The following is a 144,179-nucleotide window of genomic DNA, read 5'->3' on the forward strand; positions in this document are numbered from 1 at the left end:
TTTTTTTGAAAAAAACAATAATAAAAATGTAACTGTTCAAGTTATGACAGGAACTCATAAGTAAATACATAGCAGAGTTCCATAAGGTCATGGTGTCCATACAAAAGGGCAATGCTTTATTAGTCCTGCATTATAAAAATATGATGTAATTATTCATAGACCCAGATATGATTCCCAGTCTGATGGTCATGACCCAGACATAGGAGGGGGAGTCAGGCAAAGAGTCCATGTCCTACCCTGGCCATATTCCTAATATAGGAGGGCAGAAATTGGGCAGCCATGCATAAATAAGTATGAGTCATATCAGGTGATTGCAAAAAGACTAGCACCCCTAAAGAAGACACCGGACACCTCCAGAATTTAAAAGTTTTAAAAAGAGTACTGTCCTGATTTTTGTTAAGAAAAAGGTCCTTAGACATTGTCTTAGACATTGATTATCCTGAGGCCTATGAAAACAACTGTCTGTGTTGTGCCTGCAGGATGTCATTTTAAGAGTCAGCCCACATAAAAAACCTCACTGCTGCTAAAGCTGTTATCTACAATTTAAAGTGTACACAGCACCAAAGCCCACTGAAATTTTTTTTTCTGCTGTACTCAAAAGTGCTTAACACCCTTCAATGAAGGTCTGAGTACAACCATCTGGAATTTAAATCCCTGTGCTTTGATGCATTGCCCATGTACTGTACATAATAATAAGTTTGGCAAAGGAGCAAGATATGCCACCTAGGCCCCAAGGGGACACCGGATACCTCCAGGAGGACACCGGACATCCCATCAACAGGGGGGGGGGGACACCCGCAAATAAATAGGGATTTGCCCCATCCTAGGGTTCCCCAAAATCCTCGGGAAAATTAAGAGCCATTAAGGCCCAGACCTCACGCCAGAACCGCGTAACTGGTTCTGATGGGGATCTGTCCCATAGGTCTGAACCCGAGAGATATAGGCACTGCAGGAGGCGGAGCCAATGATTTACTTATGCAAATGTTTTCAGTTGAGTAGATGCCAAATTGGATCAGCTGATCACTTGGTTCACTCAGGGCACTGCAGCCCAGAATTAAAATAATTCCTCTTTAGGAACCAATCCTATGGCCAGTCAAAGGCCACAAAATCCTTAAATACCCAAGTGGCAGGAATCAAAGGGATACACTGAATAGAGGCATAGGAAACAGAGGTTCTAACACCATTTTATTCCAGGTCACAGCATTGAGGATCCTGAAATCCCTATCAGGGAATCTTGGTTGTTATATACTAACTACCCTCCTATTTTTCAGTGGTCACTTCATCCCTCTGACTCAAACAGGTCACTCAAAGCGGGCACATTTTTGAAAAATCGCCAATGACGGTGATACCAAGGAGGATCAAACCCTAATGACGTAATGCAGTCAAGAGGTTAAAGGTTGTATACGGTAACCAAGAAGGAATCCTCAATGCCAGGTAGTTTGTTGCCTACAATAAATTGCATTGATGCCCCATAGGGGGAGATATTATATATTTTTTTTTTCCCTAAGTAGTAGGTAAATTATAAACAAAATATTGTATCATTGTACAATTGCCCAATGTGTAGTATCCATGGCGATAAATACATCTCCATGTTAATAAGCCCCAGAAGTCAGTCGCCCTAGGAAAGGTCGCATATATAGTCTCACCTTCCCTGGTGGTCATATAAAAGACTGATCACACGGTGGACTAAAGGAGAACTCTGAGTAAGCTTAGGGTACCAACATCGCATTGAAATGTCAATTGATAAGAATGTATATTCATACTATATGTTTCATCCAATAGGAAGAGATTAACCTTCCATGCCAGGTCGTTGATTGGTACAGACGGTGATGTTTGCCAAAGACACAGCGATCGAATGGGTCATCTCTCCTTAGAGCACAGCTCAGGACGGAACCCCTCATTGCATCAGGTCCCTCTTCAGGAATCAAGCTGTGAGACGCCACAGATTCTTTTCGACGGAGAGGAAGATTTCTTTCAACAGATCTTTGTGCATTTGATCCGAGGAAATCCATTGAGAGAAATCGCACTACCTCCTGTATTCGGTTGAAGGAGATGTGAGAATGGTGCATTGCACATGTGAGCAAAACCTCAGTCTAGGTGTATGACACTCTAGGCCTTGCTGAAACCATTCATTATCCAACCAATATCCAAGGATGAATGTCCAAACAGATTTCTCAGATTCCTGATTGCCAACATCGTTTTACTGCGCTTTGAATGGTAGTTGCTAATGCCATTGCGGCAGTTAATTTCTGTCTCCATCAAGACTCTACAAGCTGGAGATGCAGATTTCAAGGAACATTTGTGTTTCTTTACCAGGAGATCAGAATTCAAAGAGACTAAATAGGAACAGTTTGTGACATAGCTAACACCAGCAAAGTCGCTACAACTGACATTTTGAACTGATTTTTCTTTTCTCATTTTTTTTTTTACCGCTTTACTTAAAAGTTATGAACAATTCCCAATATGAACTATTCTCTTACAAAAAGAGAACAAGACATTTTTTTTTTTTTCACTACTCCTTAAAAAAAGCTTTCTTTCCAGATAGGCCTAAGTTGCTCACTTGTCTACTGGGAAGAAAGGGGGGGGATATGTCGGGCCTGTTGGGGGTTATTAAAATAATAATAGGTAAAAAGAAAAATGATTTTAAAAGCCATGTATATTTCATATTATGCATATAAGAGATTCTGAACAGGATGGCGTCCATCTTGTTTTCAGGGTGAAACAAAGTTCATATATACTTGTTAAACAAAATGTCTCTCACAGGCTTACAAAGGGTCTATGGTTTCAACAGAGATCTTTGTATTTTTCTATGTAATCGTAAATAAGATTTCTTTTGACATCTCGATCAGATAAAACTTAGTCAGTCTGACGCTATGTTAAAGGGGGTGATATCTCAGTCTGTCTATAGGTATTCAACAATGGACAATACCCCAGTATATTCTAGCAGACATTTAAAGATGAACCATATAAGTTTTTATAGAAAACATCATCATATGTAAGATGTATATTAACGATAATACATTGTATTCTTATTAATATAGAAGTGTGAACTTGATACTTATATAATATTAGATATATAATATATATATATATAAGTATACTTTTCTATGATGTGTAAGGACTTGTGCGTCTTAAAAACAAATTACTTCATGTTAAGGCATGTGGTAGGAGTGTTTATATAAGGATTGCTTTGGACTGGTTTAGTGCTCAAGGTGTCGTAAATATTCCCAAACCTAGACTATATCTGACAGCCCTTTGGCATGGTCAAATAAGTAATTGCTTTTCACTAGCCGACAGGTCAGAGGTCATGAGATAAGAAGGATGGGTAATTGTTTCAAATTATGTTAAATACAAAATCTAATGAACGGTACGATACTGCCATCTGGAGGCGAAATACCAGGTGCAGTCTTGAGATAATTTCAGATATTCCCATATAAAAATATTATATTGTGTTAAATAATATAATTATTGGAATGGCATTACTTGCCCAGGTGAATTATGGAGACACAGGTGGACATTTATGTATGTACTGGAAGTCTGGACAAAGTTTTATGTTGTGTTATATGATTAATCTCACATATAGAGAAATCATCCTTATTTTATTATCCAAGTATGGGGTTAATTATCAAAAGGGGTGTGTCTCTGACCTCACTAGTTTAGGTATAGAATATCCCGACCAATTGGGATAATGTTTCATCTCTCTGGGTTTTACTTATGGTAATTTTTATAGCTCTTTGTTCTTACCATATAAAAGACCAACCCCGATGAGAGAGAGGAGGCATCACATTACACTACTGACAACACACCTCACACTTACACCACACACGCTATTACATTTTTCAATAGACTCATCCAGACATACTCCCTGATCCACATCATTCATCTGAAACTTGGAGGAAACTCCTCCCTCACTGGCATCCATCTTAGGACTCTGGTAACACCATCTTAAGTGTGGTAATTATGCCTTGCTATGTTATTTGATTTTATTCAACAATTGTTTATGCTTTCCTTATATGTTTTATATTGCATATTTAAAGGGTAATGAGATTACAATCCCAGCCGTATAAGCCATAGTATATTTTTCTCTAAAAAGCTGATTTTTGTTTTTATACATTTTTATTAATATCAGATTAAGTGCATTATTTGCAATTTTAAGTCTTCCGTTTTGCATGGCTTATTCTCATTCCTTCTGCAGTGGAATGACTTTGGGCCCTGTGATTCGCAGACCATTGTAGTCTGTTTATATAGAACATTAATTTATGGCTTATACTATACCTGGGCAGAAATGGTAATCTTGCTTTCGTTTTGCTTTCACTTTAATTTTGTTTCAGTTTCACTTTCATTATTGAGCTAAACATCACATTGCATTGATTGTTTGAAGTTAGTATTTTTTCTGTAGAGTTATCTTTTTGTGTCACTTCTTGTTTGATCATATATTGTGTTTGCATGTCTTGAGAATAAATATTTTTATATATATTCCACACTGTAGACTGTACTCACTAAGATTGGTATATGCTTTTAAAAAGAAATTAATCAATTAAAAAGAATTCACGACATTGATTTATGGCAATAGGTGAAGACTCTCCTTTTTCACAGATCTTTGCTTATTAACCATAAATAAATACACTGCTATATTCAGAGCAGTATAAATATTCTGACATAAGTACGAGCGCAAGATATTTATTATTAAATATTCTTACATTATGGAACCCCTGGCAGAGTCTATCAGAAACAACACCTAAATCTCGGGTGTACTCATAGGAGAAATGACACATAAAATCAGCCTGTTCACGGATGATGTGATTCTTATGATCACAAATCCGTCTACCTCTCTCCCAGCAGTGCAAAAGGAAATTAAGAAATTCAGAGAAGTATTGTTTTTCAAAGTAAATGAAACTAAATCACACATCCTTGATTTAGGGTTAGATGCCATTATAAAACACGTCCTGGAACACCACTACCCCCATCCATGGAGCGAAGTAGGCATAGACTACTTCGGTATTATTATTAGGGTTGAGCGAACAAGGACTGTATTGTTCGTGTTCGTACCGAATAATTGGATTTTTGTTACCCGAACACGGACCCGAAAACTTTACTGTATATTCAGGTAAAAATCCGTGTTCGGTCATTTTATTTCCGGGTTTTGTATGCATTGGCACGCTTTTCATGGCGGGCTTTCAACAGCCAATCAACAAGCGTTTAACTGGTGTGCCTTAAGCCATCCCAGCCATGCCTACAAATGTATTAGTAGCTGTGATTGGCCATCTGAAGCATGTGACCAAGTCTTTATAAGTTCGAGACGGAGCGCCGCTGCGTCATTCTGCTGTGTTAGTTCAGGGACAGAGCACACATCATACGTGCTGGCTGCTGATTAGGGACAGACAGGCAAAAACCATTTGTGTCCAGATAGAATTGAGGGACAGGTCGGAGTGTGTTAGGCAGGGCGAGTTGTAGGGCATTTTAGGGCGAGGCTGCTGATTTTTAGGGTCAGTGTTCTACAACCGATATTGCTGTGTGGGGGGGGGGGGGGTTTGCAGTGACCGATTTTATCAATCCTTTTAGGGAGAGGCTGGAGATAGGCAGGTGTCAGTGGTCCACATCGATTTTGCTGTGTGTGGGGTGCAGTGAACACAATCTTTTTTGCCCACTGAGGAGGAGGGAGAAAAGTCTTTTTCTATCAGTCACTGTGTGCAGCGTTTTTCCTTCAGTGCTGTGCTGACTGTGATCATACACTGCTATGTTCAGTGTTCACATGTGCTATTATTGAGTGATTTCAAAAGTTATACACTTTTTTCTATTCCACTATTCAATATACACCCTTGGGTTAAAAAAATTAAATTGTGGCATAGTCTGTACTAATCTAGTTAAAAATTAAAAACTTAAAAAGGGGAATTTCTTTTTTTTTTCCCTCCATAGCCTGCAGCAGAGCTGAATGATATAAGACACTGCTGTTCACATGTGCTATTGATAAATCACCAATTTTATATCATATTTTCTATTCCGCTATTCAATAAAAACCTTTGGCTATAAACAATAAATTGCGGAATAGTCTGTGTTGGTACCTGTGAGATACACCTTTCCAATTTTTGGGGTGCATCTCATACTTCTGAAGATTTGAGAGTGCTGCCTGTTCCGAACTCCTCCTACTCCTCATCCTGCCTTTGGGGGTACAAAAAATTGTAATTGGGGCCTAGTCTGGTTCTGTACGTGTGAGATACATACACTTTTTTGGATAATATTTTCTATTCCGCTATTCAATCAAAACCTTTGGGTATAAACAATTAAATTGCGGGATAGTCTGTGTTGGTACGTGTGAGATACACCTTTCCAATTTTTGGGGTGCATCTCATACTTCTGAAGATTTGAGGGTGCTGCCTGTTCCGAACTCCTCCTACTCCTCATCCTGCCTTTGGGGGTACAAAAAATAGTAATTGGGGCCTAGTCTGGTTCTGTACGTGTGAGATACATACACTTTTTTTGATAATATTTTCTATTCCGCTATTCAATAAAAACCTTTGGGTATAAAGAATTAAATTGCGGGATAGTCTGTGTTGGTACCTGTGAGATACACCTTTCCAATTTTTGGGGTGCATCTCATACTTCTGAGGATTTGAGGGTGCTGCCTGTTCCGAACTCCTCATCCTGCCTTTGGGGGTACAAAAAATAGTAATTGGGGCCTAGTCAGGTTCTGTACGTGTGAGATACATACACCTTTTTTTGATAATATTTTCTATTCCGCTATTTAATCTACACCTTTGGGTAAAAACAATTAAATTGCGGGATAGTCTGTGTCGGTATGTGTGATATACACCTTTCCAATTTTTGGGGCGCATTTCATACTTCTGAAGATTTGAGGGTGCTGCCTGTTCCGAACTCCTCCTACTCCTCATCCTGCCTTTGGGGGTACAAAAAATAGTAATTGGGGCCTAGTCAGGTTCTGTACGTGTGAGATACATACACCTTTTTTTGATAATATTTTCTATTCCGCTATTTAATCTACACCTTTGGGTAAAAACAATTAAATTGCGTGATAGTCTGTGTCGGTACGTGTGAGATACACCTTTCCAATTTTTGGGGCGCATCTCATACTTCTGAAGATTTGAGGGTGCTGCCTGTTCCGAACTCCTCCTACTCTTCATCCTGCCTTTGGGGGTACAAAAAATAGTAATTGGGGCCTAGTCAGGTTCTGTACGTGTGAGATACATACACCTTTTTTTGATAATATTTTCTATTCCGCTATTTAATCTACACCTTTGGGTAAAAACAATTAAATTGCGGGATAGTCTGTGTCGGTACGTGTGAGATACACCTTTCCAATTTTTGGGGAGCATCTCATACTTCTGAAGATTTGAGGGTGCTGCCTGTTCCGAACTCCTCCTACTCTTCATCCTGCCTTTGGGGGTACAAAAAATAGTAATTGGGGCCTAGTCAGGTTCTGTACGTGTGAGATACATACACCTTTTTTTGATAATATTTTCTATTCCGCTATTTAATCTACACCTTTGGGTAAAAACAATTAAATTGCGGGATAGTCTGTGTCGGTACGTGTGAGATACACCTTTCCAATTTTTGGGGAGCATCTCATACTTCTGAAGATTTGAGGGTGCTGCCTGTTCCGAACTCCTCCTACTCTTCATCCTGCCTTTGGGGGTACAAAAAATAGTAATTGGGGCCTAGTCAGGTTCTGTACGTGTGAGATACATACACCTTTTTTTGATAATATTTTCTATTCCGCTATTTAATCTACACCTTTGGGTAAAAACAATGATATTGCGGGATAGTCTGTGTCGGTACATGTGAGATACATACACCTTTTGATATCATATTTTCTATTCCGCTATTTAATCAAAACCTTTGGGTATAAACAATTAAATTGCGGGATAGTCTGTGTCGGTACGTGTGAGATAAACCTTTCCAATTTTTGAGGCGCATCTCATACTGCCGAGGATTTGAGGGTGCTTCAGTCTGCCTCCTGCCTGTTCTGTACTCCTCCTACTCCTCATCCTGCCTTTAGGGTACAAAAAATTGTAATCGGGGCCTAGATTGTGTTTGTACGTGTGAGATACACCGTTTTGTAAAATTTGTCCTATTCCGCTATTCAATATACACCCTGTTTGAGTGTAAAAAATTAAATTGCAGGATAGTCTGTATCAGTACATGTGAGATAAACCTTTTTAAATTTGTTTGGCGCATCTCCTTCTACCGCCGAGGATTGCAGGGTGCTTCAGTTTGCCTCCTGTTCCCAACTCCTCCTACTCCTCTTCCTCATCCTGCCTTTAGGGTACAAAAAATTGTAATCAGGGCCTAGTTTGTGTTTGTACGTGTGAGATACACCATTTTGTAAAATTTGTCCTATTCCGCTATTCAATATACACCCTGTTTGAGTGTAAAAAATTTAATTGCGGGATAGTCTGTATCGGTACATGTGAGATACACCTTTTTAAATTTGTTTGGCGCATCTCCTTCCACCGCCAAGGATTGCAGGGCGCTTCAGTTTGCCTCCTGTTCCTAACTCCTCCTACTCCGCTTCCTCATCCTCTACCGCCTCCTCATCCGGACAGCATAACACCTTCACCACCAACTTCAGCACGGCCAGGGGTAAACGACAGCAGGCAGTTTTAAAACTTGCCTGTTTGGGGGAAAAACCACACACCGCGCAGGAGTTGTGGAGGAGCATGGAACAGCAGACAAATGAGTGGTTGCTGCCAGCGAGCCTCAAGCCCGGCCTGGTGGTGTGCGATAACGGGCTAAATCTCATAGCAGCTCTGGGCCTAGCCGGTTTGACACACATCCCTTGCCTGGCGCATGTGCTGAATTTGGTGGTGCAGAGGTTCCTTAAAAACTACCCCGATATGTCAGAGCTGCTGCAGAAAGTGCGGGTCGTCTGTGCGCACTTTCGGCGTTCTCACCCTGCTGCTGCTCACCTGTCAGCGCTGCAGCGTATCTTCGGCCTTCCCGCTCACTGCCTCATATGTGACCTGCCCACAAGGTGGAACTCCACCTTGCACATGCTGCAAAGACTGTGCAAGCAGCAGCAGGCCATAGTGGAGTTTCAGCTGCAGCACGCACGCGTGAGTCGCTCTGCGGAACAGCACCACTTCACCACCAATAACTGGGCCTCCATGCGAGACCTGTGTGCCTTGTTGCGCTGTTTTGAGTACTCCACCAACATGGCCAGTGCCGATTGTAGTATGGTAAGCAACGGGTTAAGTTGCTGTCTGCAAAATGTTACAATTATGTATATGTCTGGGAGCTGGGTGTGGCTGAAGTTAGTTGCATGCTGATGTGCAGTGAATAAAGAAGCAACCTGTACAGCCTGTCTGTGTTAATACACTACATTTTGGCGACGAGGATGGCTAGCTTTCTGGATTTACCGGCTATCGGACCGTTTGATGTGTCTGGAGACCACACTAGTCTCTCACAGCGCTGGGACAAGTGGAAGAAGGGATTTCAGCTCTATGTTATAGCCACAGGAGTGACTGCACCTGCTCAGAAGAGAGCCATGCTGCTGCATCTAGCTGGACCTCAAGTTCAGGACATTTTTGAAACCCTGGGAGCAACAGGGGAAGATTCAGACTATGAGACAGCCATGAATAAACTGAGTGAGTACTTTGAGCCAAAGAAAAATATTCCCTATGAAAGATATAAGTTTAGACAGGCTGTGCAAGAACTGGGAGAAACCACAGACAGTTATGTGACTAGGCTGAAATATCTGGCAAAGTCTTGTGATTTTGGGACTGTAACTGAGGAGATAATCAGAGATCAGGTCATAGAGAAATGCACATCTGTGCACCTCAGGAGGAGATTATTGAGAGAACCTAGTCTCACACTTACTAGTCTGCAGGAGATTGCAAGAGCCATTGAACTGTCTGAGCTCCAGGCTCTGCATATTGAAACCAAGAACACTGCATCTGTCAATACAGTCTCCAAACCTACCTATAATAATAGGAATATCTGGAGTAGGAAAGAGAGTTTTCCAAAGAGGATTTCACACATCACCTGCAATAAATGTGGCAGGGCGGGACACACAAGTCAGGATTGCACTGTGGTACAGAATAAAATGTGCTTTGCTTGTGGAAAGACAGGTCATTTTGCAGCTGTGTGTAGAAGTACAACCAGAGATAACAAAACCAAAGGACAATCTGCACAAGTAAATGTTATAGCTGAGGATAAAGAGAGTGCTTCTGACTGTGAATTTATATTCTCCCTGTGTTCTCTGCAAGCCGGGACATTAACCATTAAGATTGGAAATACAGATGTGTCAGTGTTGATTGACTCTGGAGCTACATGCAATGTTATGGACTTGGCTTCTTGGCACAGTCTTAATGGCAGAGAAAATCACCTTAAATTGTGTAACACCACTAAACAGATTTATACTTATGGCTCCAGTACACCACTGCAACTTAAAGGCAAATTTTATACCTCTGTTCAAACACATGAGACTGGTCCTCCATTGCAGACCGAATTCTATGTTGTAGATGGCACAGGGTCGCCTCTGCTTGGTCGTCAAACCGCAATGGCACTAGGGGTGTTACAGATTGGCCGTGATGTAGGCAGCGCAAGAGTGAATATGGTGTCTCCTGCTATTTCTGCATTGAAAGAGGAATTTAAAGATTGCTTCTCTGGGTTTGGAAAATTAAAGGATTTTCAGTTGGAGCTTCACATTGATCCACATGTAAAGCCTATTGCACAGCCAGTACGCAGACTTCCTTATAGCCTGAGATCACCTGTTGAGCACAAACTGGCAGAGCTGCTAGACCTTGACATTATTGAACCTGTGGAAGGACCCTCCGTGGGTATCGCCGTTAGTTGTTGTACCAAAGGGCACAGATATTCGGATTTGTGTGGACATGAGATGTGCTAACCAAGCTGTGCAGAGAGAGAGACATCCAATTCCCACTATAGAAGATGTTCTACATGCAATGAATGGGGCAAGTGTCTTCAGTAAACTGGATTTGAAATGGGGTTATCATCAGATTGAATTGACCCCAGCATCTAGAGGCTTCACTACATTTGCAAGCCATAAAGGTCTTTTTAGATACAAGAGGTTGATGTTTGGCGTATCGTCCGCACCGGAGGCCTATCAACATGTGATTCAGCAAGTGCTACATGGTTGTGAAGGCACGCATAACATTTCTGATGATATAATTGTGTGGGGAACAAACACACAGGAGCACGATGAACGTCTCCGTGCAGTGCTAAATCGCTTGAAGGAGAAAGGGTTAACATTAAATGAGAAGAAGTGCACATTTCAAATGAATAAAATGACTTTTATGGGCCATGTGCTGTCTGACAGGGGCATTGGTCCGGAGGACTGTAAAATTAAAGCTGTGTCTGATGCCAGAAATCCTGAAAACCCTGCAGAAGTACGCAGTTTTCTTGGACTAGTGAATTACTGTGCCAAGTTTATTCCAGATATGGCGACTGTCAGTGAACCTTTGAGAGTGTTGACTCGCAAAGCAGTCCCGTGGAAGTGGGGCTTTTTGGAACAAGGTGCATTTGATGAACTTAAGAGACGGCTGACTTGCGCCACAACTTATTTCAATCCTACTGCACACACCCAAGTTATTGTCGATGCTAGCCCTGTGGGGTTAGGCGCCATCTTGGTTCAGAGACAATGCACAGGCGATTACAGGCCTATTCAGTATGCAAGCAGATCCCTCACTGATGTAGAGAGACGTTATTCTCAGACCGAGAAAGAAGCTTTGGCTGTTGTTTGGGGATGTGAAAGGTTTCACACCTATCTCTACGGCCTTGATTTTGAAATCATCACAGACCACAAGCCTCTGGAAGTGATATATTCGCCACGCTCAAAACCATCCGCCAGAATTGAGAGATGGGTTCTCAGATTGTTACCATATCGCTTTACAGTGCGGTACAGACCTGGACCGACTAATGCGGCAGATGCACTTTCCAGATTGCCTCAGTCTTCTGCACCTGTTCATAACCTGGCAGAAGAGTATATTCGTTTTGTGGCTACTAACGCCATGCCTCAGGCATTGACACCGCGGGAGGTTGAAGAATTGTCATCTGTGGATCCGGAAATTGCTCGGTTGAGAAAATGTGTAAGACAAGGGGTTTGGGTGGATTGTGACCCAAGCTATCACAGAATCAAACAAGAGCTGAGTATTGCAGGACAACTAGTTCTACGTGGCCATCGTATTGTGATGCCTAAAGACTTACGGAAACGTACATTACATTTAGCCCATGAGGGCCATCAAGGCATTGTACGCACCAAACAAAGATTACGTGAGAAAGTCTGGTGGCCAGGAATTGACAAGGATGTGGAACGTTTGGTTTCTTCATGTCGAGCATGTCAGTTGGTGGGCAGCAAACCTAAACCAGAACCAGTAACTCACACTGTTCTACCTGAGGGACCATGGGAAGATTTAGCCATTGATCTGTGCGACATTCCATCTGGACACCATCTTTTAGTTGTTGTGGACTATTATTCAAGGTGGCAAGAGGTGGTAGTTCTCACTAAAGCTACATCATCAACTGTAATTGAGGGGTTGGAGAGCATTTTTGCATCTCATGGGTTGCCTAAACGGATTGTGAGTGATAATGGTGCCCAATTTACTTCTCAGGAATTTCAGGATTATCTGAAATCAAATGCTATTGAACATCATCGTACAACTCCATACTGGCCACAGGCTAACGGGGAAGTGGAACGCCAGAATCGAACCTTGCTGAAAGCTTTGCGGATTGCTCATTTAGAGAGAAGAGACTGGAAAAAGGAACTGTGGCGTTTTCTTTTGGCTTATCGCACAACTCCGCATACTGTCACTGGCGTTAGTCCTGCGGAACTTCTTTGTGGTCGCAAATTCAGGACAAAATTGCCAGACATTGGGGGTCCTCCTACAAGTCAGAAACCTTTTCGGCATCTTGATGAGGAAAGGAAGATCCGGGCTGAACAGTATGCAAACCATACAGCCTGTCTGTGTTAATACACTACACCGATGACGCCGTTGTCAGCTTAACTATCCCACTTCTATGCCTCCTTGAAAAAACAATTTGGGCGATGATGGAAGAGGATGTGGCACAGGATGAGGAGGAGGAGGAGGAGGATGAAGAGGTAACATTTCCAAGGCTTTCAGGGCAGTCATTCGCAAGGGGCTCCAAGGGTGGGTTCCTGCACACACAAACGCCAGGGACACAATTGTCCAGCAGGGGCACAGTTCTGGAGGATGAGGAGATGGAAGCATGTTCACAGCAGGGTGGCACCCAGGCCAGCTCATGGCCATCACTGGTGCGTGGCTGGGGGGATACCGAGGACACGGACAATACACCTCCTACAGAGGACAGCCTTTCGTTGCCTCTGGGCAGCCTGGCACACATGAGCGATTACATGCTGCAGTGTCTCTACAACGACCGCCGAGTTGCCCACATTCTAACTTGTGCTGATTACTGGGTGGCCACGCTGGATCCCTGTTACAAGGACAACGTACCGTCCTTAATTCACTCACTGGAGCGTGATCGCAAGATGCGCGAGTACAAGCGCACGCTGGTAGACGTGATGCTGCTGGCATTCCCACCTGACAGCGGGGCCACAGTGGAAGCACAAGGCCAAGGGAGAGGAGGAGGAGGAGGAGGAAGAGGGCACCGCCAGCACCTCAGAAGGCAGGGTTAGCATGGCCGAAATGTGGAAAAGCTTTGTCAGCACACCACAACAAACAGCAGCACCAGCAGCTCATATGGAACGTCTTAGCAGGAGGCAGCATTTCACCAACATGGTGGAGCAGTATGTGTGCACACGCCTACATGTAGTGAATGACGGGTCTGCCCCCTTCAACTTCTGGGTCTCCAAATTGGGCACATGGCCTGAGCTTGCCCTTTACGCCTTGGAGGTGCTGGCGTGCCCTGCAGCCAGTGTATTATCTGAACGTGTATTTAGCACGGCTGGGGGCATTATCACAGACAAGCGCAGCCGCCTGTCCAGAGACAATGTGGACAAGCTCACATTCATTAAAATGAACCAGGCATGGATCCCACAGGACTTTTCCGTACCTTGTGCAGAATAGAGATGGATACCGGCCTTACCCAGCCATTGTTCTATTTTTGATCTTTCTCACTCTTTTGGGGTGTACCCTCATTTAAAATGACTAAAAAAAAGCAGTGTTGGCTACCTGTCCCCCTCCACCGCCGCTTCCACCTATACCGCCACATCCACCACCACCTCAACCTCCCTCCTACTCCATATGGGCCTCGTCCTTCACAGATGAAGAAAATTGTTTTATTTTTCTGTTTTTTTTTTGTTGTTTTAAGTTATTTCCCTATCCACATTTGTTTGCAGAGCACTTGCCATGCTCTTAACTACATGTTGGTGCCATTTGCAGCCCTCTAGCCCTTTCCATTGTTTATTTAGAGCCCTTTTAGTGCCTGAAAGTTCGGGTCCCCATTGACTTCAATGGGGTTCGGTGTCTGGGTCAAGTTCGGAAAAAGTCCGGGTCACGGACCCGGACTTCTTTTTCAAGTTCGGCCAGACCCACCGAACACGGACATCCAGGTGTCCGCTCAACTCTACTCCTGACCACTGTACTCTTTATGCTATACTGTCCAATTGCTGGTTGCCAAATAGTCTGTGATCATGTTTTTGGTGTTCTTTAAGGTTGGCCGTGTGCAGAAAAACATATATTATACTTGCCAACTGTCCCTTTGTTCCTGGGACAGTCCCTGCAAATAGGAGCCTGTCCCAGGTAATTTATATTGTCCCTGGAAGCGCCTGTTATTCGGGCTGCCCATAAATGTTACCCAGGCGTAGTGCAGCTGAATGGGAGAATTATTCCAACTCTGCTACTGTGGCCTTAAGTTTGAAATTCCCTTTTTAATTTCCTGTAATTCTCTCTATATTGAGTAGACCCTATAATCTGATAACTAGGCGAGATTAATTGTGCAGAGTGGGCGGAGCTTCAGGGAAGTGGGTGTGGTAATTGATAGATGTGCTGCAAAGTGTCCCTGGAATTTTTTTTTAAATGTTGACAACGATGATATATAATGAAAGAATTACATTTTTTACAAATTTTTATGCTAAGCTTCATACATGTCTGTTAGACTTCTGCATGGGACATAGTAAATAAAGAATATTCTTTGGGTATAAAGACTGTTGCAATATGTATCATGTACACTTTGGGGTAGATTTACTAAAAGCAAAAAGATTGTGCACTTTTCAAATGCAATTGCACTTTAATTTCCCCCCAGAGCTTAGCAAATGTGGTAAAGCTCTGCTGACTTCCAACATCTAATCATGCACAAGCAAAAATAATGTTTTTTATTTTCCTTGCATGTGACTGGGTATTCTTTAGAAAGTGAAGCTTCCCCTCATTTACTAAGGAAAATGAATGTTACTGCACTTGCAGAGTGCACAGTCTATTTGCCTTTAGTAAATTCATCCCATTGAGCAGGCTCAGGTTTTAAACCCCTTCCACACAATTTTGCCACACCCTTAATTTACTGCGGTGCAATCTTTATGCCACCTATTTTCCTATGGCTGTCCAGGACTGATCTACAGCTCTGGATGAGCACAGAATTGGTACATACAGTATCTCACAAAAGAGTACACCCCTCACATTTTTGTAAATATTTTATTCTATCTTTTCATGTGACAACACTGAAGAAATGACGCTTTGCTACAATGTAAAGTAGTGAGTGTACAGCTTGTATAACAGTGTAAATTTACTGTCCCCTCAAAATAACTCAACACACAGCCATTAATGTCTAAACCACTGACAACAAAAGTGAGTACACCCCTAAGTGAAAATGTCCAAATTGGGCCCAAAGTGTCAATATTTTGTGTGGCCACCATTATTTTCCAGCACTGCCTTAACCCTCTTGGGCATGGAGTACACCAGAGTTTCGCAGGTTGCCACTGGAGTCCTCTTCCACTCCTCCATGATAATATCACAAAGCTGGTGGATGTTAGAGACCTTGCGCTTCTCTACCTTCTGTTTGAGGATCCCCCCACAGATGCTCAATAGGGTTTAGGTCTGGAGACATGTTTGGGCAGTTCATCACCTTTACCCTCAGGCCCTCAGCTTCTTTAGCAAGGCAGTGGTCATCTTGGAGGTGTGTTTGGGGTCGTTATCATGTTGGGAAAATGCCCTGTGGCCCAGTCTCGGAGGGGAGGGGGTAATGCTGTGTTTCAGTATGTCACAGTACATGTTGGCATTCATGGTTCCCTCAATGAACTGTAGCTCCCCAGTGCTGGCAGCACTCATGCAGCCTCAGACCATGACACTCCCACCACCATGCTTGACTGTAGGCAAGACACACTTGTCTTTGTACTCCTCACCTGGTTGCTGCCACACACGCTTGACACCATCTGAACCAAATACGTTTATCTCTGTCTGATCAGACCACAGGACATGGTTCCAGTAATCCATTTCTTTAGTCTGCTTGTCTTCAGAAAACTGTTTGCAGACTTTCTTGTGCATCATCTTTAGAAGAGGCTTCCTTCTGGAACGACAGCCATGCAGACCAATTTGATGTAGTGTGCGAAGTATGGTCTGAGCACTGGCTGACCCCCCACCCCTTCAACCTCTGCATCAATGCTGGCAGCACTCATACATCTATTTCCCAATGACAGCCTTTGGATATGACGCTGAGCATGTGCACTCAACTTCTTTGGTCGACAATGGCGAGGCCTGTTCTGAGTGGAACCTGTCCTGGTAAACGGTTGTATGGTGTTGGCCACCATGCTGCAGCTCAGTTTCAGGGTCATGGCAATCTTCTTAAAGCCTAGGCCATCTTTATGTAGAGCAACAATTCTTTTTTCCAGATCGTCAGAGAGTTCTTTGCCATGAGGTGCCATGTTGACCTTCCAGTGACCAGTATGAGAGAGTAAGAGCGATAACACCAAATTTAACACACCTCCTCCCCATTCACACCTTAGACCTTGTAACACTAACAAGTCACATGACACCTGGGAGGGAAAATGGCTAATTGGGCCAATTTTCACTTAGGGGTGTACTCACTTTTGTTGCCAGCGGTTTAGACATTAATGGCTGTGTGTTGAGTTATTTTGAGGGGACAGAAAATTTACACAGTTATACAAGCTGTACACTCACTACTTTACATTGTAGCAAAGTGTCATTTCTTCAGTGTTGTCACATGAAAAGATATAAAAAGATATTTACAAAAATGTGAGGGGTGTACTCAGATACTGTAAGTCTTACCATTGGGTGTCAGTTGTCCAGTTTGGCCTTTCTTTCTTACATCAGAAATGGTGGTCAAGTAATATAACAGTCTGACCACCAAAGGACGGAAACAAATGTCTGGGCTGAATACTGGGTTTTGTCAAAATACAAATTGCAAAGACCAGAATCTTCTCTTCATGCAATAAGAAGGTTTTATTTTCACAGATATGGCAAACAATACAGACAAAATGGCTGTTATGATTTCTTTCAGCCATTGCACAGACGTTTTATGGTTTGGACATTTCCATTTGCTGCTCATTTTGGTGATAACAAACTATGAAAACATAATATTCTATCACGGTCACCTAGAAGGTACATTTCAAATGTTAACCAAAAAATCCAACAATTTTGTAGGTTGTTATAACCTTCAACCATAACTGAGTGCTATATGTTAGATATGACCATGTACTGTACCATCATTCTAGGTGTCTATACCACAAAACTCTTCTCTCTTATTATTTGTAATAGGCAAGAAGCTGAATTTGCTCCCAGCAGGATATATAAGTAGCGTAGAAGTATAAAAGCAAATTGCAAATATAAAGTTTGTCTTTCTGATACAAAGCAGCAAAAGTCCCTTTATAAAATGACTGACTTAAAACTAAATGGTTGCTTATATAATATACTGTATTGCCTCTCAAGTTTTACATGTGCTTGAGGGTAAAAGCTTTGCAAGTTACAAATTCTAGCTTAGTATGCTTCCCTTATGCTGTCAGTCAGTGTGCCCCCACACCATGGTGGTCAGTTTGCCCCCACACCCTGGTGGTCAGTGTGCCCCCACACCCTGGTGGTTAGTGTGCCCCCATACCCTGGTGGTCAGTGTGCCCCCATACCCTGGTGGTCAGTGTGCCCCCATTTCCTGGTGGTCAGTGTGCCCCCATACCCTGGTGGCCAGTGTGCCCCCACACCCTGGTGGTCAGTGTGCCCCCATACCCTGGTGGTCAGTGTTCCCCCATACCCTGGTGATCAGTGTTCCCTTACCTTGGTGGCTAGTGTGCACTTTTATGCTGGTGGTCAATGTGAACCCTTAGCCTGGCGGTCATTGTGCCCCTTACACTGGTGGTCATTGTGCCCCTTACCCTGGTGGTCAGCGTGTTCCCTTACCCTGTGTGACAGGAGGCACTTTGGGCATGGGGGTTGTGGACTCCAAATTCCTTTAGAGAGGTTGGGGGGCACCATGCCCAGCCTTATGGGGCTCTCTTATGTTTAAGTCACCCTGCGTCTGTTATGGATGCAGGGTGACCAAGACGGTGGTGAACACTGAGAATATGGTTGGACTACTTCAAATGGGACAATAATATGCATTAACCATATCTCTCAGGAAATATGGAGATCTATCTTATTTCTTTAGACTGTCAGGCACAGGAAGTGCAGCTCCTAATATGGTAATTTCAGGAAGTTCAATGTGAAGACTGACTGTCTAACAATGTTGCTTTTGTCTGAGGTGGCTTTCCATTCACCTATTATCAAGTGTGCTAATGAGCTCACCTGTGTCTGCTAGGGGATTTAATTACACAGAGTAATGTGTATTGGAGATCGTTTAGAAACCATTGTGTGATGTGGTGGGTGGATCTGTGTAATTAAATCATGTTGTATTCTCAAAGTGTATATAAAAGTCTGAAAGTTGGTCAATAAACAGTTCATTCTGGTTTGACCCCAAAACTTGTACTGTCGAGTTCTTGGGGTAACTATAGCCAGAATCACGGATCCCGTGTTCCAGAGCTTAGGAAGCAGGTTACTGGCGGAGATACACCATCCGTGATGTCCAGATTCCGTCACACCCTGGTGGTCAGTGTGCCCCCTTACCCTGGTGGTCAGTGTGCCCCATACCCTGGTGGTCAGTGATCCCCCATACCCTGGTGATCAGTGTTCCCTTTCCTTGGTGGCTAGTGTGCCCTCTTATGCTGGTGGTCAGTGTGAACCCTTACACTGGTGGTCATTGTGCCCCTTACACTGGTGGTCATGGTGTCCCTTACCCTGTTGGTCAGTGTGCCCCCTTACTTTGGTGGTCAGTGTGCCCCCTTACTTTGGTGGTCAGTGTGCCCCTTACCCTGGTGATCAGTTTCCCCCCCTACGTTGGTGGTCATTGTGCCCTTTACCTTGGTGGTCAGTGTACCCCCACACCCTAGTGGTCAGTGTGCCCCCATACCCTGTTGGTCAGTGTGCCCCCATTTCCTGGTGATCAGTGTGCTCCCATACCCTGGAGGCCAGTGTGCCCCCACACCCTGGTGGTCAGTGTGCCCCCATACCCTGATGGTCAGTGTGCCCCCATACCCTGGTGATCAGTGTTCCCTTACCTTGGTGGCTAGTGTGCACTTTTATGCTGGTGGTCAATGTGAACCCTTAGCCTGGTGGTCATTGTGCCCCTTACACTGGTGGTCATTATGCCCCTTACACTGGTGGTCATTATGCCCCTTACCCTGGTGGTCAGTGTGCCCCCTTACTGTGGTGGTCAGTGTGCCCCCATACCCTTGTGGTCAGTGTGCCCCCATACCCTGGTGGTCAGTGTTCCCCCATACCCTGATGATCAGTGTTCCCTTACCTTGGTGGCTAGTGTGAACTTTTATGCTGGTGGTCAATGTGAACCCTTAGCCTGGTGGTCATTGTGCCCCTTACCCTGGTGATCATTGTGCCCCTTACCCTGGTGGTCAGTGTGCCCCCATTACCCTGGTGGTCAGTGTGCCCCCTTACCCTGGTGGTCAGTGTGCCCGCATACCCTTGTGGTCAGTGTGCCCCAAAACCCTGGTGGTCAGTGATCCCCCATACCATGGTGATCAGTGTTCCCTTACCTTGGTGGCTAGTGTGCCCTCTTATGCTGGTGGTCAGTGTGAACCCTTACTTTGGTATTCAGTGTGCCCCCTTACTTTAGTGGTCAGTGTGCCCCTTACCCTGGTGATCAGTTTCCCCCCCCTACGTTGGTGGTCATTGTGCCTTTTACCTTGGTGGGCAGTGTACTCCCTTACTTTGGTGGTCAGTGTACCCATTTATGCAGTTGGTTGGTATGCTTTCCTTACCCTGTTGGTCAGTGCACCCCCTTACACTTGTGGCATGAAGGTTGCAGTACCCAGTGTTTCTCCCCACCTCCATACCTATAGCTTGTCTCTCCTGCCCCCCACAACCCCACACGGATTGCTTTCCCGCACTTATCTGCGGTGTGACAGTAGCTGGTGGTGATTACTTTCCCCCTGCTGTCACAGTGTATGTGGTGCTGCACTCTTTATCTACAGACTCCGTCCCCATCTATTGGGGTGAGCGCTGTACAGTAGCAGGACTCTGCAGAGACTGTGCCCGCTGTTACTGTCAACCAGTGGCCCTGCAGAGGAAAGTGATCCCCATCAGCTCTTTACACTGTGAACGCTGTCAGGAGGAAGGCCATGGCCTAGCCAATGAAAAACATCTCACCTGTGCTGCTAAAATACTAGAAGAAGAAACTGATTGCTAAACAAATTAAAAGTGGAAGAAGGTATACAGACAACATGCAGCAGAATGTTGCAGTGGTTGGTGGTATATGATTGGAGCAATGTATGATCATGTGACATTGATTGCTTCTGCATGGTACTTGTGTAACCTACTCCATAGGAAGCCATATGTTCCATCCATTGCTATTCCTAGTGAATCAATATTGATCAGTAAAAATCTCCTCAGTAGCTCTAGCCCTAAATTTTCACTAAATGCAAACACAGAGCAAAGTGTATACATTGTATATTTCCAGAACAGTTTAATAAAATTATATATGCGTTTCCAACTATTATTATACAGGATTTATATAGCGCCAACAGTTTGCAAGCTCTTTACAACATTAGGGCAGACAGTACAATTCAATACCGGAGGAATCAGAGGGCCCTGCTCGTTAGAGCTTACAATTTTAAAAGGAGAGTCAAATGATACAAGGGGAAATAACTGTGGAGGATGAGATGATGAAGATAGTGAAAATCCAATTATTAGGTGGGGGCAGGATCGGCTTCCCTGAACAGATGAGTTTTCAGGGAAAAGTGGGCAGAGAAGGAAATAGTCAGACAGATTGGGGTAGTGAGTTCCAGAGGATAGTAGAGGCTCTGGAGAAGTCCTGGAGGCGAGCATGGGAGGAGGTAAAGAGGAAGCTAGAGAGCAGGAGTTATCTTATGGACACAACAATGCTTTCCTTTCTAACTTAGATTAAACAATTTTTTAGTGGCTGAAAAACATCAGATATAATTTGGCACCAACACAGCTATAGCAGAAAGTGTGCTAGGAGATTTAAATATAAGTACTGAAATTTCAAATGGACCTGTCAATGTATTCACTAATTATCACATTATCTATGGTATGCTTGGGTAAAAAAGGAAAACCCAGAGTAGCACACATGGGTATTGTTCTCTATCATATATAAAAATGGGTGGGATGGGAGGCATTGAGAACTGCTTAATCATACAAAACAATAATTGGGACCCTCAAGATTTACAATAGCACCTTCTTTTTCAGTTTTGGCATTTTGTCAGACTGAATTTCACCGATAAGTTCACGTTTTTCAATGTTTTTTCCCATTATGTTGATTCTTTCCTCAAATCCAGCCTCTCCTTCCTGCTTCTCCTTTTCAATGAGCAACTTCATGTAATCTACAACAGACATCGGGTTTGGTTTTAAGGCAATCTCCTGGAGAAGTTTAAGGATCTCGCCAATCTCCCCAGTAAGTTTCATTACCTCATCCTCTGCCTTCTCCATGTCTTCCTTTGTCTTTGAGAGAACATCTTTTAGAGATATCACCTTCTTCTCCGCTTTTTCATATTTTTCTTTAATATTAGAATATGTTTTCTTCTTGGTTTCAACAGAGGTTTCCCAATAAAGCTTTTCTAAAGAGTGACTTTTGACACCATGGTTACACAAACGACAATCTCCATTCCAATAAAAAACTTCACACATATAAACCAGGAAGCCAAAATACTTGCTGCAGCCTTGGTGACATGTAGAGCTGCATTCATGGCAGTTGGTTGAGTATAAAGTATCAGAGACCTTATTTTTCACAGTTTCATTCACTTCAAACTCAAAATCCCCATGCTTTTCAACTTCTGCCTTGTTTTCATTCAGAGCCTTCTTGATTTGCTCCAGTTCATACTGTTTCCCTGTCACCTCCTTCATTTTTTGGACAAGACCATCCAAAGTTACATCCAAAGCAGATCTTTTTTTCAGAACTTCCTTTGTTAATGTTAAATCTTTACTGGCTAATCCAGGCAAATATTGTAAAAAAAAATCCCCAATGGTTTCCATTCCGAACTCCCATTGCATTTTCTCAACCTTGTAGGCACGTTTGCCAGCTTTATCAGGGAAGTTACTTGCGAACAGCATGCTGTTATTGACCATAAAATACACAGGTTTTCCATCTTCAGATTTTGCACATGGAACATCAGCCTCAATAATTGCTGAGAGAACCTTTGGTTCCTGGGCATCAGCGAAGGTTGTGAAGAAGACTATATTATCCTTGATGTCATTCCCAAAAATGGATAGAATGTTGTCATAGACGTACTTCTGTGTTGCAGTTAACCGAGCGGAAGATGATTGAACCACAAAACAAATAGCATCAATTTCCTTGAATTCACATTTAGAAAAAAATTCTCGCATCTTCTGCATGATTTTCTCATCATAGTATATCCCTCTGGTGTCTCCAAACCCCGGAGTGTCAATGATGGTTAGGTGGTATGGGATTTCAAAGCTATCTTCGTGGTTGATCTGGTAGATGGTGACACTCGATGTTTGGCTGTGAGCTTGACTCTTCTTACTAATCTCTTCAATTAGCTGGAATCGGTGATCATCCTGCCATTGCACACCAAAGATGAAGTTGAACATAGCATTAATCAGGGTTGTTTTACCAGACCCAGTTTCACCAACCATCATGATCACTTTGTTTTTCATTATGGGCTTCACTGATTTCCATGTAAACGTCTTCTCCTGCTTTACATACTCCATTTTCATCTTGTAAATGGTCAAAGGTCCATTCTTCTCTGTAGAGCTCACGTATTTGTTTGATTTCAGCAGTAGAGACATTTTATGATCTTCTACCATAGTAGTGCTGCTTTTAGTACCTACAAAATCCACATACACACAGTTATTGATATTTTTATGTGATCATCACTGTAACAACTCACCAAACATTGCATATCTTACAATCTTACAAGGGCACAAGCAGACAGGTTATGGTGAGGTGGGCTAAGCCCTATCATGTTCTATATACTATTTTACCGAACAAGCAACAACAAGCCCCTAAACCGATTTCCTTGTTACAAACATCTATAGGTCAGCAGAACAGCAGACACAAAAAGTTGCAACATTGTATATTTTTAATGTTCTAAAAAAAAACAAAAAAAAAAACAATAAATACCTTACTGTATCCCCTCTCTGGGCTGCTGTTAACTGTATCCTTGCAATGATGTACCCAGGGCACTCCATGAATTAAAGAAGAAGTGAACTCTTCCTTTTTTTTTTTTCTTCCCTGCAAAGTAAATGCATAATGTGCTAATATGCATTTCATACTAGAACATTATGTGACAATTACCTCCAAACAAAGCCCTTGTTGTCCCCGCTTGAGGCTGCATCCATCTTCAGCCATCTTCCTTCCGGATCTGTGGACTCCGGCTATGCTACTGGCTGGGAGCCACATGATGTCACTCCCACGCATGCGCACAGGAGCCACCGGTCATGGCACAGGCCCCCCATGCGCCAATGATGTCATCTATCTCCTAAATGGTGCAAGTTTAGGAGATATTTACAGTACCTATAGGTAAGTCTTAACCACTTGCCGACCGGTCACGTTGACCGTACTGCGGTAAAGTGGCTCGATATCGTCCAGCGACATTTTTGGGGAATTTCATATAAAAAAATTTGAAAAATATTGTTATTTTTTCAAAATTGTCGCTCTTTTTTTGTATATAGCGCAAAAAGTAAAAATCACACAGGTGATCAAATACCACCAAAAGAAAGCTCTATTTGTGGGAAAAAGGGCATACATTTTATTTGGGTACAGTGTCGCACGACTGCGCAATTGTCTGTTAAAGTAACGCAGTGCCCAATCGCAAAATATGGCCTGGTCAGGAATGGGGTAAAATCTTCCGGTCATAAAGCGGTTAAAAATACGCTCATTGAGAATTTTTTTGTCAAAGACATGTAGCTAAATACATAATAAACAGGCAAAAAATTTGGGGGAGCATACCCATGTATTTCCAAAGCTGCTGCAGCTATGAACCAAAAGACATGTATATTAAAAAAGAATAGCGCGCAAATGCAAAGGAAATTACTACCAAATCTGAAGAGAGTCCATAAATAAAAATGGGGGTTTGGTCCCACCATATGGCCATATCGTGCTCAAGCCCACTACTGCGTCAAAGTACCCCATTATCAGTGGGTCCTACACTATCCATGAAAAAGAGATGAATCCAGCCTTTCTAACCCTTGTAGCTAAATACATTTTGGCCTAAATATATGACAAAAATTGAATATATTGGATATTTTTTAACTGTCAAAGTAGAAAAATATTGTTATTTTTTTAAATTGTCGCTTTTTTTATTAATATCGCAAAAAATGAAAATCGCACAGGTGATCAAATACCACCAAAAGAAAGCTCTGTTTGTGGGAAAAAAGGACGTAAATTTCGTTTGGGTACGGCGTTGCACGACCGCGCAATTGTCAGTTAAAGTCGCACAGTGCCGAATCGCAAAAAGTGGCCTGGACGTAGGACAGCAAAATCCTCCGGTGGTAAAGTGGTTAATAAAGGCTCACCTATAAATAGCCTTTGCAGCAAGGAGCACATGGAAGGGCAACGCATGCAAAACAAAACCAAAGAAATCCCCAGCTCAACTTACCGATCAGTCTGCTAACCAACTGAATTCTCCTATCTAACAGTATGCATTTAAAAACAGGGGTTTAGTCTGCACACATTTGCAATTACATGCATAAGCTACAGAGCCCTGTGAAGGCACCTCTGTATTTTCTGTAGTTCTTTGGTTTTGTACTGTTAAAATATTGGTGGCACTGGACACCTTTGCTGCCATTGTGCTATGCAATGGGTGTTCAGTGGCCCTTGTGCCTTTGAGAAGGGGTGGGCTGCCCCTGGCTCACCTGCCCTCTGCCTATCTATTATAATAGACTGGAAAGGAGGGGTGAAACCTGGGGAAGGGGTGTCCAAAACACTTCGCAAACTCCAATAGTAAACATACAGACATATGCTACTATAATGGAAACAGCAACATAATGGTGGCTATATTAAAAAGTCCATATGTAAAGTCCATATACATGTATCTCCAAACACCACACTCCGTAGGCTGCTCTGGTGACAAGTAGAAGGGGCTTGTGGTGAGCTGGAAGGAGAACACAGGCGCCACACTAAGTGCAGTATATCGAGATTTATTGTTAATTAACCAACGAAAAGGTACTCACAAACATGTGTGTAAAACCAGCATGACAGTATCATAAAAGGTGATGATGATCCCGGTGTCCAAATTCAGGATGGCACAAGCGGTCTCAGAGCGCTGGGTTGTATCGAATGGACGATCGGTACTTCCCATCTGCAGGGGACACAACACTAGCCATCCTGACATCACTTCTGGGATACGTACTGGTGCCGGTGACGCATTGTACTTTTGACCACTGCATCGGGCTTTTGGGACCTGTGAAGTGTCCCAAAAGGCTGTGGGGGGGGGGGGGGGAGAGAACAGGTACCTGTCAAAACCAAGCACCCGCTCTCCTCCATTAGGGGCCAAAAAGCTAATTTGCCTAGAGGAGAAAATAGGCTTTTATTACACTCCTTTTCTGTGATGGGGTGTTATTAACAAGAGGAACGCCTGCCCATGCCACACCCTTGGATATTCCTGACAGAAAATTTAGGATGAACCTGTTAGGACAGAATCGCAGATAGCACACTTGCAAAGGACTTGAAGCACAGGTTTTAGTTGACACTTTTCATAATTCAGCCACAGCGCCTCTTGTGGTGGGATGACTATTGCACAACATAACTGAACCAGAACTTGCAGCAGACATGCAGAATGTTTGCAAAGAAAGTTGATCATGAGTCATGCAATGTGAACTTGCTATGATTGTGCAACAAATGTGTGAAGCCTGGCAAGTCCAGCAACAGCTTAGCAAGTCATTTTCAAACTTGCAGCTCAATTGCTTGCTATCTGGGATGACGGGAACTGCTAAAATAATCAAAGGGTCACTTTCACATAAAATCGAATTGCCCCAGAAGCCTGTCCTTGCATACTGGGGTTCATTTACTAAAACCGGAGAGCACAAAATCTGGTGCAGTTATGCATGATAGCCAATCTGCTTCTAACTTCAGCTTCTTCAATTAAAGTGGTTGTAAAGGCAGAAGGTGCGTTCTATGCATTAAGATAAAAAAAAAAAGCTATGTGCAGCAGCCCCCCTCAGCCCACCTAATACTTACCTGTGCCCCATCTCTGTCCAGCAATGTCCACGAGTGCCTCGGCTGTCCTGAACTATTGCTCTTGATTGGCTGAGGCACAGCAGCAGGCACCATTGACTCCCGTTGCTTTCAATTAAAGTCAGTGAGCCAATGAGGAGAGATGTGTGGGGCTGATGTGTGGGGCTGAGCTCCATGTCTGAATGGACACAGGGAGCTGCAGCTCGGCTTAGGTATCCCCCATAGCAAGCTGCTTGCAGTGGGGGCATTTAGCAGGAGGGAGGGGCCAGGAGCACCTGAGAGGGACCCGAAAAGAGGAGGATCTGGGCTGCTCTGTGCAAACAAAGCATATAATTTTAAGCTTTAATAATAATACATGGAAGCTGATTGGTTTCTATGCAGAGCTGCACCAGATTTTGCACTCTCCAGTTTTAGTAAATCAACCCCAATATGCCTTAGCTCCTAAGTTTGTAATGTATAAGGTCAGGCAGCAACAGTTAAGCCATACCTGTGTAGCACCCTCCTAGATAGGTGCTAGGTAAAGCATGTGTTTGCTCCATCTGCTTATCAGGGGAGCCTGATCTATTAGTTATGCCTGTTACATGTGTCCAGGTGAGAGTCACTTGGTCTGAGGCAGTGTCCCCCACTGTATCCAATAGGGGAGCCTGTTGGACAGTGGAGGAAATTTATCCAGTGACACACATGCTTTTGTGGCAGTCCCAGTGGGAGGGCACCACTGCAGTGCATCCTGGGATTGACCCTAAAAACTGAGGGCACACCCTATGTTGATGTATGACAATATCTCTTACACTTTGTATTGATGACTTCTATTCTCTGTTCATGCAAGCAGAAAACAATAAAAAATATTATTAAAAAAACAAACAAACAAAAAAAACAGAGGGCACATGTGACAGGGCGTCTTTTGCGGGAAGCAGAGTCCCAGGAGGAGGTTGACGGCTGTCTCTTCTTCTGTATGCTGGGGAAAGTGGTTTAAGGCAGTCGGCCTAGTGAGTCACGTGTAGAGCTGAGCCATGGAGGTCCTGGAGAAGCTGACAGTGGAGCTGCAGGGGGAGCTACCTAGGAAAAGCAGTGTCTGTGAGTACCATGGGGGCTTGCCAGGGGTCTGCCCAGGAAGGGAGACCACTTCAGTGAGGTCAGTGGACAGAAGGTCAGCGCACACAGTTAGTAGTAAACGGGGTGCCAATTAGAACCCTAAAGAGTAATCTACCAAGTAGTTCGCCTTTCAAATACTTCACTTCAGTGGCAAGGTGAAGCAGCGGCCTTGCCACTTTCAACATAGCTAGAAGTCCTCAAGTTTGTGCATAATTTACCAAGTTAGAGTATCCCACTCATCCCTTCCCCCATCTCAACAAAAAATAAAAACAACGAAAACCAAATCCCCTGGACTGTTTACTGACTGAGCCAAGAATCTAAAGAATTCACAAGTTGTTGCTATGGGTAACCCAGGGGAATCCGCTTTAAGCAGCTCACAAGGAAGTAGTGCCAGGGCCGGACTGGGAATAAAAACCAGCCCTGGAAATAATTTCATACCAGCCCCATAACATTATTATACCAGCCCCAGTGGTGTAGCATGGGTTGTCAACACCCAAGGCAAGGCAAGTAATTTGCGCCCCTAACCAACGGACATTTAGCGCTCTCTGGCTCCCTACCACTCATACAGAATTAAGGACAGCCCAGCTAGGCGGCAACAGGCTCTAGGAACAGCCCAGCTGCCCCCCCTTCCCCACTATGTAATACACTGCTGATGGCCCCCTACCCACTATCTAATATACTGCTGACCCCCCTCCCCACTATCAAATATACTGCTGAACCCCCTCCCCACTATCTAATATACTGATGACCCCCCCTCCCCACTATCTAATACACTGCTGATCCCCCCGGCCCCCTCCCCCTAATACAATTCTGATCTACCTCCTAATACAATGCTGCCCCCCCCCGGCCCTCTACCCCTAATACAATGCTGTTCTCCCCGGGCCCCTCCCCCTAATACAATGCTGTTCTCCCCGGGCCCCTTCCCCTAATACACTGCTGATCCCCCTCCAACCCCCCTAATATACTGCTGACTCCCCTGGCCCCCTCCCACTAATACTATGCTGATCCTCTCCCTAATACAATGCGGATCCCCCCTAATGCAATGCTGATCCCCCCTCCCCCTAATATAATGCTGATCCCCCCAGCCCCCTCCTCCTAATATAATGCTGTTCTCCCCCAGCCCCCTCCTCCTAATACAATGCTGTTCCCCCACCAGTCCCCTCCTCCTAATACAATGCTGTTCCCCCCAGCCCTCTCCTAATACAATGCTGTTCCCCCACCAGCCCCCTCCTCCCATAGGTGTGCGCAGCCTATTGCATTAGGGTGTTCACCCCAAATCTCAAACATACATGCAAGTGTGTGTCTAAATATAAATGGCCCCAGTGCATTCACCTCCCTGCTGGCACAATGAAAGAGAAGTGCTTAAGCACTTCTCTTATGGCTGAGCTGGTAAGAGTGAGATATTTCTCATCTCCACACCCGCACACAGAGCGATAATGCTAATGTGCACTAGGTGATTAGGGTGTGCCCAGGCACACCTGGCACACCCTGTGCGCACGCCTATGCCTCCTCCAAATACAATGCTGTTCTCCCCCAGCCCCCTCCTCCTAATACAATGCTGTTCCCCCTCATCCTAATACAATGCTGTTCCCCCCCAGCCCCCTCCTCCTAATACAATGCTGACCCCCCCCTGCCCCCTCCCCCTAATACGAAGCTGATTCCCCCCTCCCCCTAATACAATGTTGTTCCCCCCAGCTCCTCCTCCTAATACAATGCTGATACCCCTCCCCCTAATACAATGCTGTTCTCCCCCCAGCCCCCTTCTCCTAATACAATGCTAACCCCCCTCCCCCTAATAAAATGATGACCCCCCTGGCCCCCTCCCCCAATAAAATGCTGTTCCCCTCCTCCTAATACAATGCTAACCCCCCTCCCCCTAATAAAATGATGACCCCCCCTCCCCCTAATACAATGCTGTTTCCCCCCTCCCCCTAAATTTGGGGGGGGGGATCAGCATTGTATTAGGGGGAGGGGGCCCCACGGGGGGATGGCAGATAAGCATTGTATGAGGGGGAGGGGGGGCAAGTCAGGTCAGCATTGTATTAGGGGGAGGGGGGAGGTTAGCAGTAGGGGCCCTAATATATGATCCCCCCCCAAATGCAAGAGGACGAGGTCCCCCCCAGCCCATTTACTCTTTCTGGCTGTCTCATCTGCTCCGCAGCTGCTCATTCAGTCTCTCTCAGTCAGTCTTCTTCACTCTTCAGTCTGTCTGTCTCACTCTCAGTGTGACCTCAGGCTCACCTGCGATCATGCTGCTGCTGGCGCGTGACGTCTCGTCTGTGTGGGAGGCCGGAGGGATCAGCGTCGGCGCCTTGACAGTCTGCAGCCACAGCCAGTCAGTGATGCACCGCCGCGCAGCCGCCCCGTGATGTCATGCCGCTCACAGCGGCTGACGTAGAAGAGACGGACCGTCACTCTGGAGCGCAGCGGGGGCCGGGGCGGGGCTGCAGCCTGCAGCGGCCATCATCACAGCAGCCCCAATCAATGCAGCGGCCGGCCCCAGGGCCGGCGGTCCACCAGGAAATTTCCCGGTATCCCGGTAGGCCAGTCCGGCCCTGGACACAAGTGGGGTACAGTAATGAAGAAGAAGGTGACACAAGTGAGGAACAGTAATCAAGCTGACAAGTGAGGGGATATGAAGGTGGCACAGGGGAACAACTGAGGGATTAGTAATAAAGAAGAAGGTGACACAAGTCTTCATTATTATCATATTTTTTGGGTGGACGATAAAATGTAATGTGGAAGGGTAAATATCTAACATTTAATAACCTAATCTAAAATGATAAATGTGCCACTGTTTTAAACAAGGTTAGGACTGTATGATATGTTAAATAGAGTTCTGTAAGCAACACCTTATTTTCTGGCAGTGCCCCTCCCGAGACCAGACTCTGGATCCACCCCTTCTGTGACCTGCTGGGTGAGATAAAACCTCTGTAAAGGACTGTAGCTCTGGTTACAGCTATGAAGTATTGCCTATAAGCCTGTTTGCTGCAGAGACTGTGCTTTACTCCTGTGTGGATCTATGTTTCAACACAAGCTTGTCATTTTTTTCTGTTTGTTTGCCTTAAAGCTGGATAAAAAGCAAATTTTACTTTTGCTGGACTGTCTCTGAGCCGGCTGTTCACCCCTCTGATCCCTTACAATATATAAATATATATATGTGTACAAATTGTCTGGTGCGCTAAAAAGTAAATTTAAATCTTCGTGTACATAAACAGAACAAATTATGTGCATCAATAAACAAATATCGTGATCCAAAATTCGAAATAAGGTGAACTTAAACACAAATAGTGTCCATAAAGTCCATATATGTCCAAAGTGCATCAACACAAATTGAATTGTGCATCCAATATGAAGCAGTGATACTCCAGTGTTTTACAAAGAAATCCCACCACCTCTAGGGTTTTCTCCTTACCAGACAGATAAAGATAAGGTGCAATAAACTCCCCAATATTTTGATGCTTTATGTGGCGGAGGTGATCCTATACTCTGATTCACCACATGATAGAGACAAAAATGACCAAGCCTCTTACCAGATAATAATTCTGATACGCGTGGATATATCCCTCCCTTCCACCGACGTCAGCAGGACAACTTGGGTTATCTCAGATTCAAATGCTTATGACTCCTGCATTCCTCCGTGACATTTCACAGATCAGTGGCGGCTGGTGCTCAAAATTTTTTGGGGGGGGGGGGGGGGGCGCAAACAGAAAAATGTAATAGGCATTGCTTTGCAGCAAAAAATGCTGTAAAAAATTGCGTGCCTTTGAGGTCACAAAAGTGTGAAAGGGGCCTTCAGTAATCAAGGTATAGTGTACCCCCTTCAATGCAGAGAGACCAGCATGCCCCCTTTCAATGCAGAGAGACCAGCGTGCCCCCTTTCAATGAAGAATGACCAGCGTCCCCCCTTTTAATGCACAGTGACCAGCGTGCCCCCTTTCAATGCACAGTGACCAGCGTGCCCCCTTCAATGCAGAGACCAGCGTGCCCCCTTTTAATGCAGTGACCAGCGTGCCCCCTTAAATGCAGAGATCATTGTGCCCCCTTCAATGCAGAGACCAGCGTGCCCCCTTTCAATGCAGAGACCAGCGTGCCCCCTTAAATGGAAAGACCAGCGTGCCCCCTTCAATGCAGAGATCATCGTGCCCCCTTTCAGTGCAGAGACCAGCGTGCCCCCTTAAATGCAGAGACCAGCGTGCCCCCTTCAATGCAGAGACCAGCGTGCCCCCTTCAATGCAGAGACCAGTGTGCCCCCTTTCAATGCAGAGTGAACAGTGTGCCCCCTTTCAATGCAGAGACCAGCGTGACCCCTTTCAATGCAGAGTGAACAGTGTGCCCCCTTTCAATGCAGAGACCAGCGTGCCCCCTTTCAATGCAGAGTGAACAGTGTGCCCCCTTTCAATGCAGAGACCAGCGTGCCCCCTTTCAATGCAGAGTGAACAGTGTGCCCCCTTCAATGCCAAGACCAGCATGCCCCCTTCAATGCAGAGATCATCGTGCCCCCTTCAATGCAGAGACCAGCGTACCCCCTTCAATGCAGAGAGCAGCGTGCCCCCTTTCAATGCAGAGACCAGCGTACCCCCTTTCAATGCAGAGTGAACAGTGTGCCCCCTTTCAATGCAGAGACCAGCATGCCCCCTTCAATGCAGAGACCAGCATGCCCCCTTCAATGCAGGGACCAGCGTGCCCCCTTCAATGCAGAGATCATCGTGCCCCCTTTCAATGCAGAGACCAGCGTGCCCCCTTTCAATGCAGAGTGAACAGCGTGCCAAGCCCCCCCCCCCCCAGACCAGTGCACTTACCTGTAGTGGCGGCTTCTCTTCAGTCCCCGCGTCTCCTTGAGTCCTCAGTCCTCCCGCCTCCTCCTCGGCCAATGGCATGGGGTTTGCCTTTCGGGCAATCAGGAAGCAGGTCTCGGACCCGCTTCCTGATTGGCCAGGAGGAGGATCCGTGTGGCAATAGTGAATTTTCATTCACTTTCCATTCGCTATTGTCACACAATGGTGCAACCCGGGTCCACCCTTTGCTGAAGCCTATTAGAGCCTCTGGCTCTAATCAGGTGATGTAAAAAAAAAAAAAAAGCCCCATTGAACTCCATGCATCCGGTGCTCCGCATGTAGATTAGGGAGCCGGATGCATGGATAGGGAGGGCAGCGCCCCTGCGCCCCCAACGCACCGGTCGCCACTGCCACAGATGTTCCCCATGAATTAAGGGGCCACTGGGCAATTAGCTGAGGAGAAATAGTGGAAGCAGCACCAGTGCAATTATTCCCAAGAGTACTCTGCGATCTGAGGCTGTGTGAAGACACAGGTGTCACAGAGACGATCAGGACACACAGGAGTCACCGGATTCTGTGAGGCGACACTGTATGCTGTGGAGTCACTGTAAGTCACAGGGTGCTGTGACGGTCACTGGGTGATGCAGGATGCTCTGGGGTCCCTGCTGTATTCCCTTTTTCCCCTGTCTTCTGGTATACTTCCTGGAACTTTGTTTTTCTATTTTTCCTTCCATGTATTGTTCTTTTTTTCTTCCTTTTTGATGCTGTTTGCTGCCCTTTGTGTTCTTTGAAGATTTAACAGGGGAATCCTGTCTTGTATTTTTCTTTGGAAAACACTGGAGTATCACTGCTTCATATTGGATGCACAATTCAATTTGCGTTTATGCACTTTGGACATATATGGACTTTATGGACACTATTTGTGTTCAAGTTCACCTTATTTAGAATTTTGGATCATGATATTTGTTTATTGATGCACATAATTTGTTGTGTTTATGTACACGAAGATTTACATTTACTTTTTAGCGCACCAGACAATTTGTTTAAATTTTAATTCCACATTAGGTAAAAGGATATAAATATATATACAGGGAGTGCAGAATTATTAGGCAAATGAGTATTTTGACCACATCATCCTCTTTATGAATGTTGTCTTACTCCAAGCTGTATAGGCTCGAAAGCCTACTACCAATTAAGCATATTAGGTAATGTGCATCTCTGTAATGAGAAGGGGTGTGGTCTAATGACATCAACACCCTATATCAGGTGTGCATAATTATTAGGCAACTTCCTTTCCTTGGGCAAAATGGGTCAAAAGAAAGTCTTGACAGGCTCAGAAAAGTCAAAAATAGTGAGATATCTTGCAGAGGGATGCAGCACTCTTAAAATTGCAAAGCTTCTGAAGCGTGATCATCGAACAATCAAGCATTTCATTCAAAATAGTCAACAGGGTCACAAGAAGCGTGTGGAAAACCCAAGGCGCAAAATAAAAGCCCATGAACTGCGAAAAGTCATGCGTGCAGCTGCCAAGATGCCACTTGCCACCAGTTTGGCCATATTTCAGAGCTGCAACATCACTGGAGTGCCCAAAAGCACAAGGTGTGCAATACTCAGAGACATGGCCAAGGTAAGAAAGGCTGAAAGACGACCACCACTGAACAAGACACACAAGCTGAAACGTCAAGACTGGGCCAAGAAATATCTCAAGACTGATATTTCAAAGGTTTTATGGACTGATGAAATGAGAGTGAGCCTTGATGGGCCAGATGGATGGGCCCGTGGCTGGATTGGTAAAGGGCAGAGAGCTCCAGTCCGCCTCAGACGCCAGCAAGGTGGAGGTGGAGTACTGGTTTGGGCTGGTATCATCAAAGATGAGCTTGTGGGGCCTTTTCGGGTTGAGGATGGAGTCAAGCTCAACTCCCAGTCCTACTGCCAGTTTCTGGAAGACACCTTCTTCAAGCAGTGGTACAGGAAGAAGTCTGCATCCTTCAAGAAAAACATGATTTTCATGCAGGACAATGCTCCATCACACGCGTCCAAGTACTCCACAGCGTGGCTGGCAAGAAAGGGTATAAAAGAAGAAAAGCTAATGACATGGCCTCCTTGTTCACCTGATCTGAACCCCATTGAGAACCTGTGGTCCATCATCAAATGTGAGATTTACAAGGAGGGAAAACAGTACACCTCTCTGAACAGTGTCTGGGAGGCTGTGGTTGCTGCTGCACGCAATGTTGATGGTGAACAGATCAAAACACTGACAGAATCCATGGATGGCAGGCTTTTGAGTGTCCTTGCAAAGAAAGGTGGCTATATTGGTCACTGATTTGTTTTTGTTTTGTTTTTGAATGTCAGAAATGTATATTTGTGAATGTTGAGATGCTATATTGGTTTCACTGGTAAAAATAAATAATTGAAATGGGTATACTGTATATTTGATTTTTGTTAAAGCGGAGTTCCACCCATTTTTAATAGGTTGGAATACATAGCTGTATGTAATTCCCCTTTAAAACGGCTTTTATCAATGGAAACTTTTTTTTTTTTTTTTTGCTAGTAAGTACCTTAATTTCGGCATTATTGCTCCTCTCCTCACTTCCTGGTCCGATCGGCGATGACGTCATTCGGCGATCCGCAGTGTCTGCTGGGATGTATTCTATTCCAGAAATCTCGGAGTAGCTGTATCTGTACTGAGCCGTGCCTGCCCCGCCTCCGCCCCGCCTCCGCCCCGCCTCCGCCCCGCCTCCGCCCCGCCTCCGCCCCGCCTCCTCTCATTGAGTTGCATTGTATGAATGTATTAAGGCCGTTCTCTGCCCCGCCTCCGCCCCGCCTCCTCTTACAAATCAATGAGAGGAGGCGGGGCAGAGAACAGCCTTAATACATTCATACAATGCAACTCAATGAGAGGAGGCGGGGCGGAGGCGGGGCAGAGAACAGCCTTAATACATTCATACAATGCAACTCAATTAGAGGAGGCGAGGTGGAGGCGGGGCGGAGGCGGGGCAGGCACGGCTCAGTACAGATACAGCTACTGCGAGATTTCTGGAATAGAATACATCCCAGCAGACACTGCGGATCGCCGAATGACGTCATCGCTGATCGGACCAGGAAGTGAGGTGAGGAGGAATAAAGCCGAAATTAAGGTATTTACTAGCAAAAAAAAAAAAAAAAAGTTTCCATTGGTAAAAGCCATTTTAAAGGGGATTACATAGATCTAAAGTTCCAAAAATGGGTGGAACTCCACTTTAAGTTGCCTAATAATTATGCACAGTAATAGTCACCTGCACACACAGATATCCCCCTAAAATAGCTAAAACTAAAAACAAACTAAAAACTGCTTCCAAAAATAGTCAGCTTTGATATTAATGAGTTTTTTGGGTTCATTGAGAACATGGTTGTTGTTCAATAATAAAATGAATCCTCAAAAATACTAATTTGCCTAATAATTCTGCACTCCCTGTATATATATATACACACACACACACACACACAATCCTATACCCACAGTTGATCCAGAGGAAGGCCAAAAAAAAAAAAACAGCAAAGCATGATCCAATTTGCTACAGCAGGGGAAGAAAAATCCTTCCTGATCCCCTGAGAGTAAGTGTGTGTATGTATATGTGTGTATATATATATATATATATATATATATATATATATATATATATATATATATATATATATATATACACAGTTCCTTGCGAAAGTATTCGCCCCCCCTTGAACTTTTCTACCTTTTGCCACATTTCAGGCTTCAAACATAAAGATATAAAACTGTAATTTTTTGTGAAGAATCAACAACAAGTTGGACACAATCATGAAGTGGAATGAAATTTATTGGATATTTCAAACTTTGTTAACAAATAAAAAACTGAAAAATTGGGCGTGCAAAATTATTCAGCCCCCTTAAGTTAATACTTTGTAGCGCCACCTTTTGCTGCGATTACAGCTGTAAGTCGCTTGGGGTATGTCTCTATCAGTTTTGCACATCGAGAGACTGAAATTTTTGCCCATTCCTCCTTGCAAAACAGCTCAAGCTCAGTGAGGTTGGATGGAGAGTGTTTGTGAACAGCAGTTTTCAGTTCTTTCCACAGATTCTCGATTGGATTCAGGTCTGGACTTTGACTTGGCCATTCTAACACCTGGATATGTTTATTTGTGAACCATTCCATTGTAGATTTTGCTTTATGTTTTGGATCATTGTCTTGTTGGAAGACAAATCTCCGTCCCAGTCTCAGGTCTTTTGCAGACTCCATCAGGTTTTCTTCCAGAATGGTCCTATATTTAGCTCCATCCATCTTCCCATCAATTTTAACCATCTTCCCTGTCCCTGCTGAAGAAAAGCAGACCCAAACCATGATGCTGCCACCACCATGTTTGACAGTGGGGATGGTGTGTTCAGGGTGATGAGCTGTGTTGCTTTTACGCCAAACATAACATTTTGCATTGTTGCCAAAAAGTTAAATTTTGGTTTCATTTGACCAGATCACCTTCTTCCACATGTTTGGTGTGTCTCCCAGGCGGCTTGTGGCAAACTTTAAACGACACTTTTTATGGATATCTTAAAGAAATGGCTTTCTTCTTGCCACTCTTCCATAAAGGCCAGATTTGTGCAGTATACGACTGATTGTTGTCCTATGGACAGAGTCTCCCACCTCAGCTGTAGATCTCTGCAGTTCATCCAGAGGGATCATGGGCCTCTTGGCTGCATCTCTGATCAGTCTTCTCCTTGTATGAGCTGAAAGTTTAGAGGAACGGCCAGGTCTTCGTAGATTTGCAGTGGTCTGATACTCCTTCCATTTCAATATTATCGCTTGCACAGTGCTCCTTGGAATGTTTAAAGCCTAGGAAATCTTTTTGTATCCAAATCCGGCTTTAAACTTCTCCACAACAGTATCTCGTACTTGCCTGGTGTGTTCCGTGTTCTTCATGATGCTCTCTGCGCTTTAAACGGACCTCTGAGACTATCACAGTGCAGGTGCATTTATACGGAGACTTGATTACACACAGGTGGATTCTATTTATCATCATTAGTCATTTAGGTCAACATTGGATCATTCAGAGATCCTCACTGAACTTCTGGAGAGAGTTTGCTGCACTGAAAGTAAAGGGGCTGAATAATTTTGCACGCCCAATTTTTCAGTTTTTAATTTGTTAACAAAGTTTGAAATATACAATAAATTTCATTCTACTTCATGATTTTGTCCCACTTGTTGTTGATTCTTCACAAAAAATTACAGTTTTATATCTTTATGTTTGAAGCCTGAAATGTGGCAAAAGGTCGAAAAGTTCAAGGGGGCCAAATACTTTTGCAAGGCACTGTATATATATATATATAGGTAGATAGATGGATAGATAGATGGATAGATAGATAGATAGATAGATAGATAGATAGATAGATAGATAGATAGATAGATAGATAGATAGATAGATAGATAGATAGATAGATAGATAGATAGATAGATAGATAGATAGATAGATAGATAGATAGATAGATAGATAGATAGATAGATAGATAGATAGATAGATAGATAGATAGATAGATATATTCAGGGGGCAGTGAGAGAGAGGAGGGCTGAGAGAGAGAAAGGGGGTGAAAGAATAGGAGGCTGAGAGAGATGAGGCTGAGAGATATGGGGCTGCAGGAGAGAGGGGGTGAGAAAGTAAGGGGGCGGAGAGAGGGGGATGAGAAAGAGGGGGTGAGAGAGAGCGAAGGGGACTAAGAGAGAGGAGCAGTGAGAGAGAGAGTGAGGGGGCTGAGAGAAGGGAGCAGTGAGAGAGAGGGGGAGGGGGGCTGAGAGAGGAGAGCAGTGAGAGAGAGGGGGAGGGGGGCTAAGAGAGAAGAGCAGTGAGAGAGAGGGGGAGGGGGGCTGAGAGAGAGGAGCAGTGAGAGGGAGGGGGGGCTGAGAGAGGGGGACTGACAGAGAGAGAGGGGGTGAAAGTGCGGCTGGCTGAGAGAGAGGGGGTGATAGAAACAGTGGGGTGAGAGGGAGATGGGTGAGAAATAGAGGGGGCGTGGCTTGGCGCGCAGCGGAGATGGCTGCCCAAGAGAGTAGCTCCGGACTCCAGACAGCTCTCTTTACACTCTACGGCCAAAATCCTTACAAATATACAGAGCAATGGGCAAGATAATCAAGGTGAACTTCCAGGGCAAACATCAGAAAGCCGGCAAGTCCGCCAAAGGCAAGATTATTGCGGATATTTTCAAGGGCCAGGCGCCATCCCGGAGACACACAGTAGGCTCCAAGATGGTGCGGGTGCCGGCGCATGAGGAGGAAGACGAGTATGATGCTGATTCTATCACTGCATCAGAGGACACGGTAGGAGACTTACCACATAATGATCGTCAGCTGACTTTCAACGACATGACCGCTATTGCAGTGAACATCGGGGGGGGGGTCATTTGCGGCGGCTATCACAGATCTGAAAACCGACATCATCAGGCTCACAGACCAAATGGCGGGGGTGGAGAGAGCAGGCAAACACAGAGATAAGGCCATAAAAAGACTGGAGGAAGTAACAAACACACATTCAGGCCATTTAATTGCCATGAACCGCCCGTTAGAGGACTTGGACAACCGTGGGAGGCGAAACAATATAAGGCTGAGGGGGATACCAGAAACAGTTGAAAGTGATAGTATCAGACCAGTATTAACCTCCATTTTCAACAATCTGCTGGAAAGACCTTCTGAATTCCCGATTGAGCTAGACAGAGTTCATAAAGCCCTCAGGCCTAAAGCTCCTGATTAGTGTTGAGCGAACACGGACTGTATTATTCGTGTTCATACCGAATAATTGGATTTTTTTTACCCGAACACGGACACGGACACTTTACTGTATGTTCGGGTAAAAATCCGTGTTCGGTCGTTTTATTTCCGGGTTTTGCATGCTTTGGCGCTCTTTTCATGGCGGGCTTTCAACAGCCAATCAACAATCGTTTAACTGGTGTGCCTTAAGCCATCCCAGCCATGCCTGCAAATGTCTTAGTAGCTGTGATTGGCCGTCTGAAGCATGTGACCAAGTCTTTATAAGTTCGAGGCAGCCCCCGCAGCAGCGTCATTCTGCTGCTTAGCTAAGGGACAGAGCACACATCAATGTGCTGGCTGCTGATTAGGGAAAGATAGGCAGGAAAAAACCATTTGTGTCCGGATAGAATTGAGGGACAGGTCGGAGTGTTTAGGCAGGGCGAGTTGTAGGCATTTTAGGGATAGAGTCTGCTGAATTATAGGGTCAGTGTCTTCTACAAACTACAATCGATATTGCTGTGTGGGGGGTGGGGTGAATCTGCACTCAATCCTGATCTACGATCTCTTCTCAATCCTGTTAGGGACAGAGTCTGCTGAATTTTAGGGAAACTGTGTTCTACAAACTACAATCGATATTGCTGTGTGGTGTGGGATTGGAGATAGGCAGGTGTCAGTGATCCACATCCATTTTTCTGTGTGTGAGCTGCAGTGAACACAATCTTTTTGGGCTGCAGTGAACACAATCTTTTTGGGCTGCAGTGAACACAATCTTTTTGGGCTGCAGTGAACACAATCTTTTTGGGCTGCAGTGAACACAATCTTTTTGGGGTGCAGTGAACAAAATCTTTTTGGGGTGCAGTGAACACAATCCTTTTTGGTGTGCAGTGAACACAATCTTTGTGGGGTGCAGTGAACAAAATCCTTTGTGGGGTGCAGTGAACACAATCTTTTTGGGGTGCAGTGAACAAAATCCTTTTTGGGGTGCAGTGAACAACATCCTTTTTGGGGTGCAGTGAACACAATCTTTTTGGGGTGCAGTGAACAAAATCCTTTGTGGGGTGCAGTGAACACAATCTTTTTGGGGTGCAGTGAACACAATCTTTTTGGGGTGGAGTGAACAACATCCTTTTTGGGGTGCAGTGAACAAAATCCTTTTTGGGGTGCAGTGAACACAATCTTTTTGGGGTGCAGTGAACACAATCTTTGTGGGGTGCAGTGAACACAATCTTTTTGGGGTGGAGTGAACAACATCCTTTTTGGGGTGCAGTGAACAACATCCTTTTTGGGGTGCAGTGAACACAATCTTTTTGGGGTGCAGTGAACACAATCTTTGTGGGGTACAGTGAACAGAATCTTTGTGGGGTGCAGTGAACACAATCTTTGGGGGGTACAGTGAACACAATCTTTTTGGGGTGCAGTGAACACAATCTTTGTGGGGTGCAGTGAACACAATCTTTTTGGGGTGGAGTGAACAAAATCATTTTTGGGGTGCAGTGAACAACATCCTTTTTGGGGTGCAGTGATCAAAATCCTTTTTGGGGTGCAGTGAACACAATCTTTTTGGGGTGCAGTGAACAAAATCCTTTGTGGGGTGCAGTGAACAGAATCTTTGTGGGGTGCAGTGAACACAATCTTTGGGGGGGTACAGTGAACACAATCTTTTTGGGGTGCAGTGAACACAATCTTTGTGGGGCACAGTGAACAGAATCTTTGTGGGGTGCAGTGAACACAATCTTTGGGGGGTACAGTGAACACAATCTTTTTGGGGTGCAGTGAACACAATCTTTGGGGGGTACAGTGAACACAATCTTTTTGGGGTGCAGTGAACACAATCTTTGTGGGGTGCAGTGAACACAATCTTTGGGGGGGTACAGTGAACACAATCTTTTTGGGGTGCAGTGAACAACATCCTTTTAGGGTGCAGTGAACACAATCTTTGTGGGGTGCAGTGAACAACATCCTTTTAGGGTGCAGTGAACACAATCTTTGTGGGGTACAGTGAACAGAATCTTTGTGGGGTGCAGTGAACACAATCTTTGGGGGGTACAGTGAACACAATCTTTGTGAGGTGCAGTGAACACAATCTTTGTGGGGTGCAGTGAACACAATCATTGTGGGGTGCAGTGAACTCAATCTTTGTGGGGTACAGTGAACACAATCTCATACTTCTGAAGATTTGAGGGTGCTGCCTGTTCCATACTCCCCCTACTCCTCATCTAGCCTTTTAGGGGTACAAACAATAGTAATTGGGGCCTAGTGTGGTTGTGTACGTGTGATATACATACACTTTTTTTGGATCATATTTTCTATTCCGCTATTTAATCAAAAACCTTTGGGGATCAGTTAAATTGGGGGATAGTCTGTGTTGGTACGTGTGAGAGAGATCCACCTTTCCAAGTTGTTGGGGTTCATCTCATACTTCTGAAGGTTTGAGGGTGCTGCCTGTTCCATACTCCCCCTACTCCTAGCCTTTTAGGGGTACAAACAATAGTAATTGGGGCCTAGTGTGGTTGTGTACGTGTGATATACATACACTTTTTTTGGATCATATTTTCTATTCCGCTATTTAATCAAAAACCTTTGGGGATCAGTTAAATTGGGGGATAGTCTGTGTTGGTACGTGTGAGAGAGATCCACCTTTCCAAGTTGTTGGGGTTCATCTCATACTTCTGAAGGTTTGAGGGTGCTGCCTGTTCCATACCCCCCCTACTCCTCATCTAGCCTTTTAGGGGTACAAACAATAGTAATTGGGGCCTAGTGTGGTTGTGTACGTGTGATATACATACACTTTTTTTGGATCATATTTTCTATTCCGCTATTTAATCAAAAACCTTTGGGGATCAGTTAAATTGGGGGATAGTCTGTGTTGGTACGTGTGAGAGAGATCCACCTTTCCAAGTTGTTGGGGTTCATCTCATACTTCTGAAGGTTTGAGGGTGCTGCCTGTTCCATACTCCCCCTACTCCTAGCCTTTTAGGGGTACAAACAATAGTAATTGGGGCCTAGTGTGGTTGTGTACGTGTGATATACATACACTTTTTTTGGATCATATTTTCTATTCCGCTATTTAATCAAAAACCTTTGGGGATCAGTTAAATTGGGGGATAGTCTGTGTTGGTACGTGTGAGAGAGATCCACCTTTCCAAGTTGTTGGGGTTCATCTCATACTTCTGAAGGTTTGAGGGTGCTGCCTGTTCCATACTCCCCCTACTCCTCATCTAGCCTTTTAGGGGTACAAACAATAGTAATTGGGGCCCAGTGTGGTTGTGTACGTGTGATATACATACACTTTTTTTGGATCATATTTTCTATTCCGCTATTTAATCAAAAACCTTTGGGGATCAGTTAAATTGGGGGATAGTCTGTGTTGGTACGTGTGAGAGAGATCCACCTTTCCAAGTTGTTGGGGTTCATCTCATACTTCTGAAGGTTTGAGGGTGCTGCCTGTTCCATACTCCCCCTACTCCTAGCCTTTTAGGGGTACAAACAATAGTAATTGGGGCCTAGTGTGGTTGTGTACGTGTGATATACATACACTTTTTTTGGATCATATTTTCTATTCCGCTATTTAATCAAAAACCTTTGGGGATCAGTTAAATTGGGGGATAGTCTGTGTTGGTACGTGTGAGAGAGATCCACCTTTCCAAGTTGTTGGGGTTCATCTCATACTTCTGAAGGTCTGAGGGTGCTGCCTGTTCCATACTCCCCCTACTCCTAGCCTTTTAGGGGTACAAACAATAGTAATTGGGGCCTAGTGTGGTTGTGTACGTGTGATATACATACACTTTTTTTGGATCATATTTTCTATTCCGCTATTTAATCAAAAACCTTTGGGGATCAGTTAAATTGGGGGATAGTCTGTGTTGGTACGTGTGAGAGAGATCCACCTTTCCAAGTTGTTGGGGTTCATCTCATACTTCTGAAGGTTTGAGGGTGCTGCCTGTTCCATACTCCCCCTACTCCTAGCCTTTTAGGGGTACAAACAATAGTAATTGGGGCCTAGTGTGGTTGTGTACGTGTGATATACATACACTTTTTTTGGATCATATTTTCTATTCCGCTATTTAATCAAAAACCTTTGGGGATCAGTTAAATTGGGGGATAGTCTGTGTTGGTACGTGTGAGAGAGATCCACCTTTCCAAGTTGTTGGGGTTCATCTCATACTTCTGAAGGTTTGAGGGTGCTGCCTGTTCCATACTCCCCCTACTCCTCATCTAGCCTTTTAGGGGTACAAACAATAGTAATTGGGGCCCAGTGTGGTTGTGTACGTGTGATATACATACACTTTTTTTGGATCATATTTTCTATTCCGCTATTTAATCAAAAACCTTTGGGGATCAGTTAAATTGGGGGATAGTCTGTGTTGGTACGTGTGAGAGAGATCCACCTTTCCAAGTTGTTGGGGTTCATCTCATACTTCTGAAGGTTTGAGGGTGCTGCCTGTTCCATACCCCCCCTACTCCTCATCTAGCCTTTTAGGGGTACAAACAATAGTAATTGGGGCCTAGTGTGGTTGTGTACGTGTGATATACATACACTTTTTTTGGATCATATTTTCTATTCCGCTATTTAATCAAAAACCTTTGGGGATCAGTTAAATTGGGGGATAGTCTGTGTTGGTACGTGTGAGAGAGATCCACCTTTCCAAGTTGTTGGGGTTCATCTCATACTTCTGAAGGTTTGAGGGTGCTGCCTGTTCCATACTCCCCCTACTCCTAGCCTTTTAGGGGTACAAACAATAGTAATTGGGGCCTAGTGTGGTTGTGTACGTGTGATATACATACACTTTTTTTGGATCATATTTTCTATTCCGCTATTTAATCAAAAACCTTTGGGGATCAGTTAAATTGGGGGATAGTCTGTGTTGGTACGTGTGAGAGAGATCCACCTTTCCAAGTTGTTGGGGTTCATCTCATACTTCTGAAGGTTTGAGGGTGCTGCCTGTTCCATACTCCCCCTACTCCTCATCTAGCCTTTTAGGGGTACAAACAATAGTAATTGGGGCCCAGTGTGGTTGTGTACGTGTGATATACATACACTTTTTTTGGATCATATTTTCTATTCCGCTATTTAATCAAAAACCTTTGGGGATCAGTTAAATTGGGGGATAGTCTGTGTTGGTACGTGTGAGAGAGATCCACCTTTCCAAGTTGTTGGGGTTCATCTCATACTTCTGAAGGTTTGAGGGTGCTGCCTGTTCCATACTCCCCCTACTCCTCATCTAGCCTTTTAGGGGTACAAACAATAGTAATTGGGGCCCAGTGTGGTTGTGTACGTGTGATATACATACACTTTTTTTGGATCATATTTTCTATTCCGCTATTTAATTTAACTGGGCCTCCATGCGAGACCTGTGTGCCTTGTTGCGCTGTTTTGAGTACTCCACCAACATGGCCAGTGGCAATGACGCCGTTCTCAGCTTAACTATCCCACTTCTATGCCTCCTTGAAAAAACAATTCGGGCGATGATGGAAGAGGATGTGGCACAGGATGAGGAGGAGGAGGAGGATGAAGAGGTAACATTTCCAAGGCTTTCAGGGCAGTCATTCGCAAGGGGCTCCGAGGGTGGGTTCCTGCACACGCAAACGCCAGGGATGCAATTGTCCAGCAGGGGCACAGTTCTGGAGGATGAGGAGGATGAGGAGGAGGAGGAGCTGGAGGAGGAGATGGAACCATGTTCACAGCAGGGTGGCACCCAGGCCAGCTCATGGCCATCACTGGTGCGTGGCTGGGGGGATACAGAGGACACGGACGATACACCTCCCACAGAGGACAGCCTTTCGTTGCCTCTGGGCAGCCTGGCACACATGAGCGATTACATGCTGCAGTGTCTCCACAACGACCGCCGAGTTGCCCACATTCTAACTTGTGCTGATTACTGGGTGGCCACGCTGCTGGATCCCCGTTACAAGGACAACGTACCGTCCTTAATTCACTCACTGAAGCGCGATCGCAAGATGCGCGAGTACAAGCGCACGCTGGTAGACGCCATGCTGCTGGCATTCCCATCTGACAGCGGGGCCACAGTGGAAGCACAAGGCAGAGGAGGAGGAGGAGGAGGTCGCCAACGCAACCAGGGCACCGCCAGCACCTCAGAAGGCAGGGTTAGCATGGCCGAAATGTGGAAAAGCTTTGTCAGCACGCCACAACAAACAGCAGCACCAGCAGCTCAGATGGAACGTCTTAGCAGGAGGCAGCATTTTACCAACATGGTGGAGCAGTATGTGTGCACACGCCTACATGTAGTGAATGACGGGTCTGCCCCCTTCAACTTCTGGGTCTCCAAATTGGGCACATGGCCTGAGCTTGCCCTTTACGCCTTGGAGGTGCTGGCGTGCCCTGCAGCCAGTGTATTATCTGAACGGGTATTTAGCACGGCTGGGGGCGTTATAACAGACAAGCGCAGCCGCCTGTCCAGAGACAATGTGGACAAGCTCACGTTCATTAAAATGAACCAGGCATGGATCCCACGGGACTTTTCCGTACCTTATGCAGAATAGCAATGGATACCGACCTTACCCACCCATTGTTCCATTTTTGCTCTTTCTCACTCTTTTGGGGTGTACCCTCATTTAAAATTTTTGAAAAGAAGCAGTGTTGGCTACCTCGTCCTCCTCCTCAGGGCCAGATTAATGTAGGGGCTATTGGAGCTGCAGCTCCAGGCCCCTACCTTTTATATAGGCCCCGGGTTGGCCATATTCACTGTTACCGCTCTTCTGTCACTTGTAAACACAGAAGTCTGGCTTCTATGCTCGCTTCCCCAGGCAGCACCCTCAGAACCTCCCCACACAGCGTGAAGGCCGGACAAGGAGGGACAGTTGGCGATGCATGGATGTGTTTATGGGCTTCAGAGACAGCATCCCATGTTGAATTAGGCATGCATGGCTGCACCCTTCCTCCTCTGGGTGCATGGCAAGGCACGGCCCTTAAGGCCCTTCAAAATCCTCAGCACCAAGCCCATGATGCTGTTAATCCGGCCCTGGTCCTCCTCCACCGCCGCTTCCACCTACACCGCCCATAGGTGTGCGCAGCCTATTGCATTAAGGTGTGCACCCCAAAGTTGAAATACACATGCATGTGTTTGCCAGCAGGGAGAGTAATGTATCGGGGCCATGTACCTGTAGGCAAGGAGAAATAGAGCAGAGCAGGTCCCAGGGAGATCTTTCCCATCTCCTCACTGGCAATGCTATGTGCCCTAGGTGATTAGGGTGTGCCCAGGCACACCCAGCACACCCTGTGCGCACGCCTATGTCACCGCCACATCCACCACCACCTCAACCTCCCTCCTACTCCATATGGGCCTCGTCCTTCAGAGATGAAGAAGAACATTGTTTTATTTTTCTGTTTTTTTTTGTTGTTTTAAGTTATTTCCCTATCCACATTTGTTTGCAGAGCACTTGCCATGCTCTTAATTACGTTTTGCTGCCATTTGCAGCACTCTAGCCCTTTCCTTTGGTGTTTTAGAGCCATTTTAGTGCCTTAAAGTTCGGGTCCCCATTGACTTCAATGGGGTTCGGTGTCCGGGAAAAGTTCGGTAAAAGTCCGGGACACGGACCCGGACTTTTTTTTAAAGTTCGGCCGAACCCGTCGAACACGGACATCTAGGTGTCCGCTCAACCCTACTCCTGATTTCTTTTTTTATTTATTATTCTTTATTTCATTTTCAAGGAGACTTACAACACAAGGTATAATATATACCCCCAATGCATAAACAAACAGAGAACGAGAAACACAAATACCAAGCCCACGTCCTCTTCCCAGTACATAATGTGTGCATATTCAAAAAATAAAATATTCATAATTTTCCAGGGTACCAATAGTGCCCACAGTAAGAAAGAAGAAAAAACCTCAACGGGGAAACAGTTTGTCCAGACAGCAAGGCTCTTACCCAATCTTCCTTTTCACTCTTCCCTCTTCCTTCCTCTCCAAACATCACTGCCTCCCCTTTTAATCTACCTCTGCATTGTGTCTTCCGAGAAGACGGCTATAGAATTCATCTTTCCGTCTCCTACACTATTCTTTTCTCCTATCCACTCTTTTCCCCTCCCTCCCCTTCCCCCCCTTCCCCCACTCATCCACTCATACTATCAGACAACCATCGAGAAAAAAAAATATATATATATAAATTTTCCTCCTCCCCTCCCCCCCCACCCCCTCTCCCCCCTCAACCAAGACCTCCAAAACACTGGACCTTTATTATCTATCCCCCAAACTCATATTTTAAGGTGCTAGGTGGAGGAGTTGTTTCCCCTCATCCGAGGTCGTAAATAAGTTCCATATAACCCATATCACCTTATATTGTTCGTATTTATTTTGTGAGGAAAGTACTAAATCCTCCATTTTATTTATATGCTCTAATTTTCGTGCCCATTCAGATACTGAGGGGGGATTTGTACTCCTCCAGTATTGCGGTATGCATGCTCTTGCAGCGTTCATCATATGAGGTAATATAGATCTTTCATATTTCTTCCTTGATAGCCCCGATATCTGCAAAAGGCTGCATCTCCCTCAATTCTGTTATCCGTTATTTTTTGAATTATACCCCCTACTTCCGACCAAAATTTCTTTATATCTGGACAATTCCAGAAAATATGGTACAAAGTACCCTCTCTCTCCCCACATCTCCAGCACCTATCAGATTCCTGGGGATACCACTTATGTAATTTATCTGGTGTGTTTTACCATCTGGTTAAGATCTTATAATTTGTTTCCTGAATTTTAGTACATTTTGTTGGTCCAAATGTTAACCTACATATTCTCTGTACCTGTGCTATTGTTATATCCCTATTTAAATCTGATTTCCACTTTTCCACCCAATTTAGTTTTGGTTGTTCTATTGGGGTATTCAACATTTTATATAGCATAGAGAGGATACGTCCATTACTCTCCCCCTTCTCACATAATCTCTCAAAGTTTGTCAGCGGTTTTACAGCGGGGTTTTTCTCCGGCCTTGGGAGCGACTCTAAGAAATGTCGTATCTGGAGCGCCTCCCAAAGGGGGAGGCTATATGGACCGTTCCTATCTGTCAGATCTGGGATCGAGGGCCAGCTCCTCTGATTCGCAAAAGTTTTTACACTTTCTTGTCCGGATTCTCGTAGTTTTTTTAAATACTGTCTATCCAGTCCTGGGGTAAAGTTTGGGTTCCCCAATATGGGATATAGAGGGGAGTCTGTTGTTGTTAACTTTTGCCTCAGGGATTGCTGGTTACCTATCTTTATAGTATTTCCTATCACCGGATGTGTTTTTAATGTCTTAGGGAGACTCTGATAGCACCATAACGCTCTCTTTAAGAACAATGCAGTCTGTGCCTGTTCTATTTGCACCCACATTTTCGTTTCCGAATGGTGCCACCAATCTATTATTCTATTTAGCTGTATAGCATGATAGTATCTACGTAGGTCTGGGATCGCAAGTCCTCCCATATGCTTAGGCAAAGTTAAACTATTACGAGCTATACGTGGCTTCTTCTTGGCCCAGATATATCTAGTAAACATTCCATGTATAGTTTTAAAGAAGCTATTTGATATTTTAATGGGCAGAGCTTGCATCAAATATAAATATTTTGGTAAAATATTCATTTTTATTAGGTTCCCCCTCCCAAACCAAGACTGGAGTCCCCCCTCCCATTGGTCAAGAAGTCTCCTTGTCTCCTTGAACAAAGGGAGCAAATTCAGGTCGACCAACCTTGAAAGGTCTGCTGATATATATGTCCCTAAATATTTCACTGTCTCTTTCACCCAGATAAAGCCAAAGTTACTTTTTAGTCTCTTCATTTTTAGTTCTGGGACCCATATTCCCAGCGCTTGCGATTTCCCATAATTTATTTTGAGATTCGAGATATCCCCATACTGTTTAAATTCCTTTAGGAGCACCGGTAATGAGATGTCTGGCTCTGTCAAGGTAAATAAAAGGTCATCCGCATAGGCTGCGATTTTATATTGCTCTTTGCCCTGGGAGACTCCCCTTATATCCGGATTCATGCGGATTTTACATAAGAAAGGTTCCAATACCAGAGCAAAAAGCAAAGGGGAAAGTGGACATCCTTGCCTTGTGCCATTCTTTATATAAAAAGGTTTTGAGAGTACCCCGTTAGCCTTCACCCTCGCTGTCGGATTTGAATAGACTTTGGTGATTCTTTCCCTCATTACTTCTCCTACTCCTATATATCTGAGCACCGACTGCATAAAGGACCATTCAACTCTATCGAAAGCCTTTTCTGCGTCGGTGCTCAGTATAACACAGGGGGTCCTTGCTTTATTAACTATATGGATTAAATTAAGGACTCTCGTAGTATTGTCTTTCGCTTCTCTTCCCATCATAAATCCTACTTGATCTAAATGAATTATCCTCGGCAGGATCCTCGACATTCTAGTAGCTAATATTTTCATGAAGATTTTTAAATCTGTATTCAACAGAGAGATAGGCCTATAACTTCCGCAATTCGCAGGGGCCTTACCTTCCTTCAGAATCAGCGTCAAGTAGGCTGCCAAAGTATCTCTGGCAAACATCCCCTCTGGGCCTCTCTCATTGAATAGTCTTTCCATGTATGGTCCCAAAATTGGGGACAATACAAGGAAGTACTGTGGTGTTAAACCATCCGGTCCTGGTGCTTTGCCTATCTTCATATTTTTTCTAGTCTGTTGTATTTCCTCTAACGAGATTTGTTTTTCCAAATCCTCTCGTTCTTCTTCCAATAATTTAGGAAGGCCTGTTTGTATCAAATACTCGTCCATCTCTTTCTGTGTTTTCCCTGTCTCCGGTAAGTTATACAACAGAGAATACAAATTCCTAAACTCTTCAGAAATTAGTTTCGGTGTCACCTTCTTACTACCCTCTGACGTCACAATCTGTGGGATTTAAGATCTTAGTTTTTGGTTCTGAATAGATCTTGCTAAAGTCTTTCCACATTTGTTTCCTGATTCATAGGATACCTTTCTCGATATTTGTATTGCAGCCTTAGCTCTATATTGGAGTAGATCTTATATCTGTTTTCTTAAGATAACTAGTTCTTCTAGTGTCTTATTTACCTTTTTTTGTTTATGCTCTATTTCTAATATTTTAAGTTTCTCTAATAATGATGTTAATTGTTTATTTCTTTCTTTCTTTATTCTTGCTCCATGCTTGATCAGAACTCCTCTTATCACTGATTTATGGGCTCCCCATAGCATTCCTATAGTGCATCTTGGCTGATCGTTAACATCGAAATAATCCCTCAGTTCCTTCTGTACCTCCACCCTCACCTCTTCTATCTGCAGAAGACTCTCGTTTAATTTCCAAAATCTCTGTTTTATTGAATTAATTGTTGTAACACTATAAATCATTGAGATCATTGCATGGTCTGACCATGTTATATTGTCTATATCAGTGCATTTTACCACTTGGAGATGAGTGTGGGGGACCAGAAAGAAATCTATTCTCGAATAGCTCCCATGAGGATTTGAATAAAATGTAAATTCCCTTTCCGTCGGGTGTTGAATACGCCAGACATATATCATTTGTTCCTTGTATAGCGTCCTCAACATCCGTCTGCAAGCCATTGCCGAAATGGTCGACTTAGACCTGGACGTATCGACCGTTGGAGACAAGGGCATATTAAAATCGCCTCCTAGCAATAATTGCCCTTGTGTAAATTTTCTAAGAGTATTTAGTGTTTTAGCTACAAACCTATCCTGATGTTTATTAGGAGCGTATAAAGTGGCCAAGGTTAACTGGGTTTCCCCTATCTTTCCCTTTAAGAACAGGAATCTACCATTATCATCGCTTAGCTTCTCCTCAAGCAGCCATGGAGTTTTCCTATCTATTAGTATTGATACCCCTCGAGATTTTGTTTGCATATTAGTTGCATGGTATATATATGGGAATGCACTATTTTTCAAGTACGGGAGTTTGTCTGACTTAAAATAAGTCTCCTGGATAAATGCTATATTTGCCTTTACCCATTTAAGCTCTGACATAAGTATCCGCCTTTTTTCCGGTACATTCAAGCCCTTCACATTGAGGGAGACAATCTTGATATCTTCCATTAACTAATCTCAGGGACCTTAGAGGTAGGGGGCGGACAGAGGAGGAAGAGGACGAAAGGGAGAGGAAAAAAAAAAAAAACAACCTCACTCTTTATTGCACACTCACACTCACTCTTACCAAACCCCTCTTTCACTCACCTGTGTCACAATCCCAATTGGGACGAGTAAAACTCTGTCCCAATAAGGTTCACAGGTCGGATTTAAATCCTTCCAACACACGGCATCTTACTGCCACTGGTGTGTTCTTAATTATATGGGGGTAAAATACCCAGAACGGTCTCCCAAGCTCCTACTCCTCCCTCCCCTCTCCCTTTCCACCTGCATACGTCCTACCACAATTTTTCCCTTCTCCCCTCTCCCTCCTCTCCTCTCCCCTCCCCTCAATGCCCCATACCCTCCCCCCCCCACTGGGGACCCCTCCTTACATTCTCCTGTTCCGAAACTTCTCCCTCCCCCCCCTCCCCTCTCCTCCCTCCAATCGTCTAATTTCAATAGATTTTTAAACCCCCACTATTCCAGAGCCTTGCTATCTCAGCTTAGTCTCTAATTATAAGTTTACTACTCATCTTAAAACTCTTGTTTTAGTCCCAACATGAGGGTTTAATCAAGTTTCCCCAACCTTGACATAAGTCCGGGGAGAAGCGAAGAAAGAGGGGGAAAAAGAGAGAAAAGAAGAGAAAGAAAAGAGAAGAAGAAAGGAAAAAAAAAAAAAAAAACAAAGTCAGTTATTTCTAAATCAACCCCCCCCCCCTCTTATTTGTGCTGTGAGAAAAATATCACCCATTTTTTCCAAAAAAAAAAAAAAAAAAATCCTTCCCCTCCCCCCTCCCTCCCTCCCTCCCTAAGATAAGCGGTTGTTGGTGCGGGTTTTTCCTACCTAGGGATGCTCCGGCCTTCTCAGCTCAGTGTGAATCCCATAAATTCTGTTCCTTCCCATAATTAAACCAGTTCACCAAAGGGGAAGGAGGTGGAGAAGAACACAGAGAGAGGACGGAAAGAAGAAGAGAAAAACAAGAAAGGGGAGAAGACCTTTTTTCTTTTTTTTTTTTTAAAGGCAGATCATCTTATAGACATCATACATTTATTTTCCCTTCCCTTCCCCCCCCCCTCCTTCCCACTATTTAACCAAAGTCCTCCAGTCTCATACCCGATACAAGCACCTACATTTTAGATCCTTGTTTTCAATAATCCACTAATGAAACCCCTCCTCCAAAAAAAAAAAAAAAGACATCTATAAAAAACACCAAAGTGCAGAACTCAACTTCTTCTCCAATTCCAGTATTGCAAAAAAAAATAAAAAAAATAAATAAATAAATAAAAGAAAGAACAAGGACACCTATAAAAAACACCAAAGTGCAGAACTCAATTTCTTCTCCAACTCCAATAGTACCAAAAAAAATAAAAATAAGTCACTGTAAATGGGAAACCCCATCTATACGTACACCATTTTTTCTTCGCCAACTCCAGAATAGGTTTCAGGATGGCCCTTCTCTGCAGTGTCCCTCTTGAAATATCCGAAAAAATCAAAATGTCCATATCCTCCAACTTCCAGTCCCTTGAAACCCGGGCTTTTTGCAAGATCAATTCCTTCTGAGTATAATAATGCAATTTACAGATAACGTCCCTTGGTTTCTCCTGGGGTTTTTTCTGCGGGCTCTGGATCCTATGTATCCTATCCATTTCTATTTTGCCTGGATAATTTTCCCCCAGAATATTTTGGAATAGGATATTTACAGAGTCCTCCAGTTGTGGGCCTTTCAGGGACTCCAATAGTCCCCGGATCCTTAAGTTATTGCGCCTACTCCGGTTTTCCATATCCTCAAGTTGTAGTTGCATTCTAAATTCTCTTTCCTCCTGAAGTTCTTTCCTTTTCTCCAACTTTACTAATCGTTCTTTTATCATGGATATTTCTACCTCTTCATCTCGTACCTTAGTGGCTAGTGTTTGAACTTCTTTTTTAATCAGCTGAATTTCCTTTCTGTGGGTCTCTTCTACCCGTCCCACTAACTGTTCCATGTCCCGTTTTGTTGGGAGGGAGCTTATCATGGCTCTAAACTCAGCCATTTGTATAGCCCACTGGGGCCCTAGTGAGACTGCTGAGACATTTTTCTGTCCTGTTGGTGTATTTGGAATAACTTCCGCGTCTCCCATCTGCAGGGGGGATGTTGTTCTAGAGTCTGTGACATCACTAGTGTCCCATTCTGTAGGGGTATCACCCATTTCTGTTGTTCTATTGATTTCTGTTGTTTTCTGGCTAGCAGATAGGAACTTTCTTATCTCCCCCTCTGATTTTCCTGGATTTTTCACTGTACACTTTTTGCTCTTGCGTTTTTTTGTGAGGGTCATACTAGCTCTTACTATGTTTTTTGGGGGTGTTGCACGGTCTTCTAAGAGAAACAAGCTGAGTATTGTTCATTGTCTAACAAGAACTTTTCCAACACCTTCCAATCAAAATACAGTCCCCAATATCACAAAGTAAGGAATCTCACCTCCACAAGTTATCTTCCAGCTTTGTGTGACGTCAGATCTATGCTTTTTGTTTGCAGATCTTTCTGTCTCTACAGCCGAATCTCTCTTCCTCACTTGCAATATGCCTCTGTCCTCCACAGCTTGCTTGCAGATCCCTGCCAGCCTCCACTCTGTAACCAGGAGGGGGGGGGGGATTACCGGACTCTATTGCTCTGATCTTATATTTTCGTCTATAAAGCTTTGTATCTCCACGGCGGGTTCTCTCTGCCTCGATTCAACCACCTTTGCCTGTAGGGCACCGATGCTCTCCACTCTATCACTGCGGCACAGTCTCCACTCCTCCTCAACTCCCACTCAACTGTAGTATGTCAGTTTGTCTGAAGAGTTCCGCTGTCTTCCCCACCGTGGCAGAAAGAAGGGTCAGCAGAGTCTCTACTGCTCATATGCCACAATGCAGTATTGGGAGATCCGCCGCGGTGAGGAGGGGGGTCAGAGGTCTCCATTTTCAACAATCTGCTGGAAAGACCTTCTGAATTCCTGATTGAGCTAGACAGAGTTCATAGAGCCCTCAGGCCTAAAGCTCCTGATTTCATGCCACTCAGAGATATCATTTGCTGTTTATCCAACCATACTCTAAAGGAAGAAATTTTACACAAGGCAAGGCAAAATGAGCAAGTCTCAATTCAGCTCTTCCAGGACTTATCACCTATTACATGAAAAAATAGGGGAGCTGTAAGACCTGTAATGGATGCACTCAGGGAGAAAAATATCCCATACAGGTGGAAATTCCCCTTTGCGGTCCAAGCCTCTTTTCATGGGAAGCAGTATCTGTTACACACACCAGATGACCTCCCAACATTTTGTGCTAACCTCCAGTTAGACTTAATCGCATTACCTGAATGGTACGCAGAATTTCTCCTGTCTCCATCCATGATGAATACCCCTCCTGAATTGAGCTCTCCATCCGGTTACAGATTACCTTCATTGAAGGGGAAAAAATTCAAAAACAGGGATGCACATAACGTATTCTCCTCTCCTCCTAAGACACCCAGAACAAGGGATCACAAATAAGTGAATCGCTGAATAACAAGCCATCTGCGATAATGCTCGTTTTGCATTTTGTTTGCATTTTTATGGTTGAATGGCACTGTATGTCTCTATGGCTCATCTTTCACATTTCACATTTTCAAAGCTGGGAATATTCAATATGCAATTTCCTTAGTATCCAATAGATGGCGCACTCGCTCCATTGGCTAAGAAAAGATCTTACCAACACATCTCTGTATGATGAGATGTAATGGGGGAAAGTCGCCACTAGGTGTCACCATCTCATAAAACAATCATTCTACAGGCCTACCTCTGAAAGGAAGTGTGATTTCAGCTTACATACTCCTTTTACTGGAACGGAAGATCCATCAGTTTAGATGTCAGTTTTGCTGTATGACGAATATATCTTCTTGCTTTTGTTCATAAACTTGCTTCCATCTATGACCGTTTTTCTTGTGTTTTGTTTTTTTTTATGATATATCACAAGTGCCTACAGATGGAAACGGATGCTTCCCCAATCACCGGAAGGCTGTTAACTTCCCATAACCCTGCTCTGCTACTTATGGGAATATTCAAGGTACTGTAATTAACTACATATCTGCAGCTCAATCTTTTGAGAGTGACATAATATTCCACGCACTGTCTGCTGCAGCTACTATTTACAAAGTTGAACACATGTTGCACTGGCTGACCCCTGCCTCTTAGATGTGTGGAAGATACAGAGAGGAAATGTTCCTTTATTTTCCTTGGAAGGAAATTCCAAACTTAGATCGAGCTTATTTTTATTTTTTACAGGTTGGACAGTATGCCGATCTCTATATACTTTGTGCAGAAAGATGCAGCCCCAGGATACCATGCCATAAAGTTTTGCAATATGGTGGCTCTTCTCTTTTTCACTTACATTTTTCCCTTTTATTCTTTATGTTTGTTTTCCTTTTTCCTTAGTTGGCCCGTTGCTCTTTGCAGATTTCGGCCAAAGAGTCAGACTTATGTTTACATGATTTTAGAAGGTTTTTTTTAGAGCTGTCCTCCATCAGTCCGGACGTGATGTCCTTATTTTTCAGGAATCACCTCGAATTGTGGGACGACATCTTCCTGCGTCTCATTCATTGCTCCCCATTAGGCAACTCTGCGTACATTTTGTGAACTATATATGTATTCCAGAGATAAAACTATAATCCTTCCAATTTATAAAACTCTGGACCAACCACATCTGGAGTATTCTGTCCAGTTCTGGTCACCAGTCCTCAGAAGGGATGTGTTGGAGCTGGAGAAAGTCCAGAGAATGGCAACTAAACTGATTAGGGGATTGGAGGACCTTAATTATAAAGAACGTCTGCAATCGCTCGATTTATTCTCCCTGGAGAAGAGACGCCTGAGGGGGGACATGATAGCAATTTTTAAATATCTCAATGGGGATCTCAGCTTAGAAAAAAAACTGTTCAGTCGAAGGGATTGCATGAGGACTCGGGGGCATACAATGCGATTAGAGGAGAAGCATTTTAACCTCAGGCAACGTGGGGGGTTCTTTACTGTTAGGGCTACAAGATTGTGGAATTCTCTACCACAAGAGGTGGTTTCTGCGGGAAGTATGGTGGCTTTCAAAAGATTATTAGACTAACATCTCAAGGATCAGAACATTCAGGGGTATGAGAGATGATTACGGCCACACACACCTACACAGGTTGAACTGGATGGACTGTTGTCTTTATTCAACCTCACCTACTATGTAACTATGTATTCCTGCTGTTCGGCCTAAAGATTTAAGCGGACACAGGGGACATTGACCTCTGTGCCAGCTTGATTACTTCTTTTCTTCCTTCCCTCCTTTAGTTTTCTTCCTCTACCCTCTCACTCTTGCCCCTTCCCTCCCTTCCCTCACCTCTCTTCCCCCCAAAGCTAAGTGACTTCATCATGGCTTATTCTCAGTTGGGCAAGAACCCAAAAATTATTTCTCACAATGTTAATGGTCTCAATGTTCCTGAAAAGAGAAGGAAATGGTTGTATTAACTTAAGAAAGGGAAAGCACAAATAGTGTTTTTGCAAGCAACACATTTCAAGGGAACTGATTTACCTAAACTGACAGATAGATATTTTACCAAAATTTACGCTGCATCGAATACACTTGCCAAAACTAAAGGGGTTGCTATTTTACTGAGCAAAAATACTCCATTTGTGGTAGAAAAACAACTCTCAGACCCTGAGGGCAGGTATGTGTTTCTCGCAGGTACCCTGAATGGTCGTCCAACTACACTTGCCAATGTCTATTTCCCGAACAGGGCGCATGTGTCCTTCTGTACCAGACTACTGGATGAATTCAAAAGTTTTTCCAAAGGATGTATTATCCTGGGCGGGGATTTCAATGTTCCATTGAACCCCCTCCATGACACTTCCTCTGGGAAATCCTGCATCACCTATAAAAAACTGAAAAGAATAAAGGTCTTATTGAGATCCTTAAATCTGGTGGACATCTGGAGGACACTGCACCCATTGGGAAGAGACTTCACGTTCTTTTCAGCCCCCCACAACAGGTATACAAGAATAGATCATCTTTTTATATCCCAAAGAGACCTCCCGCATCTGATAGATGCCAATATTGGGGTCATATCTTTTTCCAATCAGGCGCCAACTTCGGTCACCCTTTCTGCAAACACAAATTGTAAACCAATTTTTAATTGGAGGCTAAACCCCTCCCTCCTAGTTGACCAAAAGATCCAAACAAATATTCATACTACAATCACTTCAATGAAAACAAATCCCCTGACATCTCCCCTATCACACTCTGGGAGGCACATAAAAGCGTGGTAAGAGGGGAATTTATTAAATTTGGAGCTAGGAAAACGAAGGAAAAAGAAAAACAAATAACTGATTTGATCTTGAAAATTGCTTCCCTAGAAACCCAACATAAATTCTCACTGGCACAAAACTTACTGCAAGAATTGATAGATCTCAGGAAAGACCTTGCTGATATCCTGAATAATAAAACCAAAAGCAATCTGTTATGAATATGGAGATAAAGGTAGTAAATACCTAGCTGAAGCCCTGAAAGAAGCACAATCTTCCTCCCACATACCTTGTATAAAAGACACGACGAATAACATCCTGTATGACTCTAGGAAAATTGCAGAAGCCTTTCAAATTTTTTATGAGAAATTATATAATTTGCCCCCCACAAAATCCTCCCAATGAACTAAAGGGACCTAGACACATGACAATACAACAATATATTGAAGATAGCGGTCTACCTCTTTTATCAGGTGAAGACATAACTCATTTAGAACGTGACATTTCGCTAGAAGAAACCCAATTAGACATTCGTGACCTCAAAAGTGGGAAAAGTCCAGGACCGGACGGTCTGACATCCCAATATTATAAAACATAGGAAACCCTCCTTTCGGCCCCTTTGACAGAAGCACTCAATGTACTTGCCATGCAAGATAAACCCTCACAAGAATTCCTGACTGCCCACATTACAGTAATTCCAAAAGCAGATAAAGACACAACCTCATGCGCAAATTATAGACCTATATCTCTTCTGAATATAGATGTGAAATTGTTAGCAAAAATATTAGCCAATAGATTAAGACCACTGTTAAAAAACATTATCGTTCCCGAGCAAGTGGGCTTCATGCCTGGCCGCGAGGCCAGGGATAATATTATCAAGTCTTTGAACCTGATTCATGACGCCCAAAGGTTTGGTATTGAAGGATTAATTCTATCCACAGATGTGGAAAAAGCCTTTTACAGGGTGGCCTGGGATTATCTACAGGAACACATAGGCTTAGGCAGAAAGATGATGTTTTGGATCAAGGCGTTATATGCAGACCTCATTGCCAAATTTAAAAGAAACAATATTCTATCAGCACCAATTCACTTACGAAATGGTACCAGACAGGGATGCCTATTATCCCCCATCCTCTTTATTTTGGCATTACAACCCTTAAATAGACACGTGAATGCAGAACCGGCGGTCCATGGCTTTCGAGCTGGAGAAAGAGAGTTTAGGGTTTCCGCAAACGCGGACGATCTGCTTTTTTACATTACGCAACCTCACATATCTATTCCTAATTTGAATCTTAAATTCCACACATTTCGATACATTTCTAACTTTAAGATTTATCACTCCAAGTCGAAGGCCATGGACATCTCCCTACCTGACGAATTAAAACAATTAACCAAAACCAACTGCCCTTACAAATGGGAATTGAAATCGTTAAAATATCTTGGAATACAACTCACCCCTAAAATTTAATCCCTTTACGGAGCCAACTTTGTTCCTCTATTGGGATCCATTAACAGGGACCTTCGTAATTGGGACATCAAAAATTACTCCTGGTTTGGTAGGGCCGCCATACTGAAGATGGTCATACTACCGAGGTTACTCTATCTCTTCCCCATTAAGATCCCGAGTACCTTTTTTCGGAAACTCGTTAGCACCCAGAGGAATTTCATTTGCGCTAGGAAGAGACCTAGAATACAGCTAAGAAACATGCAATTACCTAAGATGGGAGGAGGAATGGGAGTACCTGACTTCTTAACAAAATAATACCAAGCTACACACTTGACGAGAGTCTTAGACTGGCATTGTCATGTCAATCAGAAAGATTGGGTGGCTCTGGAAAGACAATGCTCCCAGTTCCCGACCCAGTATCTGATTTGGACAGAGCCTCGTAATTACCCCTCCGATGTTAGGCAACATCCACTTATTAGCACTACATTAAACATTTTAATAAGCTTGCTGACACCCACCAACTATCCACTAACCCCGGCCCCATGACACCAATCACAAACAACCCAGATTTTATGCCAGGTATAAATTTCAAGCACTCAGACTCCAATGTTCTGCCAGATGATTCAACTCTCCTAATCAAAGATTGTTTTTCGAAAAACAGACTCATGTCCTTTCAAGAACTTAAAACCTCAAAACCCAAAAATGTCATGATTACTTACTGGAACTACATCCAGATGCATAGCTTCATTCAAAACAATAAACAAAAACCTTTACTGACTAGACCTCTAACGGCTTTTGAAAAGATTTGTAGGGACCAAATGCCTATCACTAAAACTATGTCTCAAGCATATAAGTGGATATTCCACTCAACCACGAACCCCCCAGACAGATACAAAAAGATCTGGAAACGTGATTTAGCTTGCAAAATTTCTAACAAACAATGGGAAAAGGCCTGCGTTTTTACCCATAAATGCTCTCTGAGTACGAAAATTCAAGAAACTGCGTATAAAATCCACACTCAATGGTATATTACGCCGGTGAAATTGAAGGCTTGGTCAGAGAACTGTTGGAGATGTTTAGCACACAAAGGTACCTTTCTCCACATATGGTGGACATGTGATCTGATACACATTTACTGGAAAAAGATTACAAATCTGATTAACCACTTGCCGACCGCCGCAAGTACATATACTGCGGCGATCTGCCCCGGCCAGGCAAAGTGACGTACCGGTACAACACTAGCCCGCGCCGCTCTGGCGCGCGCGCGCTCCCGCGGTCCCGCCGATGACTCGATTGGGTTCAGAACCGATCAGTCATCAGGTCCAGGCCAATCATTTTTGGCCTGGACCTGTTGATCGGTCCTGCCCAATCAAATTACACTCTAAGCCTGTGAAATGTAAACACAGGCTTAGAGAAGATGTGCTCTCCCCTCCCATCGTCCTTTTTGGATCCAGCGTGAGAGGAGAGCACATCTAACTGTGAGTAACTGCACAAGCACACCCACACACAGGTAGATAGGCACATTTAACCCCCGATCACCCCCCCCAATTAACCCCTACAGCCCCTGACACAACACACACTGTATACAGCATATAGCATTTTCCTATACACCTGTATAAGTGTGATTTGTGGTTAGGTGTAGCGCTTGCGACCCCCCCTTTTCCACTTGAATTACCCGCCAACCCCCCCAATAAAGATTTAACCCCCTGATCCCCCCCTGATCACCTCCAGTTAACCCCTACCCCGCTGTCACATTCAACACTAATACAAACGTAATATACTGTGTTTTTGTATTTTTGTATTAGTGTGATTGTGATCAGAATTAGCGCAGGCGACTAAGTTTCTGTCCCAAGAAGGTTTGGGGTTCCCGCCACCCCCCCAATAAAGATTTAACCGACTGACTCCCCCCCCCGATCACCCCTACACCCCCTGCCACAACACACACCATATACAGTATATAGCATTTTCCTATATACCCGTATAAGTGTGATTTGTGGTCAGGTGTAGCGCTTGCGGCCCCCCCTTTTCCACTTAAATTACCCACCACCCCCCCAATAAAGATTAAACCCCCTGATCCCCCCTGATCATCCCCCAATTAACCTCTACCCCGTCACATTACACCCTAATACAAACGTAATATACTGTGTTTTTGTATTTTTGTATTAGTGTGATTGTGATCAGAATTAGCGCAGGCAACTACGTTTCTGTCCCAAGGAGGTTTAGGGTCCCCGCCACCCCCCCAATAAAGATTTAACCCCCTGATCCCCCCCCCTGATCACCCCTACACCCCCTACCACAACACACTGTATACAGTATATAGCATTTTCTATATACCCGTATAAGTGTGACTTGTGACCAGGTTTAGCGCTTGCCACCGTTTCTTTTATCCGTAGGATACCCGCCACCCCCTTCCAATAAAGATTTAACCTGATCCCCCCGATCACATCCAGTTAACCCCTTCCCGCCTGTTACATTGCACACTAATACACACATAATATACTGTTTTTACTGTATTTTGTATTAGTGTGCTTGTGACTTGAGTTTGCGCTAGCGAGTTAGTTTCTATCCCAAAGGAGGTTTAGGGTCCCCGCAGATCCCCGGCACATAGTTAGAAATAACCCCTTGATTACCACACGCACACACACATACGCACACATACACTTCCATTACTAGTATAGTGTTTGAACAGATCAATATCTGATCTGATCAGAACTATACTAGCGCCCCCATAGTTTAGGGTTCCCAAAACGCGGTGTTTGCACGGTCAGCACTGATTCCTGCCAGCGCCTGCATTTAACCCTTTCACCCAGGCAAGTGTAGTAATCAATAGATTACTGTCACTTACAAAAAAACACAACACACAAAACTGCTGTGTTAGCAGAGTCAGGCCTGATCCCTGCTAGCATTAGCAGTTTTTTTGGTAGCGCTTGATATATTCCTTGACAACCAGGTGCTTTTATTACCTGTGAGTCGCACCACTGTACCGGTAAATTTAGTTACCAAAATGGCCAAACGTTGGTACAGTGGTGAAGAGGTATATAATATACTGGCCGTGTCAGAGGATAGCGATGGGGAAGCTACACCAGATGAACCAGATGACGGCAGCGGCTCCCTGACAGATAGCTCCGATGACAGATGGGTCCCTGTTAGACCCAGGCGTACCCGACCCCATTATGGAGTTGTTGAGATGCAGGGATCGCAGGGTGCTCGTATGGAGCAGAGTGTGGTTACTAGTACCGCTCATCCTTCTGGCGAACTGGCAAGCGCCAGCGGCCTAGTACACCCTGGACCTAGTACAACCAGCACTGCAGTATCACCTGGTGACGTGGCGAGTCCCCTAAGTGCAGTTGAAGCTGGTGCAGTGGCTAGCACAAGTAGTGGCCCGCAGCCACCGCATATTCGAAGACAGGCCCGTAGAGCCCATAGTGCCCTCCCTGATGCACTGGCATATCCCAATTGGCAACCCACTTATTCTACAGCGCCAGTACTTCCCCCATTTACTGCCCAACCTGGAATCCACGTGGAGACAGCTGGTTTTACGCCCCTGAACTTTTTTGAGCTGTTCTTCACGGAAGATCTTTACAGATCTATTGTGGATCAATCAAATTTATACACACAACAATTCATCGTCGCCAACCCAAATTCGCCCCTTGCCAGACGATTCGGCTGGAATCCTATAACGGTTTCCAATTTTAAAATCTTTCTGGGCCTTTCCCTCCACATGGGCATAACTAAACAGAGTGAATTGCGACTATATTGGTCCACTAGCCCAATTCACCATATGCCCATGTACTCTGCCTCCATGTCGAGGGCGAGATATGAGCAAATTCTGTGATGTATGCATTTCAGCGACAATGAACTCCGTCGTCCTCGGGGAGACCCTGAATATGATCGGCTCCACAAAATTCGGCCCCTCATAGACCACTTCAATCAGCAGTTTGCAATCTTGTTCCCCTCTGAACAAGTTGTCTGCATTGACGAGTCCCTGATTAAATTTACTGGCTGCCTTGCTATGAAACAGTACCTCCCCAGCAAGCGTGCCAAGTACGGGGTCAAGCTGTATAAATTGTGTGACAGGGCCACAGGTTATACAGTTAGTTTCCGGGTCTATGAGGGAAAAGATAGCTGTGTGGAGCCCTCGAACTGCCCAGACTACATAGGGAGCAGCGGCAAGATTGTTTGGGACTTGGTGTCACCCTTATCCGGAAAGGGGTACCATTTGTATGAGGACAACTTTTACACAAGCGTGCCACTATTTAGTCATCTTTCTGAATTACAAATTAGCGCATGTGGCACCGTGCGACCTAATCGCTGGGACTTCCCCCAACAGCTTGTAAATTCCCGTCTTAGTCGGGGGGCGAGAGCCTGTTTGAAAACGGACAAATTGCTTGTGGTGAAGTGGAAGGATACACGGGATGTTTATGTTCTGTCCTCCCTTCACGCAGACACGACGATCCAAATCCCTACGGCAACTGGCGTTATGGAGAAACCCCTCTGTGTCCACGAATATAACCTTAATATGGGAGGGGTGGACCTTAACGACCAGCTTTTGGCGCCGTATTTAGTTGCCGTAAAGCCAGACGCTGGTACAAAAAAGTGTCTGTTTACCTTTACCAATTGGCTATGCTGAACGCCTTTGTCCTATACAGGGCGTCAGGATGAACTGGATCCTTCCGGGAATTCCAGGAAGCGATCATCCTTGCCTACCTGTACCCAGGAGGCATGCCTGCCCAACTTCCCCTTCCAGATGCAGTGAGCCGGCTGCATGAGAGACATTTTCCTTATGTCCTCCCGAGTACCCCTACCCAAAGACGACCCCAAAGACGATGTTGTGTCTGTAGCAGGCGCGCATTTAGGGTGTGACACCCGTTATTATTGTCCCAGATGTCCTGACCAACCTGGTCTCTGCATCGGGGAATGTTTTGAGCGCTACCATACACTAGTGGAGTTTTAGTGTAGGGTACAGCATGACACAGTGTAGGGCACACAAACACAGGGTCTCGAAAGATGTTGGATGTCCATCAACCTTTTGAGAGACCCAAGCTGGAAGATCGTAGTCCCAAATCAAGGAACAACAGTTAGAAAGAAAAATAAAAGGATCCAAAAACTGTTGTTGTGTCAGTCATTTTATATGTTCTACACTTCCTATGTACTTTTACTGTACTTTGTTTGTTTTTTCATTCTTTTGTGACCTGTTTCTCTTGCAGGTACTCGTCGGCTGCCACGACATTGATTTTATATATTCTGACACAAACAGCGTTTGCGCTCAGCATATATGGATACCTTTGCTGGCAGCAGCTGTGGTGATTTTCTGATTTCAGCACTGCAGTTAAAATCCTATTTTGGTATACGTGGATAGTGTCGTGTATACCCATCATTAAATTCAGTGGGTGGTTGTTTGGGCGGTTAATGATGAGTAATACTACGCATTATTCCTGTGCTGATTTCTGATAGGTTTTCTTTTTTTTCGTTAAGCCCACAGGCTGCATGAAAAAAAAAAAAACCTATATGCCAAACAAGGACCAGCAATGTACTGGTACGTTGCTGGACTTTGAGTGGTTATACCAGGATGATGCCTGCAGATTTAGGCATCATCTTGGTATAGTTTCTTACAGCCAGCGGTCAGCTTACATGTAAAAGCAATCCTAGCAGGTAATTGGCCGCTAGACTGCTTTTACATGCAGTGGGAGGGGACTCCCCCCCCCCCCACCGCCGGCTTCCGCAGCCTTCCGTGGTTTTTCTCGGGCTCTCCTGTCCCACCGGTTAACCCAAGAGTGCAGCCGGTGGTTCACTTATCTAACCATAGAGCTGATTGGAGATGAGAATGGCTCCAATCATCTCTATGGCCTAAGATACCGGAAGCTACGAGCATTTCATGACTTCTGTTTCGCCAGAAATAAACAGGGCCATTGGGAAATTGGGAAATTGGGAAAGTATTTTATCACACCAATTTTGGTGTGGTCAGATGCGTTAAGGTCAGAGGAGAGATCTAGAGTCTAAAAGACCCCAATTTTTTTTTAAAAAAAGAGCACCTGTCACTACAGATTGCTATCATAGGGGGTATTTAAATTCACTGTGATAACAATGAAAATGATTAAAAAAAAAAAAAAAAAAAAAATGAAAGGAAAGGTGTCAAAATAACATAAAAAAGCAAAAAAAAAAAATCAAGTCCCCCCCCGTCCCCCCGTGCTTGCGCGCAATGGCGCACTCAAGCGTTGGTCTAGTGACATATGTAAACCGCAATTGCAGCATGCATGTGAGGTATCGCCGCGAACGCCAGGTCGAGGGCAGTAATTCTTGCAGTAGACCTCCTCTGTAAGTCTAAAGTGGTAACCTGTAACGACTTTTAAAGGTTTTTAAAAATGTACATACTTTGTTGCCGCTGCAGAGGCGTGCGCAATTTTTAAAGCATGTCATGTTGGGTATCTATGTACTCGGCATAAGATCATCTTTTAAATTTTACCAAACAAATTGGAATTATATAGTGTATTTGTGCAATAAATTTAAAAAAAATGTATTTTTTTCGCAGAAATTGCATTTGGAAAATCTGTGCACAAATACCGTGTGACAAAAAAATTTGCAACATCCACCATTTTATTTTATAGGGCCTCTGCTTTAAAGAAGTATATAATGTTTGAGGGTTCAAAGTAATTTTCTAGTAAAAAAAAAATATTTTTTCATGTAAACAAAAAGTCACAGAAAGGCTTGGTTTTCAAGTGGTTAGAAGAGTGGGTGATGTGTGGATAAGATTGAGCATAAAATGCCGGGACAGTTCAAACACCCCCAAAATTACCCCTTTTTGAAAAGTAGACACCCAAACCTATTTGCTGAGAGGCATGGTGAGTCCATGGAATATTTTATATTTTGCCACAAGTGTCGGGAAAATTATTATTTCTTTTTTTTGTTGTTGTTTTTTTTACAGAAAGTTTTCACTAAATGATATATTGCTCACACATGCCATGGGTATATGTGAAAAGACACCCCAAAATACATTCTGCTGCTTCTCCTGAGTACAGGGATACCACATGTGTGAGACTTTTTGGCAGCCTAGCTGTGTACGTGACCCCGAAACCAATCCACATCTTCAGGTTTTCTAATGGCGTAAATTGCTGATTTTACCCCTGACTACCTGTCACAGTTTCAGAGGCCCTGAAATTTCAAGATAGCACAAACCCCCCCCAAATGACCCCATTTTGCAAAGTAGACACTCCAAGCTATTGGCTGAGAAGCATGGTGAGTCCATGGAATAGTTTATATTTTGCCACAAGTTTCGGGAAAATTATTATTATTTTTTTTTTTTTACACAAAGTTGTCAGTAAATGATATAATACTCACACATGCCATGGGTATATGTGAAATGACACCCCAAAATACATTCTGCTGCTTCTCCTGAGTACAGGGATACCCCATGTGTGAGACTTTTTGGCAGTCTAGCCCCGTACAGGACCCGGAAAACCAATCCGCACCTTCTGGCTTTCTAAGGGCGTAAATTGTTGATCTCACTCCTTACTACCTATCACACTTTTGAAGTCCATAAAAAGCCAAGTGTTATGAACCTCAGCGTAAAAAGGGTTAAAACCATTTAGGAGATCTTCCCCTTCCAGAGCTACAGGCACAGCTACTTGCAGGACACCAAACTCCCGAACTGGAAACCAAGGAACGATGCAAACAGTGTAGCTGGAACCTTATGAATGCTGCGTACAGCTGAATAGGAAAAACCATATGGAGGGTTTACACTCCTAGCAGTCATACTGGAACGGCATACAATAAATCCCCCCAATAACGAGACAAATCTCCGAGTTGAGGGTAAAACAGGAACAACCTTTATTGGAAGAACACAGCACACTTTTATACAGAAATTGGAACATCCTTCCCCCAACAACCGCTTTCCCATTGGTCAATTTCAAAGTACCTGCTGTTCCCATTCAGGTCCTCTTTTAGCCATGCAAATGAGGAATTGAAAATGAGTCAACAGGGATTGGTCAGATACAGAACAATGGTTCCCTAACGAGCCCTCAATACACATTACTCTGAGTGTCAATACATCCCTTAGCAGACAACAGGTGAGGTCATTAGCACACCTGACAATAGGTGAATGGAGAGCCACCTCAGACAGCCCGTCTCCTCAGAACTTCCTGTAATGACCATATTAGGAGTTGACTTCCTGTTCAGAGACCTCATTTCAAATGGGAACAACAATCTTCATATTACAAGGAAAACATTATTCTTGAATATGACTGTCCCATTTGTAGTAGTCAAAACCATAGTGTCAGTGTTCACCACCCTCCTGGTCACCCTGCATCCATAACAGATGCAGGGTGACTTAAACATAAGAAAGCCACACAAGGCTGGACATGGTGCCTCCCAACCTCTTTAAAGGAATTTGGGGTCCACAACCCCCATGCCCAAAGTGACTCCTGTCACATCAAGATGGCACAAACCCCCCCCACCCCCCCAAATGACCCCATTTTGCAAATTAGACACTCCAATCTATTTGCTGAGAGGCATTGTGAGTATTTTGCAGCTCTCATTTTTTTGGGAAAATGAAGAAAAAACAGGAAAATGCAATTTTTTCCTCTTTTTTCAATTTCCAAAACTTTGTGACAAAAAGTGAGATCTGCAAAACACCCAACATGCCTCTCTGCAAATAGCTTAGGGTGTCTACTTTCGGAAAAGGGGTCATTTGGGGGGGGGGGGGGGTTGTGCTGTCTTGGCATTTCATGGCCTCCAAAACTGTGATAGGTAGTCAGGTAGTCAGGAGTGAAATCAACAATTTACGCCCTTGGAAAGCCTGAAAGTGGGGGTTGGTTTCGGGGTCCTGTACTCGGCTAGACTGCAAAAGTCTCACACATGGGGTATCCCTGTACTCAGGAGAAGCAACAGAATGTATTTTGGGGTGTCATTTTACATATACCCATGGAATGTGTGAGCAATATATCATTTACTGACAACTTTGTGTAAAAAAAAAAAAAAAAATACATATATATATATATATTATATAATATATATTTCCCGGAACTTGTGGCAAAATATAAAATATTCCATGGACTCGCTATGCCTCTCAGCAAACAGCTTGGGGTGTCTACTTTCCAAAATGGCGTCATTTGGGGGGGTTTTGTGGTATCTTGACATTTCAGGGCCTCCTAAACCGTTATAGGTAGTGAGAAAATGCAATGAAAAATGTACGCCCTTTGAAATTCTGATGGTGGTGATTTGTTTTCGGGCTCCCGTACACTGCTAGGCTCCCAAAATGTCTCACATATGTGGTATCCCTGTACTCAGGAGAAGCAGCAGAATATATTTTGGGGTGTAATTACACATATACCCATGGCATGTGTGAGCAATATATCATTTCAATGACAACTTTGTGTAAAAAGTTTAGTCATTTTTCAAACACCTGTGACAAAAAAAATGAAATATTCAGTGAGCTCAACATGCCTCTCAGAACATTCCTTAGGATGTCTACTTTCCAAAAAGTGGTAGTTTGGGGGGGGGGGGGGGGTTGTACTGCCCTGCCATTTTAGCACTTCATGAAATGAGGTAGGCAGTCAGAAATTAAAGCTGCGTAAATTTCAGTATTTACACCATAGTTTGTAGACGCTATAACTTTTGCGCAAACCAATAAAAATACGCTCATTGAATTTTTTTTTGTCAAAGACATGTAGCTAAATATATTTTGGCCAAGAAAAATGATATAAATTGAGTATATTGGATATTTTTTAAAAGACAAAGTTGAAAATGTTACATAGTTACATAGTAGGTGAGGTTGAATAAAGACAATAGTCCATCCAGTTCAACCTGTGTAGGTGTGTGTGGCCGTAATCATCTCACATACCCCTGAATGTTCTGATCCTTGAGATGTACATCTAAGAGTCTTTTGAAAGCCACCATACTACCCGCAGAAACCACTTCTTGTGGTAGAGAATTCCACAATCTTGTAGCCCTAACAGTAAAGAACCCCCCACGTTGCCTGAGGTTAAAACGCTTCTCCTCTAATCGCATTGTGTGCCCCCGAGTCCTCATGCAATCCCTTCGACTGAACAGCTTTTTTTCTAAGCTGAGATCCCCATTGAGATATTTAAAAATTGCTATCATGTCCCCCCTCAGGCGTCTCTTCTCCAGGGAGAATAAATCAAGTGATTGGAGACGCTCTTCATAATCAAGGTCCTCCAGTCCCCTAATTAGTTTAGTTGCCCTTCTCTGTACTCTCTCCAGCTCCAACACATCCCTTCTGAGGACTGGCGACCAGAACTGGACAGAATACTCCAGATGCGGTCGGACCAGAGTTTTATAAAGTGGAAGGATTATAGTCTTATCTCTGGAAAACATCCCTTTCTTTATGCATGCTAATATTCTGCTAGCCTTGGTAGCCGCCGCTTGACATTGCAAGCTGTTGCCTAGTCTGTCATCAACCAAGACTCCCAGATCCTTCTCCATTTTTGATTCCCCCAAGGGTTCCCCTCCTAACGTGTATTGTGCTTTTATGTTTCTAGTCCCCAAGTGCAAAACCTTACACTTCTCCACGTTAAACCTCATTTGCCATGTCGTTGCCCACTCCGTTATTTTGTCCAGGTCATTCTGTAGGATATCTGCTTCATGCTGTGCTGTTATTGCCCTGCCTAATTTTGTGTCATCAGCAAAAACTGATATCGAACTACTGATCCCGTCCTCAATGCTGTTTATTAATAAATTTAACAAGGTTGGTCCTAGGACTGAGCCTTGGGGGACCCCGCTTACTACCTCAGACCAGTCTGAGTATGCGCTGTTTATTACCACCCTTTGGATACGCCCTTTTAGCCAGTTCCGTATCCAAGAGCAAACCCTGCTGTCGATACCTGCAGACCTTATTTTATAAATTATGCGCTTGTGGGGAACTGTATCAAACGCCTTAGCGAAATCTAGGTACACCACATCCACTGGTTTGCCCCTATCTAGCTCACAGCTCACCTCCTCATAGAATGTTAAGAGATTGGTTTGACAAGAACGCCCATTTGTAAACCCGTGCTGGTTACTACTGATGATGCTGTTGTCCTTAGCAAACTCCACGATATAGTCCCTTATCATCCCCTCCAGAAGTTTACATACTACTGATGTCAGACTGACCGGCCTATAATTTCCCAGTATATGCCTCTGACCCTTTTTGAATATCGGAATCACGTTTGCTTTTCTCCACTCCCCTGGTACATCTCCTGTCCTAATACTGTCCGCAAAGATCAGGAACAGTGTTCTGGATATAACCTTACTGAGTTCCTTGAGTACTCTCGGATGTACGCCATCCGGGCCTGGTGATTTGTTTGTGTTAAGTTTGTCCAGCCTTTCCCTGATTTCACCCTCTGTTAGCCATAGTGGCAAGTCCTGTGTATTACTACTAACCATACCGTCATGGTCAGTGTACCCCTCCTTTTCCTGTGTAAAGACTGACGAGAAAAAAGCATTCAGCACGGTTGCTTTTTCAGTGTCCTCTGTAACCATCCTCCCATCATCGTTAATTATGTGTGCAATATGCTCTGCCCCAGTTTTTTTGCTGTTGATATACTTAAAGAATTTCTTTGGTTTTTTTTAATATCCTCCGCTATTTGTCTCTCAAAGTCTATTTTAGCCATCTTGATTTCGTGTTTACACTTCTTATTTGCCTCCTTGTATTGGTCGAAAGCCGATACTGTGCCCTCTGATTTATATTTCCTGAAGGGCAATTTTTTTCCCCTAATAAGTTTTTTTAATGCTACGGTTTAGCCAGCCAGGTTTGGCTTTGTCTCTTCTAAATTTATTTCCCATAGGAATGCACTGCAAGATGCCTTTGCTTAATATGTTCCTAAAGCATTCCCATTTTTCCTCTGTGGTCAGGGATCCCAGGGTTTGGTCCCAGTTTACCCTTTCCATCAATGAGTACAATTTTGGAAAGTCTGCCCTTCTGAAGTTAAGGGTTCTTATGTTCCCCACTTGCCTTGTTATATTGTTATTTACGCTAAATGTGATCATCCTGTGTTTGCTAGGTTTTCCTGGACTCCTACCTCCGAGATTAGGTCTGGGTCATTAGTGATCAATAGATCCAGGATTGCGTTTTCTCTAGTAGGAGAATCCACCAACTGTGACATGTAATTATCCAGTAAGGTTTCCGTGAATAGACGGCCCTTATGTGTGTGTGTAGTCCCCTCTCCCCAGTCAATGTCGGGATAATTGAAGTCCCCCACTATGATGACTGATCCTAGCTTTGCCACTTTACCCAAAGTGCTAAAAATTCCAGCTCTACCACCTCCCCTTGTTTAGGTGGCCTATAGCAAACCCCCACAATTACTTTTCCCTTTTCTCCTTCCCTATGGAGTTCTACCCATACGGATTCTAACTCCATACTCGTCCCTTCTGTAATGTCACTTCTCTCAATCACCTTTACATTGTTCTTGACATAGAGACATACCCCTCCCCCTCTTTTTCCTACCCTGTCCTTCCGGTACACCGAATACCCTTGGATATTGGCCAGCCAGTCATGTGAGGGGTCGAACCAAGTCTCCGCTATTCCCACAAGGTCTATGTCCTCCTCATGTTCTAACATTTCCAACTCATCCATTTTATTATCTAGGCTCCTGGCATTAGCATATACCCCTCTTAGTTTTACGGAAGTTAAACGTGATTGGTGGTTATGTTTATTCCTGTTTGGTCTGCGGTTCTCCTGCACAGACCTGCCAATTGACGTTGTGGACCTACAGTCGCTGCTGACCCTACAGCTGCCTTCAGTCCTTTGCTCCCTCCTAACTGCCTCTACATCTGAGCCCTCCCCCCCGTCTCCTAGTTTAAAAGCCCCTCCAACTTGGTGGCCATCTTTCTCCCCAAAAGAGCTGTACCTTCCCCATTAAGGTGCAGCCCATCCTTACTAAAGAGCCGGTAGCCGACTGAGAAGTCAGCCCAGTTCTCCAGGAACCCAAACCCCTCCTTCCTACACCAGTTCCTCAGCCACTAATCTCCTTCTGCCTCTCCTGTGTGGCTCGAGGTACAGGCAGTATTTCAGAGAAAACCACCTTGGAGGTCCTTTTCCTCAATCTATTACCTAAGTCCCTGAAATCGTTCTTTAGGATCCTCCACCTACCTTTAACTTTGTCATTAGTGCCCACGTGCACCATGACCGCTGGGTCATCCCCAGCCCCGCACAATAATCTGTCTGCCAGATCTGCGATGTGCCGAACGCGGGCGACCGGTAAACAACATACTGTTCGGTTCACAAGATCTTTTTTACAGATTGCCCTCTCTGTCCTCTTGATAATTGAGTCCCCAACTACCACAACCTTTCTAACCTTTCCTGAGTTACGGCCCCCCTTCTTCCTGGAGCCGTCCTTCCCCTGGCAGCTGGGGGAGGGCGCATGCTCCAGCACTGCCACCCCTCTACCTGCAACTCGGCAAATATGTTAGGGTGTACCAACTCAGGACTGGCCTCCCTGACACTCCTCCCACTAGGCTTCCTAACAGTCACCCAGCTGCGTACCTCTGCTGCTTGCGTCTCCTCTATTCCTCCCTCCTCTATGCTGGCCCCTGCCAGCGCCTGATGGGTAATGTCCAAGCTCCTTTCCAGGTTGTAGATGCCACGCAGTCTTACCACTGTGTTCTCTAGATCCACGATGTGGGCTTCTAGAGCAACAAGTCGCTCACATCTTGCACAGCAGTATTCGTCCTCGATGGGTTCATCAAGAAACTCATACATGGCGCAAGAAGTGCACTGAGTGGCATCCCCAATCCTGTCGGACATTATTACCCACTACTCTATGGGGATAATATTAATGACCTGCTCTTCCTTACCTACACTACCACTTACTCCCCTGGTACAAAACCTGGGGTACTCACCAGTCGCTAATATACTAACCAGTCACTAAGATACTTATCAGTCGCAAGGATACAACAGACGCAAAGATACTCACCAGTCGCAAGATACTCACCAGTCGCAAGATACTCACCAGTCGCAAGGTACTCACCAGTCGCAAGTTACTCCCAGTCGCAAGATACTCATCAGTCGCAGAGATACTCACCAGTCGCAGAGATACTCACCAGTCGCAAGATACTCTCCAGTCGCAGCTACTCACCAGTCGCAGATACTCACCAGTCGCAGATACTCACCAGATACTCACCAGTTGCAAAGATACTCACCAGTCGCAAGATGCTCACCAGTCGCAAAGATCCTCACCAGTCGCAAGGATACTCACCCATCCAAAGATCTTCACCAGTCGGTCGGTCACAGAACACTGTCAGTCAGTCGCAGAGCACAGTCAGACAGTCGCAGAGCAGTCAGACAGTCGCAGAGCAGTCAGTCACAGGGCAGTCAGTTGTCAGTCAGTCGCAGAGCGGTCCGTCGGTCGCAGAGCGGTCAGTCGGTCACAGAGCGGTCAGTTGGTCGCAGAGCGTCAGTCGGTCGCAGAGCAGTCAGTCGGTCGCAGAGCAGTCGCAGAGTAGTTTTAAGCAGATAGCAGCCCCTTAGCAACCTGTATTGCTAGTAGTGTTGTGCTTTTAGTCCCCCCCACCAGCCCCACCCCCCTACCAGCTGATCAGTTGTTCAGTTGTTACCTTGCGTCCCCGGTCAGGTCCTGTCAGGTCCTTGTCCTTGCCGTCGCCGCTGCTATTGGTTCACCGAGCCCAGTCACACAGCTCTCTCTTCCCTGCCTTGCTTGCAGCTGCTGCTGCTGCCTCACACACTGGGGACGGTCCCCTCCTCCTCTCCTCCTCCCGGGAACACTCTCCTCAGTATCGTGCGGTGTCCGTCCGCCGCCGCTGCCACCGCTCTCTGCCCTCTCTGTCCCGGTCCCTGGGGTCCTCTGCACCCGCGCCCGGCTTCCGGTATCCTACTCACGTCCCTGCTGCTGTCGCTCCCTCCTTCTGGCTGTCCGCCGCCGCTGCTCAGTCACAAGATACCGGTCCCCGGCCCCCGCTCTGGTCTCCCGCAGCTCCTCTTCCTCCTCGCACACACACAGCACAGCACCCGGCTCAGCACAGCGCACGGCTCCCTCGCCGCATGCCGCTCATCTGCACACACACATACACAGCACAGCTTCTGGCACAGCTTCCGGCTTCTCTCTCAGCACAGCTTCTGGAGACTAGGCGCGCACAGTTGTAATTTTTTTGCAAAATTTTCGCTATTTTTTATTAATACCGCAAAAAATAAAAAGTGCAGAGGTGATCAAATACCACCAAAAGAAAGCTCTGTTTGTGGGAAAAAAAGGACATAAATTTCGTTTGGGTACCACATTGCATGACCGCACAATTGTCAGTTAAAGTCACGAAGTGCCAAGTTGAAAAAAGGGGTCTGGTCAGGAAGGGGGTAAAATCTTCCGGGGCTTAAGTGGTTAAGTTAATCACAGACACCACTCTAGATTTAAATGCTGCTAGTTGCTTGTTACATGTCAACAACTTCTCATATAAAAAATACAAACAATCTTTATCAAGACATTTTACCAATGCAGCTAAAGCTGTTGTTCCTTTGGTAATAGTAAACTCCGCGCTTATGGGTTATACGGATATAGATATTTGTTAGACTGCAGCCTCCCTTAATTATAGTCAGAAGACTATAAGAAAAGTAGAAAAGGGGTAGAGGGAATGGCGCTGTCTGATATCATAAATTGAATGAGGGCCAATGGTGGATATGGATTTTTAGAAATGATGTATGACCATATTTAAAAGAGAAATAAATAGTGTAGAAAAAGATAAATTTAAAATCCCAGATATTGTGAAAAAGAGGGGATTAAAAGGACTGCATAAAATGTACTAGTATATGTATAAAAAGTGAATCATATATGTAAAAAAATATATATATAGGTGTATAAATGTGTAAAAGGTGTGAACCTGGGCCCAAAAAAATATATTATATTATGCACAAATAGCTAAACCCATAAATATGTGAACATCAAATTCATAAAAAACATACAGTCATAAATAAAGTGCAAGAAAACCCACTAAGGGGAGAAGAAGTCACTAAAGTGACAAGTGCATGTGATGTCAAATTATATACTATAAAGTGATAAGGTGCAATCGGTACAAGGTGGTAAGTGTTGAAGTGCTGGTAATATTAAATGTGGATATACACAAGTACAAATATGTGACGTAAAGCAACAAGGCAAGGTATTTAAAAAATATACATATGAAAAAATATATATAAAAAATAAAATATAAGAAGAAGATTTACGCAAGATTAGTACCCATCCAAAAAAACACAACTATATTCAGAATACTATCAAGCAACTGGAGAAGAAGAAAAATATTGTTATCCGCCTCGCAGATAAGGGTGGGGGACTAGTTATTCTCAAACAATCAGACTAAGAACAAGAGATGACCAATTTACTACAAGTACCAGACACACCAAAAACTTAAAGGAAATCCCACCAAATAATTTAAAAAGAAACTTAGAGAATATATCAAAAAGGGCAAGGATATAGGCATATTAGACAAGAATGAAGCTCAATACATTATACCTGAATCCAGTAAAACACCAGTAATTTATTACCTACCTAAAATTCACAAGAATTCAGAAAAGCCACCGGGGAGACCAATTGTGAGTGGGGCGGACTCACTGTTCTCGAGATTAGGAGAATATTTGGACACCTACCTCCAACCCATAATCAAGATGGGGAAGTCGTACCTCAGGGACAGTACCGATCTGATTAATACTCTCAAAACAATACATATCCCTGAACAATGTATTTTGGCCACCATTGACGCAAATTCGCTCTATACCAGCATTAGCCAATCAGATGGCCTAAAAGCAGTTAATAAAGCACTACAAGAGAGAACTAAACCTAAACAAATACAGATTGACTACATCGTGGAAGGTCTGAAGCTAGCAATGTCCAACAATTTTTTCTGATACCAAAAAGACTACTACCTACAGACAAAAGGAGTGGCCATGGGCGCGAGATATGCACCCAGTGTTTCCAATCTCCTTATGGACATGTTAGAAGAAAGTTCCATCTATACTCAAAACATACCACAACTCACCTTTTACAAGGGTTACATAGATGATATTATCATAATTTGGAAAGGCACTGAAGACACTTTACAACAATTATTTTTAAAACTCAATGATAATCCTTATGGAATTAAATTTACGGGAAATTTTAGTCAAGAACACATTAACTACTTGGACCTACATATTTTTAAAGACCAACACAAACTTAAAAGTAAGACTTTTTTTAAAACTACTGACCGTAATGGTTATATACCTACTAGAAGTTGCCACCACCCCTCCTGGAAAGAAAATATCCCGAAAGGACAATTTATCAGGATTAGGAGAAATTGTGACAACTTAGATGATTTTCTAACACAATCGGAGGTGCTAATCAATAGATTCATCGAAAAAGGATATCAAAAGGAAGCTCTACTGAATACCAGACAAGCGGTATTAGATATGAATAGAGAGCAACTATTACAGAAAAATAACCGGTCCAACAATAAAAAAGGGGATACCGCTTTCATTACTGGTTTCCACAAAAACTATAAACAGACTGAACGTATTATTAAAAAATATTGGCCAGTATTGAAATCAGACAAAACCCTGTCAAAACTATTACCTACTAAACCTAGATTCATATACCGCAAAGCACCCACATTACGTAATCAATTAGTCCATAATGTAGTAGACCCCCCAAAACCTGTTAAAATGTTTAACCACTTTACCACTAGAGCATTTTGCTGTCTTACGTCTGGGCCACTTTTTGTGCTTCGGCACTGTGCGACTTTAACTGACAATGGTGCGGTCATGCAATGTGGTACCCAAACGAAATTCACGTCCTTTTTTTCCCACAAACAGAGCTTTCTTTTGGTGGTATTTGATCACCTGTGCGATTTTTATTTTTTGCGATATTAATAATAAAAGAGCGAAAATTTTGCAAAAAAATGACATTTTCAACTTTGTCTTTTAAAAAATATCCAATATACACAATTTATGTCATTTTTTTGGCAAAAATATATTTAGCTACATGTCTTTGACAAAAAAAAATTCAATGAGCGTATTTTTTTTGGTTTGCGCAAAAGTTATAGGGTCTACAAACTATGGTGTAAATACTGAAATTTCTGACTGCCTATCTCATTTCATGAAGTGCTAAAATGGCAGGGCAGTACAAGACCCCCCCAAATTACCACTTTTTGGAAAGTAGACATCCTAAGGAATGTTCTGAGAGGCATGTTAAGGTCATTGAATATTTCATTTTTTTGTCACAGGTGTTTGAAAAATAACTAAAAAAAAAATGTTTTTTTTTTTTTTTACACAAAGTTGTCATTGAAATGATATATTGCTCACACATGCCATGGGTATATGTGTAATTACACCCCAAAATATATTCTGCTGCTTCTCCTGAGTACAGAGATACCACGTATGTGAGACTTTTTGGGAGCCTAGCTGTGTACAGGACCTCGAAACCAATCACAACCATCAGAATTTCAAAGGGTGTACATTTTTCATTGCATTTTCTCACTACCTATAACGGTTTAGGACGCCCTGAAATGTCAAGATACCACAAACCCCCCCCCCAAATGACCCCATTTTGGAAAGTAGACACCCCAAGCTGTTTGCTGAGAGGCATGGTGAGTCCATGGAATATTTTATATTTTGCCACAAGTTTTGGGAAAATTACAAATTTGGGAAAATTACAGTTGTCACTAAAAGATAAATTTCTCACACATGACATGGGTATATGTGGAATGACACCCCAAAATACATTCTGCCGCTTCTCCTGAGTATGGGGATACTCACAAAGTTTTGGAAATTGAAAAAAGAGGGAAAAAATGCATTTTCCTGTTTTTTCTTCATTTTCCAAAAAAAATGAGAGCTGCAAAATACTCACCATGCCTCTCAGCAAATAGATTGGAGTGTCTACTTTGCAAAATTGGGTCATTTGGGGGGGGGGGGGGTTGTGCCATCTTGGCTTTTTATGGACTTCAAAAGTGTGATAGGTAGTAAGGAGTGAGATCAACAATTTACGCCCTTAGAAAGCCAGAAGGTGCGGATTGGATTTCCGGGTCCTGTACGCGGCTAGACTGCCAAAAAGTCTCACACATGGGGTATCCCTGTACTCAGGAGAAGCAGCAGAATGTATTTTGGGGTGTCATTTTACATATACCTATGGCATGTGTGAGCATTATATCATTTACTGACAACTTTGTGTAAAAAAAAAAAACAAAGAAAAACAAATGGTCATTTTCCTGAAACTTAGGGCAAAATGTAAAATACTCCATGGACTCAATATGCCTCTCAGCAAATAGCTTTGGGTGTCTACTTTCCAAAAAGGGGTCATTTGGGGGGTGTTTGAACAGTCCTGACATTTTATGCTCAATTTTAGCAACACATCACCCACTCTTCTAGAGTGGGTGATGAAAACCAAGCCTTTTCTGTGACTTTTTGTTTACATGAAAAAATATTTTTTTTTACAAGAAAATTACTTTGAACCCCCAAACATTATATATTTTTTTAAAGCAGAGGCCCTGCAGAACAAAATGGTGGATGTTGCAATTTTTTTTGTCACACGGTATTTGCACACATATTTTTCAAACGCAATTTTTGCGTAAAAAAAACACTTTTTTATATTTAATGCAGAAATACACTATATAATTCCAAATTGTTTGGTAAAATTTAAAAGATGATCTTATGCCGAGTTCATAGACACCTAACATGACATGCTTTAAAAATTGCGCACGCCCGTGCCGCGGCAACAAACTACGTACGGTTTTAAAAGCCTTTAAAAGTCTTTACAGGTTACCACTTTGGACTTACAGAGGAGGTCTACTGCAAGAATTACTGCCCTCGACCTGGCGTTCGCGGCGATACCTCACATGCATGCTGAAATTGCAGTTTACATATGACACTAGACCAACACTTGCGTGCGCATTTGCGCGCAAGCACAGGGGGACAGGGGGGCTTGATTTTTTTTTTTTTATTTGCTTTTCTATGTTATTTTGACACATTTTCTTTCTTTTTTTTTTTTTATCATTTTTATTGTTATCACGGTGAATTTAAATATCCCCTATGATAGCAATCTGTAGTGACAGGTACTCTTTTTAAAAAAAATTGGGGTCTTTTAGACTCTAGATCTTTCCTCTGACCTTAACGCATCTGACCACACCAAAATTGGTGTGATAAAATGCTTTCCCAATTTCCCAACGGCGCTGTTTATTTCTGGCGAAACAGAAGTCATGAATTGCTCGTAGCTTCCGATATCTTAGGCCATAGAGATGATTGGAGCCATTCTCGTCTCCAATCAGCTCTATGGTTAGATAATTGAACCACCGGCTGAACTCTCGGGTTAACCGGTGAGACAGGAGAGCCCGGAAAAACCACGGAAGGCTGCGGAAGGCGGCGGTGGGGGGGGGGAGTCCCACTGTATATAAAAGCAGTCTAGCGGCCAATTACCTGCTAGGATTGCTTTTACATGTAAGCCGACCGCTGGCTGTAAAAAACGATACCAAGATGATGCCTAAATCTGCAGGCATCATCCTGGTATAACCACTCAAAGTCCAGCAACGTACCAGTACATTGCTGGTCCTTGTTTGGCATATAGGTTTTTTTTTTTTTTTTTCATGCAGCCTGTGGGCTGAACGAAAAAAAAGAGAACCTATCAGAAATCAGCACAGGAATAATGCGTAGTATTACTCATCATTAACCGCCCAAACAACCACCCACTGAATTTAATGATGGGTATACACGACACTATCCACGTATACCAAAATAGGATTTTAACTGCAGTGCTGAAATCAGGAAATCACCACAGCTGCTGCCAGCAAAGGTATCCATATATGCTGAGCGCAAACACTGTTTGTGTCAGAATATATAAAATCAATGCGTGGTAGCCGACGAGTACCTGCAAGAGAAACAGGTCACAAAAGAATGAAAAAACAAACAAAGTACATTAAAAGTACATAGGAAGTGTAGAAGAACATAAAAAATGACTGAGACGACAACTATTTTTGACTTTTATGTATTATTTTTGTTTTTTCTTCAAACGTTGAGTTCCAGGTTCCAGGTTCGGGTCTCTCAAAATGACGATAGCCATCGAACATCTTTTGAGACCCTGTGTAAGTGTGCCCTAAACTGTGCCGTGCTGTACCCTACGCTAATAATCCAGTAGTGTGTGGTAGCGACGGAAACAGTCACCGTGGCAAAGACCAGGTCGGTCAGGACAGTCGGGACAATAATTCCGGGTGTCACGCCTAAATCCGCGCTTGCTGCAGACACGGCATCTTTTTTGGGGGTATCGTTGGGTAGGGGTACTCGGAAGATATTGCAGAAAATGCCTCTCATGCAGCCGGCTCTGCATCTGGTTGGGGAAGTTGGGCAGGAGCACCAGCTGGATACAGAAGGGCTCTGATTATCTCTTCTTGGAATTGAAAGAAGGAAAATGTTCCGGCAGACGCTTTGTATAAGACAAAAGCGTTGTAAACAGCCAACTGAAATAGGTATACAGACACTTTTTTGTACCAGCGTCTGGCCTTACGGGCAATTAAGTACGGTCCCATCATCTGGTCGTTGAAGTCCACCCCTCCCATTTTACGGTTATAGTCGTGGACACAGAGGGGCTTCTCAACAACAACACCGGTGACCGTAGTAATTTGGACTTCCGTGTCTGGGTGAATGGAGGACAGCATGTAAACGTTTTGTTTGTCCCTCCACTTCACTGCAAGCAATTCCTCGCACCTCAAGCAGGCTCTCTCCCCCGAGCTCAGTGGGGCATTCACTAGCCGTTGGGGGAAGCCCCGGCAATTAGATCGCACGGTGCCACAAGTGCCAATTTGCAATTGAAAGAGGTGTTTAAAAAGTGGCACACTTGAATAGAAATTGTCCACGTACAAGTGGTACCCCTTTCCGAATAAGGGTGACACCAAGTCCCAAACTATCTTGCCGCTGCTCCCTATGTAGCCTGGGCAGTCGGGGGGCTCCACAGTGCTATCTTTTCCCTCATAGACACGGAAATTAACTGTATAGCCTGTGGCCCTGTCACACAGCTTATACAACTTGACCCCGTATCTGGCACGCTTGCTGGGGAGGTACTGTTTGATAGCAAGGCGGCCAGTAAACTTAATCAGGGACTCGTCATTGCAGAAATCTTGTTGGGGGGTAAACAAGGCTGCGAACCGCTGATTGAAGTGGTCTATGAGGGGCCGAATTTTGTGGAGCCGATCATATTCAGGGTCTCCCCGAGGACGACAGAGTTCATTGTCGTAGAAATGCATGAACCGAAATATTTGTTCGTATCGAATCCTGGACATAGCAGCAGAGAACACGTGCATTTGATGAATTGGGTCAGTGGACCAATATAACCGCAATTCATACTTTCTTGTAATGCCCGTGTTGAGGGAAAGGCCCAGAAAGGTTTTAAACTCCTGAATCGTAATAGGATTCCAGGCAAATGGTCTGGCAAGGGGTGAATTTGGGTTGGCGGCGATAAATTGTTGAGCATACAAATTTGATTGGTCCACAATAGATCTGTAAAGATCTTCAGTGAAAAACAGCTCAAAAAAGTTTATGGGATTAAAACCAGCTGTTTCCACTTGGATTCCGGGTTGGGCGGTGAATGGGGGAAGTACTGGCGCTGTGGAATCTGTGGGCTGCCAATTAGGATATGCCAGCGCTTCAGGGAGGACACTATGGGCTCTATGGGCCTGTCTTCGGATACGCGGTGGCTGCGGGCCACGACTCGTGCTAGCCACCACACCAGCTTCAACTGCACTCAGGTGACTCGCCACGTCACCAGGTGATACTGCAGCGCTGGTTGAAGGTCCAGGATGTACTAGGCCGCTCGTGCTTGCCAGATCACGAGAAGTGTGAGCAGCACTAGTACTGGCACTCTGCTGCATACGAGAAACCCCCGGTTCTTGCAAGTCAGCAACTCCAGAATGGGGTCGGGTACGCCTGACCCTAGCAGGGACCCCTCTGTCGGAGCTATCTGTCAGGGAGCCGCTGCTGTCATCTGGTTCGTATACTGACCCTGATTCTGACAGTGAGGCTTCCCCATCGCTCTCACGTGCCGTGGTCAGCATTTCGTAGACCTCTTCACCACTGTACCAACGTTTTATCATTTTAGTAACTAAATTTACCGGTACAGTGATGCGACTACTAGGTAATAAAAGCACTTGGAGGACTATTTGGTCGCTACAAAAAAAAACTGCTAGTGCTAACAGAGATCAGGCCTGACTCTGCTAACGCAGCGGTTTTGTGTGATGTGTTTTTTGGAAGTGTCAGTAATCTATTGATTACTACACTTGCCTGGGTAAGGTGGTCTGGGCAAGGGGGCTAAATGCAGGTGCTAGCAGGAATCAGTGCTGATTGTGCAAACACTGTGTTTGGGGAACACTAAATTATGGGGACGCTAGTATAGTTCTGATCAGATCAGATATTGATCTGTTCAAACACTATACTAGTAATGGAAGTGTATGTGTGTGTGTGTGTGTTAGTGTACTTGACTCTAACTGATGCTAAGTAACGGTGGTGTAGTGGGACCCTGACGCTAACTAGCTAGCCTAAGTTGTGTCACCCGTGACGCTAATACAGTGATCGGTAATCACTGTATATAGTGAACACTGTGACAGGGAAGTGAAGGGGTTAAACTGGGGGAGATCAAGGGGTTAAACCTTTATAGAGGATAGATGGCGGGTGGCCTAAACCTATTCGGGCCTAGCGCAAGCGCAAATTAGGGTCACAAGTGACACTAAATACAGTGATCAGTAGTTATCTGATTTACTGTATATATTAGTGCACTGTGTTATAGAGAGTGAAGGGGTTAACTGGGGAAGATCAAGGGGTTAAAAGTTTTTTAGGGGATAGGTGGCGGGTGCCCTAACCCTATCTGGGCTTAGTGCAAGCGCAAATTAGGGTCACTAGTGACACTAAATACAGTGATCAGTATTTACCTATATACTGTATTTAGTGCACAGAGTAATAGGGTGTAAAGGGGTTAACTGTGGGTGATCAAGGGGTTAAAACTTTATTAGGGGATAGGTGGCGGGTGCCTTAACCCTATTTGGGCCTAGCGCAAGCGCAAACTACGCTCACAAGTGACACTTATAAAGTGATCAGTAAAATATCTGTATACCACTGTATATAGTTTTCACTGTGAGGGGTTTTGGGGGTGATCAGGGGGTGATCAGAGGTGATTAAGGGGTTAAATGTGCCTATGTGAGGTGTGTCAGTGTAGTGCTTAGTGGAACTCATGTTTTTTCTGTGTCTCTGTCTTCTCCTGGAACCGAAAGGGCTCCAGAAGGGACAGTGACATCACTTCCCCTGCCTGTGTTTACATTACACAGACAGGGGACAGATTGCCATTGGTTGGGACCGATCGCCAGACACTGACCAAAAATCATTGGTCAGTATCTGGTGATTGATCGGTTCCCTACAGAATCCGATCAGAATCGGCACCCGTAGGTCTACGTGACCAGACGGGATCGTGCCACTTTGCCGCAGTAGTACTAGAGTACTCAGCGGTAAAGTGGTTAAAGACCTAAAAGGATTTATCAGGTGCAATAGATGCCTTCCATGCAGAACAAATAGACATCAACCGAGAAAGACTCTGAAATTTAAATCCAGATGGAATGGAGAGGAATTTAATATTAATAAACTCATAACATGTCAGACCACCCATGTAACATATCTTATCGAATGTCCATGTCGGCTCCAATATGTCCACCAGGCCTTTATATATCCGAATACGTGAACATATTAAGAACATAAGGAATGGCTTTCCGAAACATAGTCTGTCCAGGCATTTTGCAGAGGTTCACAATACAAATCCAAATGGACTTACCTTCTGTGGAATCCATTCGATAACAGGACACTGGAGAAGAGAAAACAAAAGAATTAAAATTTCAAGAAATGAAACTTCCTGGATATATAGACTTAACACTATCCAACCCAGAGGCCTCAACCTGGACATTGATTTGAACTGCTTTATTTCCAATTTTTAACAATATATTCCAATAATTTTTTTAGATTTTTAACTAATTTACTCCTCATCTTATTCTCTTTTCTCTACACAGTTCTAGCATCTTAGGGTATATGTGTGTGTGCATCACACACATACATATATACTCACACCTACATATATTATATAAATATACACCCCCCTTTTTTTATAATTTTTTTTTTTTTATAATTGTTTACTAAAATCATTTTTACTAAAATCATTTTTTATATTTCTTTTATATATGTTGCATATTTCCTACATATATTTATAATGGTATATCTTTTATATTTTTACAGTTGTATTCTTGCCTTGTCCATTCATCCCTTCCACATCCATTTTCTTCAAACACTTCCCAACATTCACCACTAGAGGTCCTCGTTACTATTTACACATGTTTTTATCAGTTAAATACAACACTAATTTTTAATTACTTTTTAAGGGTTTTGCTTAAATAAATCATTGTTTTTAATAATACTCATATTCCTCCTGGATATTACACATGGATTGCTTCAGGCATAGCTACTATTTAATGATATACTCCGGCCTAATTCCTCTGCGGAATGTTGCATTTTTATTTTTATTATTTTATTTTTTATTTCTTGTGGCTGCTATATGAACTAAATGTTTAATTTGATCCGCATAGACAATATAATACCAACGGGTTATTGCTTCACCGCGAATATTTGTGGGCGCCCGCCCCGCTTGGAAAACGATACTGCATTTAGCTTTGTTTTCCGTTGCCTGGCAACCATGTACATAAAAGGGAGTGAATCGGAAGTGAACCAACGCTGCTGAGGGCGTAGGATTACGAAACGCGTACGGTGTTTCGCATCACTTCCGTTTCCTGTACAGAGCGGTGGACCGCATTGCGTTCCACGCGCCATTTTACATCGCTCGTTTATTTCTTCACAAATGTGAGTACCTGTAATCTATTTACTAAGTGTAATAAAACCTAGTATTAGCAATATTACACTATTGTGCCTTTTTTCAACATCCGGACATCTGCAATATCGGTCCCTTGTGGACACTGGGAGTAGTTATCCCCGCCACCAGGATACCATCTGATCCCAGCTCTGCCTAGGATTGCTGCTGTCCAGATACCCCATAGATGTCCCATCCCAGGACCGATAGAGGAGATTAGGATTTACCACTGGAATGCCACTTATACCCACTCTTTACCACTGTGTGGGGTGGGTACCTCTGGTGAGTGTGCTATTTACCTTAGGGGTCACCGAGCACCTCACTGCCCACCACGGGGTTATCGTTTACCACTTGCTGATTTGAAGTAACCACGGGGCTATTGTTTACCTCTTGCTGATCTAAAGTGTGACACCTATATTTTTGGGAGAACCCTCATCACTCTTGCACCTGTGCACCATTGGACTTTCTTTTTTATATTTTATATTTTATTTTTTATATATTTTTTATATATATTTTTTCATATGTATATTTTTTAAATACCTTGCCTTGTTGCTTTACGTCACATATTTGTACTTGTGTATATCCACATTTAATATTACCAGCACTTCAGCACTTACCACCTTGTACCGATTGCACCTTATCACTTTATAGTATATCATTTTACATCACATGCACTTGTCACTTTAGTGACTTCTTCTCCCCTTAGTGGGTTTTCTTGCACTTTATTTATGACTGTATGTTTTTTATGAATTTGATGTTCACATATTTATGGGTTTAGCTATTTATGCATAATATAATATATTTTTTTGGGCCCAGGTTCACACCTTTTACACATTTATACACCTATATATATATTTTTTTACATATATGATTCACTTTTTATACATATACTAGTACATTTTATGCAGTCCTTTTAATCCCCTCTTTTTCACAATATCTGGGATTTTAAATTTATCTTTTTCTACACTATTTATTTCTCTTTTAAATATGGTCATACATCATTTCTAAAAATCCATATCCACCATTGGCCCTCATTCAATTTATGATATCAGACAGCGCCATTCCCTCTACCCCTTTTCTGTTGTTCCTTTGCACTGGAATTCGAAAGCCACTCCTTCAGTTAAAGAATGGGCAGACAAAGTGAAATCCATATATAAAATGGAGGAGATCTTGGCCATTAAAAAAGTAAATGACACATCCTTCCATAAAATGTGGAGACCATGGCTGATGTTCACACTCTCCGCAGATTATGAAAAATTGGTAACGTCTTAGTTCTCATTAGGCTGCTGTCTCCAGATGAATTATAGCTTTGCATCTTGTCGCTGCCAGAGGCTTACTGAATGCTCACTACAAATCTCGGTATGCTTACTCCTGTTGCCCTACCCTCCCTTACCCATTCACTCCTCTTCTTCCGTCTCTATTCTCTCATTTCTGATCTACCTCTTCCTTCCTTGGGCCTTCTTTGGCCATTTAGTGAGGTTGGACTGCTTGCTAGTCCATATCTCACAAGCGTTTATCAATGTTACAGATCATAGACTGTCCTTTTGTTGTTGTCACTTGAATACTCAATAATTACGATGCCATATTTGACTCCTCTGAAAAATTGGACTCTGTTAACTCTTGTTATGTTGGTCTATGATGTCAAAACCACTGTCAAAATGTATAATGTTTAAACCCATTTTGTAAACCTTTGCACTGAATCCTCAATAAAAGCTTTTTATTGGAAAAAAAAAAAAAAAAAAAGAAATAGAGGGCTGAAAGAGAGAGGGGGTGGGAGAGAGAGAGCTGAAAGAGAGACCCCTATCCCTGTCCCTATCTGCAGTCCCTGCTCTGGCCCCCTGTCCCAGTCTCTGTCTGCATGTAGGTCTGTGTATGATTGGCATGGAAGGTACCTTGCACAACCTCCTTCTTGATCCGGGGGGGGGGGGGGTGCTGTACTCCTTCCAGCGGCTCCCTGTTAGCATGTGCCCCCCGCCCAGCCTTATCTTCTAGGCCCCAATCAGCTGTTCTCTGGGCCTCACTGTTGATGTTGGAGTGGAGAAGAGGTTGGAGGAGCCCAAGCTTTGGAAGGCGTCAGGGATGCTGCACCCGCTGCTGATCACCTCTTCGAGGGCCAAGAAAGGGGCAAAGCTTTTCTCCCTCCCAGGCTCTCAGGCCTATCTGTTCACCTTCCACACAGACTCTGTGTAGGGCCGCCCACTCGACATGTGGGGATAGATGCCCGCACACCGGGAATGCGACTGTTTGATGCTGCGTTCCCGCCGCCACCGAAAGAGTTAAAGTGGCCCTGAGACCGACAGCACGCCTCTAAATTTTGTGCACAGGGCTTCCCCCCACCCACGCTAAGCCACTGATCTATACCTCCTACCTGCTACCAGCTGATAGCCTCCCATGGCTTCCAATACCATACAACAGACATATCAGGCTGGATCAGAGGCAAATCATCCATGGTGCAGGGTGTTCAGTACACACAAGCCCCTGGGGGGGGGGGGGGGCACAGTGCTCCGACAGACAATGCACCCACTGATAATATATGACAGGCGCAAAAGGTGCAGCATATTGAAATATCCTGTGCCCCCTCTACCGACCACGCCCCTTTCCGTGCTGTCCCCTCCCTGCCTCTCCACCATAAAAAAATAACCCCCCTCCCCTCTCTCTACCCTACACAATACCCCTTCCCGCCTCTCCACCCTAAGCAAATAACCCCTCCCCACCTCTAAATCATAAACAAATAATGCCCTCCCTACCTCTCCACCCCAAACAAATAACCCCCTCCCCGGCTCTCCACCCTAAACAAATAACTCCCTCCCCGCCTCTCCACCCTAAACAAATAACCCCTCCCCACCTCTAAATCATAAACACATAATCCCCTCCCTACCTCTCCACCCCAAACAAAAAAACCCTCCCTGCCTCTCTATCATAAACAAATAACCCCCTCCCCGGCTCTCCACCCTAAACAAATAAACCCCTCCCCGGCTCTCCACCCTAAACAAATAACCCCCTCCATTAACAAATAATCCCGTCCCTGTCTCTCCACCCTAAACAAATAACACCCCTCCCCATCTCTCCATTGTAAACAAATAACACTCCTCCCTGCCTATCCACCCTAAACAAATAACCCCTCCCTGCCCCCCCACCATGAACAAATCACCCCCTCCCCGCCTCTCCACCCTAAACAAATAATCCCTCCCCCCACCGCTCTACCCTTAACAAATAACCCCCTCCTCACCATAAAAAAACACCCTCTCCGCCTCTCCACCATAAACAAACACCACTTCCTGCCTCTCCCTCATAAACAAATAACACCTCCCTGCCTCTCCACCATTAACAAAAACGCCCCTCCCCGTCTCTCCACCATAAACAAATAACCCCCTCCTTGCCTCTCCACAATTAACAAATAACCCCCTCCCCTCCTCTCAACCATAAATAAATAACCCCCTCCTCGCCTCTCCACCCTCGACAAATTACCCCCTCCCTGCCTCCCCCATAAACAAATAACACCCTCCCTTTCTCTCCACCCTAAACAAATAACCGCCTTCCACCTCCCCATCCTAAAAAAATTACATCCTCCCTGCCTCTCCACCAAATCTAAAAAAAAAAACCTTTTCCTGCCTCTCCATCATAAACCAATAACTCCCTCCCTGCCTCCCCACCATTAACAAATAATCCCCTCCCCGCCACTCCACCCTAAACAAATAACCCCCCTCCTCTCCACCCTAAACAAATAACCCCATTCCTGCCTCTCCACCCTAAACAAATAACCTACTCCCTGCCTCTCCACCATAAACAAATAACCCACCTTCCTGCCTCTCAATCATAAAAATACCTCTCCCTGCCTCTCCACTCTAAACAAATAACTCCCTCCCCTCCTCTCCACTATAAACAAATAACTCCCTCCCCGCCTCTCCACTATAAACAAATAACTCCCTCCCCGCCTCTCCACTATAAAAAAATAACTCCCCTCCCCTCCTCTCCACCATAAACAAATAACCCCTTCCTGCCTCCCCACCCTAAACAAATAACCTCCTGCCTGCCTCCCCACCATTAACAAATGACCCCCTCCCTGCTTCCCCACCCTTAACAAATAACCCCTCCCTGTCTCTCCACGTTAATCAAATAAGCTCCTACCCTCCTCTCCATCATAAACAAAAAACCTGCTCCCTGCCCTTTGACCCTAAACAAATAACCCCCTCCGTGCCTTCCCACCCTTAACAAATAACCCCCTTCCTGCCTCTCCACCCTAAACATATAAACCCCCTGCCTCTCCACCCTAAACAAATAACCCCCTCCCGCCTCTCCCCCCTAAACATATAACCCCCCCCGCCTCTCCACCCTAAACAAATAACCCCCTCCCCGCCTCTCCCCCTAAACATATAACCCCCCCACCTCTCCACCCTAAACAAATAACCCCCTCCCCGCCTCTCCCCCATAAACAAATACCCTCCCCTCGCCTCTCCAACAGAAACAAATAACCCTCCCCCATAAACAAATAACACCCTCCCCACCTCTCCACCATAAGCAACCCTCCTCCCCACCTCTCCACCATAAACGAATAATGCCCTCCTCGCCTCTCCACCGTAAACAAATTAACCCCTTCCTGCCTCTCCACCATTACCAAATAACCCCCTCCCGCCTCTCCACCCTAAACAAATAACTCCCCCCGCCTCTCTACTATAAAAAATAACTCTGTCTCCCCTCCTCTCCACCATAAACAAATAACCCCTTCCTGCCTCCCCACCCTAAACTAATAACCTCCTCCCTGCCTCCACACCATTAACAAATGACCCCCTCCCTGTCTCTCCACCCTAATCAAATAAGCTCCTACCCGCCTCTCCACCATAAACAAATAACCCCCTCCCTGCCTCTCCACCCTAAACATATAACCCTCTCCCCGCCTCTCCACCTTAAACAAATAACCCCTCCCCGCCTCTCCCCCATAAACAAATAACGCCCTCCCCGCCTCTCCACCATAAAGAAATAACGCACTCGCTGCCTCTACACCTTAAACAAATAACCCTCCTCCCCTCCTCTCCACTATAAACAAATAACTCCCTACCCACCTCTCCACTATAAAAAATAACTCCCCCTCCCCTCCTCTCCACCATAAACAAATAACCCCTTCCTGCCTTCCCACCCTAAACAAATAACCTCCTCCCTGCCTCCCCACCATTAACAAATAACCCCCTCCCTGCCTCCCCACCCTTAACAAATAACCCCTCCCCACCTCTCCCCCATAAACAAATACCCCTCCTCCCCGCCTCTCCACTCTAAACAAATAACCCCCTCCTCGCCTCTCCCCCATAAATAACCCCCTCCCCACTTCTCCAACCTAAACACATAACCCCCTCCCTGCCTCTCCCCCTTAAACAAACAACCCCCTCCCCCCTCTCCACCGTGAAAAAATATCCCCCCTCCCTGCCTCTCCATCCAAAACAAATAATTCCCTCCTCGCCTCTCCACCCTAAACAAATAACCCACTTGTTGCCTCTCCACCCTAAACAAATAACTCCCTCCCCACTCTTCCACCATAAACAAATAACCCCTTCCCCGCCTCTCCACTATAAACACAAAAAACCTCCCCACCTCTCCACCCTAAACAAATATCCCCCTCCCCGCCTCTCCCCGATGATCAAACAACCTCCTCCCCTCCTCTCAACCCTAAACAAATAACCCCCTCCCTGCCTCCCCACCATTAACAAATAACCCCCTCCTCGCCTCTTCACCCTAAATAAGATTTCATTTAATGTTAGCTGTAAGCAAACAAATGCATACAGGAAATACAAAAACACAACTTTAAATTTTCCAAGGATGAGGGCTGCTCTCCAGGATTTAGACTGGGGGGAATATTGGCATCAATGAGCAGAGAACAGAAATGGGAATTTTTCAAAAACACTTTATGCAAACTCACTGCAAAGTATATTCCTATGGGCAATAAGTTTAAAAGGCTAAAAATAAAACCTATGTGGCTCACAGCAAAAGTTAAAAAAGCTATAGATAAAAAAAAAAGAGCTTTTAAAAAATATAAAAATGATGGAACACTATCATTGTTTAATTGTTACAAAGAATATAACAGAATATGTAAAAAGGAAATCAGGGACGCAAAAATTCAAAATGAACATCAGATTGCAAAAGATAGTGGGACAAATCCCAAAAAATTCTTCAAATATATTAACAGTAAAAAGGTCAGGTCTGAGCATGTAGGCCCTTTACAAAATAATCAGGAGTGGGTGACTGGGGACAAAGAGAAGGAAAATTTATTAAATACTTTCTTCAGCTCTGTATATACAAAGGAGCATGGGGGAGCTCATGACCATAATGGGGGTGGTAGTGACACAGCCCCAAATGATCCACAATGACTAAAGATTGATATGGTCCATAAATAATTAGACAGAATAAAGGTGGATAAAGCACCTGGACCAGATGGCATTCACCCACACATCCTAAAAGAATTGAGCGCTGTAATTTCTAAGCCTTTGTTTCTAATTTTTAGGGACTCGTTAAGGACTGGAATGGTACCACTGGATTGGCGTAGGGCCAATGTGGTGCCTATATTTAAAAAGGGATCAAAGTCTTTACCAAATAACTATAGACCTGTTAGTTTAACTTCTTTAGTAGGGAAAATACTGGAAAGTTTAATAAAAGACCACATAGATGAGTTCTTGCTGGAAAAAAAAGATTTTAAGCAACAGACAGCATGGATTCATGAAAGTTGTCAAACAAACCTGATTTCTTTTTATAAGGAGGTAAGTAAAACCTTGGACAGAGGGGTGGCTGTGGATGTAGTATACTTGGACACAGTTCCCCATACACGGCTAATGTGTAAGGTAAAGTCTACAGGCTTGGAAAGATTGGTTTGTAATTGGATAGAAAATTGGCTAAAAGATAGAATTCAGAGAGTAGTGGTTAATGATTCTTACTCTGAATGGTCTAAGGTTATCAGTGGTGTACCCCAAGGTTCAGTGTTGGGACTCTTACTTTTTAATATCTTTATAAATGATATAGGGTCTGGGATTGAAAGTACCATTTCAGTCTTTGCAGATGACACCAAGCTTTGCAGTGGAATAACTTCCTTACAGGATGTCTCCAACTTACAAGCTGACCTCAATGCACTGTTTCATTGGGCAACTATGTGGCAAATGAGGTTTAATGTTGATAAATGTATCATACATACTAGGCGGAGTAGAACTGGGAGAATCCATAGCGGAGAAAGATCTGGGGGAATCCATAACGGAGAAGGATCTGGGTGTTCTGGTAGATCATAAGCTTAATAATAGCATGCAATGCCAAGCTGCTGTTTCCAAAGCAAGCAAAGTCCTTTCTTGTATTAACAGAGGCATGGACTCCAGAGAGAGAGATGTAATTTTGCCCCTGTACAAATCATTAGTAAGACCTCATCTGGAATATGCAGTTCAGTTTTGGGCACCAGTTCTTAAAAAGGATATCGGTGGACTGGAGAAAGTGCAGAGAAGAGCAACCAAACTGATAAGAGGCATGGAGGAGCTCAGCTATGAGGAAAGATTGGAGGAACTGAATTTATTCTCTCTTGAGAAGAGGAGATTAAGGGGAGATATGATCAACATATATAAATACATAAGGGGTCCATATAGTGAACTTGGGTTTGAGTTGTTCACTTTAAGGTCAACACAGAGGACAAGGGGGCACTCTTTACTCCTAGAGGAAAACAGATTTTGTCTCCAAATACAGAAAGGTTTCTTCACCATAAGAGCTGTGAAAATGTGGAATAGACTCCCTCCAGAGGTGGTTCTGGCCAGCTCACTAGATTGCTTTAAAAAAGGCCTGGATTCTTTCCTAGGTGTACATAATATAAATGGTTACTAATATTTTTTTTTTTTTAGGTAAAGTTGATCCAGGGAATATCCGATTGCCTCTCGGGGGATCCGGAAGGAATTTTTTTCCCCTGCTGTAGCAAATTGGATCATGCTTTGCTGAGGTTTATTTTCGCCTTCCTCTGGATCAACAGCGGGTATAGGATTGTGTATATGGGATTGTATGGTAGGGTTTTCAAAACTTTTTTTTTTTTTTTTATGGTTGAACCGGATGGACTTGTGTCTTTTTAAACCTGACTAACTATGTCACTATGTAAACAACCTCCTCCCTGCCTCTCCACCCTAAACAAATAACGCCCCTCCCTGTCTCCACCATAAAAAAATAACCCCTTCCCTGCCTCCCCATCATAAACAATAACCCCCTCCCTGCCTCCCCACCAAAAACAAATAACCCCCCCGTCTCTCCACCATAAACAAAAAACCCCCCTTCCCGCCTCTCCATCATAAACAAATATCCCCCTCTCCTACTATAAACAACCCCCTCCCCGCCTCTCCACCATAAACAAATAACCCCCTCTCCGCCTCTCCACAATAAACAAATAACCCCCTCCCCGCCTCTCCTCTTTAAAAAAATGACCCCCTCTCCGCCTCTCCACCATAAACAAATAACCCCCAGCCCACCTCTGCACCATAAATAAATAACCCCTTCCCCACTTCTCCACTCAAAAAAAAAAATAACCCCCTCCCGGCCTCTCCACCATGAACAAAAAAAAACCCTCCCAGCCTCTCCACCATAAACAAAAAAACCCTCCCCGCCTCTCCACCCTAAACAAATAATCCCCTCCCCGCCACTCCACCCTAAACAAATAACCCCCCTCCCTGCCTCTGAACCATAAACAAAAAACCCCCTCCCCACCTCGCCTCCCTAAACAAATAACCCCCTCCCCACCTCTCCACCATAAACAAATGAACCCCTTCCCGCCTCTTCGCCATAAACAAATAAACCCCTTCACGTCTCTCCACCATAAACAAATAACCCCCTCCCCACCTCTCCACCATAAACAAATAACCCCCTCCCCACCTCTCCACCATAAACAAATAAAACCCTTCCCGCCTCTTCGCCATAAACAAATAAATCCCTTCCCGTCTCTCCACCATAAACAAATAAGCCCCCTCCTCGCCTCTCCACCATAAACTCCACCTTACCCCATGAGCCCCATATACACCCCACTGCCCCCCTGTGAAAACAAAAAAAAAAAAAAAAAAACAATGAGAAGAATGATAAACAGACTGACTTTAGAACGTATATGAGAAAACTGTAAAAAAAAAAATATATTAGAACATGTGTCATTTAGTAATGATTTTTAGTGATCTGTGTCATTATTGTTGAATTCAGATGTAATCAATAAACAAGGAATAAGTCTTCAATCACACAACTGTTTTGCCACTTTGTGCGTGTTCACCTGTGATCACTGCAGGTGGCGGCCACTGACAGCCTGTCATTGCATTGTATGGCATAAGAGGCTGCAGTTATCCGCTCACAACTGCCAAACCCAGCAGCAGGAACTAGTACATTTCCAATGCAAATGGAGGCTAAGAAAGCAGAATCGTTGGACACGAACATCAACAAATGATATTGTTACTCAGGTTATAAAATGTTATAAATCTCACATTGGACCCAAATAAAGGGAATCCAATCTTCCCACCAACAATGTGACATATAAAGACTCCGTTTTGTTATTGGTGTCATCACCAACCATGAATCTCCCATAATTTCCCTTACAATCCCATCTGATTATAACAATATGTTGTCATACCCTTCCTTGGAGCACCAGCCATGGTCTCTGCGTTGTGTCTGCTACCTCCGGAGTTCTGGCTCCTCCTTTATATACTCTTCACCCTCTTTCACTTTCCAATCATCTGGACTTCTGCCAGCAGAACATTCCATACTGTCTTTTTCTTGGAAATATTATTGAGCTTGTATATTGCCTTGAAAAAATATTCACACCCCTTGAAATTCTTCCACATTTTGTCATGTTACAACCAAAAACGTAAACGTATTTTATTGGGGTTTTTTTGGCCCAAAATTGTGAGGTGGAAGGAAAGTCATAAATGGTTTTCAAAAATTTTGACAAATCTACGAAAAAGTAGGCCAATATGTATTCTGCTACGTATTTTTGGGGAAAAAAATCCCAATAAACATATAGATTGTTTTGCGCAAAAGTTATTGCGTCTCTAAACTATGGTATATACTGTATATATTATACATTCACATCAGGTCCTGCCTTCAAGGAGCTTATGTATGTATGCATCGCTAAGCTCGGTTCACACTGGGGCAGCTTCAAATTCGCCCGACTCTGAAGCCGCCCTCTACAGCGCGAGTTCAGCATGGCTTGCAAACAACTTCTTTAATAGATGTCAATGCAAGCCGTTCCGAAGTCGCCCCCAAGAAGTGCAGGAACCTTTTTCTTAAGTCGGAGCGACTTGAGTTGCTCCGATTAGAACGATTCCATTGCACTGAATGGAGCACGACTTCCCAGGCGATTAAGTCATCTGACAAGTTGCCCCAGTGTGAATCGAGTGAAACAAGAGAAAATAAAAATAAAACCAACAGCAAAGAAAAAACAGGAAAAAGAGTGATGTGAAGAGTTGTAACGGAGGACCCACAGCAATGTAAAGATACAAAACTGAAAAATCTTTATTGACATATTAACCTCATAACAAATAGGGATAATGAATATCCCACTGTGGACACCAGACACAAATATTAAAACACACACAAAAAGAAACAGCAGCTAGACTCAACTAATGTAATTTGGGCCCCAATGATACCAACAAGCATTTCCGGTGGATCAGATCAAGGGGACTGGGGATTATAGGGATGGGTATGGGGAAATGAGATAATGACTCCATTGGTCAATAGGGCCTAATCCCAGGCTCCAGTCTTTAACTTCCTGGCCAGTGCACAAAGGGGAGTTAATGGAGAGAGGTGGATAGTCTGGAAGTCCAATGGACCACAAGTTTGGAACACAGGGCTCCACGTCCTGCTGCTGACATCTACAGTGTACATAGTTTATATGACGTCTACATAGTTTATAACTGCAGTGTTGGGCAAATCCCGTATGCCACATACAAACCCAATTCCAAAAAAGTTGGGAAACTGTACAAATTGTGAGTAAAAAAGGAACAGACTCAATTACAAATCTCATAAACTTATATTTTATTCACAGTACAATATGGATAACATATCAAATGTTGAAAGTGAGACATTTTGAAATGTCATGCCAAATATTGGCTCATTTTGGATTTCATGAGAGCTACACATTCCCAAAAAGTTGGGACAGGTAGCAATAAGAGGCCGGAAAAGTTAAATGTACATATTAGGAACAGCTGGAGGAACAATTTTCAACTTATTAGGTCAATTGGCAACAAGATTGGGTATAAAAAGAGCCTCTCAGAGTGGCAGAGCCTCTCAGAAGTCAAGATGGGCAGAGGATCATCAATTCCCCCAATGCTGTGGCGAAAAAAAGTGGAAAAATATTAAAATGGAGTTTCTCCGTGAAAAATTGCAAAGAGTTTGAAGTTATCATCATCTAAAGTGCATAATATCATCCAAAGATTTAGAGAATCTGGAACAATCTCTGTGCGTAAGGGTCAAGGTCAGAAAACCATACTGGATGCTCATGATCTTCGGGTCCTTAGACAGCACTGCATCACATATAGGAATGCTACTGTAATGGAAATCACAACATGGGCTCAGGAATACTTCCAGAAAACATTGTAGGTGAACACAATCGTCATCATCCACGTCATCTTCCCCACCACTAACATTCGAGATCTCGGAGTAGGCAGCAACCGCCGGGGACCAACCTCCTTGGGCTGATCTGGGTACTGTCGTCAGACTGCTGAGTGGCAGCTGTTGCTACCAATGCCAACAATGGCTGCGCATTGCAAACGTCTTGTGATGGATCGGAAAATAATTCCAGTGACTCAAGTGGAGCGTATGTGCTAGTGGTGGTGTTGGTGTCTTTGGGAGTGCACACAGCAGCGCGTGAAGAGGGTGCAGATAGAGAGGATGAGGAGGGTGCAGAAGAGGAAGGCTGAGTGACCCACTCAATCAAGTCTGGTGCGTCCTTTTTCGTAATTGCACGCGGCTTTTGAAACTTCACAGTTAGGCTCCGGCCTACTGCTCCTGCCCTACCCTTACCACCCCTGCGTACGTCTCTGCCTCTTCCTCTGCCTGTCATGTTTTTTATTTAACCTGTGACAAAAGTCTCTAGAGAATCGCAGTATATCTGGAAAAAGGTAGATAACACCCCGCTTCGTCTAGTGCCGACTAGTGGGTGGCCACTGCTGTCATTGTGGCCACACACAGTTGCTAGGTGCGGCTGCATCTCTGTGTGGCACTGCGCGCGCAGTTGAGGACCTGACCCGTGCGTGTGTCGCATGCCGATGACGTGCACCGCACGCCGGGTTGAAGCGGTATTTAGGCGGGTGGATCTCCAGCGGCTGTTAGGAGATGGCCATGACCGTGGCTGCAGAGTTTACATGGTAGGTCTCGACCTGGCGATTTTTTCTCATCCTATGATAGCTATTCTCTTGGGCAATATTTCTAATCATGGACTGCCTTTTCGTTACCCTAGATCTCTTTAGCTATTGGAACCAACTAAGGCAATTATATCTTTAGCACTACCCTATCTGGCTAATGGAATTCTATTGGCTTCAGCCTATACTTTATACCCTTGAAAATGCTGAACTGGAGCTTACCTCTGGCATCTCTGGATACTTCATCTAATCCTCTATGAGGTAGTGCATTTTGCCATACCACACCATGTAGCCCTATATTCACCAAATGCCCTTATGAATATCTCATGTATGGTTATTTGTTTGCATGCAGGAACCCTTTTTTGATGGTGTTTCTGCTTTAGGCATATACCCCCGTGTATTCATTGCAGTACCCTCAATATCGGCTCTTGCCCAGGTATTCTTCCACAACTTAATATAGGCTTTCTCTTTTCTTTTGGTGACATGGCCTGTTTTTCTACCTGTGTTTTATACTCTTCTGCTGTTGGCGATTTTGGCTGCTCCGCTTTTTTCCTCTTCCACATCCGTTGGTTAGACGTTCCTGGGACGCACTTTTTTCTCCCCCACCTGGCCTTTCTTTGGTGATTTTGCATGGGTGAGATGTCTGGAAACACATGGAAGCACTGTCTATACATGCATGACCTGTTATGTTTGAGGATGATAACAATATTTGCTATTTTTATGCAGGTTAATAAAGGCACATGTTCCATATTATGCTACATACCCCTGAAGAAGCGGATCATTTCAGACCGCGAAACATGTCGGGTTAAATTCCGATGAGTTCTCTCATTGGACAAGTTGTGTGTATATATGTTGCCGCTGCAATAACCTTGGATGAATTTGTACTGCATACTCTTTCCTTTACTCTATCTGTTTGATTTTTTGTTGTGTTTTTAACATGGATTAACCCTCCTCTTATGTTAGAATTCCGTTACTATCCATGATGTTAGGGTCAGTTTTGACCCGTGTTTTAAATCAGCCATAAAATACCCTCTGAATAATTATTTATCATCAAATTTGTTTCTTACCTCTTGGTTACCTTGTTAGGCTTCTTTATCCTTGAAAAGATTGGTTTTAATATGTTTGGTGTGACCCCTAGACCTTTCTTTTGATAGCATACCTCTCATTTTCAAATGGAAAAAATGGTAAAATAAAGTCAGCAACTCTGAAATGAATTTGTCCTATGTTTCTTCACTTTATTTAGAGAACCAGACAAGCAGGAAAAGAGATATGCCCCTCCCTAACTACAGCTCACAGGGTTGAGAGGGGATTGGCTGTCACCTTTACTAAGCAGAGAGAGTGTTTATGATTTCAGTTTTGGCACTTATTAGTGTCCTAAAATCCTATATTATAACTGGGTCAGAATTGACCCTAACACCATGAACGTCTTAATTTTCACCACAGTATTTTATAATTTAGTGAAAAGGATTATTTTTCTATTACATAGAAACATAGAATGTGTCGGCAGATAAGAACCATTTGGCCCATCTAGTCTGCCCAATATATCTGAATCCTTATGAATAGTCCCTGGCCCTATCTTATATGAAGGATAGCCTTATGCCTATCCCATGCATGCTTAAACTCCTTCACTGTATTTGCAGCTACCACTTCTGCAGGAAGGTTATTCCATGCATCCACTACTCTCTCAGTAAAGTAATACTTCCTCATATTACTTTTAAACCTTTGCCCCTCTAATTTAAAACTGTGTCCTCTTGTGGTAGTTTTTCTTCTTTTAAATATGCTCTCCTCCTTTACCGAGTTGATTCCCTTTATGTATTTAAAAGTTTCTATCATATCCCCTCTGTCTCTTCTTTCTTCCAAGCTATACATGTTAAGGTCCTTTAACCTTTCCTGGTAAGTTTTTTCCTGCAATCCATGTACTAGTTTAGTAGCTCTTCTCTGAACTCTCTCTAGAGTATCTATATCCTTCTGGAGATATGGCCTCCAGTACTGCGCACAATACTCCAAGTGAGGTCTCACCAGTGTTCTGTACAGCGGCATAAGCACTTCTCTCTTTCTTTTGCTTATACCTCTCCCTATACATCCAAGCATTCTGCTGGCATTTTGTGCTGCTCTATTACATTGTCTTCCCACCTTTAAGTCTTCTGAAATAATTACTCCTAAATCCCTTTCCTCAGATACTGAGGTCAGGACTGTGTCAAATATTCTATATTCTGCCCTTGGGTTTTTACGCCCCAGGTGCATTATCTTGCACTTATCCACATTAAATTTCAGTTGCCAGAGTTCTGACCATTCTTCTAGTTTTCCTAAATCCTTTTCCATTTGGCGTTTACCTCCAGGAACATCAACCCTGTTACATATCTTTGTGTCATCAGCAAAAAGACAAACCTTACCATAGAGGCCTTTTGTAATATCACTTATGAAGATATTAAACAAAATTGGTCCCAGTACAGATCCCTGAGGTACCCCACTGGGAACCTGAGCTTGTTCTGAATGTTCTCCATTGACTACAACCCTCTGTTGTCTGTCACTCAGCCACTGCCTAATCCACTCCACAATATGGGAGTCCATGCTCAATGACTGCAGTTTATTGATAAGTCTTCTATGTGGGACAGTGTCAAAAGCCTTACTAAAATCTAGATATGCAATGTCTACTTCACCTCCACCGTCTATTATTTTAGTCATTGTTTAAATAGAGGTTCCTGACAAAGTAAAAAAATCTTGATGCAATAAACAAATTTATGTGATACTTATAGACATTCAAAACCTGAAAACGGGTCAGTTTTGACCCTAACACAAGAGGAGGGTTAATAAATACATTTTACATTTTATATTGAATTTTTGTAAGTTTGTGTTACGGTACCATTTAAATCCCACCAGCCCTCTTCTCTCTTTTCTTTTTTGTCCTCACCTTTTCCTCTTGCTCCGTTTCTTTTTTCTCCTGACCCTCCCTTTTCTTCTTTTTTCTTTTTTTCTTCTTTATTTTTTCTCCTTTTTTCTCCCTCTTTTTCCCTCCCTACTTTCCCACCTTTCCCTCTTCTCTCCCTTTTTTCTTTCTCCCATTTTTCTTTTTTTTTTTTTTCTTTCTCACCTTCCTTCTCCCCCTTTTTTCTACTTGTGGCGATTGGCTCTGGCACCTTGAGCCTTCACTAATCGGTTAAAAGAACAATTCAAGGGGGGCGTGGCTTGGTCCCGATCTGTGATGGCCGCTTAACTCTGAGCTCCTGCAGTATGAGGTCAGACTTTTCAATTTCTGCAGCCCTATTCATCTCATTTTCTCCCTACAACATGGCTAGCTCTTCCAGAAGCACCCGCGGGAACCGGAGACACATTCCTGATATCTTCAAGATGCAGCGGCCTACTCCATCCCCCTTGCCTTCTCCATCCACCCGCTGTAATGTTCTGGTACCTTTGGGTACCCTAATTACTCTTTTCCTAAGTGTATGCGCCCCACCATTCTCTTTTGGTAAGGTGCGCATACACCTTTAAGACTGATGCTGTCATCACTGAGCGCCGGACTGAACAGCTATTTAAATCACCAGCTCTCACTCACATGTGTTCGTTCAACCTGCTTTGTGCCTTGATGCTAACCTGTCTTGAAGCTCTCATGCTTGCAAGCATACCTCGCTGTCGGAACCACGCTGCACTGATCCCTGTATCCCGCTACCGGATCATCCGCTCTTGCCGAACCTCTCCTCTGCTACATTGCTACTAGTGATAAGTACCCCACAGGGGAAACCTCTATAACCTTCATACTAAAGCTTACACTATCTAGCTCTGCATACTAAGGACTATTATTACATCTGCATTATCTAAGATTGCTAGCTCTTGAGCCTACTACCATCTGCTCTTGCACTGGGTTGGTCTCTCCTGTATGTTCACCTGCTACTCTATCATCTGCTACCATACATGATTGCTAACCTATCTGCATCCCATCTGCTACTATCTTACTTTCAAGAACATTTCCTTTCAAGTGTCTGTCATCTACCATCTCTACCCAACCTGTCTCTTCAGCCTATCACCACTGTGTTACTATATACATAAGTCACTCTAGGAACATCTTATTGAGTGTGTGTATTTACTTGCTGAATTGAGATCATCCACACATGATGAGTCTTTGGGAGTTGGGATTGGTGTCTCAGCGTTTCTCTACATGACTACTGAAGTGGAATATTTCTGCAGCTGTAAATCCACATCATACATAAAACGCAGGAGCGTTACAGATTGAACGAGCCTCAAATGGATTCAGCAGAAATAACCACTCAGGTGACACAATTAAAACAGCAAGTAACTGCGTTAATACACGCACTTGCTGAATTAAAAGAAGACAATCAGGCTCTGTCGCAGCAGGTAATTAGACTGACACAACTTACCACTGCTCAGTCCCCTGAACCCAAAATAAATCCTCCTTTGGTATTTACAGGCGATCGCAAAAAATTTCGCGAATTTAAAAACGCATGTGAGTTACTTTTCTTGCTAAAACCCCGTACCTACCTTACTGATCACATTAAGGTTTGTACTATTATTTCTTACCTAACAGGCGATCCTCGGGCCTGGGCAGACTCTCTTTTTGAGAAAAGCGATCAGCTTCTCAACTCCTATGCCTTGTTCCTAGCAGAACTTACTAGCCTATATGATGATCCCAATAGGCAGAGTACTGCCGATCTTCAATTAAGATCCTTGAAACAAGGTAGGAGACCTGTGGAAGACTTTGTCGCAGAATTCAAGAGATGGACCCTTGATTCAGAATGGAATGATGCATCTCTGAAAACCCAATTTAAGCTTGGCCTATCAGAGGCCGTTAAAGACGAGCTCGCCCGAGCGGATCTGCCAAAAACCCTGGATGCATTGATACAACTCAGTATCACCATAGATAGAAGACTACGAGAAAGAAAGGCTGAGAAAATGGGAATGCCATTATCCAGTTCTTATCGGATTTCGGCCGTTGACCCCATTCCTATGGAGGTAGGAACCATACGCCCACCTCTATCAACTATGGAAAGAGCCAGAAGACGATCTGGTAATCTCTGCTTGTACTGTGCATCCCCGGATTACATGATAAACGTCTGTCCCCTAGTCTACAAAAAGAAGGGTGAGTGTTCACATGTCCTCCTAGGGGGATTGACAACTTCAATTACTAACCCTTACCTTTTTGTTTGCTTAACATTACAGTGGGACCAGAACAGGATTACTACTAAGGCCATGATTGACACAGGATCTTGTGGAAATTATATTGACATACGTTTTGCTGCTTTAAATAAAGTTCCTATTATTTCTAAACCTAAACCTGTCTCAGTGAGTCTTATTAACGGTGTTCCTTTATCCTCTGGTCCGATCACTGATCAGACACAGGTACTCCTAGTCACTACTAATGGGTCTCATATGGAGACCACTACCTTCGATCTAATACCTTCACCCCACTTTCCCATTGTTTTGGGACTTCCCTGGTTACACACACATCAACCAACCATAGATTGGAAGGAACGGACCCTGGCCTTCCTCTCTTGCTATTGCGAGGGTACGTGTAACCTCCCGTCTTTCGGGAAGATCCTGTCTGTGGTGACAGATGAGATTGCACCACTATGTTATCAGGATCTCTCTGAGGTTTTTCTTGAGAAAAATGCTCAAGCACTACCTCCCCATCGAGACTATGATTGTAGTATTGATCTACTCCCAAATAGCAAATTGCCGTTCGGTCATGTTTATCCTCTTTCGCAGGATGAACTTTCCCATCTCAAAGACTATTTGGATGAGAATTTGAAAAAAGGTTTTATTAGACCTTCCACTTCTTCCACAGCAGCAGGACTCTTTTTTGTCCGCAATAAGGACTCAAGTCTCGAGCCTATCATCGACTATAGGCAATTGAATGCTATTACAATAAAAGATCGCTATCCTCTACCGCTTATCCCTGAGCTCATTGAGCAGGTGCGTGGAGCTACCTATTTTTCAAAATTGGACCTGAAAGGAGCATACAATCTCATTCGAATCCGTGATGGACACGAGTGGAAGACTGCATTCAGAACCAGATACGGATTGTTCGAATATCTTATAATGCCATTCGGGCTATGCAACGCCCCTGCAGCCTTTCAACGATTTATAAACGATATTTTCAGAGACTTACTAGATGTCTGTGTTGTGGTATATCTGGACGATATACTTATATATTCACGATCCCTGTCTGAACACATAAAACATGTAAGACTAGTATTATCGAGATTGCTTGCACACAACCTTTATGTGAAACTGAAAAAATGCTTGTTTCATAAAGAAGAAGTACTGTTTCTAGGCTACATCATATCCAAAACAGGAATCAAGATGGACATGAGTAAGATATCCTGCATTCAGGATTGGCCTACACCAACCACACACAAGGCGCTACAGCGATTCCTTGGATTTTCGAATTTTTACAGGAAGTTCATCAGAAACTTCTCTGCCATTGTGAGACCCCTCGCACAGCTCACTAGCATTAAAAGACCATTCAAATGGTCAGATGAAGCAAATAAAGCTTTTCAACTGTTAAAGACAAGGTTTACTTCTGCTCCCATACTACGCCATCCAGACCCATCCCTCCAATACATTCTGGAAGTAGATGCGTCAAACATGGCAGTAGGAGCAATACTCTCCCAACGACCAACTCACACTTCACCACTTCATCCAGTCACCTTTTTTTCTAAATCCTTAAGCAGTCCAGAGGTAAATTACCCCGTGGGTGAAAAGGAACTGCTTGCTATAAAATTGGCTCTGGAAAATTGGCGACATCTACTCGAAGGCACCCGATTACCAATACTTATATACACGGACCATAAAAATCTTCAATATCTTCAGACTAACAAAACTCTCTCTCACCGACAGGTACGATGGTCACTATTCTTTCTAAGGTTTAACTTCCTAGTGACCTACACACCTGCAGATAAGAACAAAAAGGCGGATGCACTATCACGACTAACTGAAGAAAACTACTTCGAAATCCCTTACGTTCCTATAATACCTCACAAACGCATTATTGGAGTTGTCCGTTCCTTGAAGGAAGAGGTTTTGCATGGTATAAGTTTGGATTCACCCCCACCACAACTAAATACTGATGCAGAAGGCTTCCTCTACTACAACAACAAACTTTACATACCACCTACCATGCGCACCAAGATCTTGGAATTATCGCATGATGTGCCTATGGCAGGACATATGGGTATGACAAAGACTCTTAATCTGATTACCAGGCAATTCTGGTGGCCTGACATGAAAACATCTATACAAAAATTTGTCTCTTCATGCAATGTCTGTGCCAGGTCCAAATTGACACTACGAGACCATCCGGTCTACTATGCAGTCTACCAATACCCCAAACTCCATGGGAAGTTGTGTCCTTGGACTTTATAGTAGAACTACCTCCTTCCAAAGGATTTAATACCATCTTAGTGTCAGTGGACCATCTGACAAAAATGGCACATTTCATTGCTATTCGCAGACTACCTTCGTCCAAACAAACGGCAGAACTCCTGATGAAACATGTCTTTAAGTTACATGGTATCCCAAAAACTCTTCTGTCTGACCGTGGACCACAATTTATTTCCAAGTTCTGGCAAGAACTATGTCACATACTACGGATTGAGCGGAAGCTCACTTCTCCTTACCATCCGCAGACCAACGGACAGACTGAAAGAGTCAACCAATGCATCGAGCAATATTTACGTTGTTACACTTCTTACCAACAGGATGATTGGGTGGATCTTCTCCCTCTGGCAGAATTTGCCTACAACAACGCAACCCACAGTACGACCAAGCAGAGTCCGTTCTACTAGAACTATGGGTTTCATCCCTCTATTCTTCCACCACGCATCCTTCCTTCAAATAACCCAGTGGCCTCAGACTATCTTACCCAAATAAAGGACTCTCTGGGTTTGCTTAATACTACCATTGCACACGCTCATAGTCAACAAAAGAAGTACTATGATCTTCGCAGAAGACCTTCTCCTCAGTATGCTATCGGGGACCTCGTTTTGGCTCTCAACAAAAAATTTAAGACTGAAAATCCCTAGCAAAAAGCTTGGACCTCTGTTCTTGGGACCTTTCCCAATCAAGAAACGTATTGGAAAAGCTGCAGTACAGCTTACATTGCCAATAGACCTCAAAATACATCCCATTTACCATGTGTCGCTACTGAAGCCCCATGTTCCTGACCAAGGAATAAGGCCTACTATCCCACCTCCTCCTCCTGTACAAGTTGAAGGTGGAGAAGAATATGAGATAAAAGAGATTCTGGATTCTCGTATCCATAGAAGAAGACTTCAGTACTTAGTTCGATGGAAGAACTATGGGCCCCAAGACGACACCTGGCTAAACACCTCTGACATACATGCCCCTAGATTAATCCGCAATTTTCATGCGAAGTACCCAGACAAACCAGCTCCAGAGGCCTTCAGGAGCCGGCCTTAAGGGGGGGGTACTGTAATGTTCTGGTACCTTTGGGTACCCTATGTACTCTTTTCCTAAGTGCATTCTCTTTTGGTAAGGTGCGCATACACCTTTAAGACTGATGCTGTCATGACTGAGCGCCGGACTGAACAGCTATTTAAATCACTAGCTCTCACTCACATGTGTTCGTTCAACCTGCTTTGTGCCTTGATGCTAACCTGTCTTGAAGCTCTCATGCTTGCAAGCATACCTCGCTGTCGGAACCACGCTGCGCTGATCCCTGTATCCTGCTACCGGATCATCCGCTCTTGCCGAACCTCTCCTCTGCTACATTGCTACTAGTGATAAGTACCCCACAGGGGAAACCTCTATAACCTTCATACTAAAGCTTACACTATCTAGCTCTGCATACTAAGGACTATTATTACATCTGTATTAGATAAGATTGCTAGCTCTTGAGCCTACTACCATCTGCTCTTGCACTGGGTTGGTCTCTCCTGTATGTTCACCTGCTACTCTATCATCTGCTACCATACATGATTGCTAACCTATCTGCATCCCATCTGCTACTATCTTACTTTCAAGAACATTTCCTTTCAAGTGTCTGTCATCTACCATCTCTACCCAACCTGTCTCTTCAGCCTATCACCACTGTGTTACTATATACATAAGTCACTCTAGGAACATCTTATTGAGTGTGTGTATTTACTTGCTGAATTGAGATCATCCACACATGATGAGTCTTTGGGAGTTGGGATTGGTGTCTCAGCGTTTCTCTACATGACTACTGAAGTGGAATATTTCTGCAGCTGTAAATCCACATCATACATAAAACGCAGGAGCGTTACACCCGCTCGCGTTCTCGATCCCTGAACAGACATTCATCCGGCCTGGGGGCCTCCTTACCTGCTCCGGACCCTCCGAGACCACCACCTGCTCTCTCCATGGCTGACCTGCAGCTCAAAGCTACGGACATCAAGTCCGCTAAGGCGGCCGCAATAGCAGAACTACGCAGTGACTTCCATTCCATGGCGGCCAGAGTGGAGGAGGTTGAACAGGTTACTGCCCACCATGAAGTTTCTCTGGGTCATGTTCACCAAGTCACTGAATCCCATGTTATCTTGCTCCGCGATCTCAACAGACACGTTGAGGATCTCGACAACAGGGGCCGCCGGAGGAATCTAAGAGTCAGGGGAATCCCTGAGCGTGTGGAACACCAAAACTTACCGCAAGCCGTATCCACCATTAGAGATGTACCGAACTGTTCGCCGGCGGACAGTTCCCGGCGAACATTGCTTGTTCGCGTCCGCCGCTGCGGGCGAACATATGCGATGTTCGGTCCGCCCCCTATACTTCATCATTGAGGCAAACTTTGACCCTGAACCTCACAGTCGGCAGACACATTCCAGCCAATCAGCATACCCTCCCTCCCACACCCTCCTACCTCCTATAAAAAAGTAAGGGAAGCATCCATCTTAGATCATTCTGAAGCAGTGTGTTAGTGAGAGCAGGGAGAGTGCTGCTGCTGTTAATAGGGACAGTTGTTAGTCAGTGTTCTCGGCCTTGTTAGTCAGTGTTCTCGGTCCACTCCTGCTGTAAGGACAGCATCCTGACAGCACCCCAAAAAGCCCTTTTTAGGGCTGGTATTTGAGTAATTTTTATATATATATATATATATATATATATATATATATATATATACTGTATATATATATATATATATATATATATATATATTGTGCAGTTGCCTGCCCGCTGTGTGTGAGAGGCCTCAGACCCACCACAGACTGTACTGTGTGCACACCACACTCATTTCGGGTGGCACAGGCACAGTACCTTGCAGTTTAAAAAATATTTTTGTTTTCCTCTGTCATAATTGAAGTGAGTGTCAGGTCCACAGAGTGTACTGTGGCCACTGCAGTGCCCACCACTGATATATATACGGTGGCACAGCAGCTTGCAAATTAAAAATATATATATTTTTTTAGAATTGCAGTTGACTGGCCTGCCAGTGACTATCAGGTCCACAGAGTGTACTGTGCCCACTGCAGTGCCCACCACTGATATATACGGTGGCACAGCAGCTTGCAAATTAAAAATATATATATTTTTTTATAATTGAAGTTGCCTGGCCTGCCAGTGACTATCAGGTCCACAGAGTGTACTGTGCCGCCTGCAGTGCCCACCACTGATATATACGGTGGCACAGCAGCTTGCAAATTAAAAATATATATATATATATATATATATATATATATATATATATTTTTTTTTTATAATTGCAGTTGCCTGGCCTGCCAGTGACTGTCAGGTCCACAGAGTGTACTGTTCCCACTGCAGTGCCCACCACTGATATATACGGTGGCACAGCAGCTTGCAAATTAAACATATATATATATTTTTTATAATTGCAGTTGCCTGGCCTGCCAGTGACTGTCAGGTCCACAGAGTGTACTGTGCCCACTGCAGTGCCCACCACTGATATATACGGTGGCACAGCAGCTTGCAAATTAAAAATATATATATTTTTTTATAATTGCAGTTGCCTGGCCTGCCAGTGACTGTCAGGTCCACAGAGTGTACTGTGCCCACTGCAGTGCCCACCACTGATATATACGGTGGCACAGCAGCTTGCAAATTAAAAATATATATTTTTTTTATAATTGCAGTTGCCTGGCCTGCCAGTGACTGTCAGGTCCACAGAGTGTACTGTGCCCACTGCAGTGCCCACCACTGATATATACGGTGGCACAGCAGCTTGCAAATTAAAAATATATATTTTTTTTATAATTGCAGTTGCCTGGCCTGCCAGTGACTGTCAGGTCCACAGAGTGTACTGTGCCCACTGCAGTGCCCACCACTGATATATACGGTGGCACAGCAGCTTGCACGCATAGTACCACAAATCTAAAAAAAAATGACAGGCAGAGGCAGGACACCCCGCAGGGGACGTCGTGGTCATGGTGCTGTGATTTCCTTGGGCCCTAGAATAATGCCCAGTGTTCAGAAGCCACATACCCTGAACTCAAAAAATTCTGAGGACATAGTTGACTGGCTTACACAGGACACCCAATCTTCTACAGCTTCCGCTCGGAACCTTAATGCATCATCCTCCTCCAGCTCAGCTTTGGGCACCTCTCAATTTACCACTCGCCCACCCGCCGGCACCACCACCAACACTAGCACCACAGCCGATACACTTGATCTGTCAGAGGAGTTATTTACACATGAGTTGGAAGAAATAAGTGATGCGCAACCATTAGTGCCAGAGGATGTAGATAACGGGGATATGTCTCAGTCAGGCAGCATTATACACATGGACGTACATTGTGATGATGATGATGATGTTGTACCTGCTGCTGCCTTTGCTGAGTTGTCAAGTGAAGCGGCTGATGATGACGATGTGTCCGTGGATGTCAACCGGGGTACCCGCTCGAAGAGCAGAAGAAGAGGGGGAAAGTTCAGATGGGGAGACAGAGAGGAGGAGGAGACGAGTTGGAAGCAGGGGGAGGTCATCGCAAGGAGCTAGTGGCACAGTCAGACGGCATGTATCGGCACCCGGGGTCAGCCAGACAGCACGCCAATCAACGCAAGCTGTTGCCACCACCAGAATGCCGTCATTGCAAAGCTCAGCAGTGTGGCATTTTTTTGTGTGTCTGCCTCTGATAGCAGCGATGCCATTTGCAACCTGTTCCAAAAGAAACTGAGTCGTGGGAAGTCCAACACCCACCTAGGTACAACTGCTTTGCGAAGGCACATGATCTCACATCACAAACGCCTATGGGATCAACACATGAGTAAAAGCAGCACACAAACTCAAAGCCACCATCCTCCTCCTGGTCCAGCATCTTCAGCCACATCAACCACTGCTGTCCTCCTTGCCCCCTATCAACAACCCGCCAGTGCCGCCACTCCGCCTCTCACCTTCAGCAGTTCCTGCTCATCTGCCCACAGTCAGGTGTCTGTCAAGGAAATGTTTGAGCGTAAGAAGCCAATCTCACAGAGTCACCCCCTTGCCCAGCGTCTGACAGCTGGCTTGTCGGAACTCTTAGCCCGCCAGCTTTTACCATACAAGCTGGTGAAGTCTGAGGCCTTCAAATAATTTGTCGCTATTGGGACACCGCAGTAGAAGGTACCCGGCCGAAATTTTTTTTCACAAAAGGCAATCCCCAACCTGTACTCTATTGTGGAAAAGGAAGTCATGTCATGTCTGGCACACAGTGTTGGGGCAAGGGTCCATCTGACCACTGATAGCTGGTCTGCAAAGCACGGTCAGGGCAGGTATATCACTTACACTGCGCATTGGGTAAACCTGCTGGCGGCTGCCAAGCATGGAATGCGTGGCTCTGCAGAGGAGTTGGTGACACCGCCACGACTTGCAGGCAGGCCTGCTGCCACCTCCTCTACTCCTCCTACTCCATCCTCTTTGCTAACCTCCTCGGCTGAGTCCTCTTCTGCTGTTGCGTTTTGCTCCACACCAACTGCACCCTCCAGCTCCCCAGGGGCTATTCCACATGCCAGATACGACAGTGTCACGCTGTCTTGGGGTTGACTTGCCTGAAAGCAGAGAGTCCCACCGGACCAGCACTACTGTCCACCCTGAACGCACAGGTGGATCAGTGGCTGACCCCGCACCAACTGGAGATCGGCAAAGTGGTGTGTGACAACGGAAGCAATTTGTTGGCGGCATTGAATTTGGGCAAGTTGACACATGTGCCGTGCATGGCACATGTGTTTAATCTGATTGTACAACGCTTTGTGCATAAGTACAATGGGCTTACAGGACGTCCTCAAGCAGGCCAGGAAGGTGTGTGGCCATTTCAGGCGTTCCTACACGGCCATGGCGCACTTTTCAGATATTCAGCGGCGAAACAACATGCCAGTGAGGCACTTGATTTGCGACAGCCCGACACATTGGAATTCAACACTCCTGATGTTCGACCGCCTGCTCCAACAAGAAAAAGCGGTCAACGAGTATTTGTATGACCGGGGTGCTAGGACAGCCTCTGAGGAGCTGGGTATTTTTTTGCCATGTTACTGGACGCTCATGCGCAATGCCTGTAGGCTCATGCGTCCTTTTGAGGAGGTGACAAACCTAGTCAGTCGCACCGAAGGCACCATCAGCGACATCATCCCATACATTTTCTTCCTGGAGCGTGCCCTGCGAAGAGTGCTGGATCAGGCCGTAGATGAGCGTGAAGAGGAAGAGGAAGAGTTGTGGTCACCATCACCACCAGAAACAGCCTTATCATCGCTTGCTGGACCTGCGGCAACGCTGGAAGAGGAGTCTGAGGAAGAGGAGTCAGAGGAGGAATGTGGCTTTGAGGAGGAGGAACACCAACCACAGCAGGCATCCCAGGGTGCTCGTTGTCACCTATCTGGTACCCGTGGTGTTGTACGTGGCTGGGGGGAAGAACACACCTTCAATGACATCAGTGAGGACAAGGAATTGGACATGAGTAGCTCGGCATCCAACCTTGTGCAAATGGGGTCTTTCATGCTGTCATGCCTGTTGAGGGACCCTCGTATAAAAAGGCTGAAGGAGAACGACCTGTACTGGGTGACCACGCTACTAGACCCCCGGTATAAGCAGAAAGTGTCTGATATGTTACCGAATTACCGGCAGTCGCAAAGGATGCATCAGCTACAAAATAAGTTAAAAAGTATGCTTTACACAGCGTATAAGGGTGATGTCACAGCACAACGGGAATCTAACAGGGGAAGAGGTGAAAGTAATCCTCCTCCTACCACAACCACGCCGGCAAGGACAAGACGCTTTACAGACGTGTTGTTGATGGAGGACATGCAGAGCTTTTTAAGTCCTACGCATCGCCACAGCCCTTCGAGGTCCACCCTCAGAGAACGACTCGACCGACAGGTAGCAGACTACCTTGCCTTAACTGCAGATATCGACACTCTGAGGAGCGATGAACCCCTTGACTACTGGGTGTGCAGGCTTGACCTGTGGCCTGAGATATCCCAATTTGCCATTGAACTTCTGGCCTGCCCCGCTTCAAGTGTCCTGTCAGAAAGGACCTTCAGCGCAGCAGGAGGTATTGTCACTGAGAAGAGAAGTCGCTTAGGTCAAAAAAGTCTAGATTACCTCACCTTTATTAAGATGAATGAGGCATGGATTCCGAAGGGACTGACAGTGGGGGATGCATTTGACTAAAAAAGGCCTGATGAGATGCCTTGGGCTAAAAATGGTCCACACGCTGCTGTATTTAATCTCTGCATGCCGGATGACTTACGTGACTTCTCCGCCACCAACTACGGTTCAAGCCGCAATGTTTTAGTGAACTTTTCTGCCTGGAAAACCTCAATTTTTCTGGCCGCTGCTACAGCAGTGGCTCTAACAATACTTTTTAATGCATGTGTGCATGCCTAATTTTTCTGGCCTCTGGTGCTACACTGTGGCTGCAAAAAAAAAAAACACAAAAAAAAAGGCACATACATGTGTCAATTCCCCTTTGTGATCGTTACCTTGTTGTGGTGAAGGGGCTTGCGTATCACAATAAAGCGATCACCTCTAGGAGTGTGTTGGCACACCCCAGATGATAAGGTCGTTGCTTCATTGTGAACAGACCAAAAGCGATCCGCTGGATAATTTTTCATAGAAAAAACATTCTTTTTCTTTATGATCATCTTGGGTGATCATTAAAGCCTACTAGGCCAACAATGGGCCCACACTGCAGATTCATTGTTTTCTGGGTCACTTAATTGTCACTGAACTACCTCAGCATGACCATAGGCTTTGAAAAACCGCCATCGCCTGCAATCTCCCAAACGTGCGCATGAGCACAGTCATCACTACAGCAAGATTGACGCATAGAGGAATAAAATTTATGTCATGAGTGTGTCAACTATTGACAGTTCTGTGCGGTTGTCTAAAATCTATTCGATACGCGTCCCCTGATAGGGGACGTAACAGGAATTAAACTGATAAGAATAGTACTACTTAACACACCACTCATATAGGATGGTACAGTACATTGCACGCGCAGTGCCCCAAATTGGAAGTAAGAGGACAGACCAACCATCTTTTTCCATCTCCCGGTTCCTAAAATCTATTCCATACACCGGCCCCTGATAGGGGACGTAACAGGGATTAAACTGATAAGAATAGTACTATTTAAAACACCACTCATATAGGATGGTACAGTACATTGCACGCGCAGTGCCCCAAATTGGAAGTAAGAGGACAGACCAACCATCTTTTTCCATCTCCCGGTTCCTAAAATCTATTCCATACACCGGCCCCTGATAGGGGACGTAACAGGGATTAAACTGATAAGAATAGTACTATTTAAAACACCACTCATATAGGATGGTACAGTACATTGCACGACGCACGCTCACTGCCCCAAATTGGAAGTAAGAGGACAGACCAACCATCTTTTTCCATCTCCCGGTTCCTAACATCTATTCCATACACCGGCCCCTGATAGAGGACAAAACAGAGATTAAACTGGTAAGAACAGATTTTTTTAATTAAAAAAAAAGAGGACAGCCTCTGCGGAGCTGGGTATTTTTTGGCCGTGTTACTGAATGCTCATGCACAATGGCTGTAGGCTCATGCGTCCTTTTGCGGAGGTGACAAACGTGGTCAGTCAAACCCAAGGCAACATCTTCGACCTCATCCCACATGCGTTTTTTCTGGAGCGTGCCCTGCGAAGAGTGCTGAATCAGGCCGTAGATGAGCATGAAGAGGAAGAGTTGGGGTCCCCATCACCACCAGAAGCAGCCTTGCCATTGTCGATTGCTGGACCTGTGGCAACGCAGAGAGAGGAGTCTGAAGAAGAGAAGTCAGAGGAGGAAGGTGGCTTTAAGGAGGTGGAAGACCAACCACAGCAGGCGTCCCAGGGGGGTTGTTGTCACCTTTCGGGGACCCTTGGTGTTGTACGTGGCTGGGTGGAGGACATCAGTTAGGACAAGGGACGGGACATGGCTAGCTTGGTATCCAACCTTGTGCAATTGGGGAGTTTGCGGTTGTGCAAATGGACTGACTGACTGTTGTTAAACGGGGAGTTTGGTCTGTCAGAGTTTGGTCTGTCACTGTGAAGCGGGCGTAACCCTTACACTACCTGATCGATACAACATCATACCTGATTGTATACACACACTGGATGTTTTAAAGCACATTATTCCAAACAATTTAGGAATGTTAGGTGATTTATGCCCTTTATGGATTAAAACCAGACACTGCGTCAACTACGTAATTTTCCATGGGAGTTTTGCCATGGATCCCCCTCCGGCATGCCACAGTCCAGGTGTTAGTCCCCTTGAAACAACTTTTCCATTACTATTTTGGCCAGAAAGAGTCCCTGTGGGTTTTAAAATTCACCTGCCTATTGACGTCTATGGCGGTTCGCCCGATTCGCGAACATTCACAGAGTTTCGCGTTCGCCGTTCGCGAACGGCAAATTTTAGGTTCGCGACATCACTATCCAGCATCTGCAACGACCTGTTGGGTAGGACTCCTGATATCCCTGTGGCCTTCGCACGCATCCATAGAGCTCTTCGTCGTGGAGGGAGAGAGAACGATCCTCCAAGGGATGTGGTATGCTGCCTCAACAATTTCCAGTTGAAAGAGGATGTCTTGCGGAATGCCAGAATGCGACAACATATCTCCTTCCAGGGGTCCGACATCAAGCTTTTCCAGGATCTGTCCTCCATTACTCTCCAGAGGAGGAGGAGGAAGCTTCGTCCTCTCTTAGAGGAACTTTGCTCTCGTGCTATAGTGTACAGGTGGAAGTTCCCGTTTGGTCTTTCAGCCACCTCGCAGGGCCGCTCTGCTCTCCTGCAAGTCCCGGAGGACCTGGATCACTTCTGTGCCACCCTCGCATTTCCCCGCTTCACAGATCTTCATCTATGGAAGGTATCCAGATGGCGGAGAACTTCGTCCTTGGCCGACGCCGCACTTACTCCCATTCTTCGCCCCCTGGAGGGGGAGCTGGAGCCCCCCGCAATGGCAGCCCGACGGCTTCACCGGCTCACCGGAGAGCGCGGCACATTCCATAGCTACCTTTGCTTGCTGATGCCTTTCCTTCGCTCTGAGATGCACTACTCACAGCTGCTTGGTTACTGGAACTTCATCCCCCTTTTTTTGTTTCTTTTGTTTTTGTCATGATCTCCCCATATCGCAATTTTTCTGAGGATCTTCACCTGTTGGACATTGTTTTTGATCCCATCTCCGGTGTTGTCCCCCTTGGTTTCTTCTTGGCCCTTCGGAACTGTCTGTTGTCCACGTCCCTATTGAACTTTCTGCTGGGCTTCTGGATTGCAACCCTTCGCCCCCCCCCCCCCTCCTCCGACCCATTGGATGAACTACTCCCTGTGGCTCTCCCTCTCTCTCCTCCGCAAGTGGACTTGGATGCTTTTTTACCGGGGTCCTTTTTTGTTTTTGTTTTTTCTCTGTTTTTTGTGCCCCCCCCCTCATTTCCTACAGGAGTTGGCTTCTCTTCCCCAGTTTGTGGACCCCTCCCCAGCGATATCCTCCTCTTGTCTCTTCGTGCCCTCTCTGCTTGGTCCAGTGCACTCTACTGACTTTAACTCTGCCCGCTTCGGTCCCACAGCGACACTTACACTACCCATGGAGCTTAGCTACTTCACCTGTCGCTCTCTCCCCTCCCCTCTTCCCCCCCCCCCTGCCTTGGGCTAGGGATCCCTACATTGCTAATTTGCCCTTTTACTGTTTGCTTACATGATATTCTGAGGTGGGTATGATAGTTGCCTTTGTTACAGATATCTATGATTGTCACTAATATCCCATGTGCCACCTTTTCTTCTCCTCCCCTTTTTTTTTCTGCCTTCTTCTCTCGCCTTCCTTCCCTTCACTGGGGTTCCCCACTATTTCCCCCTCCTGTTATTCCCCTTTTTTCTGCTCTTTTCGCTCCCTTATGTCCCTTACTTCTGATAGCCCACTGTATCTCTTCTGCCACTCACTGTGCTTTTATATTTTCTTTGTCTGATTTGACTGTTATTGTAACCAGTGCTAGCTGCGGTGGAGAGGGAGGACCCCTGTCAACACCCTGGGATGGGCTCCCGCGACTTTTGGTCGCCGGTTCGTGCCACGGGGCTGCTCTCCTCACGCGCACCTACTGGTCGGATTCTATGACCCCCCCCCCCCTTTTTTTTTTCTCACGGGCACTGCTGTTCGGGGATGACACTGGTTGTGGCACAGCTCCGCCCCCTCCTTTGGGGGGGCTGGGCTGGGTACCAACTATTATATGCCCTGCATGCTGAATGATCCCATATTTGACTACTAATGGACGCGCCTTCTCATCGGTTCATTGGTCTTTTTGCTCTGGATCCTTGGGAAGCCTGCCTCCTTGGTCCCAGCCACCGTGGCCCTGAGTGTCCTCTCTGGCCTTTGGCCACGGGGGCGCACCGCAGCTCCGGTCATTGACGCCTGTTGTGCTGGGCATGATGGGATTCATTCCTCCGCTATATGGCTTGAGACTGTTTTTGCATTTCTCTGCTTATTGTAATTTTGCTTTCCATGCGTTCCATGTTTACTGTGTGTTCTGCTCTCAGATTGGGCTTGCTGCTACAGCCCACTCTGGGACAGACACTGGGTGAATTATTGATCCAGTACCATGACACCCTGTGTACCTCTCATTGCACTATTGTTAATGTTAATGTTTATCTCTTTGACATGTCCATTTGGTGCCGCCTCCTTGTTAGTTACTTTTATGATCTTCCAGCCTCAACATGATCCATATGGCTTGCACCAGCCTCCCATAGAAGGGCTATTTTGTCCTTCTGCCACACTGGAGGCGCCCAGCCTGTGACTGTACTTGAGCTTACGGCCGAATCGATCCTCTCTGTGCCTCCATCATGTCTTTGTCCACCTCTTCTATTTTATTGCCCACACTCCTTACCTTCCTCTGCATTTCATCCTATGACCATCGACTGCATGCTCGCTATAGGGTTGTTATATAAGTACTTCGGGACACTATCGGACACTCCTACAACTCCCCTTCCTAACCTTAGGTCCCTTCCTTTTCGCTCCGATAGAATCCCCCGCTGCACCAACAAATACTACACGCAAGCATACCATGCCACCTCGGCAGACTCCAAGACCAAAGGCGTCTCCATTCCTGTGTCTAAATCTGTACCGTTGACCATCTCTGACTCGTTAGCAGACGCACAAGGTCGTTATCTGTTTCTACAGGGCTCCCTCAAACACATTCCGATAACCCTGGCTAACATCTACAGCCCCAACCAGTCCCAGGTCTCTTTTCAGGTCCATAGTACAGGAACTGCTTCCTTACCAAGTAGGTACCCTGATTTTTGGGGGGGACTTTAATGTCCCGCTGGAACCACTGCTTGACACTTCCTCTGGCTCCTCCTGCCTCCCGTATCATGCTCTTCAACAAATTAAATTGTGCCTCCGTGACCTCCAACTTCACGACTCATGGCGGACGCTTCATGCACGTGAGAAAGATTTCACTTTCTTCTCCCCACTCCACGGCAAGTACTCACGAATCGACTACCTCTTTTTATCCCAATCAGCCTTGGCCTTTCTTCTTACAGCTTCTATAGAGTCATCCGCGCTTTCTGACCACAAACCTGTTGCCATGACCCTATCTTTCCCACTCTCCGGCTCTAAAGACCAGGTCTGGAGCTTGGATGCCTCCCTGTTGATGGACAAAATCAGATCGGCTTCTATCCACTCTACTCTAAAAGATTACTTCGCCACTAATGCCACCCCCGACACTTCCACTCTTATCCAACAGGAAGCCCATAAATGTGTGATAAGGGGTACATTTATCGCACTTGTGGCAGCTGTTCGGAAACAGAGGGAGTCCCTCGTCTCCGATCTTTTGTCGCGTATCCGTTCCCTCGAACTCACTCTATCGGAATGGGAAAAGGCTCTTAAACATATGCAACCGAACAAAAGCCCCGGCCCTGACGGATTGTCGGTGGCATATTAACAAATCCTTTTCCACTCTCCTGGCTGCCCCTTTTCTGAAGGCCTTCAACTCCATATCTCGCGATAATCCCTTTTCTTCTCATATGCTTGAAGCCCATATTGTGGTGATCCCAAAAGACGGGAAAGATCCCACATCCCCTTCCAATTATAGGCCGATTTCGCTCCTCAATGTGGACGTCAAGCTTTTTGCGAAGATAATGGCTAACAGATTGCTCCCTCTTCTTTCCAAAGGTATCCATAACGATCAAGTGGGATTTATCCCTGGCCGAGAGGCCAGGGATAACACCATTAAAGCGCTTAACCTACATCATGCCCTATCGGTCACCAACCAGAAGGGGTTCATGCTCTCCTTGGATGCAGAAAAGGCGTTCGATAGAGTCTCATGGGAATACATGGAAGCTACGCTCTCTGCATGGGGTCTGGGCCCCCGCATCCTTAGCTTCATCTTAGCTCTCTATGCTCGACCCAGGGCCCGGGTCCGAGTGAACGACACCCTATCGAGCGCCTTCGACATTTCCAACGGTACCAGGCAGGGTTGTCCCCTATTGCCCCTGATTTTTGTTCTGACCCTGGAACCCTTCTTACACTGTATTTGCCATAACGACGCAATACGTGGGGTCACGTTCGCTAACAACACATATAAAATTGCAGCCTACGCAGATGACCTCCTACTATTTTTATCTGACCCTGCCACGACCCTCCCCATGCTTATGAAAGTATTTAATGATTACGCATCCCTCTCCAACTTTAAAATCAATTTTCAAAGTCCTTTGCCTTAAACGTTACCCTACCCCCTCAAGATGTGTTGCGCTGTGAAGCTAATTTCCACTTCACTTGGAATTCGGACTCCATTACCTACCTTGGAATAAAAATCCCCTCTAATCTTCAACATCTATATGACCGCAATTTTCCTCCACTCCTTGCCAAAATTTCGAAAGACCTGCAGTCCTGGACCAAACTCATGTTTTCTTGGTTTGGCAGGGAAGCAATACTAAAGATGAACGTCTTACCACGCTTACTTTATGTTCTGCAGTCAATCCCTATTTCGATCCCCCCGTCCTTTTTCAAACTTCATAAGCATATTAGTACTGCCTTTCTGTGGCATGATAAGCAGCCATGCATCTCTTATGCCCATCTTACTTTGCCTAAACACAAAGGGGGAATCGGTCTCCCTCATATTGATCTCTACTATGCTGCTTGCCACCTCACCAGAATTGTGGACTGGAATGTTCACACACTCCACAAAGATTGGGTGACCATTGAAAGAGGTTTGACCTCCTTGGAACTTCCCTCACTGCCATGGATAAAGGAATCCCATGTACCTAGTGCACTCCAGCTTCACTTCCTCATTGGCCCTTCTCTCCGAGTCTTCCGGACGATGTGTGCAAAACGGAATGTTTCTACGATTCCTGGTCCAATGACCCGGTCAGAATGAACCCTGACTTCCCCCTGGGTAAGCACCGCTCGTACTTGGCCGCCAATTGGTCTCTTGACCAGATGCCAGTCCATCGCCTGTGGAGTGATGACTCGATTCTCTCTGCTTCTTCAATCTTGGAAACGTCGGGGAAGCCTCCCATACCACAATGGCCCTTCTTGCTGTTAACTCAGTTTTTCCGTTCTCTGCTCCGCAACTATCCCTCCCTACCATCTACCACGCCGTTTGATTGCCTCTGTCAACAGGAAGGTCCACTCCGTAAGCATATCTCTACTATCCATTCCCTTTTATTGGACGAGCCCGACCAACGTAAACTCAAAAGATGCAAACTCTGGGAATCGGAGCTCGATATAACGCTCTCGCCGGAGGAATGGGAAAACATCTTCACCAATAACCATAAATGTTCCCTCAATGTGACTACACAGGATAGCAGCTATAAACTTGTAGCTCGTTGGTATCGTACCCCGACCTTACTTCACAAACTCTTCCCCTCTGTGTCGCCGATTTGTTGGAGATGTTTGACTGAGCATGGTACGCTCTTGCATATTTTTTGGTCCTGTCCACGAATATCTTCCTTCTGGCAGGAGGTGCACCAAATTGTCAGGCAGGTGACTACGCCTGATCTGGCATTTACGCCAGCTCAATACCTTCTACATCATTCTCCAACCTCTAGCAGAACATACTCGAAATCCCTCACGATACTGATGGTCAATGCGGCTAGACAATGTATCCCTGCTCTCTGGAAATCCATACAAGTCCCCTCCATCAAACAGTGGCTCCTGCGCATTATAAATAGGTGGGGGGTACTGCGCTTCTGGGAAGTGTATAAATAAATAAATATTAACCAGGTGTGTGTGCCTATCCCAATAAATATAAAAGGAAACTAAATCATACAAAATAAATCCATATTCATAGTAAACATAATAAATATTGGTGCAATACTTTAAAAAATACTTAATGTGTTAATAATGCTCTAGTGAGCAATAAAGTGCTCAGGTGCATATATATATACAAAGCAAAGTGTCCTCAGTGCTTCACAAAAAAATATATAACAGTCTGGGTGTGAATAAAGTCCTAATAATTAAAATAGGTGTTCAAGTGGAAAAAATATATCCATGGGTGCAACTCCTTCACCAGACACCGTGCTGACAATAGTGGTGTGCTTCTCCTTATCCCCTCTAGGTGCTCTAACCGCTCACCTTCAATACTAAGGGTAAAGGCCTTATCAGTAATCCTGGGGGCTCCTCTCCAATTTTATACCGTGATCCACTGGGGTCAGATATCTGGACTGCTGCGGGTGACTTGGCTCACTCTCCCTCTCCAGAATCCCCACGGTCCCAATGGATCTCAAAGCAGAATACTCAAAATAGTGCAAGTATGTATGGATAACGGGTATTTTTATTAAATATAATTAAAACCACTCACATTAGCTGAGTAAACAAAGCGCAAACAGGATAGCGTCGGAGTGGGATCGCAGTCCTCACTTCCGCGATGTGCGTCACTTCCGGTCCGAATGTCCCTACGCGTTACGCCACTTCCGCGTCACGTGGCTTCTTCAGGACAAAAAATTATTTTGAAAAAAAAAAAGAACAATTCAAGTTTAATTGGGATTCCAAAGCTATTTCCTATCTAGGTATCCAACTAACCTCATCTAATAAAACACTGTAAGAGGCCAACTTCCCCCCTTTACTTCAAACAGTTGAGAAGGACATAAAGCATATAGGCAGAACACAACTATCTTGGATAGGATAGGAAAGGCAGCAGCTTTCAAGATGCAAACTCTCCCCAAAATGCTCTATGCTTTTAGAACTCTACCAATACCATTACCAACTATTTTTTTCACCAAATGCAATACACTACTTCGGAATCTAGTATGGTCCAGCAAGAAGCCAAGGATAGAACTTAAAATCCTTACCAACCATAGGAACAGGGGAACTATTGGCCTCCCTTACTTGGTAACATATTACAGAGCCACACTCCTTGACCAAATACAATTTTGGATACAAGCACCTGAAGATAAACTATGGGTGTCCATGGAAAGTTCCTTGTTAAAGCACAAAGACCTTGGGGCACTCATGTTTGCCCCCCTATGTCTCCTAATCTATACCAAATCACACACCCAATCATTGCAGCTACTCTAGAAGCGTGGTAAACGATGTACAATGTAAAGACCCAGGGACTAGAATCTAGCACCATAAACTTCCCTTTAGGTGCATATGAATGGCTGATCACTTTCTTTTCGGTGAAAGATTGGGCTCAACGTGGATGCAACTTTTGGGAAAATATATATATATATTTTTTAAAGTAGAATTTATTGAGATATAAATGAACAGTACAAAAGAATAACAGTGTAACATGAGTAATTTGTGCAGTAAGAACATCATAACCGACAAGTGTAAGGAGGCATAGCAATTTGCATTGAAAAGATAAGGGGGGATGGGGAAGGGTAAAGAAGAGAGGAAGAGGAAAATAAAGAGAGAAGGGAAGAGGAAGAAGGCCCCAAAGGATTGGGCCGTAGCTTAGCCCAGGCCCTATAGCACCAAACATATAAAAGTCTAAAGTTGGATGGATCTTATGAGGCTACAGTAAATTTTGTGGGAGCTTTCTGAGACAATGGGGGAAGGGGAAGGTGATGTAAGGAGAGTAATGCAACAAAGTTTAAGTATCACCAGTTCCATTAGGGTCTGAGGAGAGGTCACTGTAGTATGTGAAGATCTTGTTGTGGAAGTCTATATCCCAAGTAGGCAAAACTTTTGGTTGCAAAAAGCCGCCATTTGACTTTGAATCCTCCTTTGGAAGAGTCATGGTTGAAATCCATATTTAGATAGTCTTTGTGAAGCAAATAAAGGAGTTCCATTTTTAGCTGAGCAATGGTAGGGGCAGAGGGTGAGATCCAATTGGAGAGGATGGTTCTCCGCACTAAAAGGAGGCAAGTTAGGGTCCACGTTTGGTATCGAAAAGGTGGGTCGTTGGACCACGTCTGTAATTGTTTGTCCCAGTAGCCAAAGATAAGCAATAGCGGGTCTTTTGGAATCCTAAGAAGGGTGATCGCATAGATAAAGGATATACGTAACTTGGTCCCTGAAAGTCGAGATGAAGCTGCAGAGCCAGAATCGAGGGTCTCGGAGAGTGACAAAGGGGGCACAGGCCCGCTTGGGGGTCATCTTTGTTGAGCAGGAATGATATGTGAGCTCAGTGAAGGATTTTCAGCTGACTTTTTCTCCAGATCTCATTTGGTGTTATTTGCAGAGTATTTCTGTATTCCTTTAAAATTTTCTGAACAAGTGTCAGGGTCGGGAAAGTGTTTGCCCCAATTCGCAGCTGATGAAGAGGCAATTCCTGGAGAGGTGATCCCCAGCAGGGGTTTGTAGATGTTGGAGATTCCATAATTGTGCTCGTTGAGTAGCCAGTCAGTGAAGGTGTCATTGAATCTGCAGGGCCCCGCTAGACCTGATTGTCTAAGATAGCTGTAGCACTGCTGTAAATAGAAACTATAGGGGGGGCGTGGCTTGGCGCGGAACGTGGATGGCCGCTTGATCTCTCAGCTCCCGGCCGGCGTGTGAGACTAAAGCTGATCTTTAGCCTTTCCCCTCCATCGACAGCCTAGCAAAGATGACGGGGAGAGCTAGCACCCACTCCTCACCCTCCAGATCGCGCTCACCCCGCGGTAAGGGCTCCGGCAGCACCCGCAGCATTCCGGAACTCTTTCGGCAGCCTCAGCAGGTACGCGAGGCCCCGGCTCAGACCAAGGCCTACTCGGAAGTGCTCCGAGGTACCTCCGCCCCGCAGTCTATGACTGACCAACCGAGCACCATGCAGCAAGGTGACCCGAACTCGGCTATGGACACGCTCGCCCCACCACAAAATCCCACACATTTGAGGCCAGTTACCTTCCCTGAAATGCGCTCCATTGCAGATGAGCTAAAGGCCTCTTGGGCTATGGCTATAGCTGATCTTAGGAGGGACTTTAACTCTATCAACACCAGAGTTACTGAAGTAGAAGACAAAGTATTCTCCCAGGAAGACTCTATCCAAACCTTATCCCACTCAGTACAGTCCCATGACTCGCAATTCAGGGATATGCAAAGGCAACTCGAAGATTTGGATAATAGAGGCCGTCGCCATAACCTGCGCGTGAGAGGCATCCCGGAGTCGGTGGAACAAGCTCAGGTGACAAAAGCTACCATTGCCATTTTTAATGATGCATTAGGCAGGCCACCTGAAGCCCCAATCGAGGTTGAACGCCTTCACAGGGCCCTCAGGCCTAAACCGAGAGACACTGACCCCCCTAGGGATATTGTCTGTTGTTTAGTCAACTTTAAATTGAAGGAAGACATCTTAAGGAGGACAAGAGACCGTCACACCCTCCTGTATCAGGGATCTGATATTAAGATCTTCCAAGACCTGTCCCCAATAACTCTGCAACGCAGACGGGACATGAGACCCCTACTTGATTTATTACGAGCAAGAAACATCCAGTATCGGTGGAAATTCCCGTTCTGCCTGTCTGCCTCGGCGAACGGACGCACAGCCAATCTGAAGATCCCAGAAGAATTGCACAACTTCTGCAATACGCTTAACATACCTTATATAGAGCTTCCAGATTGGTACAGGCCGCTCAACTCTCGGTCCCTCCGTAGAACCAACTCCACCGACGCAATTCCGGAGAGAGATGAGTTCCATATAAGGCGCCCAAGATCCGCTTCTCCTGGACCTGCACTACCCACCCGAAGCACGATGCAAGATAGACAAAGTCCAACCGCTTCCCCGGTTCACCGGCGTCCGAGACAAGAATGATATCTCAAGTTCTACCCTCTTTAAGTGCTCAATATATTTCTGCAACCCCTCTCCCCCTTTTCTCTTACTTTTTCGCTGTCTCACTGTATCCCCCCCACAAGACATTCCTCCACCTGCCCCCTTATGTTCTTTTTCCACAGACTCTGATCTACATTGATGTCTTCCCATGGGCTAGAATACATCACCCTTTCCAAGCTCACAGACTTCCGGACTTCTGCATCCCTGGTCACAGGTGAAGAACTTGCTGATGAACCGAACTGAACCTCTCCACTGTTCGTCCCCCCGATGACGGGACTCGTTTCTCACCTGGTTGGGTAATGTACCTAGCACCACATATGCAACCCTCCCTCAGAGTAGTTTCGCACCAACTACTTTGACTGAGAAACCAGGGACACTTGGATTTTTCTTTTTTTATTTTCCTCTCCCTTGATACCAACATAAAAAGTATTGGTTATATCCTCTAATGCCTTTACAAAATCTGGCGGGCTGCCCGGATCTATCTGTACCTTATTCTCCCATGGTTGGAATCAGTCTTGTTATGGGAGGAGACAGGGGGGGGGGAGGGTGAGGGAGGACAGGGAAGATTGACTTTAAGACTGAGATCTTCTATACACAACATTCCAATTAAGAAACAAGCGAAATTATTACCCCAATCCAGATTGATACAGTGTGATGACTCCAAAATATAGCTTGGACTTATTCTCAGATCTCTAGACCCCTTTCAATTCTTATGGGGATGATCCGGTCAGCCCGACCAAAGCATTATCTACGTATGCATAATATTTAATACGTACCCTCCGCCCCTGCTTTTCACTACCCCAATACCAATCTATCCCTAAACAACGTACCTTTTTACTTTTACATTTATATTGTATGCTCAATATTCACCGCCCTTTTCTCATACCTAATATACCTCATCCCCCGGAAACCTCTGTTGCTCTTCGCTTCTAAACCATAGCCCAAATATTCCATTAAGAAAGGATATACTCTTCCCATACTCCTTAGCCGTAGATCAATATCCCTAGACTACCTCACAACCACATACATCACCTATGCTCCCTGATTATCTCCCCAATCATCTAATCCTCTCATTCTAATTGTCACGATTGGAGGGGCACTTAACCCCACCACAATCACCCTCCACATGCCGGCCGGCAGTACCTCTAAATATATTTGTTATCTCGTTCTGATACTTACCACTTACCCCACAGGATAGGTTGAGTGTATTCGACGCTCTTCCTGTCAACTCTTCCGACAATTGTAAATCCAGTTAGGGTGTGAATCGTTTTCATACCCTATTTTTCGGTCTTTAATCCTTCTTACTTACCCTTACCTTACCCCTCCTTTTTCTTACTGCCCCCTCCTACATCTCCCCAACCTTGTCGTACCCCTTAATCCTCTCCATTCCCGGCGGTCTCTGCCTCCTGTGCTAACTTGGTTATATTCTCACAACCACCACATTTACGTCCCCCATTTTGAGGGACCAGCAACTTTTTGGTGATGACGTCCTCTTCAGACTCCCCCAAATCTTCTCCACTCAAGATCGTATCTTTGAATGTCAAGGGTTTAAATAAACCAGAGAAGCGCAGCCAAGTACTAGACATAATGCACAAGCTAAAAGCTGATATCATATTCCTCCAAGAAACGCACTTCCACGCACAAAACACTCCAAAACTTGGCAACCTCCGTTTTCCCACATCCTACCTGGCTACCAACCCACTAGGTAAGACTAAAGGTGTAGCAGTTCTCCTGTCCAAAAACCTAGACTGGAAATGCACTGATTCTATTGTTGACCCTGACGGTAGATATATCCTCCTAAAGGGCACCATTTCGCAAAAACCGTTCACATTAGCAAACATTTACAGTCCCAACTCGGCACAAGTTCCGTTTTTCAGGAAAATATCAACCTTACTAGCAGGCTTCCAGCAGGGAATCACGATACTAGGTGGAGACTTTAATGTGGCATTAGATCCAATCTTAGACTCGTCTTCCGGAACAACATCTCTCCCATACAAGGCTCTTAAACAGATTAGACAGTCCCTCCATGATCTACTTCTCCATGACACCTGGAGAACGCTGAATCCCTCGGCCAAAGATTTCACTTTCTTCTCCCCGCCTCACCAAAAATATTCTAGACTAGACTATATTTTCCTCTCTCAAAAAGACCTACCCCTGATCAGGAAGCCAACAATTGAGCCAATGTTGATTTCAGACCACCACCCCGTATCCCTGACAATATCAATCCCCAAAGATTTTTCACATAACAAATTCTGGAGATTGGATTCCTCACTTCTTACCCACGAACCAGACATCCAATACATAAGACACAAACTTACTGAATATTTCTCGGTTAACAATGACGATGATGTATCCCCCATAACTATCTGGGAGGCGCACAAATGTGTCATGAGAGGCTCACTTATCTCTCTTAAATCGTCAAAAAAGAAAGCCCTCGAAGCCCACACCCGATCCCTAATCGACAAAATCCGGGAATTAGAAAAAGCACATAAAAGCACTAAAGCCCAGCACACGTATCTAGAACTCGTCCACAATAGACAGCTGCTACTTGATGAATTACATATTAAAGTTAAACGCAAATTCATTCTTCAACAGAAACTCTTTTATGAATTCGGGAATAAAAGTAGCAAATTCCTGGCCAAAGCCCTTCAAGAGAAAAAAGCCAAGACTTCTATTCATTCAATTAGAGACAAACATGGAAATACTTACGTAAAAACTCCTGACATTGCTTACCAGTTTGAGAAGTATTACGCCCAATTATACAACCTAGAACGCACAATCCCTGAGCAGACACAAAATTCCCTCATTCATGACTTCCTCCAGAATGCGTGCCCTAAAACCCTTAATTCCTCACAAACTAGTGATTTAGAAAACCCCCTATCGGAAGAAGAACTCAAGCTAGCAATCTCCCAACTTAAAGCGGGCAAGAGCCCAGGTCCGGATGGATTCACGGCCCCTTATTATAAGACTTTCGCAACCTTACTTTCCGCACCACTGTTGAAAGCGTTTAACGCACTGGCCTCTCCCCCTTATCCTCACAATAGACTATTAGACGCTCACATCTCCGTGATACCCAAAGAAAACAAAGACCCATCCTGTGTGTCCAATTACAGGCCTATCTCTTTACTAAATGTCGACATAAAACTCTTTGCCAAAATCATAGCAAACAGACTTCTCCCCCTAATCCCCCAGTTGATAGATAAAGACCAGGTGGGCTTTGTCCCTGGACGTGAGGCTCGTGATAACACGATTAAAGCCATCAATATCCACCACTGGATAACTTCAAACAAGTTAAAGGGTTTCATGCTCTCTCTCGATGCCGAGAAGGCGTTCGACAGGCTCGACTGGAATTATATGGCAGGTGTTTTAAAACATATAGGCATTCCTGACCGCTTGCTCACCCTCATACTTGCCTTGTACTCTACACCCTCGGCCTGTGTGAGGGTCAATGGGAGCCTGTCGAGCGCCTTCTCCATTGGAAACGGGACGAGACAGGGATGCCCCTTGTCCCCGATCCTATTTGTTTTAACCCTGGAACCCTTTTTACGATCCCTTGCGTTAAACCCAAACATATCAGGAATAACTGTTTCACATCGCACATATAAAATAGCGGCTTTCGCCGATGACATTCTCTTATTTCTTAGTAATCCTCTTATATCCATCCCATCCCTCCTGCAGGAATTCAAACTCTTCCAAAAAATTTCTAATTTTAAAATCAACTTCTCGAAATCGAATGCCCTCAACATATCCTTACCCAAAAACCTGGTAGACCAATGTAAATCCAACTTCCCCTTCCAATGGACACATTCTTCAATCAAATATCTTGGTATCCACCTTACTAACAATTTGACTGACCTCTTCCCCACAAATTTTCTCCCAGTACTGCAAACGATTAGAGATGATGTTAAAAGATGGTCCAAACCGCATTTTTCTTGGTTTGGTCGTGCTGCCATCATTAAGATGAATATTCTCCCGCGTTTACTCTTCCTTCTCCAAGCCATCCCAATTAAAATTCCCAAAACTTTTTTTAATTCATTCAAAACCCTCTGCACTAAATTCCTGTGGTTTCAGAAAAATCCCAGGCTTTCTTTCGCTCTTCTGTCTAAATCGAAAGCAGAGGGTGGTATAGGTCTTCCGGACCTCCAGAAATATCATTGGGCCTGTCATATGACAAGAGTACTAGACTGGTTCCTACACGAACCCAACAAAGACTGGGTAGTTTTAGAAAAATCCTTTTGTACTCTACCCCTTTGTACTATTCTCTGGTCTGCAAAAGATCACGCCCCCATATCACTAAAAAAACACCCCCTCATACATGCAACTCTATCTTCCTTCAGGGACGCTTGTAAGCTAACAGCGATCTCTTCGGCTCCTGGTCCTTTAACTCCGATCAAACAAAACCCGGACTTCCTCCCTGGGATGTCTCCTTCCTTTTTAAGTAATATATGGCAAGATGAACACATTGCTGCTTTTCACTTCTTCGAGAAAGGAACACTTTTGGACCGCGCTCAAATTAAATCTAATGCATTATCCGCCCCCATCCCCAGTTGGTCTTATTTTCAAATCAGACACTTCCTTAACTCACATAACCACTCTGGAGAGCTGTCGAGAGACCTTTCTACATTTGAAAAGTTATGTCTACACAATTCACCCAAGCGCCATCTCATTTCTATCACATATAATCTCCTGATTACAGATCCACAAGGTAATATCAACAAAGCAAAACCAAGATGGGAAACAGATCTCAACATCTCCTTCTCTGATAAAGAATGGGAAAACATGTCTCAGATCACACATAAAGCTTCCCTTAATGTTTCCACACAGGAGAACTGCTACAAACTATTAACTAGGTGGTACCGAACCCCAGCGCTCCTCCACAAATTTAATCCTGACATCCCAGACACATGCTGGAGGTGTCATTCCGACACGGGAACCCTCCTCCATATCTTTTGGACCTGTCCAAAGATCCGTCCTTTCTGGAACTCAATTCGTGACACAATCACTAAAGATCTGCATATAGATATCACCTTCTCACCAGCCCAGTTTCTACTACACTTTACCAAAACCCCCCCTCATAGATATTGCAAATCCCTCATACCTCATCTGCTTAATGCAGCCAAAGCATGTATCCCGCCCCATTGGAAATCAACCAATCTGCCTACAAAACAGGAATGGCTAAATAGAATGGATAAAATTGCTAAATTAGAAGAGTTGATAGCTATTGCCCGTGATAGAACAGATTCATATGCTAAAATGTGGGCTCCCTGGACCTTGTTCCGTGGGTCTTATTCTCAAGCTTCTTCTTCCAACATACATGGACTACCGACCTAGCCTATGAATAATAATTCATGATTCTCCTGCTGTTAACCCTTCAAGATTGCTCTACGTCTCCTTAAGTTTCTTAGGAAAACATATTGACAACCCTTTTTGTCCGGCTGGACTCGGGCCCGTGGATCCCTCCCGCCCCTACACAAGGGAAGTAGTGGGAGTGGATCTCGGATCCGTCTTCAGTTGATAATTTACCAACCTTGATAATCACCAGTTGCTTGATTTGGTCATCCTCAGATTTATCGACCGCTTTGGTTCGGAGGCAGGGACCGCCGATGCCTTCCCTCCCTCCCCCTTTACCCTACCCAATTACTCCCCCATCCTCTTCTACCCACCCCTCCTCTCCCCCCCATTCCTCTTCCCCCTCTCCTCACCAATTCACACAACACTTCCCATTTCTAGTGGGAAGTTGGACCCTGATCATAGGGGACTCCAACTCCCTATAGGAACATACTTTCTCTCATGTGATCATATTAATAATTTTTTTTTTTTTACGACTCTAACCTTTCCAAACCCCACACGCCCAATTCCATCAGGAATCTCTGTTTAGAATAAGTATGTCACTTATATACGCCTAATGGACAATTCACCCCCACAACAACTTCGCTTGGACGTGGTACCGAATGCCTCTACTCGCCCTTTTTGTTTTGTTTTGTTTAAAAACTGAACGAGAAATCAGCCCTTGAAAGAATGATTTCATGATCCTCCGTTCTGAAGGCTTAAAGAGTTATGGAGGGCAGAATATTATTGTTACCTACTTTGTTTCAGCTCGATAAGCAATATTCATGATATACTGCTTTTCTTTGCATGACATGTTGTCTTTCTCATGGAAACCATGCTAGTTAGAGTTAAAGTTGTTGACAAATTATTGTTTCTTGTACGAAGAGATTGTATGTTCTGTATACTTTCTGACAATTTCTAAATAAAAATTTTTTTGGAAAAAAAAAAAAAAAAGAAACTATAAGGGGCGGGGAGCCTGAATGTTTGCAGAATCATCTGTGGAGGAAGGGGTGCTCCAGTGTCTTGATTGCAGAGATCAGAAAATTTGGTTAAGCCCCGTAGTTGCTATACTAGAAAAGCCTTGTGTGCCAGTTCCGGTGGGAAAGAAGGGATGCCAAGAATAGGCAGATAGCTAGACATATAGGGTGATCATTTCATGAGTTTCCTTACTTTTCTCCAGGCAATGACTGTATCCCGCAGTAGAAGATTGTGTTGAAGAGGTGGTGCCTTTCACTTCCATTTGCAGTGCAGCAAGGCCGGAAGATAAAATGGGAAGAGTCACCTGGGATTCAATGGCAAAAGTTGAGTAATGGGAAGCCTGAGAGATCCAGTCCAGGGCTATTTTGTAGGTTGTATAACCTTAGATTTGGGAGGCCTACTCCACCTTCACCCCTGGGGAGACAGAGTCTTGCTAAAGAAATACGAGAACATTTGCTCTTCCAGATAAATTTGGTAATTGCCCTATTGAGCATTTGTATGTCCCGATGTCTAATAAGCAAGGGTATAGTTTGAAAAGGGTAGAGAATATGGGCAAAACTGATCATCTTGACTAGGTGACATATCCCCAGAAGCGAAAGTGGAAGATCCATCCAACTGTCCAGTTCCTGTATTATTTTTTTGAAAAGAGGAGGATAGTTGAGAGAGTGTAGATGGAAGAGGGTGTCCTCCCTATTTTGATTCCCAAATACATGATATGGGATTTTGTTAACGTGAAGGGGAGAAGGATGCCCAACCAGGGGAAGAGGAGGTGCCGATCGATAAAATTTCACTCGTTAAAGTTGATACGTAGACCAGAACAAGATTTAAACCTATCAAAGATGGCGGTTACTATCAACATGTTGGTTGCAAGATTGAAGGTAAATATCTGAATGTCGTCAGAAAATAGGGTTCGCCTACCCCGGCAGGAATGCCATGTAGAGGAGCAACAGTTTGGAGAAATCTTGACAGGGGTTCAATAGCCAAATTAACTAACAGGGGAGAAAGAGAGCAACCCTGTCGTGTCCCTTTGTGTAGGTGGAATTCAGCAGTGAGAAGGCCCGCTACCATCAGTCTGGCTGCGGGAGAGGCGTACATGGACTTTGACTTGGTCCCTAAAAATCGCATTTTGTCCAGGACAAGGTGAAGCCATGCAAAGTTGACATTGTCAAATGCATTTTCCGCATCCAGGGAAATGAGGGCCAGATCTTGGTTGGGGTTAGACTTAGTGTATTCTAGGGTGAGTAACACTTTCCTAATATTAAGGGTGGCAGATCTGCCCTTAACAAATTCCGACTGTCCTGGACTCAGGAGTGAATGATAAGGGCTAATCTCGTGGCTACAATTTTCAATAGTATTTTTACATCTAGGTTTAGAAGTGAGATGGGTCTATATGAATCAGGGTCTAGGGGGTCTTTATTCTTCTTAGCCAAAAGTTTGATGGTAGCTTGGTAGCCCCTGGGCGGGTAAGGACCTCCCGCCCACAAGTTGGGAGTAGACTTTAAGGAGAGTGGTCAAGCATTGGCTGGAAAGATTTTGTAAAATTTGCTCGTCAGTCCATCAGGGCCGGGAGCCTTGTTAGGAGCCAGAGTACGGATGGTGTTAGAAAGTTCTGTCAGAGTTATGGGGGCGTTGAGAGTTAAAAGTTGATCGGGAGTTATGCGTGTAAGGGGGACTTGTGTTAGGAACGCCTGAGCTGCATGGGTGTCTATGGGGTCAGGGGCATAAAGGGAGGAATACAATTTTTGCATAATCAAACTCACTTCCTGAGGGGAGCGTTTGGTGTGACCCTGAGGATCTTTCAGAGCTTTGATGTGCGTAGGTCTGTATGTACCTGAGCACAACCTCGCAAGTAATTTACCTGATTTATTGCCAAATTTGTGGATGGTAGCTAACATTTGCGCCGGTTTCATTTGTTCCAGAGTGTGGGCCCACATAACGAAAGCTTGTTTGGCTTTGTGCCATTCTCGCCTGTTAGCAAGGGAGTCTTGAGATATTAAGGCACGTTGAGCCAGGTTGAGGCAGGAACTAGCTTTACGATAGTTAGAAGTGGCATTTCTCCTGTAAGAAGCTGTATAAGAGATAATGTGTCCACTAAGATAAGCTTTACAAGCCTCCCAGAACAGGTAGGGATCATCAGTGTGGGGGAGGTTGGCAGCTGAGTACTCGCTCCATGCCGTTCCAGAAACAAGTGGAAGTAAGAGTTGTCATGTAGATATGTTGGGAAGCGCCATGAGTGGGAATTTGGAGTAGACCGGGGAGTGTCAACAGATAGGAAGATCGGGGAATGGTCAGAAATCGCGATCTCATGGATCTCTGTGTCATCTATGCAGGAAATCAGATTGTCCAAGCAGAAAAAATAATTGATTTGGTGAAGACTCTATGGGGATTGGAGTAGAAAGTAAAGTCCCTATCTGTGGGATGATGGAGTCTCCAGACGTCTGTGAAGTGAACGGAATCTATACTGCTGGCAAAAAGGGTTTGGGTAGCATCTCGGCCCTCTCTATGGCGGGGTTTGAGGCCTGATCTGTCAAGAGCTGGGTCTATAATTGTATTGAAGTCTCCCCCTATTAGATGAGGAACAGTAGGGTTGTGGAGCAATTTAGCAGATATACTTGCGAAAAAATGTTTGTCCGGATTATTAGGGGCATAGACATTTGAGATGAGGAGTTCTTTCTCATATATGCGCATGTGTATGGAGATAAAAGGACCGAGGGGATCCGTTTCAGTTGAAATAATGTCTTAGGCTAGGCGCTTATGTAGCAGGATAGTGATGGACGAACATCGGCCGGGGCGGTTCGTGAACGGCAGCCGCAAATTTTCTCAATAGTTCGGGCCCCATTGACTTTAATAGGAGGCAAATTTTAAAAACCTTTAGGTCATATTTGCAGCCACCGAAGATGTACTAGCTGTGCACAACTAGTCCCAGCACATGGACAATGTCATAACAGAAGTATTGCAATTGGAAAAGTTTCCCTAAAAATTTTTTTTTACAGCAAAAAAATTTTTTTTTTTTTTTCATAAATCAGTCAGAACTGACAGCAGCTGGTTAATACATGTCAAATACATATAGGGTCCATTCACACATCTGTAAAATGGGTCCGCATCCATTCCTACAACTTGGCGGAACCTTTACAGACCCATTGATTTTCAATTCCAGTCTGAAAAATTAGGCATTCACAAGGGAAAAGAAGTGTTGGCCACTACAGGCCCCAAAAATTAGCCCACATGCGTTTACCTGACAGCCAAGAACGTTGTATTCTGTGACTGTAGGTACATTAGGCATTCGCAGGATACAGAAGTAGGTGTCGGCCAGTATAGGCACCAAAAATTAGCCTACATGGGTTATACCTGACAGCTAAGAACGTAATATTTTGTGGTTGGAGGTACAATAGGCATTCACAGGATACAGAAGAAAGTGTCGGCCAGTATAGGCCCCAAAAATTAGCCCACATGGGTTTACCTGACAGAAAATAACGTATTATTTGGTGGCTGGAGGTACATTAGGCATTCACAGGATACAGAAGTAAGTGTCGGCCATTATAGGCCCCAAAAATTAGCCCACATGGGTTTACCTGACAGCTAAGAACGTAGAATTTGATGGCTGGAGGAACATTAGGCATTCACAGGATACAGAAGTAAGTGTCAGCCAGTATAGGCCCTAAAGAATTTGCCCACATAGGTTTACCTGACAGCAAAGAATGTAGTATTTGGTGGCTGGAGGTACATTAGGCATTCACAGGATACAGAAGAAAGTGGCGGCCAGTATAGGCCCCAAAAATTAGCCCACATGGGTTTACCTGACAGCAAAGAACGTAGTATTTGGTAGCTGGAGGTACATTAGGCATTCACATGATACAGAAGTAAGTGTCGGCCAGTATAGGCCCCAAAAATTAGCCCGCATGGGTTTACCTGACAGCTAAGAAGGTAGTATTTGATGGCTGGAGGTACAATAGGCGTTCACAGGATAGAGAAGTAAGTGGCGGCCAGTATAGGCCCCAAAAATTAGCCCACATGGGTTTACCTGACAGCAAAGAACGTAGTATTTGGTAGCTGGAGGTACATTAGGCATTCACATGATACAGAAGTAAGTGTCGGCCAGTATAGGCCCCAAAAATTAGCCCACATGGGTTTAAATGACAGCAAAGAACGTAGTATTTGGTGTCTGGAGGTACAATAGGCGTTCACAGGATAGAGAAGTAAGTGTCGGCCAGTATAGGCCCCAAAAATTAGCCCACATGGGTTTACGTGACAGCAAAGAACGTAGTATTTGGTGGCTGGAGGTACATTAGGCATTCAGAGGATACAGAAGTAAGTGTCAGCTAGTATAGGCCCCAAAAATTAGCCGACATGGGTTTACCTGACAGCTAAGAACGTAATAATTGATGGCTGGAGGTACATTAGGCATTCACAGGATACAGAAGTAAGTGTCCGCCAGTATAGGCACCAAAAATGAGCCCACATGGGTTTACCTGACAGCTAGGAACATAGTATTTGGTGGTTGGAGGTACATTAGGCATTCACGGGATACAGAAGTAATTGTCGGCCAGTATAGGTCCTAAAAATTAGCCCACATGGGTTTACCTGACAGCAAAGAAAGTTGCATTCTGTGGCTAGAGGTACATAAGGCATTCACAGAAAAAATAATTGTCGGCCCTGAAAGGCCGCAAAAATTTGGCATTCAATGGACATGAAATGCCTTTTATGCCACTGTATTTAGCAAAGACAAGGACCAGAAATTGTTGTGGGTGGATGGCGGTCCGGCGGATATTTGTGGCCTGGCATGAGGTCATTCAATGAAACATGGTCTACTGGTCACATGTATTGAATTCCTCAGAGATCCATACCTCATTCATTTTTATAAATGTGAGGTAGTCTACACTGTCATGAGCTAGGCGAGTGCGCTTATCGGTCACGATCCCCCCTGCTGTGCTGAACGTCCTTAAGGACAGGACACTGGACGGGGGGCAAGCCAACAGTTCCATTGCAAATTGTGCAAGCTCTGGCCAGAGGTCAAGCCTGCCCACCCAGTAGTCCAGGGGTTCATCATTGCTCAAAGCGTCCACATCGGCCATTAACCCAATGTAGTCGGAAATCTGTCGGTCTAGACATTCCCTGATGCTGGATTCGGAGTACAGCTGTCGATGGTTCAGCTGAAAGAAGGATCTCATATCTGAAGTGACCAAGACATCTTCAAACCGCCCTCTTCTTGCAGGCGCTGTTGGATTGCTACCTGCAACTGTCTCTCTGTGACTGGAAATTTCTCTGCCAGCACACGCAAAAGCAGAATGCAGCCTTTCCCGCAGCAAGGCCTGGAAGTGCTGCATTCTGACCGCCCTCTGTGATTGTGGTAACATTTCCGCATTTTTGTTTGTACGGGGGGTCTAAGTACATTGCCACCCAGTACTGGTCCTTGGCCTTTATTATACAAAAAAGGAAAAGGAAGGGGAAGTGTTTGATGACCAGACCGAAGTCTGTCAGGCACGACCCCAAAACACCAACTAAGGGCACTCCAGACAAATATTTGTCTGGAGTAAAAAACCGGCTGGTCAAGTTCCACGTTGCTGTCCTCCAGGCGTTCTACCCATACTTGCGGCTAGACCGGCGGCTTGAGAGATTGACTTCCGGATCGGAGGTTACCTGCCGGTCGTCACTTCCGGTTTAGGCAGTCAGCCGGGCGCCGGTTGGGGAACAGCCTGGGGAATTGTGGACGGGGAATCCTGTACAGGGAATCAATCACCGCTAGTGCATGGAGACAAGATGCTGGACGCTGACGCGTTTCACCAACTATTGCGTTGTTTTCCTCAGAGCTCTGTGATCTATCGGGATCACCGCCGCATCACAACGTCTTCCAGCCTCCCCCTTGGATGTGATCCGCATACCCTCACTCAGCCAGCAATGAGCAGGTAAAGGATCGGCCAGCCATCCGCCAACTTGTGTCCCACCTTCTCCATTTAAAAGTCACACACGGCCCCCTATTATTGGCTGACTAATCTCTGGGACGATTTAGAGGGTCTGTGAAGCTTATACCTACTAAGTCTGTTTGGCTCTCACTGTGACCACTATTGTTTCATCCCGGTGCACCTTGTCAACCTAACACAATTTATATTGTTTGGTCTTGGGACTGCCGATTGACTGTGTCACTACTTATCATTTGGAAGCTGTTCATAGTCCACCTCCTGGCCGTATATCCACAGGTCTCTCCCCTGCCTTCACATCTATTGTCCTACTCATATATATCCATTCGGATCCATTATATGGTATTGAGTCACTCCCAAGGCTCACCAACATTAGGATTTATGAGAGGTTTTTTACTACTCATCAAGAGGTCCTCGCACAGCACCATACAGGCTACACAGCTTACGAGTTATGCTGGTGCCTGTTCGGTCCTGTGCATATAATTAGACGGTTACTTTGCTATCTCATGTGCATGGATGATCAATTTTATGTATTTTAATGATTATGTTGTCATGTAGTGTATGGTTCACCACCCTGATTTTCTTGTCTGTTCACCTCAATTTCCAAGGCATACGTGCCTAAATAAAATTTTGCATAATTTTTCAAATATTTGTCTGGAGTGCCCTTAGTTGGTGTTTTGGGGTCGTGCCTGACAGACTCCGGTCTGGTCATCAAACACTTCCCCTTCCTTTTCCTTTTTTGTATTATATGCCTCTGGTTGACCAACGGTCATTATCCAGGATAGATGCTGATGGAGGTCTAATATATATGGCTACTTTTACTCTCCCTAGTGGACCTTGATTGAAGCCCCTTGCGGAACACTACCCTTTCCTTTCTTGTATCCTTGGCCTTTATGCTTTTTATACGGGGGTCCCCCTTAAAACACTGGAGCATGAAGGCCCCCATTCGCACTAAACTGAAAGCTGTGTAGTGGCCTGCTTCCAGCTCATCATCCAGGATAATGTCGTCCTCGTTCTCCTCCCCCCATCCACGGATAACACCAGGGATCCCAGAAAGGTTTAAAGCATGCTCTTCTTGCTCCTCCTCATCCCCCCTGGCACCATCCTCCTCTGACTCCTCTTCAGACTCCTGCTGTTGACTTGTCTCTGATGGAGTAGCACCCACTGGGAATTCATCCAACATTGCGACTTCCTCATCTTCCTGCTCCTGCTCCTCGATGGCTTGATCAATGACACGACACAATGCACGCTCCAGAAAGAAGGCGTAAGGTACGATGTCACTGATGGCGCCCTGGCCGTGACTGACCAGTTTGGTGAACTCATCGAATGGCCGCAGAAGTCTGCATGCGTCACGAATGAGCAGCCACTGGCGAGGTGAAAAAAACCCAAGCTCCCCAGAACCTGTCCTGCCGCAGAGTTCGTACAGGTAGTTGTTAAATGCACGTTTCTGCTGGAGCAGCTTATCATCTGCAACTTAGAGTTCCAACACATCAGGAAGTCACAAATAAGATGCCTGACGAGCAGGTTGTGTCGCTGCTAAATTGCAGCAAGGCGAGCCATGGCTGTGTAAGATCTTCTGAAATGGCCCGAGATTTTCCTGGCCTGCCCCAAGACTTCCTGGACCCCAGGGTATTTGGCAACAAATCTCTGCACGACCAAGTTCAGGACATGTGCCATGCATGGCACATGTGGTATTTTGCCCTGTTTCAGCACACTCAGCAGATTGGCACCATTGTCGCACACCACTTTACCAACTGTCGAATTCGGCGGTGTCAGCCACTGATCTGCCTGTGAACGCAAAGCTGAAAGGAGTGCAGGACCAGTGTGGCTCTTGGCTTCCAGGCACAACAGACGCTGCATAGCATGGCAACGTCTCACCTGGCATGTGGAATAGGTTCTTGGGATCTTGGGCGGCGCAGCGGAAGAGACAGTAGCAGCGGAAAAGGAGGAGTCAGTCGAGGAGGAGAGGGAGGATGGAGGAGGAGAATAACAGGCAGGTCTGCATGCAATCCGTGGCGGTACAACCAAACCTACACGGGTGCCACGGGTTACATGCTTGATGGCCGTCAGAAGGTTCACCCAGTGGGCAGTAAAAGTGATATACCTTCCCTGCCCATGTTTGCTAGACCATGTGTCTGTGGTCAGATGTATCTTGTCACCAACACTGTGTGTCAGAGATATATGCACTTGCCGCTGAACATGGCCATACAGCTCTGGAATGCCCTTCTGCGAGAAATATTTCCTGCCTGGGACCTTCCATTGTGGTGTTCCAATGGCCACAAATTTACGAAAGGCCTCCGAGTCCACCAGTTGATATGGCAGTAGTTGGTGGGCTATCATTTCCGACAAGCCAGCAGTCAACTGTTGGGCAAGAGGGTTATCCGGCATCATCATTTTTTTTTCGCTCCAACATTTGGGACACAGAAGCCTGCCTTTTTCCAGAACAACCTGACAATGGCATCATGGAAGGTGGATTGGAGGACAATTGTGAGGAGAGAGGAGAAGGAGAAGAGGCTGGACAGTGAGATCCTGGAGTGTGGCTTTGTGGGTTCTGACGGTGTTGCTCCCACTGGGCTCGGTGATGGGAGTTCAGGTGCCTTCTTAAGGTGGTCGTCCCTAGCTGAGTGTTGGGCTTACCGCGACTTATGCGTTGACTGCAAAGGCTGCAGATGGCAACACTGTTGTCAGCAACGGACACATTTAAAAAAGCCCACACTGCGGAGCCATGTGCCGGCGTCCTGGGAGCGCCGGATTTGACTGTACATGGTTGATGGCTCGGTCCTGATACATTTGCAGTCTGCTTTGTACCTCTTTTGCAATGCAAGTTCTGCCTGCCTCTCCTCCCTATCAGCCGGTCCATCTCTCCCTCTGAACTCCCCTCCTCTTCCTCTCTTGTGGACACCCACGTGACGTCCATAGACTCGTCATCATCCACGTTACCTTCCCCACCACTAACATTCGAGATCTCGGAGTAGGCAGCAACAGCGGGGATCAACCTCCTTGGGCTGATCTGAGTACTGTCGTCAGACTGCTGAGTGGCGGCTGTTGCTACCTCCTCTTTCTGATCCGATGCCAACAATGGCTGCACATCGCAAATGTTTTGTGATGGATCGTAAAATAATTCCAGTGACTCAAGCGGAGGGTATGTGGTGGTGGTGGTGTTTGTGGTGGTGTCTTTGGGGGTGCACACAGCAGGGAGTGAAGAGGATGCAGATAGAGAGGATGAGGAGGGTGCAGAAGAGGAAGGCTGAGTGAGCCACTCAACCAAGTCTGGTGCATCTTTTGACGTAATCAAACGCACCTTCTGTAACTTCACACTTTGGCTCCGGCCTACTGCTCCTGCCCTACCACCCCTGCGTAAGTGTCTGCCTCTTCCTCTGCCTGTCATGTTTTTAAATTACCCTGTGACAAAAGTCTCTAGAGAATCGCAGTATATCTGGAAAAAGATATATAACACACCGCTTCAATCTGTGGTATTGGGGGGCCACAGGTTTATCACATCAGTTCTACAAATAATTGGCCAGTCACTGTTGTCACTGTGTGTAGCACAATTAACACAGCAAAAGAGGCCACATTTTTGCAGGACTAAAATACAATTTTAGAAAAGTATAATGTTAAATAACACCCCACTTCAATATGTGGTATTGGGGGGGGGGCACTGGTTTATCACACCAGTTTTTCAAAACATTGGCCAGTGAGTTTGGCACTGTGGGTATCAGACTTAACGCAGCAAAAGAGGCAATATTGTTGAAGGACACAAATACACTTATGAAAGTATACTCAGATAACACCCCACTTCAATATGTGGTATTGGGGGGCCACTGGTCTATCATACCAGTTGTTCAAAAAATTGTCCAGGGAGTTTAGCACTGTGTGTATCAGAGTTAACGCAGCAAAAGAGGAAATATTGTTGCAGTACACAAATACACTTAGGAAAGTATACTCAGATAACACCTAGGGATGATCGAACGGTTCGGGTCGACCATCGTTTCGACACGAACATTGGCTGTTCGAAATTCGGCCGAATTCCGAACTTTTTGCGGTGAAAGTTCGGAATTCAGCCACCAGAACCGCCCAAAATGCAATGGGACAGGAACTGGGCTTGAAAAGCCAGTGATTGGCCCAGAAACATCAGTAAAAGCAATTTGGAGTGACTAGGGGGTCCAGAGGCCAATCAAGAGTGAATACGCCCCCCATACGCTCCCCAGTATATAACATAGCCCCGCCAAATCTCTAGCACTGTATTACAGAGGCTGTGGAATAGAGTGGAAGCATTTCTGTTGCTCCAGTGTCATTTTGCAATTATTAGTGTGAGGAAAGGGAAATGCTGTGTAGTTAGGGTACTATATACCACTATAGTTCGATTCAATAATCTAGTTTCTGTAGGGAAAGTGTTAAGTATCAGGGTGACCATAGTGTAGGGTGAACTGACTCTGCTATGCCAGGGTCACAGAACTCTTCCATGTCAGGGTGACCGCCAGAAAAAAAAGATAATTTTTCTTAGAATTTCAGTAGCACAGGGATGGGGCTCCGCTCCTTTCACACCTGGGCGTTTTTGTTGCAGGCGTTTATTGGGCATTTTTTTGGGTGTCTTTGGAGGCGGGCATGACATCTGAACTTCAGTATAGGGGTATATATACACATATACACATACACGCATATAGGTGTGAAAGGAGCGGAACCCCATCCCTGCGCTAATGAAATAATTTCATTAGCGCAGGGATGGGGTTCCGCTCCTTTCACACCTATATGTGTGTATGTGTATATATGTATATATATATGTGTGTGTGTATATATATATATATACCCCTATACAGAAGTTCAGATGTTATGCCTGCCTCCAAAGATGTCCAAAAAATGCCCAATAAACGCCTGCAACAAAAAAGCCCAGGTGTGAAAGGAGCAGAACCCCATCCCTGCGCTACTAAGAATTCAAAGAAAAAATATCTTTTTTTTTTCCTGGTTCTGGACATGCTACAGAGCTGAAACTTCACAGGTACACTTTTTAGACCCCCCAGACACTAAATCCAAATAAATCTCATTTTTCTTTTCAATAATTGGCTCTCTATCAAAAACGACAATTTTTAAGAACTTTTTTTTGTGTGATTAATAGTCCCTGGGGCATGACCCAGAACCCTAGGCTCTTTTTAGGGGCATTTATTGGGTTTTAGGGCTTCATAATTGTGTTTTTTGATTCCAGAAGTTTGGGTCCCATTGATTTCAATGGGGTTCTGGAATCCAAACCGAACTTTAGGGAAGTTCGGGTGTTCTGGTCGAACCAAACTTTTCAAAAGTTCAATCATCCCTAATAACACCCCACTTCAATCTGTGGTATGGGGGGGGGGGCACAGATTTATTACACCAGTTCTACAAATAATTGGCCAGTAACTGTTGTCACTGTGTGTAGCACAGCAAAAGAGGCCAAATTTTTGCAGGACTAAAATACACTCTTAGAAAAGTATACTTTTAAATAACACCCCACTTCAATATGTGGTATTAGGGGGCCACTGGTCTATCACACCAGTTGTTCAAAAAATTGGCCAGGGAGTTTGGCACTGTTTGTACCAGACTTAACGCAGCCAAATAGGCAATATTGTTGCAGGACACAAATACACCTCTGAAAGTATACTCAGATAACACCCTACTTCAATATGTGGTATTGGGGGACCACTGGTCTATCACACCAGTTATAATACATTAAAAGTGTTTTTGTCACTGTTTGTATTTTTGCTGCAGCAACGCTCAGTCACCACACCTGTCACAATGCTGCACAGTGCACAATACAAATCCACTATAATATGCTTTCTATATTACAAAGTATAATATACCGTGGATTACACCCCTATATAGTGCACTGCACACCTATACCAAATAAATAGCAGCCCTTTAAATGACTTTTGTGGACATTAACAGAGCAATTTGTGTAACTGCTGATCTCTATCTGTCCCTGTAGCACAGACTGGATACCTGTCCTTAAACTGAAAAGAGACTGTAGTAGACCTATACCCAAATACCAGCCCTAAAAAGGACTTTTGTGGATCTTAACAGAGCTATTTGTGTCTGGCAATCTGTCCCTGATGCATACAGCAGACCTTTCCCTACGCTGAAAAAAAGTAGAATGTGAAATGGCCGCCAGCTCTGGTCTATTTATAAGGTAGGGGGCATGTCCAAGTGCTGAAATGTTTAAATTGGCTGTCCCGTTCCACCTGACGGCTGTGTCATGGGTCAAAGTTCTCCACAATGTAAATGAATATGGCCGCCGCGAACAACGCCATGTGTTTTCAAAATTGGCGGGTAGCGAACAAGCAACGAACCGACTGCCAGGCGAACTGCAAGGCCATCCCTATAGCAGGATAAGGACACCCGCCTTGTGACCCACTGCTTCCGACCCTAGTACCTCCCCTACCCAGAACGTCCTGAGGTGGTGAAAATCTGAGGCATCTATGTGGGATTCTTGTAATAGGGTGGCATCTGCTTTCAGACGTTTGAGGTGTCTAAGGATTTTAGACCTCTTGAAGGAGGATCTAAGGCCTCTAACATTCCAAGAGACTATCTTCATACGGGGTCTTCTGAAAGGAGAGGTTGTAAAATGGCGTGTAGAGACCTGCAGCAGTTAGGTGTGCCGGTTAAGGTAGAGCCAGCGAGGTGTATAGATGAAGGGGCTGGGGTCAGGTTCTTAGTCTTATGAGGAATGGAAGTGGGTTGAAAAGGGGGAAGCAAGAAAATGAAAAGAGGTGTTGCAGAAATGAAGGGAAGAAGTGCAACAGGGAACAGACAAAAGAATAAAACCCAAATAATCAATAGCTTCTCTTTTTTCCGCATACGTTCACTGAGGAAGACTGTTCCCATAGCATTAGCCCACATCGAGGGGACAGGATCACTCCTGAAGGTAAAACGGGACAAAAAGAGGGGTTGATGCGGTTTACACCTCCCTACTAATGCTCCTGGCGGTCAGCGTCAGTGTGTATCTGAGAGAAAAACAGTGGAGCATAGCATAAAACAGCAGGGATGCTGAACAATGTAACAACAAGCATACACTAGAAACAACTAGTACTTTCTCCCAGCCGGAATAGTTATGCAGAATAGGTCTATAGTTAAGGACCAGCAGGGTTGAGATAGAGAGCCCTCTGGGGGAAGGGGCAGAGGCTGTAGTCAACCAAGTCCTTGGTGATTAGAACATAGGGAGTGACCATTGTTGGAGAACTTGGGATGTTTAGGGCATTCCTTATCTTGGGCTCTGTTGTACTAATGGATGAGGAAGCGGTGAGGTCCTGGGGGAGGACGAAGATGGATCTTCCAGATGGAGAGAGCGCAGAAATGTTTCCGCTTCCGACGGGTCCTGGAATGACAGTTGATTGCCATCTGGTGATTTGAGCCAAAGAATAGCCGGTAATGCCATTGTGAACTTCAGTTGATGTTGGTGGAGCCTTGAGCAGATTGACTGAAATGTTTTTCTCCATTTGGCGACTTCGAAGGAGTAATCTGCAAAAATCAGGATCTTGACGCCGTCAATATGGAATTATTTGGCTTGCCTGAATTTTTTACAGAATAGCTGCTTTGTCGGGCGAGGTGTTTTTCATTATGAGGAGGGAGCCCCTATGCGGTGTGCTCTCTCCACTGTACAGGCCCCTTGTAAACTTCAGGTACACGCGTGGAGCAAAATTCCAAGATGGCAGAGGAGGGCAGGGATTCTGGTACTCTCACAAAGCACAAGTTGCTCCTCCGCAATCTGTTTTCCAAGTCCTACAGTTTCTGTAAAAGGAATTGGTTGGTTTTGTCTTGAGCCTGCTCGGTTTTCTGAGACTGATAGATTTCATCCTCAATGCTGGAGATGCGCTGTTCTGCCTCATACAGCCAATGAGAGCGCTCAGCTCCCGTTTGATTACCCTTGACCACCTTCTCTACCGAGGCCGCAATAGTGGAGGTTAATAGAGAAGTGACCGCCTGGGCGATACGATCCATATTGGGGTCCCCTGAGCTGGGAGCGGGAAGCGCCGGAGCAGTACTGACCTCCATGGCTGATGAGTTTCCCTCCGGAGAGGGTAAGTCTGAGACCGTGGCCTCAGGTAGAAGCGTGCCCGGAGCCGAGCTCTTTTCCAAGAACCGGTCCATCTGGCAGAGGGGTGAGCGGCTGGGTATTCCACAGGCTCTGGGCGTTCTGGCAAGGTGGTCTCCGAGTTTTGGGCTGGTGTTAAAAGCAGGTTTTAGGGATTAG

General features: G+C 44.6%; 1 protein-coding gene across 1 annotated transcript; it reads right to left on the reverse strand.

The window, feature by feature from the left end:
* Positions 1–21,626: 21,626 nt before the first annotated feature.
* On the reverse strand, positions 21,627–94,439 carry LOC309558465 (uncharacterized protein; the record flags this gene model as incomplete). Its single annotated transcript, XM_082261536.1, has 2 exons — positions 94,416–94,439; positions 21,627–23,245 (listed from the first exon to the last, which is right to left on the reverse strand). The coding sequence occupies exons 1-2, from the start codon at positions 94,435–94,437 to the stop codon at positions 21,627–21,629; spliced, it is 1,641 nt and encodes a 546-aa protein (XP_082117662.1). The 5' UTR covers positions 94,438–94,439.
* Between the last annotated feature and the right edge of the window lie 49,740 nt (positions 94,440–144,179).

This window comes from Pelophylax lessonae, assembly GCF_965119305.1.
Source record: "Pelophylax lessonae genome assembly, chromosome: 6".
Lineage (NCBI taxonomy): Eukaryota > Metazoa > Chordata > Amphibia > Anura > Ranidae > Pelophylax > Pelophylax lessonae.